Source organism: Schistocerca gregaria, chromosome 4 (genome assembly GCF_023897955.1).
Source record: "Schistocerca gregaria isolate iqSchGreg1 chromosome 4, iqSchGreg1.2, whole genome shotgun sequence".
NCBI lineage: Eukaryota > Metazoa > Arthropoda > Insecta > Orthoptera > Acrididae > Schistocerca > Schistocerca gregaria.
In genome coordinates, this window is record NC_064923.1 from 12268462 (window position 1) to 12412640 (window position 144179).

A 144179-nucleotide genomic window follows, 5' to 3' on the forward strand; every position below is an offset into this window, starting at 1 on the left:
AGCTATGTCACGTGCTGTGGTATGTGGAGACACTATAGGCACCATAGTAGAACTCAGAAGAAGCTTCTAAGTTGATGTATTAGCCAATAAGAGGCAGTTCAATTTAAGTTTTAGTTATCGATTATTAATTTTTAGCCAGCTTTGGTGAGTTGGATATTACCTAGGACCTTACGATTTTATATGAAGGTAGGTCTAGCACCCACGTTGCACGGGAGAGTATGAAAAGTGTTCATATGTAGTAAAAACCTGAGAAATCCGCAAGTTTTCGTCATTTGCTACGGAATCAACTTCATGCCAGATCGTCACATTTGCCGATCTTCTCTCTGAAACGATTATATTTATCGTGTGCAAAGCTATGTCGCGTGCTGTGGCATGCGAAGACACTATACGCACCATAGCAGATCACAGAAGAAGCTTCTAAGTTGATGTAATAGCCAGTAAGGGGCAGTACAAATCAAGTTTTAGTTATCGATTATTGACCTTTTAGCCGGCTTCGGTGCCTTGGACATTAGCTAGGACCTTACGATTTCGCATGAAGGGAGGTCTAGCACCCACGTTGCACGGGAGAATGTGAAAAGGGTTCATATGTAATAAAATCCTGAGAAATCGACACGTTTTCGTCATTTGCTATCGATACAACTCCATGCCAGATCGTCGCATTTGCCGTTCTTCTCTCTGAAACGAATAAATTTATCGTGTGCAAAGCTATGTCGCGTTCTGTAAAATGCGGAGACACTATACGCACCATAGTAGAAGAAGCTTCTAAGTTGATGTAATAGCCAATAAGATGCAGATCAATTCAAGTTTTGGATATCGATTATTGACTTTTTAGCCGGCTTTGGTGCCTTGTACATGCGCTAAGACCTTACGATTTTCCATGAATGGAGGTCTAGCACACACGTTGCACAGGAGAATGTGAAAAGTGTTCATATGTAGTAAAAACCTGAGAAATCCGCAAGATTTCGTCATTTGCTACGGAATCAACTTCATGCCGTATCGTCACATTTGCCGCTCTTCTCTCTGAAACGATTATATTTATCGTGTGCAAAGCTATGTCGCGTGCTGTGGTATGCGGAGACACTATACGCACCATAGTAGAACACAGAAGAAGCTTCTAAATTGATGTAACAGCCAATAAGAGGCAGTTCAATTCAAGTTTTAGTTATCGATTATTGACTTTTTAGCCGGCTTTGGTTCCTTGGACATGCTTTAGGACGTTACGATTTTGCATGAAGGGATGTCTAGCACCCACGTTGCACGGGAGAATGTGAAAAGTGTTCATATGTAGTAAAAACCTGAAAATCCGCAGGTTTTGGTCATTTGCTATCGAATCAACTTTAAAACAGATCGTCACGTCTGCCACTCATATGTCTGAAACGATTAAATTTATCGTGTGAAAAGCTATGTCACGTGCTGTGGTATGCGGAGACACTATACGCACCATAGCAGAACACAGAAGAAGCTTCTAAGTTGATGTAACACCCAATAAGAGGCAGTTCAATTCACGTTTTAGTTATCGATTATTGACATTTTGCCCTCTTTGGTTCCATGGATATGCTTTAGAACCTTATATTTTAGCAGGAAGGGAGGTCTAGCACCCACGTTGCACGGGGGAATGTGAAATGTGTTAAAATGTAGTAAAAACCTGGCAAATCCGAAGGTTTTGGTCCTTTGCTATCGAATCAACTTTAAAACAGATCTTCACATTTGCCACTCTTATCTCTGAAATGTTTAAATTTACTGTGTACAAAGCTATGTCGCGTGCTGTAGAATGCGGAGACACTATACGCACCATAGTAGACCACAGAAGAAGCTTCTAAGTTGATGTATTAGCCAATAAGAGGCAGTTCAATTTAAGTTTTAGTTATCGATTATTGATTTTTAGCCGGCTTTGGTGCCTTGCATATTACCTAGGACCTTACGATTTTGCATGAAGGTAGGTCTAGCACCCAGGTTGCACGGAAGAATGTGAAAAGTTTTCATATGTAGTAAAAACCTGAGAAATCCGCACCTTTTCGTCATTTTCTATCGAATCAACTTAATGCCAGATCGTCACATTAGCCGCTCTTCTCTCTGAAACGATTATATTTATCGTGTGCAAAGCTATGTCGCGATCTGTGGTATGCGGAGATACTATACGCACTATAGCAGAACACAGAAGAAGCTTGTAAGTTGATGTAATAGCCAATCAGAGGGAGTACAATTCAAGTTTTAGCTATCGATTATTTACTTTTTAGCCCTCTATGGTGCCTTGGACATGAGCTAGGCCCCTACTATTTCGCATGAAGGGAGGTCTAGCGCCCACGTTGCACGGCAGAATGTGAAAAGTGTTCATATGTAGTAAAAACCTGAGAAATCTGACAGGTTTTCGTCGTTTGCTATCGAAACAACTTCATGCCAGATCGTCACATTTGCCGCTCTTCTCCTGAAACGAATATATTTTTTGTGTGCAAAGCTATGTCGCGCGCTGTGGTATGCGGAGATACTACACGCACTATAGTAGAACTCAGAAGAAGCTTGTAAGTTGATGTAATAGCAAATCAGAGGCAATACAATTCAAGTTTTAGCTATCGATTATTTACTTTTTAGCTGGCTATGGTGCCTTGGACATGAGCTAGGCCCCTACTATTTCGCATGAAGGGAGGTCTAGCACCCACGTTGCACGAGAGAATGTGAAAAGTGTTCATATGTAGTAAAAACCTGAGAAATCGACAGGTTTTCGTCGTTTGCTATCGAAACAACTTCATGCCAGATCTTCACATTGGCCGCTCTTCTCTCTGAAACGAATAAAATTATCGTGTGCAAAGCTATGTCACGTTCTGTAGAATGCGGAGACACTATACGCACCATAGTAGAATACAGAAGAAGCTTCTAATTTGATGTAATAGCCAATAAGAGGCAGATCAATTCAAGTTTTGGATATCGCTTATTGACTTTTAGCCGGATTTGGTGCGTTGGACATGCGCTAGGACCTCACGACTTTGCATGAATGGAGGTCTAGCACTCTCGTTACACGGGAGAATGTGAAAAGTGTTCATATGTAGTAAAAACCTGACAAATCCGCAGGTTTTGGTCATTTGCTATCGAATCAACTTTAAATCAGATCGTCACATTACCCACTCTTATCTCTGAAATATTTAAATTTACTGTGTACAAAGCTATGTCGCGTGCTGTAGAATGCGGAGACACTATACGCACCATAGTAGACCACAGAAGAAGCTTCTAAGTTGATGTATTAGCCAATAAGAGGCAGTTCAATTTAAGTTTTAGTTATCGATTATTGATTTTTAGCCGGCTTTGGTGCCTTGCATATTACCTAGGACCTTACGATTTTGCATGAAGGTAGGTCTAGCACCCAGGTTGCACGGAAGAATGTGAAAAGTTTTCATATGTAGTAAAAACCTGAGAAATCCGCACCTTTTCGTCATTTTCTATCGAATCAACTTAATGCCAGATCGTCACATTAGCCGCTCTTCTCTCTGAAACGATTATATTTATCGTGTGCAAAGCTATGTCGCGATCTGTGGTATGCGGAGATACTATACGCACTATAGCAGAACACAGAAGAAGCTTGTAAGTTGATGTAATAGCCAATCAGAGGGAGTACAATTCAAGTTTTAGCTATCGATTATTTACTTTTTAGCCCTCTATGGTGCCTTGGACATGAGCTAGGCCCCTACTATTTCGCATGAAGGGAGGTCTAGCGCCCACGTTGCACGGCAGAATGTGAAAAGTGTTCATATGTAGTAAAAACCTGAGAAATCTGACAGGTTTTCGTCGTTTGCTATCGAAACAACTTCATGCCAGATCGTCACATTTGCCGCTCTTCTCCTGAAACGAATATATTTTTTGTGTGCAAAGCTATGTCGCGCGCTGTGGTATGCGGAGATACTACACGCACTATAGTAGAACTCAGAAGAAGCTTGTAAGTTGATGTAATAGCAAATCAGAGGCAATACAATTCAAGTTTTAGCTATCGATTATTTACTTTTTAGCTGGCTATGGTGCCTTGGACATGAGCTAGGCCCCTACTATTTCGCATGAAGGGAGGTCTAGCACCCACGTTGCACGAGAGAATGTGAAAAGTGTTCATATGTAGTAAAAACCTGAGAAATCGACAGGTTTTCGTCGTTTGCTATCGAAACAACTTCATGCCAGATCTTCACATTGGCCGCTCTTCTCTCTGAAACGAATAAAATTATCGTGTGCAAAGCTATGTCACGTTCTGTAGAATGCGGAGACACTATACGCACCATAGTAGAATACAGAAGAAGCTTCTAATTTGATGTAATAGCCAATAAGAGGCAGATCAATTCAAGTTTTGGATATCGCTTATTGACTTTTAGCCGGATTTGGTGCGTTGGACATGCGCTAGGACCTCACGACTTTGCATGAATGGAGGTCTAGCACTCTCGTTACACGGGAGAATGTGAAAAGTGTTCATATGTAGTAAAAACCTGACAAATCCGCAGGTTTTGGTCATTTGCTATCGAATCAACTTTAAATCAGATCGTCACATTACCCACTCTTATCTCTGAAATATTTAAATTTACTGTGTACAAAGCTATGTCGCGTGCTGTGGTATGCGGAGACACTATACGCACCATAGTAGAACACAGAAGAAGCTTCTATGTTGATGTATTAGAAAATAAGAGGCTGTTCAATTTAAGTTTTAGTTATCGAGTATTGACTTTTTAGCCGACTTTGGTGCCTTGGATATTAGGTAGGACCTTACGATTTTGCATGAAGTGAGGTCTAGCACCCACGTTGCACGGTAGAATGTGAAAAGTGTTCATATGTAGTAAAAACCTGAGAAATCCGCAGGTTTTGGTAATTTGCTATCGAATCAACTTCATGCCAGATCGTCACATTTGCCGCTCCTCTCTCTGAAATGATTATATTTATCGTGTGCAAAGCTATGTCGCGTGCTGTGGTATGCGGAGACACTATACGCACCATAGTGGAACACAGAAGAAGCTTCTAAGTCGATGTAACAGCCAATAAAAGGCAGTTCAATTCAAGTTTTAGTTATCGATTATTGAATTTTTAGCCGGCTTTGGTCCCTTGGACATGCTTTCGGACCTTACGATTTTGCATGAAGGAAGGTCTAGCACCCACGTTGCACGGGGGAATGTGAAATGTGTTCATATGTAGTAAAAACCTACAAATCCGCAGGTTTTGGTAATTTGCTATCAAATCAACTTTAAAACAGATCGTCACATTTGCCACTCTTATCTCTGAAACGATTAAATTTATCGTTTGCAAAGCTATGTCGCGTGCTGTGGTATGCGGAGACACTATACGCACCATAGTAGAACACAGAAGAAGCTTCTAAGTTCATGTAACAGCCAATAAGAGGCAGTTCAATTCAAGTTTTAGTTATCGATTATTGACTTTTTAGCCGGCTTTGGTTCCTTGGACACGCTTTAGGACGTTACGATTTTGCATGAAGGGATGTCTAGCACCCACGTTGCACGGGGTAATGTGAAAAGTGTTCATATGTAGTAAAAACCTGACAAATCAGCAGGTTTTGGTCATTTGCTATCGAATCAACTTTAAATCAGATCGTCACATTTGCCACTCTTATCTCTGAAACGATTAAATTTATCGTGTGAAAAGCTATGTCGCGTGCTGTGGTATGCGGAGATACTATACGCACCATAGTAGAACACAGAAGAAGCTTCTAGGTTGATGTATTAGCCAATAAGAGGCAGTTCAATTTAAGTTTTAGTTATCGATTATTGATTTTTAGCCGGCTTTGGTGCCTTGCATATTACCTAGGACCTTACGATTTTGCATGAAGGGAGGTCTAGCACCCACGTTGCACGGAAGAATGTGAAAAGTTTTCATATGTAGTAAAAACCTGAGAAATCCGCACCTTTTCGTCATTTTCTATCGAATCAACTTAATGCCAGATCGTCACATTAGCCGCTCTTCTCTCTGAAACGATTATATTTATCGTGTGCAAAGCTACGTCGCGTTGTGTGGTATGCGGAGATACTATACGCACTATAGCAGAACACAGAAGAAGCTTGTAAGTTGATGTAATAGCCAATCAGAGGGAGTACAATTCAAGTTTTAGCTATCGATTATTTACTTTTTAGCTGGCTATGGTGCCTTGGACATGAGCTAGGCCCCTACTATTTTGCATGAAGGGAGGTCTAGCACCCACGTTGCACGGGAGAATGTGAAAAGTGTTCATATGTAGTAAAAACCTGAGAAATCGATAGGTTTTCGTCGTTTGCTATCGAAACAACTTCATGCCAGATCTTCACATTGGCCGCTCTTCTCTCTGAAACGAATAAAATTATCGTGTGCAAAGCTATGTCACGTTCTGTAGAATGCGGAGACACTATACGCACCATAGTAGAACACAGAAGAAGCTTCTAAGTTGATGTAATAGCCAGTAAGGGGCAGTACAAATCAAGTTTTAGTTATCGATTATTGACCTTTTAGCCGGCTTCGGTGCCTTGTACATTTGCTAGGACCTTACGATTTCGCATGAAGGGAGGTCTAGCACCCACGTTGCACGGGGGAATGTGAAAAGTGTTCAAATGTAGAAAAACCTACCAAATCCGCAGGTTTTGGTCATTTGCTATCGAATCAACTTTAAAACAGATCGTCACATTTGCCACTCTCATCTCTGAAACGATTAAATTTATCGTGTGCAAAGCTCTGTCGCGTGCTGTGGTATGCGGAGACACTATACGCACCATAGTAGAACACAGAAGAAGCTTCTAATTTGATGCAATAGCCAATAAGAGGCAGATCAATTCAAGTTTTGGATATCGATTATTGACATTTTAGCCGGCTTTGGTGCCTTGGACATGCGCTAGGACCTTATGACTTTGCATGAATGGAGGTCTAGCACCCTCGTTGCACGGGAGAATATGAAAAGTGTTCATATGTAGTATAAACCTGAGAAATGCGCAAGTTTTAGTCATTTGCTATGGAATCAACTTCATGCCAGATCGTCACATTTGCCGCTCTTCTCTCTGAAACGATTATATTTATCGTGTGCAAAGCTATGTCGCGGGCTGTGGTATGCGGAGACACTATACGCACTATAGTAGAACACAGAAGAAGGTTCTAAGTTGATGTAATAACTAATAAGAGGCAGATCAATTCAAGTTCTGGATATCGATTATTGATTTTTAGCCCGTTTTGGTGCCTTGGACATGCACTAGGACCTTACGATTTTGCATGAATGGAGGTTTAGCACCCACGTTGCACGGGAATATGTGCAAAGTGTTCATATGTAGTAAAAACCTGAGAAATCCGCACCTTTTCGTCATTTGATATGGAATCAACTTCATGCCAGATCGTCACATTTGCCGCTCTTCTCTCTGAAACGATTATATTTATCGTGTGAGAAGCTATGTCGCTTGCTGTGGTACGCGGAGGTACTATACGCACCATAGTAGAACACAAGTTGATGTAACAGCCAATAACAAGCAGTTCAATTCAAATTTTAGTTATCGATTATTGACTTTTTAGCCGGCTTTGGTTCCATGGACATGAGCTAGGACCTTACGATTTCTCATGAAGGGAGGTCGATCATCCACGTTGCACGGGAGAATGTGAAAAGTGTTCATATGTAGTAAAAACCTGAGAAATTCGCAAATTTTCGTCATTTGCTATCGAATCAACTTCATGCCAGATCGTCACATTTGCCGCTCTTCTCTCTGAAACGATCATATTTATCATGTGCAAAGGTATGTCGCGTTCTGTGGTATGTGGAGACACTATACGTACTACAGTAGAACACAGAAGAAGCTTCTAAGTTGATGTAATAGCCAATAAGAGGCAGTACAATTCAAGTTTTAGCTATCGATTATTTACTTTTTAGCCTTCTTTGGTGCCTTGGACATGAGCTAGGCCCCTACTATTTCGCATGAAGGGAGGTCTAGCACTCACGTTGCACGGGAGAATGTGAAAAGTGTTCATATGTAGTAAAAACCTGAGAAATTGACAGGTTTTCGTCATTTGCTATCGAAACAACTTCATGCCAGATCGTCACATTTGCCGCTCTTCTCGCTGAAACGATTATATTTATCGTGTGCAAAGCTATGTCGCGTGCTATGGTATGCGGAGACACTATACGCACCATAGTAGAACACAGAAGAAGCTTCTAAGTTGATGTAACAGCCAATAAAAGGCAAATCAATTCAAGTGTTAGTTATCGATTATTGACTTTTTAGCCGGCTTTGGTCACTTGGACATGCTTTCGGACCTTACGATTTTGCATGAAGGAAGGTCTAGCACCCACGTTGCACGGGGGAATGTGAAATGTGTTCATATGTAGTAAAAACCTACAAATCCGCAGGTTTCTTTTAATTTGCTATCGAATCAACGTTAAAAAAAATCGTCACATTTGCCACTCTTATCTCTGAAACGATTAAATTTATCGTTTGCAAAGCTATGTCGCGTGCTGTGGTATGCGGAGACACTATACGCACCATAGTAGAACACAGAAGAAGCTTCTAAGTTGATGTAACAGCCAATAAAAGGCAGTTCAATTCAAGTTTTAGTTATCGATTATTGAATTTTTAGCCGTCTTTGGTTCCTTGGACATGCTTTCGGACCTTACGATTTTGCATGAAGGGAGGTCTAGCACCCACGTTGCATGGGGGAATGTGAAATGTGTTCATATGTAGTAAAAACCTGAGAAATCGACACGTTTTCGTCGTTTGCTATCGAAACAACTTCATGCCAGATCTTCACATTGGCCGCTCTTCTCTCTGAAACAAATAAAATTACCGTGTGCAAAGCTATGTCACGTTCTGTAGAATGCGGAGACACTATACGCACCATAGTAGAACACAGAAGAAGCTTCTAAGTTGATGTAATAGCCAGTAAGGGGCAGTACAAATCAAGTTTTAGTTATCGATTATTGACCTTTTAGCCGGCTTCGGTGCCTTGGACATTAGCTAGGACCTTACGATTTCGCATGAAGGTAGGTCTAGCACCCACGTTGCACGGGGGAATGTGAAAAGTGTTCAAATGTAGAAAAACCTGACAAATCCGCAGGATTTGGTCATTTGCTATCGAATCAACTTTAAAACAGATCGTCACATTTGCCACTCTCATCTCTGAAACGATTAAATTTATCGTGTGCAAAGCTCTGTCGCGTGCTGTGGTATGCGGAGACACTATACACACCATAGTAGAACACAGAAGAAGCTTCTAATTTGATGTAATAGCCAATAAGAGGCAGATCAATTCAAGTTTTGGATATCGATTATTGACTTTTTAGCCGTCTTTGGTGCCTTGGACATGCGCTAGGACCTTATGACTTTGCATGAATGGAGGTCTAGCACCCACGTTGCACGGGAATATGTGCAAAGTGTTCATATGTAGTAAAAACCTGAGTAATCCGCACCTTTTCGTCATTTGCTATGGAATCAACTTCATGCCAGATCGTCACATTTGCCGCTCTTCTCTCTGAAACGATTATATTTATCGTGTGAAAAGCTATGTCGCTTGCTGTGGTACGCGGAGGTACTATACGCACCATAGTAGAACACAAGTTGATGTAACAGCCAATAACAAGCAGTTCAATTCAAATTTTAGTTATCGATTATTGACTTTTTAGCCGGCTTTGGTTCCATGGACATGAGCTAGGACCTTACGATTTCTCATGAAGGGAGGTCTATCATCCACGTTGCACGGGAGAATGTGAAAAGTGTTCATATGTAGTAAAAACCTGAGAAATTCGCAAATTTTCGTCATTTGCTATCGAATCAACTTCATGCCAGATCGTCACATTTGCCGCTCTTCTCTCTGAAACGATCATATTTATCATGTGCAAAGGTATGTCGCGTTCTGTGGTATGTGGAGACACTATACGTACTACAGTAGAACACAGAAGAAGCTTCTAAGTTGATGTAATAGCCAATAAGAGGCAGTACAATTCAAGTTTTAGCTATCGATTAATTACTTTTTAGCCTTCTTTGGTGCCTTGGACATGAGCTAGGCCCCTACTATTTCGCATGAAGGGAGGTCTAGCACTCACGTTGCACGGGAGAATGTGAAAAGTGTTCATATGTAGTAAAAACCTGAGAAATTGACAGGTTTTCGTCATTTGCTATCGAAACAACTTCATGCCAGATCGTCACATTTGCCGCTCTTCTCGCTGAAACGAATATTTTTATCGTTTGCAAAGCTATGCCGCGTGCGGTGGTATGCGAAGACACTATACGCACCATAGCAGATCACAGAAGAAGCTTCTAAGGTGATGTAATAGCCAATAAGAAGCAGATCAATTCAAGTTTTGGATATCGATTATTGACTTTTTAGCCGGCTTTGGTGCCTTGGACATGAGCTAGGACCTTACGTTTTCTCATGAAGGGAGGTCTATCATCCACGTTGCACGGGAGAATCTGAAAAGTGTTCATATGTAGTAAAATCCTGAGAAATCGACACGTTTTCGTCATTTGCTATCGATACAACTTCATGCCAGATCGTCGCATTTGATGTTCTTGTCTCTGAAACGAATAAATTTATCGTGTGCAAAGCTATGTCGCATGCTGTGGTTTGTGGAGACACTATACGCACCATAGTAGAACACAGAAGAAGCTTCTAAGTTGATGTAATAGCCAATAAGATGCAGATCAATTCAAGTTTTGGATATCGATTATTGACTTTTTAGCCGGCTTTGGTGCCTTGGACATGCGCTAGGACCTCACGACTTTGCATGAATGGAGGTGTAGCACCCTCGTTGCACGGGAGAATGTGAAAAGTGTTCATATGTAGTAAAAACCTACAAGTCCGCAGGTTTTGGTAATTTGCTATCGAATCAACTTCATGCCAGATCGTCACATTTGCCGCTCTTCTCTTTGAAACGATTATATTTATCGTGTGCAAAGCTATGTCGCGTGCTATGGTATGCGGAGACACTATACGCACCATAGTAGAACACAGAAGAAGCTTCTAAGTTGATGTAACAGCCAATAAAAGGCAAATCAATTCAAGTGTTAGTTATCGATTATTGACTTTTTAGCCGGCTTTGGTCACTTGGACATGCTTTCGGACCTTCCGATTTTGCATGAAGGAAGGTCTAGCACCCACGTTGCACGGGGGAATGTGAAATGTGTTCATATGTAGTAAAAACCTACAAATCCGCAGGTTTCTTTTAATTTGCTATCGAATCAACGTTAAAGAAAATCGTCACATTTGCCACTCTTATCTCTGAAACGATTAAATTTATCGTGTGCAAAGCTATGTCGCGTGCTGTGGTATGCGGAGACACTATACGCAGCATAGTAGAACACAGAAGAAGCTTCTAAGTTGATGTAACAGCCAATAAAAGGCAGTTCAATTCAAGTTTTAGTTATCGATTATTGAATTTTTAGCCGTCTTTGGTTCCTTGGACATGCTTTCGGACCTTACGATTTTGCATGAAGGGAGGTCTAGCACCCACGTTGCATGGGGGAATGTGAAATGTGTTCATATGTAGTAAAAACCTGAGAAATCGACACGTTTTCGTCGTTTGCTATCGAAACAACTTCATGCCAGATCTTCACATTGGCCGCTCTTCTCTCTGAAACGAATAAAATTATCGTGTGCAAAGCTATGTCACGTTCTGTAGAATGCGGAGACACTATACGCACCATAGTAGAACACAGAAGAAGCTTCTAAGTTGATGTAATAGCCAGTAAGGGGCAGTACAAATCAAGTTTTAGTTATCGATTATTGACCTTTTAGCCGGCTTCGGTGCCTTGGACATTAGCTAGGACCTTACGATTTCGCATGAAGGGAGGTCTAGCACCCACGTTGCACGGGGGAATGTGAAAAGTGTTCAAATGTAGAAAAACCTGACAAATCCGCAGGATTTGGTCATTTGCTATCGAATCAACTTTAAAACAGATCGTCACATTTGCCACTCTCATCTCTGAAACGATTAAATTTATCGTGTGCAAAGCTCTGTCGCGTGCTGTGGTATGCGGAGACACTATACACACCATAGTAGAACACAGAAGAAGCTTCTAATTTGATGTAATAGCCAATAAGAGGCAGATCAATTCAAGTTTTGGATATCGATTATTGACTTTTTAGCCGGCTTTGGTGCCTTGGACATGCGCTAGGACCTTATGACTTTGCATGAATGGAGGTCTAGCACCCTCGTTGCACGGGAGAATTTGAAAAGTGTTCATATGTAGTATAAACCTGAGAAATGCGCAAGTTTTCGTCATTTGCTATGAAATCAACTTCATGCCAGATCGTCACATTTGCCGCTCTTCTCTCTGAAACGATTATATTTATCGTGTGCAAAGCTATGTCGCGGGCTGTGGTATGCGGAGACACTATACGCACTATAGTAGAACACAGAAGAAGGTTCTAAGTTGATGTAATATCTAATAAGAGGCAGATCAATTCAAGTTCTGGATATCGATTATTGATTTTTAGCCCGGTTTGGTGCCTTGGACATGCACTAGGACCTTACGATTTTGCATGAATGGAGGTCTAGCACCCACGTTGCACGGGAATATGTGCAAAGTGTTCATATGTAGTAAAAACCTGAGAAATCCGCAAGTTTTCGTCATTTGCTATGGAATCAACTTCATGCCAGATCGTCACATTTGCCGCTCTTCTCTCTGAAGCGATTATATTTATCGTGTGAAAAGCTATGTCGCGTGCTGTGGTATGCGGAGGTACTATACGCACCATAGTAGAACACAAGTTGATGTAACAGCCAATAACAGGCAGTTCAATTCAAGTTTTAGTTATCGATTATTGACTTTTTAGCCGGCTTCGGTTCCATGGACATGAGCTAGGACCTTACGATTTCTCATGAAGGGAGGTCTATCATCCACGTTGCACGGGAGAATGTGAAAAGTGTTCATATGTAGTAAAAACCTGAGAAATTCGCAACTTTTCGTCATTTGCTATCGAATCAACTTCATGCCAGATCTTCACATTTGCCGCTCTTCTCTCTGAAACGATCATATTTATCATGTGCAAAGCTATGTCGCGTGCTATGGTATGCGGAGACACTATACGCACCATAGTAGAACACAGAAGAAGCTTCTAAGTTGATGTAACAGCCAATAAAAGCCAAATCAATTCAAGTGTTAGTTATCGATTATTGACTTTTTAGCCGGCTTTGGTCACTTGGACATGCTTTCGGACCTTACGATTTTGCATGAAGGAAGGTCTAGCACCCACGTTGAACGGGGGAATGTGAAATGTGTTCATATGTAGTAAAAACCTACAAATCCGCAGGTTTTTTTTAATTTGCTATCGAATCAACGTTAAAACAAATCGTCACATTTGCCACTCTTATCTCTGAAGCGATTAAATTTATCGTTTGCAAAGCTATGTCGCGTGCTGTGGTATGCGGAGACACTATACGCACCATAGTAGAACACAGAAGAAGCTTCTAAATTGATTTAACAGCCAATAAGAAGCAGTTCAATTCAAGTTTTAGTTATCGATTATTGACTTTTTAGCCGGCTTTGGTTCCTTGGACATGCTTTAGGACGTTACGATTTTGCATGAAGGGATGTCTAGCTCCCACGTTTCACGGGGAATGTGAGAAGTGTTCATATGTAGTAAAAACCTGACAAATCCGCAGGTTTTGGTCATTTGCTATCGAATCAAATTTAAAACAGATCGTCACATTTGCCACTCTTATCTCTGAAACAATTACATTTATCGTTTGCAAAGCTATGTCGCGTGCTGTGGTATGCGGAGACACTATACGCACCATAGTAGAACACAGAAGAAGCTTCTAATTTGATGTAATAGCCAATAAGAGGCAGATCAATTCAAGTTTTGGATATCGATTATTGACTTTTTGCTGGCTTTGGTGCCTTGGACATGCGCTAGGACCTCACGACTTTGCATGAATGGAGGTCTAGCACCCTCGTTGCACGGGAGAATGTGAAAAGTTTTCAAATGTAGTAAAAACCTGAGAAATCCGCACCTTTTCGTCATTTTCTGTCGAATCAACTTCATGCCAGGTCGTCACATTTACCGCTCTTCTCTCTGAAACGATTATATTTATCGTGTGCGAAGATACGTCGCGGGCTGTGGTATGCGGAGACACTATACGCACTATAGTAGAACACAGAAGAAGCTTCTAAGTTGATGTAATAGCTAATAAGAGGCAGATCAATTCAAGTTCTGGATATCGATTATTGATTTTTAGCCCGCTTTGGTGCCTTGGACATGCACTAGGACCTTGCGATTTTGCATGAATTTAGGTCTAGCACCCACGTTGCATGGGAAAATGTGAAAAGTGTTCATATGTAGTAAAAACCTGAGAAATCCGCAAGATTTCGGCATTTGCTATGGAATCAACTTCATGCCAGATCGTCACATTTGCCGCTCTTCTCTCTGAAACGATTATATTTATCGTGTGCAAAGCTATGTCGCGTGCTGTGGTATGCGGAGACACTATACGCAGCATAGTAGAACACAGAAGAAGCTTCTAAGTTGATGTAACAGCCAATAAAAGGCAGTTCAATTCAAGTTTTAGTTATCGATTATTGAATTTTTAGCCGTCTTTGGTTCCTTGGACATGCTTTCGGACCTTACGATTTTGCATGAAGGGAGGTCTAGCACCCACGTTGCATGGGGGAATGTGAAATGTGTTCATATGTAGTATAAACCTACAAATCCGCAGGTTCTGGTAATTTGCTATCGAAACAACTTTAAAACAGATCGTCACATTTGCCACTTTTATCTCTGAAACGATTAAATTTATCGTTTGCAATGCTAAGTCGTGTGCTGTGGTATGCGGAGACACTATACACACCATAGTAGAACACAGAAGAAGCTTCTAAGTTGATGTATTAGCCAATTAGAGGCAGTTCAAATTAAGTTTTAGTAATCGATTATTGATTTTTAGCCGGCTTTGGTGCCTTGGATATTACCTAGGACCTTACGATTTTGCATGAAGGGAGGTCTAGCACCCTTGTAGCACGGAAGAATGTGAAAAGTGTTCATATGTAGTAAAAACCTGAGAAATCCGCACCTTTGCGTCATTTGCTATCGAATCAACTTCATGCCAGATCGTCACATTTGCCGTTCTTCTCTCTGAAACGAATAATTTTATCGTGTGCAATGCTATTTCGCGTTCTGTAGAATGCGGAGACACTATAGGCACCATAGTAGAACACAGAAGAAGCTTCTAAGTTGATGTAATAGCCAGTAAGAGGCAGTACAAATCACGTTTTAGTTATCGATTATTGCCTTTTTAGCCGGCTTTGGTGCCTTGTTCATGCGCTAGGACCCTAATATTTCACATGAATGGACGTCTAGCACACACGTTGCACGGGAGAATGTGAAAAGTGTTCATATGTAGTAAAAACCTGAGAAATCGACAGGTTTTCGTCGTTTGCTATCGTAACAACTTCATGCCAGATCGTCACATTTGCCGCTCTTCTCACTGAAACGAATATATTTATCGTGTGCAAATCTATTTCGCGTGCTGCGGTATGCGGAGACACTATACGCACTATAGTAGAACACAGAAGAAGCTTCTAAGTTGGTGTAATAGCCAATAAGAAACAGATCAATTCAAGTTTTGGATATCGATTATTGACTTTTTAGCCGGCTTTGGTGCTTGGACATGAGCTAGGACCTTACGATTTCTCATGAAGGGAGGTCTATCATCCACGTTGCACGGGAGAATGTGAAAAGTGTTCATATGTAGTAAAATCCTGAGAAATCGACACGTTTTCGTCATTTGCTATCGATACAACTTCATGCCAGATCGTCACATTTGCCGTTCTTCTCTCTGAAACGATTAAATTTGTCGTGTGCAAAGCTATGTTGCGTTCTGTAGAATGCGGAGACACTATACGCACCATAGTAGAACACAGAAGAAGCTTCTAAGTTGATGTAATAGCCAGTAAGAGGCAGTACAAATCAAGTTTTAGTTATCGATTATTGACCTTTTAGCCGGCTTCGGTGCCTTGGACATTAGCTAGGACCTTTCGATTTCGCATGAAGGGAGGTCTAGCACCCATATTGCACGGGGGAATGTGAAAAGTGTTCATATGTAGTAAAAACCTGACAAATCCGAAGGTTTTGGTCTTTTGCTATCGTATCAACTTTAAAACAGATCGTCACATTTGCCATTCTTATCTCTGAAACGTTTACTTTTATCGTGTGCAAAGCTATGTCGGATTGTGTAGAATGCGAAGACACTATACGCACCATAGTAGAACACAGAAGAAGCTTCTAAGTTGATGTAATAGCCAGTAAGAGGCAGTACAAATCAAGTTTTAGTTATCGATTATTGACTTTTATAGCCGGCTTTGGTGCCTTCTACATGCGCTAGGACCTTACGATTTTGCATGAATGGAGGTCTAGCACACACGTTGCACGGGAGAATGTGAAAAGTGTTCATATGTAGTAAAAACCTGAGAAATCCCCAAGTTTTCGTCATTTGCTATGGATACATCTTCATCCAAGATCGTCACATTTGCCGCTCTTCTCTCTGAAACGATTATATTTATCGTGTGCAGAGTTATGTCGCGTGCTGTGGTATGCGGAGACACTATACGCACCATAGTAGAACACAGAAGAAGCTTCTACGTTGATGTATTAGCCAATAAGAGGCAGTTCAATTTAATTTTTAGTTATCGATTATTGATTTTTAGCCGGCTTTGGTGCCTTGGACATTAGCTAGGACCTTGCGATTTCGCATGAAGGGAGGTCTAGCACCCATATTGCACGGGGGAATGTGAAAAGTTTTCAAATGTAGTAAAAACCTGCAAATCCGAAGGTTTTGTTCTTTTGCTATCGTATCAACTTTAAAACAGATCGTCACATTTGCCATTCTTATTTCTGAAACGCTTAAATTTATCGTGTGCAAAGCTATGTCGCGTGCTGTGGTTTGTGGAGATATTATACGCACCATAGTAGAACACAGAAGAAGCTTCTATGTTGATGTAATAGCCAATAAGATGCAGATCAATTCAAGTTTTGGATATCAATTATTGACTTTTAGCCGGCTTTGGTGCCTTCTACATGCGCTAGGACCTTACGATTTTGCATGAATGGAGGTCTAGCACACACGTTGCACGGGAGATTGTGAAAAGTGTTCATATGTAGTAAAAACCTGAGAAATCCCCAAGTTTTCGTCATTTGCTATGGATAAAACTTCATCCCAGATCGTCACATTTGCCGCTCTTCTCTCTGAAACGATTATATTTATCGTGTGCAGAGCTATGTCGCGTGCTGTGGTATGCGGAGACACTATACGCACCATAGTAGAACACAGAAGAAGCTTCTAAGTTGATGTAATAGCCAATAAGATGCAGATCAATTCAAGTTTTGGATATCGATTATTGACTTTTTAGCCGGCTTTGGTGCCTTTGACATGCGCTAGGACCTCACGACTTTGCATGAATGGAGGTCTACCACCCTCGTTGCACGGGAGAATGTGAAAAGTGTTCATATGTAGTAAAAACCTGAGAAATGCGCAAGTTTAGGTCATTTGCTATGGAATCAACTTCATGTCAGATCGTCACATTTGCCGATCTTCTCTCTGAAACGATTACATTTATCGTGTGCAAAGCTATGTCGCGTGCTGTGGTATGCGGAGGCACTATACGCACTATAGTAGAACACAGAAGAAGCTTCTAAGTTGATGTAATAGCCAATAAGAGGCAGATCAATTCAAGTTTTGGATATCGATTATTGACTTTTAGCGGGCTTTGGTGCCTTGTACATGCGCTAGGACCATTCGATTTTGCATGAACTGAGGTCTAGCACACACGTTGCACGGGAGAATGTGCAAAGTGTTCATATGTAGTAAAATCCTGAGAAATCAGCAAGTTTTCGTCATTTGCTATGGATACAACTTCATGCCAGATCGTTCATTTGCCGCTCTTCTCTCTGAAACGATTATATTTATCGTGTGCAAAGCTATGTCGAGTGCTGTGGTATGCGGAGACACTATACGCACCATAGTAGAACACAGAAGAAGCTTCTAAGTTGATGTAACATCCAATAAGAGGCAGTTCAATTCAAGTTTTAGTTATCGATTATTTACCTTTTAGCAGGCTTTGGTGCCTTGGACATTAGCTAGGACCATACTATTTCGCATGAACTGAGGTGTAGCACCCACGTTGCACGGGAGGATGTTAAATGTGTTCATATGTAGAAAAAACCTGGGAAATCGACACGTTTTCTTCATTTGCTATCGAATAAGCTTCATGCCAGTTCGTCACATTTGCCGCTCTTCTCTCTGAAACGATTATATTCATCGTGTGCAAAACTATGTCGCGTGCTGTGGTATGCGGAGAGACTAAACGTACTATAGTAGAACACAGAAGAAGTTTCTAAGTTAATATAATAGCCAATAAGAGGCAGTGCAATTAGAGTTTTAGTTACCGATTATTGACTTTTTAGACGGCTTTGGTATCGTTTACATTAGCTTGAATCTTACGATTTCGCATGAAGGGAGGTCTAGCACCCACGTTGCACGGGAGAATGTGAAAAGTGTTAATATGTAGTAAAAACCTGAGAAATCGACACGTTTTCGTCATTTGCTATCGATAGAACTTCATGACAGATCGTCACATTTGCCGCTCTTCTCTCTGAAACGAATATATTTATCGTGTGCAAAGCTATGTCGCGTACTGTAGAATGCGGAGACACTATACGCACCATAGTAGAACACAGAAGAAGCTTCTAAGTTGATGTAATAGCCAATAAGAGACTGTACAAGTCAAGTTTTACCTATCGATTATTTACTTTTTAGCCGGCTATGATGCCTTGGACATGAGCTAGGCCCCTACTATTTTGCATGAAGGGAGGTCTAGCACCCACGTTGCACAGGAGAGTGTGAAAAGTGTTCATATGTAGTAAAAACCTGAGAAATCGACAGGTTTTCGTCGTTTGCTATTGAAACTACTTCATGCCAGATCGTCACATTTGCCGCTCTTCTCACTGAAACGAATATATTTATCGTGTGCAAAGCTATGTCGCGTACTGTAGAATGCGGAGACACTATAAGCAACATAGTAGAACACAGAAGAAGCTTCTAAGTCGATGTAATATTCAGTAAGCTGCAGTAATATTCAAGTTTTAATTATCGATTATTGAATTTTTAGCGGGCTTTGGTGCCTTGGACATGAGCTAAGACCTTACTATTCTGCATGAAGGTAGGACTAGCAACCACGTTGCATGGGAGAATGTGAAAACTGTTCATATGTAGTGAAAACCTGAGAAAGCTGCACGTTTTCGTCATTTACTATCGAATCAACTTCATGCCAGATCGTCACATTTGCGGCTCTTCTCGTCGAAACGATTATATTTATCGTGTGCAAAGCTATGTAGCGTGTTGTGGTATGCGGAGACACTATACGCACCTTAGTAGAACACAGAAGAAGCTTCTAAGTTGATGTAATATTCAGTAAGCAGCAGTACAATTCAAGTTTTAGTTATCGATTATTCAATTTTTAACCCGACTTTCGTGCCTTGGACATGAGCTAAGACGTTACTATTGTGCATGAAGGGAGGTATTGCACCCATGTTGCACGGGAGAATGTGAAAAGTGTTCATATGTAGTAAAAACCTGAGAAACCGGCACGTTTTCGTCATTTGCTATCGAATCAACTTCATGCCAGGTCGTCACATTTGCCGCTCGTCTCTCACAAACGATTATATTTATCATGTGCAAAGCTTTTTCACGTGCTGTGGCATGCGGAGACACTATGCGCACCATAGTAGAACACAGATGAAGTTTCTAAGTTGATGTAATAGACTGTAAGAAGCAGTACAATTCAAGGTTAGGTTACGGATTGTTGACTTTTTGACGGCTTTGGTGCCTTGGACATGAGCAAGGACCTTACGATTTTGGAAGAAGTGAGGTGTAGCAACCACGTTGCACGGGAGAATGTGAAAAGTGTTCATATGAAGAAAAACCTGAGAAATCCGTACGTTTTCTTCATTTGCCGACGAATCAACATCATGGCTGATTGTCACATTTGCCGCTCTTCTCTCTGAAACGATTATATTTATCGTGTGCATAGCTTTGTCACGTGCTGTGGTATGCGGAGACACTATGCGCACCATAGTGGAACACAGAAGAATCTTTTATTTGATGTAACAGTCAGTAAGGAGCAATACAATTCAAGATTTAGTTATCAATTATTGACTTTTTAGACGGCTTTGGTGCCTTGGACATGAGTTAGGACCTTACGATTTTGCATGAAGGGAGGTCTGGCACCCACGTTGCACGGGAGAATGTGAAAAGTGTTCATATGAAGAACAACCGGAGCAATTCGCACGTTTTCTTCATTTGCTGTCGAATCTACTTCATGCCTGGTCGTCTTATTTGCCGCTCTTCTATCTGAAACGATTATATTTATCTTGGAAGCTTCTTCTGTGTTCTACAATAATGCGTATAGTGTCTCCACATACCACAGCACGCGACATAGCTTTGCACAGGATAAATATAATCGTTTCAGAGAGAAGAGCGGAAAATGTGACGATCTGGCATGAGGTTGAATCGATAGCAAATGGCGAAAATGTGTCGATTTCTCAGATTTTTACTACATATGAACACTTTTCACATTCTCCCGTGCAACGTGGGTGCTAGACCTCTCCTTCATGCAAAATCGTAAGGTCCTCGCGCATGTCCAACGCACCAAAGCCGGCTAAAAAGTCAATAATCGATACCTAAAACTTAAATCTAACCGCCGCTTATTGGCTATTACATCAACTTAGAAGCTGCTTCTGTGTTCTACTATGGTGCGTATAGTGTCTCCGCATACTACAGCACGCGACATAGCTTTGCACACGATAAATATATTCGTTTCAGAGAGAAGAGCGGCAAATGTGACGATATGGCATGAAGTAGATTCGATAGCAAATGACGAAAAGGTGTCGATTTCTCAGGTTTTTACTACATATGAACACTTTTCACATTCTCCCGTGCAACGTGGATGCTAGACCACCCTTCATGAGAAATCGTAAGGTCCTAGCTCATGTCCAAAGCACCAAAGCCGGCTAAAAAGTCAATAATCGATAACTAAAACTTGAATTGAACTGCCTCTTATTGGCCATTACATCAACTTAGAAGCTTCTTCTGTGTTCTACTATAGTGCGTATAATGTCTCCGCATACCACAGCACGCGACATAGCTTTGCACACGATAAATATAATCGTTTCAGAGAGAAGAGCGGCAAATGTGACGATCTGGCATGAAGTTGATTCGATAGCAATTGAAGAAAACGTGTCGATTTCTCAGGTTTGTACTACATATGAACACTTTTCACATTCTAACGTGCAGTGTGGGTGCTAGACCTCACTTCATGCAAAATCGTAATGTCATAGCTAATATCCAAGGCACCAAAGCCGGCTAAAAAGTCAATAATCGATAACTATATCTTAAATTGAACTGCCTCTTATTCTCTAATACATCAACTTAGAAGCTTCTTCTGTGTTCTACTATGGTGCGTATAGTGTCTCCGCATACCACAGCACGCGACATAGCTTCGCACACGATAAATTTAATCGTTGCAGAGATAATAGTGGCAAATGTGACGATCTGTTTTAAAGTTGATTCGATAGCAAATGACCAAAACATTCGGATTTGTCAGGTTTTTACTAGATATGAACACTTTTCACTTTCCCCCGTGCAACGTAGGTGCTAGACCTCCCTTGATGTAAAATCTTAAGATCTTAGCGCATGTCCAAGGCACCAAAGCCGTCTAAAAAGCCAATAATAGATAACTAAAACTTGAATTGAACTGCCTCTTATTGGCTATTACGTCAACTTAGAAGCTTCTTCTGTGTTCTACTATGGTGCGTATAGTGTCTCCGCATACAACAGCACGCGACATAATTTTGCACACGGTAAATATATTCGTTTCAGAGAGAAGAGCGGCAAACGTGACGACCTGTCATGAAGTTGATTCGATAGAAAATGGCAAAAACGTGCCGATTTCTCAGGTTTTTACTACATATGAACACTTTTCACATTCTCCCGTGCGACGTGGGTGCTAGACGTCACTTCATGCAAAACTGTAAGGTCCTAGGGCATGTCCAAGACACCAAAGCCTGCTAAAAAGTCAATAATCGATATCCAAAACTTGAATTGTACTGCCTGTTATTGGCTATTACATCAACTTAGAAACTTCTTCTGTGTTCTACTATGGTGCGTATAGTGTCTCCGCATACCACAGCACGCGACATAGCTTTGCACACGTAAATATATTCGTTTCAGAGAGAAAGGCGGCATATGTGACGGTCTGGCATGAAGTTATTTCGATAGCAAATGACGAAAACGTGTAAATTTTCATGGTTTTACTACATATGAACACTTTTCACATTCTCCCGTGCAACGTGGTTTCTAGACCTCCCTTCATGGAATATCGTAAGGTCCTAGCTCATGTCCAAGGCACCAAAGCCGGCTAAAAAGTCAGTAATCGATAACTAAAACTTGTGTTGAACTGCCTCTTATTGGCCATTACATCAACTTAGAAGCTTCTTCTGTGTTCTACTATAGTGCGTATAGTGTCTCCGCATACCACAGCACTTGACATATGCTTTGCACACGATCACTATAATCGTTTCAGAGAGAAGAGCGGCAAATGTGACGATCTGGCACGAAGTTCATTCCATAGCAAATGACGCAAACTTGCGGATTTCTCAGGTTTTTACATCATATGAGCACTTTTCACATTATCCCGTGCGACGTGGGTGCTAGACCTCCCTTCATGCGAAATCTTAAGGTCCTAGCTAATGTCCAAGGCACCAAAGCCGGCTAAAAAGTCAATAATCGATAACTAAAACTTGAATTGAACTGCATCTTATTGGCTATTACATCAACTTAGAAGCTTCTTCTGTGTTCTACTATAGTGCGTACAGTGTCTCCGCATACCACAGCACTTGACATAGCTTTGCACACGATCACTATAATCGTTTCAGAGACAAGAGCGGCAAATGTGACGATCTGGCAGGAAGTTCTATCGGTAGCAAATGAAGAAAACGTGTCGATTTCTCAGGTTTTTACTACATATGAAAATTTTTCGCATTCTCCCATGCAACGTGGGTGCTACACCTGCCCTCATGCAAAATCTTTAGGTCCTAGCTCATGTCCAAGGCACCAAAGCCGTCTAAAAAGTCAATAATTGATAACTATAACTTGAATTGTATTGCTGCTTACTGGCTATTACATCAACTTAGAAGCTTCCTCTGTGTTCTACTATGGTGCGTATAGTGTCTCCGCATACCACAGCACGCGACATAGCTTTGCACACTATAAATATAATCGTTTCAGATGGAAGAGCGGCAAATGTAACAATCTGGCATGAAGTTGATTCGATAGCAAATGACGAAAAAGTACGAATTTCGAAGGTTTGTATTACATATGAACACTTTTCATATTCTCCCGTGCAACATGGATGCTAGACCTCCCTTCATTCAAAATCGTAAGGTCCTAGCTCATGTCCAAGGCACCAAAGCCGGCTAAAAAGTTAATAAGCGATAGCTAAAACTTGAATTTTAGTGCCTCTTATTGGCTATTACATCAATTTAGAAGCTTCTTCTGTGTTCTACTATGGTGCGTATAGTGTCTCCGCATACCACAGCACGCGACATAGCTTTGCACACGAAAAATATAATCGTTTCAGAGAGAAGAGCGGCAAATGTGGCGATCTGGCAAGAAGTTGATTCGATAGCAAATGACGAAAAGGTGTCGATTTCTCAGGTTCTTAGAACATATCAACACTTTTCACATTCTCCCGTGCGACGTGGGTGCTAGACCTATCTTCATGCGAAATCGTAAGGTCCTGGCTAATGTCCAAGGCACCAAAGCCGGCTAAGAAGTCAATAATCAATAGCTAAAACTTGAATTGTACTGCATCTTATTGGCTATTACATCAACTTAGAAGCTTTTTCTGTGTTCTACTGTAGTGCGTATAGTGTCTCCGCATTCCACAGCACGCGATACTGCTTTGCGCAGGAAAAATATAATCGTTTCAGAGAGAAGAGCGGCAAATCTGACGATTTGGCATGCAGTTGATTCGATTGCAAATAACAAAAACGTGCGTATTTCTCAGGTTTTTACTACATATGAACACTTTTCACATTCGCCCGTGCAACGTGGGTCTGAGACCTCCCTTCATGCCATATCGTAAGGTCCTAGCGCATGTCCAAGGCACCAAAGGCGGCTAAAAAGTCTGTAATCGATAACTAAAACTTGATTTGTACTGCACTTATTGGCTATTACATCAACTTAGAAGCTTAATCTGTGTACTACTATGGTGCGTATAGTGTCTCCGCATACCACAGCACTCGACATAGCTTTGCAAAGGATAAATATAATTGTTTCAGACAGAAGAGCGGCAAATGTGACGATCTGGCATGAAGTTGATTCGATAGCAAATGACAAAAACGTGCGTATTTCTCAGGTTTTTACTACATATGAACACTTTTTACATTCTCCCGTGCTACGTGGGTGCTGGGCCTCCCTTCATGCAAAATCGTAGTGTCCTGGCTCTTGTCCAAGGCACCAAAGCCGGCTAAAAAGTCAATATTTGATAACTAAAACTTGAATTATACTGCCTGTTATTGGCTATTACATCAACTTAGAAGCTTCTTCTGTGTTCTACTATGGTGCGTGTAGTGTTTCCGCATACCACAGCACGCGACATAGCTCTGCACACGATAAATATAAACCTTTTAGACGAAGAGCCGCAACTGTGACGATCTGGCATGAACTTGATTCGATAGCAAATGACGAAAACGTGCGAATTTCTCAGGTTTTTACTACATATGAACACTTTTCAAATTCTCAGGTGCAACGTGGGTGCTACACCCCCTTCATGGAAAATCGTAGGGTCCTAGCTCAAGTCCAAGGCACCAAAGTCGGCTAAAAAATCAATAATCGATAACTAAAACTGGAATTTTACTGCCTGTTATTTTTCTATTACATCAACTTAAAAGCTTCTTCTGTGTTCGACTATGGTGCTTATAGTCTCTCCGCATACCACAGCACGCGACATAGCTTTGCACACGATAAATAAATACACTCCTGGAAATGGAAAAAAGAACACATTGACACCGGTGTTTCAGATCCACCATACTTGCTCTGGACATTGCGAGCTGTACAAGCAATGATCACACGCACGGCCAGCGGACACACCAGGAACGTAGTTGTTGGCCGTCGAATGGCGCTAGCTGCGAAGCATTTGTACACCGCCGCCGTCAGTGTCAGCCAGTCTGCCGTGGCACACGGAGCTCCATCGCAGTCTTTAACACTGGTAGCATGCCGCGACATCGTGGACGTGAACCGTATGTGCAGTTGACGGACTTTGAGCAAAGGCGTATAGTGGACATGCTGGAGGCCTGGTGGACGTACCGCCGAATTGCTCAACACGTGGGGCGTGAGGTCTCCACAGTACATCGACGTAGTCGCCAGTGGTGGGCGGAAGGTGCACGTGCCCGTCGACCTGGGACCGGAACGGAGCGACGCACAGATGCACGCCAAGACCGTAGGATCCTACGCAGTGCCGTAGGGGACCGCACCGCCACTTCCCAGCAAATTAGGGACACTGTTGCTCCTGGGGTATTGGCGAGGACCATTCGCAACCGTCTCCATGAAGCTGGGCTACGGTCCCGCACACCGTTAGGCCGTCTTCCGCTCACGCCCCAACATCGTGCAGCCCGCCTCCAGTAGTGTCGCGACAGGCGTGAATGGAGTGACGAATGGAGACGTGTCGTCTTTAGCGATGAGATTCGCTTCTGGCTTGGTGCCAATGATGGTCGTATGAGTGTTTGGCGCCGTGCAGGTGAGCGCCACAATCAGAACTGCATACGACCGAGGCACACAGGGCCAACACCCGGCATCATGGTGTGGGGAGAGATCTCCTACATTGGCCGTACACCTCTGGTGATCGTCGAGGGGACACTGAATAGTACACGGTACATCCAAACCGTCATCGAACCCATCGCTCTACCATTCCTAGACCGGCAAGGGAACTTGCTGTTCCAAAAGGACAATGCACGTCCGCATGTATCCTGTGCCTGACAACGTGCTCTCGAAGGTGTAAGTCAACTACCCTGGCCAGCAAGATCTCCGGATCTGTCCCCCACTGAACATGTTTGGGACTGGATGAAGCGTCGTCTCACGCGGTCTGCACGTCCATCACGAACGCTGGTCCAACCTGTGGCGCCAGGTGGAAATGGCATGGAAAGCTGTTCCACAGGACTACATCCAGCATCTCTACGATCGTCTCCATGGGAGATAAGCAGCCTGCATTGAAGCGAAAGGTGGATTTACACTGTACTAGTGCCGACATTGTGCATGCTCTTTTGCCTGTGTCTATGTGACTGTGGTTCTGTCAGTGTGATCATGTGATGTATCTGACCCCAGCAATGTGTCAATAAAGTTTCCCTTTCCTGGGACAATGAATTCACGGTGTTCTTATTTCAATATCCAGGAGTGTATAATCAATAACTAAACTTGAATTGTACTGCTTCTTACTGGCTCTTACATCAACTTGAAGCTTTTTCTGTGTTCTACTATAGTTCATATAGTGTCTCCACATACCACAGCACGCGACATAGATTTGCACAGGATAAATATAATCGTTTCAGAGAGAAGAGCGGCAAATGTGACGATCTGGCTTGAAGTTGATTCGATAGCAAATGACGAAAAGGTGTCGAATTCTCAGGTTCTTACAACATATGAACACTTTTTACATTCTCCCGTGCGACGTGGGTGCTAGACGTATCTTCATGCGAAATCGTAAGGTCCTGGCTAATGTCCAAGGCACCAAAGCCGGCTAAGAAGTCAATAATCGATAGCTAAAACTTGAATTGTACTGCACCTTATCGGCTATTACATCAACTTAGAAGCTTTTTCTGTGTTCTACTATAGTTCGTATAGTGTCTCCACATACCACAGCACGCGACACAGCTTTGCACACGATGAATATAATCGTTTCAGAGAGAAGAGCGGCAAATGTGGCGATCTGGCATGAAGTTGATTCGATAGCAAATGACGAAAAGGTGTCGATTTCTCAGGTTCTTAGAACATATGAACACTTTTCACATTCTCCCGTGCGACGTGGGTGCTAGACCTATCTTCATGCGAAATTGTAAGGTCCTGGCTAATGTCCAAGTCACCAAAGCCGGCGAAGAAGTCAATAATCGGAAGCTAAAACTTGAGTTGTACTGCATCTTATTGGCTATTACATCAACATAGAAGCTTTTTCTGTGTTCTACTGTAGTGCGTATAGTGTCTCCGCATACCACAGCACGCGACACAGCTTTGCGCAGGATAAATATAATCGTTTCAGAGAGAAGAGCGGCAAATTTGACGATTTGGCATGCAGTTGATTCGATAGCAAATGACAAAAACGTGCGAATTTCTCAGGTTTTTACTACATATGAACACTTTTCACATTTCACGTGCAACGTGGGTGCTGGGCCTCCCTTCATGCAAAATTGTAAGTTCCTAGCTCATGTCCAAGGCACCAAAGCTGGCTAAAAAGTCAATAACTAAAACTTGAATTCCACTGCATCTTATTGGCTATTACATCAACTTAGAAACTTCTTCTGTGTTCTACTATGGTGCGTATAGTGTCTTTTCATACCACAGCACGCGACATAGCTTTGCACACGATAAATATAATCGTTTCAAAGAGAAGAGCGGCAAATGTGACGATCTGGCATAAGGTTGAATCGATAGCAAATGACGAAAACGTGTCGATTTCTCAGGTTTTTACTATATATGAACATTTTTCACATTCTCCCGTGCAACATGGGTGCTAGACCAACCCTTCATGCAAAATCGTAAGGTCCTAGCGCATATCCAACGATATCAAATCCGGCTAAAAATTCAATAATCGATAACTAAAACTTAAATTGCACTGCCTCTTATTGTCTATTACATCAACTTAGAAGCTGCTTCTGTGTTCTACTATGGTGCGTATAGTGTCTCCGCATACCACAGCACGCGACATAGCTTTGCACACGATAAATATATTCGTTTCACAGAGAGGAGCGGCAAATGTGACGATCTGGCATGAAGTTGATTCGATAGCAAATGAGTAAAAGGTGTCGATTTCTCAGGTTTTTACTACATATGAACACATTTCACATTCTCCCGTGCGACGTGGGTGCTAGACCTCCACTTCATGCGATATCGTAAGGTCCTAGCTAATATCCAAGGCACCAAAGCCGGCTAAAAAGTCAATAATCGATAGCTAAAACTTGAATTGTACTGCATCTTATTGGCTATTACATCAACTTAGAAGCTTCTTCTGTGTTCTACTGTAGTGCGTATAGTGTCTCCACATACCATAGCACGCGACATAGCTTTGCACACGATGAATATAATCGTTTCAGAGAGAAGAGCGGCAAATGTGGCGATCTGGCATGAAGTTGATTCGATAGCAAATGACGAAAAGGTGTCGATTTCTCAGGTTCTTAGAACATATGAACACTTTTCACATTCTCCCGTGCGACGTGGGTGCTAGACCTATCTTCATGCGAAATCGGAAGGTCCTGGCTAATGTCAAAGGCACCCAAGCCGGCTAAGAAGTCACTAATCGATAGCTAAATCTTGAATTGTACTGCATCTTATTGGCTATTACATCAACATAGAAGCTTTTTCTGTGTTCTACTGTAGTGCGTATAGTGTCTCCGCATTCCACTTCACGCGACACAGCTTTGCGCAGGATAAATATAATCGTTTCAGAGAGAAGAGCGGCAAATCTGACGATTTGGCATGCAGGTGATTCGATAGCAAATGACAAAAACGTGCGTATTTCTCAGGTTTTTACTACATATGAGCACTTTTCACATTCGCCCGTGCAACGTGGGTCTGAGACCTCCCTTCATGCCATATCGTAAGGTCCTAGCGCATGTCCAAGGGACCAAGGGCGGCTAAAAAGTCAATAATCGATAACTAAAACTTGATTTGTACTGCACTTATTGGCTATTACATCAACTTAGAAGCTTAATTTGTGTTCTACTATGGTGCGTATAGTGTCTCCGCATACCACAGCACACGACATAGCTTTGCAAAGGATAAATATAATTGTTTCAGAGAGAAGAGGGGCAAATGTAACGATCTGTTATGAAGTTCTACCGATAGCAAATGACGAAAACGTGTCGATTTCTCAGGTTTTTTCTACATATGAGCACTTTTGACATTCTCCCGTGCAACGTGGGTGCTAGACCTCCCTTCATGCAAAAACGTAAGGTCCTAGCGCATGTCCAAGGCACCAAAGCTGGCTCAAAAGTCAATAATCGATAACTAAATCTTGAATTTAACTGCCTCTTATTGGCTACTACATCAACTTAAATCTTCTTCTGTGTTCTACTATGGTGCGTATAGTGTCTCCGCATTCTACAGCACGCGACATAGCTTTGCACACGATAAATATATTCTTTTCAGAGGGAAGTGCGGCAAATGTGACGATCTGGTATGAAGTTGATTCGATAGCAAATGACGATAACGTGTCGATTTCTCATGTTTTTACTACATATGAACACTCTTCACATTCTCCCATGCAACGTAAGTGCTAGACCTATCTCCATGCGAAATCGTAAGGCCCAAGCTGATGTCCAAGGCACCAAAGCCGGCTAAAAAGTCAATAATCGATAACTAAAACTTGATTTGTACTGCCTCTTACTGGCTATTACATCAACTTAGAAGCTTCTTCTGTGTTCTACTGTGGTGCGTATAGTGTCTCGGCATACCACAGCACGCGACATAGCTTTGCACACGATAAATATATTCGTTTCAGAAGGAAGAGTGGCAAATATATCGATCTGGCATGAAGTTGATTCGATAGCAAAGGACGAAATGTGCGGATTTATCAGGTTTTTACTACATATGAACACTTTTCACATTCTCCCGTGGAACGTGGGTGCTAGACCTCCCTTCATGCAATATCGTAAGGTCCTAGCGCAATTCCAAGGCACCTAAGCCGCCTAAAAAGTAAATAATCGATAACTAAAACCTGAGTTAAACTGCCTCTTATTGTCTATTACATCAACTTAGAAGCTTCTTCTGTGTTCTACTATGGTGCGTATAGTGTCTCCGCATTCTACAGCACGCGACATAGCTTTGCACACGATAAATATATTCTTTTCAGAGGGAAGTGCGGCAAATGTGACGATCTGGTATGAAGTTGATTCGATAGCAAATGACGAAAACTTGCGGATTTTTCAGGTTTTTACTACATATGAACACTTTTCACATTCTCCCGTGCAACGTGTCTGCTAGACCTCCATTCATGCAAAATCGTAAGTTCCTAGCGCATGTCCAAGGCACCAAAGCCGGCTAAAAAGTCAATAATCGATATCCAAAACTTGAATTGATTTGCCTCTTATTGGCTATTACATCAACTTAGAAGCTTATTCTGTGTACTACTATAGTGCGTATAGTGTCTCCACAAACCACAGCACGTGACATAGCTTTGCACACGATAAATTTATGGGTTTCAGAGATAAGAGTGGCAAATGTGACGATCTGTTTTAAAGTTGATACGATAGCAAAAGACCAAAACCTTCTGATTTGTCAGGTTTTTACTACATTTGAACACTTTTCACATTCCCCCGTGCAACGTGGGTGCTAGACCTCCCTTCATGCGAAATCGTATGGTCCTAGTTAATATCCAAGGCACCGAAGCCGGCTAAAAGGTCAATAATCGTTAACTAAAACTTGATTTGTACTGCCTCTTATTGGCTAATACATCAACTTAGAAGCTTCTTCTGTGTTCTACTACGGTGCGTATATTGTCTCAGGATACCACAGCACGCGACATAGCTTTGCACACGATAAATTTAATCGTTTCAGAGATAAGAGTGGCAAATGTGACGATCTGTTTTAAAGTTGATTCGATAGCAAATGACCAAAACCTGCGGATTTGTAGGTTTTTACTACATATGAACACATTTCACATTCCCCCGTGCAACGTGGGGTCTATACCTCCCTTCATGCAAAATCGTAAGGTCCTAAAGCATGTCCAAGGAACCAAAGCCGGTTAAAAATTCAATAATCGATAACTAAAACTTGAATTGAACTGCCTTTTATTGGCTGTTACATCAACTTAGAAGACTGTTCTGTGGTCTACTATGGTGCGTATAGTGTCTCCGCATACCACAGCACGCGACATAGCTTTGCACACGATAAATGTAATCGTCTCAGAGGGAAGAGTGGCAAATGTGACGATCTGTCATGAAGGTCTATCGATAGCAAATGACGAAAACGTATCGATTTCTCAGTTTTTAACTACATATGAACACTTTTCTCATTCTACCGTGCAACGTGGTTGCTAGACCTCACTTCATGCAAAATCGTAAGGTCCTAGCTAATATCCAAGGCACCAAAGCTGGCTAAAAAGTCAATAATCGATAACTAAAGTTAAATTGAACAGCCTATTATTTTCTAATACATCAACTTAGAAGCTTCTTCTGTGTTCTACTATGGTGCGTATAGTGTCTCCGCATACCACAGCACGCGACATAGCTTTGCACACGATAAATATAATCGTTTCTGAAAGAAGAGCGGCAAATGTGACGATCTGGCATGAAGTTGATTCCATAGCAAATGACGACATGTGCGTATTTCTCAGGTTTTTACTACATCTAAACACTTTTCACATTCTCCCGTGCAACGTGGGTGCTAAACCTCCATTCATGCAAAATCGTAATGTCCTAGCGCATGTCCAAGGCACCAAAGCAGGCTAAAAATCAATAATCTATATCCAAAACTTGAATTGATCTGCCTCTTATTGGCTATTACATCGACTTAGAAGCTTCTGCTGTGTTCTACTATGGTGCGTATAGTGTCTCCGCATACCACAGCACGCGACATAGCTTTGCACACGATAAATTTAATTGTTTCAGAGATAAGAGTGGCAAATGTGAAGATCTGTTTTAAAGTTGATTCGATAGCAAATGACCAAAACCTTCGGATTTGTCAGGTTTTTACTACATATGAAAACTTTTCACATTCTTGCGTGCAACGTGTGTGCTAGACCTCCCTTCATGCGAAATAGTAGGTGCCTAGCTCATGTCCGAGGCACCATAGCCGGTTAAAAAGTAAATAATCGATAGCTAAAACTTGAATTGTACTGCCTCTTATTGGCTATTACATCAACTTAGAAGCTTCTTCTGTGTTCTACTATAGTGCGTATAGTATCTCCGCATACCACAGCACGCGACATAGCTTTGCACACGATAAATACAATCGTTTCAGAGAGAAGAGCGGCAAATGTGACGATCTGGCATGAAGTTGATTCGATTGCAAATGACGAAAAGGTGTGGATTTCTCAGGTTTTTACTACATATGAAAACGTTTCACATTCTTGGGTGCAACGTGTGTGCTAGGCCTCCCTTCATCCAAAATCGTGAGGTCCTAGGTAATATCCAAGGCACCAAAGCCGGCTAAAAATCAATAATCGATAACTAAAACTTAAATTGAACTGCCTCTTATTGGCTAATACATCAACTTAGAAGCTTCTTCTGTGTTCTACTATTGTGCGTATAGTGTCTCCACATACGACAGCACGCGACATAGCTTTGCACACGATAAATATAATCGTTTCAGAGAGAAGAGCGGCAAATGTAACGATCTGTCATGAAGTTCTACTGATAGCAAATGACGAAAACGTGTCGATTTCTCAGGTTTTTTCTACATATGAGCACTTTTGACATACTCCCGTGCAACGTGGTTGCTAGACCTCCCTTCATGCAATAACCTAAGGTCCTAGCGCATGTCCAAGGCACCAAAGCTGGCCCAAAAGTCAATAATCGATAACTAAATCTTGAATTGAACTGCCTCTTATTGGCTATTATATCAACTTAAAAGCTTCTTCTGTGTTCTACTATGGTGCGTATAGTGTCTCCGCATTCTACAGTACGCGACATAGCTTTGCACACGATGAATATGTTCGTTTCAGAGAGAAGAGCGGCAAATGTGACGATCTGTCATGACGTTCTATCGATAGCAAATGACGAAAACGTGTCGATTTCTCAGGTTTTTACTACATATGAACACTTTTCGCATTCTCCCGTGCAACTTGGGTGCTAGACCTCACTTCATTCAAAATCGTAAGGTCCTAGCAAATATCCAAGGCACCAAAGCCGGCTAAAAGTCAATAATCGATAACTAAAACTTGATTTGTACTGCCTCTTACTGGCTATTACATCAACTTAGAAGCTTCTTCTGTGTTCTACTATGGTGTGTATAGTGTCTCGGCATACCACAGCACGCGACATAGCTTTCCACACGATAAATATATTCGTTTCAGAAGGAAGAGTGGCAAATGTGACGATCTGGCATGAAGTTGATTCGATAGCAAATGACGAAATGTGCGGATTTATCAGGTTTTTACTACATATGAACAATTTTCACATTCTCCCGTGCAACGTGGGTGCTAGACCTCCCTTCATGCAACATCGTAATGTCCTAGCGCAATTCCAAGGCACCAAAGCCGGCTAAGAAGTAAATAATCGATAACTAAAACCTGAATTAAGCTGCCTCTTATTGTCTATTACATCAACTTAGAAGCTTCTTCTGTGTTCTACTATGGTGCGTATAGTGTCTCCGCATTCTACAGCACGCGACATAGCTTTGCAAACGATAAATATATTCTTTTCAGAGGGAAGAGCGGCAAATGTGACGATCTGGTATGAAGTTGATTCGATAGCAAATGACGATAACGTGTCGATTTCTCATGTTTTTACTACATATGAACACTCTTCACATTCTTTCATGCAACGTGAGTGCTAGACCTATCTTCATGCGAAATCGTAAGGCCCTAGCTGATGTCCAAGGCACCAAAGCCGGCTAAAAAGTCAATAATCGATAACTAAAACTTGAATTTAACTGCTTCTTATTGGCTATTACATCAACTTAGAAGCTTTTTCTGTGTTCTACTATGATGCGTATAGTGTCTCCGCATACTACAGCACTCGACATAGCTTTGCACACGATGAATATAATCGTTTCAGAGAGAAGAGCGGCAAAAGTGGCGATCTGGCATGAAGCTTATTCGATAGCAAATGAAGAAAACGTGTCGATTTCTCAGGTTTTTACTACATATGAACACTTTTAACATCCTCCCGTGCAACGTGGGTGCTAGACCTCAGTTCATGCGAAATAGTATGGTCCCAGGTCATGTCCAAGGCACCAAAGCCGGCTAAAAAGTAAATAATCGATAACAAAAACTTGAATTGAACTGCCTCTTATTGGATGTTACATCAACTTAGAAGCTTCTTCTGTGTTCTACTATGGTGCGGATAGTGTCTCCGCATACCACAGCACGCGACACAGCTTTGCACACGATATATATAATCGTTTCAGAGAGAAGAGCGGCAAATGTGACGATCTGTCATGACGTACTACCGATAGCAAATGACGAAGACGTGTCGATTTCACAGGTTTTTACTACATATGAACACTTTTCACATTCTCCCGTGCAACGTGTGTGCTAGACCTCCCTTCAAGAGAAATCTTAAGGTCCTAGCTCATGTCCAAGGCAGCAACGCCGGCTAAAAAGTCAATAATAGATAACTAAAACTTGAATTGTACTGCCTCTTATTAGCTATTACATCTACTTACAAGCTTCTTCTGTGTTCTACTCTTGTCCGTATAGTGTTTCCGCATACAGCAGCACGCTACATAGCTTTGCACACGATAAATATAATCGTTTCACAGAGAAGAGCGGAAATGTGAGATCTTGGATGAAGTTGTATCCATAGCAAATGACGAAAACTTGCGGATTTTTCAGGTTTTTACTACATATGAACACTTTTCACATTCTCCAGTGCAACGTGTGTGCTAGACCTCCATTCATGCAAAATCGTAAGGCCCTAGCGCATGTCCAAGGCACCAAAGCCGGCTAAAAAGTCAATAATCGATATCCAAAACTTGAATTGATCTGCCTCTTATTGGCTATTACATAGACTTAGAAGCTTCTTCTGTGTACTACTATAGTGCGTATAGTGTCTCCACAAACCACAGCACGTGACATAGCTTTGCACACGATAAATTTAAGCGTTTCAGAGATAAGAGTAGCAAATGTGACGATCTGTTTTAAAGTTGATACGATAGCAAAAGACCAAAACCTTCCGATTTGTCAGGTTTTTACTACATTTGAACACTTTTCACATTCATCCGTGCAACGTGGGTGCTACACCTCCCTTCATGGAAATCGTAAGGTCCTAGCGCATGTCCAAGGCAGCAACGCCGGCTAAAAAGTCAATAATAGATAACTAAAACTTGAATTGTACTGCCTCTTATTAGCTATTACATCAACTTACAAGCTTCTTCTGTGTTCTACTCTTGTCCGTATAGTGTTTCCGCATACAGCAGCACGCTACATAGCTTTGCACACGATAAATATAATCGTTTCTGAAAGAAGAGTGGCAAATGTGACGATCTGGCATGAAGTTGATTCCATAGCAAATGACGAAATGTGCGGATTTCTCAGGTTTTTACTACATCTAAACACTTTTCACATTCTCCCGTGCAACGTGGGTGCTAGACCTCCATTCATGCAAAATCGTAATGTCCTAGCGCATGTCCAAGGCACGAAAGCAGGCTAAAAATTAATAATCGATATCCAAAACTTGAATTGATCTGCCTCTTATTGGCTATTACATCAACTTAGAAGCTTCTTCTGTGATCTACTATGGTGCGTATAGTGTCTCCGCATACCACAGCACGCGACATAGCTTTGCTCACGATAAATTTAATCGTTTCAGAGATAAGAGTGGCAAATGTGACGATCTGTTTTAAAGTTGATTCGATAGCAAACGACTAAAACCTGCGGATTTCTCAGGTTTTTACTACATATGAACACTTTTCATATTCTCCCGTGCAACGTGGGTGCTTGACCTACTTTCATGCAAAATCGTACGGTCCTAGCGCATGTACAAGGCACCAAAGCCGGAGAAAAAGTCAATAATCGATATCCAAAACTTGAATTCATCAGCCTATTATTGGCTATTACATCGACTTAGAAGCTTCTGCTGTGTTCTACTATAGTGCGTACAGTGTCTCCGCATACCACAGCACGCGACATAGCTTTGCACACGATAAATATAATCGTTTCTGAAAGAAGAGCGGCAAATGTGACGATCTGGCGTGAAGTTGATTCGATAGCAAATGACGAAAAGGTCCGGATTTCTCAGGTTTTTACTACATATGAAAACTTTTCACATTATTCCGCGCAAAGTGGGTGCTAGACCTCCCATCATGCAAAATCGTAAGGTAATAGGTAATATCCAAGGCACGAAAGCCGGCTAAAAATCAATAATCGATAACTAAAACTTGAATTGAACTGCCTCTTATTGGCTGATACATCATCTTAGAAGCTTCTTCTGTGTTCTACTATGGTACGTATAGTGTCTCCACATACCACAGCACGCGACATAGCTTTGCACGCGATAAATTTAATCGTTTCAGAGAGAAAGGCGGCAAATGTGACGATCTGGCATGAAGTTGATTCGATAGCAAATGACGAAAAGGTGCGGATTTCTCAGGTTTTTTCTACATATGAAAACTTTTCACATTCTGCCGTGCAACGTGGTTGCTAGACCTCACTTCATGCAAAATCGTAAGGTCCTAGCTAATATCCAAGGCACCAAAGCTGGCTAAAAAGTCAATAATCGATAACTAAAGTTAAATTGAACAGCCTGTTATTTTCTAATACATCAACTTAGAAGCTTCTTCTGTGTTCTACTATGGGGCGTATAGTGTCTCCGCATACCACAGCACGCGACATAGCTTTGCACACGATAAATTTAATCGTTTCAGAGATAAGAGTGGCAAATGTGACGATCTGTTTTAAAGTTCATTCGATAGAAAATGAACAAAACTTTCCGATTTGTCAGGTTTTTACTACATTTGAACACTTTTCACATTCCCCCGTGCCACGTGGGTACTAGACCTCCCTTCATGCAAAAACGTAAGGTCCTAGCGCATGTCCAAGGCACCAAAGCTGGCTCAAAAGTCAATAATCGATAACTAAATCTTGAATTGAACTGCCTCTTATTGGCAGTTACATCAACTTAGCAGCTTCATCTGTGTTCTACTATGGTGCGTATAGTGTCTCCGCATACCACAGCGCGCGACATAGCTTTGCACACGATAAATATTATCGTTTCAGAGAGAAGAGCGGCAAATGTGACGATCGGGCATGAAGTTGATTCCATAGCAAATGACGAAAACTTACGGATTTCTCAGGTTTTTACTACATACGAACAATTTTCACATTCTCCCGTGCAACGTGGGTGCTGGTCCTCCATTCATGCAAAGTCGTGAGGTCCTAGTGCATGTCCAAGGCACCAAAGTATGCTAAAAAGTCAATAATCGATATCCAAAACTTGAATTGATCTGCCTCTTATTGGCTATTACATCAACTTAGATGCTTCATCTGTGGTCTACTATGGTGCGTATAGTGTCTCGGCATACCATAGCACCCGACATAGCTTTGCACACAATAAATTTAATCGTTTCAGAGATAAGACTGGCAAATGTGACGATCCGTTTTAAAGTTGATTCGATAGCAAATGAAGAAAACTTGCGGATTTTTCAGGTTTTTACTACATATGAACACTTTTCACATTCCCCCGTGCAACGTGGGTGCTAGACCTACCTTCATGCAAAATCGTAACGTCCTAAAGCATGTCCAAGGAACCAATGCCGGCTAAAAAGTCAATAATCGATAACCAAAACTTGAATTGAACTGCCTCTTATTGGCTGTTACATCAACTTAGCAGCTTCATCTGTGTTCTACTATGGTGCGTATAGTGTCTCCGCATACCACAGCGCGCGACATAGCTTTGCACACGATAAATATTATCGTTTCAGAGAGAAGAGCGGCAAATGTGACGATCCGGCATGAAGTTGATTCCATAGCAAATGACGAAAACTTACGGATTTCTCAGGTTTTTACTACGTATGAACACTTTTCACATTCTCCCATGCAACGTGGGTGCTAGACCTCGATTCATGCAAAATCGTACGGTCCTAGCGTATGTCCAAGGCACCAAAGCCGGCTAAAAAGTCAATAATCGATATCCAAAACTTGAATTGATCTGCCTCTTATTGGCTATTACATCAACTTAGAAGCTTCTTATGTGTTCTACTATGGTGCGTATAGTGTCTCAGCATTCCACAGCACGCTATATAACTATGCAACCGATGAATATATTCGTTTCAGAGACAAGAGCGGCAAATGTGACGATCTGGCATGAAGTTAATTCCATAGCAAATGACGAAAACGTGTCAATTTCTCAGGTTTTTACTACATATGAACACTTTTCACATTCTTCCGTGCAACGTGGGTGCTAGACCTCCCTTCATGCGAAATCGTAAGGCCCTAGCTGATATCCAATGCACCAAAGCCGGCTAAGAAGTCATTAATCGATAACTAATACTTGAATTGATCTGTCTCTTATTGGCTATTACATCAAATTAGAAGCTTCTTCTGTGTTCTACTACAGTGCGAATAGTGTCTCCGCAAACCACAGCACGCGACATAGCTTTGTACACGATAAGTATAATCGTTTCAGAGAGAAGAGCGGCAAATGTGACGATCTGGCATGAAGTTGATTCGATAGCAAATGACGAAATGTGCGGATTTCTCAGGTTTTTACTACATATGAACACTTTTCACATTCTCCCGTGCAACGTGGGTGCTAGACCTCCCTTCATGCAATATCGTAAGGTCCTACGGCGTCACCAAGGCACCAAAGCCGGCTAAAAAGTAAATAATCGATAACTAAAACTTGAATTAAACTGCCACTTATTGGCTATTATATCAACTTAGAAGCTTCTTCTGTGTTCTACTATTGTGCGTATAGTTTCTCCGCATACCACAGCACGCGACATAGCTTTGCACAAGATAAATATAATCGGTTCAGAGGGAAGAGCGGCAAATGTGACGATCTTGCATGAATTTGATTCGATAGCAAATGACGAAAACGTGTCGATTTCTCATGTTTTTACTACATATGAACACTTTTCACATTCTCCCGTGCAACGTGTGTGCTAGACCTCCCTTCATGCGAAATCGTAAGGCCCTGAAGCATGTCCAAGGAACCAAAGCCGGCTAAAAAGTAAATAATCGATAACTACAACTTGAATTGATCTGTCTCTTATTGGCTGTTACATCAAATTAGAAGCTTCTTCTGTGTTCTACTATGGTGCGTATAGAGTCTCCGCATACCACAGCACGCGACATAGCTTTGCACACGATAAATATATTCGTTTCAGAGGGAAGAGTGGCAAATGTGACGATCTGGCACGAAGTAGTTTCGATAGCAAAAGACGAAAACGTGTCGATTTCTCCGGTTTTTGCTACATATGAACACTTTTCACATTCTCCCGTGCAACGTTTGTGCAGGAACTGCCTTCATGCGAAATTGTATGGTCCTAGCTTATGTACAAGGCACCAAAGCCTGCTATAAAGTAAATAATCCATAACTAAAAATTGAATTGTACTGCCTCTTATTGGCTATTACATCAACTTAGAAGCTTTTTCTGTGTTCTACTGTAGTGCGTATAGTGTCTCCGCATACCACAGCACGCGACATAGCTATGTACACGATAAATATAATCGTTTCAGAGAGAAGAGCGGCAAATTTGACGATCTGGCATGAAGTTGATTCGATAGCAAATGACGAAAACGTGTCGTTTTCTCATGTTTTTACTACATGTGAACACTTTTCACATCCTCCCGTGCAACGAGGGTGCTAGACCTCCCTTCATGCGAAATCATAAGGCCCTAGCTGATGTCCAAGGCTCCAAAGCCGGCTAAAAAGTCAATAATCGATAACTAAAACTTGAATTGCACTGCCTCTTATTGGCTATTACATCAACTTAGAAGATTCTTCTGTGTTCTACTATAGTACGTATAGTCTCTCCGCATACCACAGCACGCGCCATAGCTTTGCACACGATGAATATAATCGTTTCAGAGAGAAGAGCCGCAAATGTGGCGATCTGGCATGAAGTTGATTCGATTGCACATGAAGAAAACGTGTCGAATTCTCAGGTTTTTACTACATATGAACACTTTTCACATTCTTCCGTGCAACGTGGGTGCAAGACCTCCCTTCATGCGAAATAGTAGGGGCGTAGCTCATGTCCAAGGCACCAAAGAAGGCTAAGAAGTAAATAATCGATAGCTAAAACCTGAATTGTACTGCCTCTTATTGGCTATTACATTAACTTAGAAGCCTCTTCTGTGTTCTACTATTGTGCGTGTAGTGTCTCCGCATATCACAGCACGCGACATAGCTTTGCACACGATAAACATATTCTTTTCAGAGGGAAGAGCGGCATATGTGACGATCTGGCATGAAGTTGATTCGATAGCAAATGACGAAAACGTGTCGATTTCTCATGTTTTTACTACATATGAAAACTTTTCACATTCTCCCGTGCAACGTGGGTACTAGACCTCACTTCATGCAAAATCGTAAGGTCCTAGCAAATATCCAAGGCACCAAAGCCTTCTAAAAGTCGATAATCGATAACTAAAACTTAAATTGAACTGCATATTATTGGCTAATACATTAACTTAGAAGCTTCTTCTGTGTTCTACTATGGTGCGTATAGTGTCTCCGCAGACCACAGCACGCGACATAGCTTTGCACACTATAAATATAATCGTTTCAGAGAGAAGAGCGGCAAATGTGACGATCTGGCATGAGTTTGATCCGATAGCAAATGACGAAAATCGGCGGACTTCTTAGGTTTTTACTAAATGTGAACACTTTTCACATTCCCCTGTGCAACGTGGGTGCTAGACCTCCCTTCATGCAAAATCGTAAGGTCCTAGCGCATGTCCAAGGCACCACAGCCGGCTAAAAAGTCCATAATCGATAAGTAAAACGTGAATTGTATTGCCTCTTATTGGCTATTACATCAACTTCGAAACTTCTTCTGTGTTCTACTATGGTGCGTATAGTGTCTCCGCAGACCACAGCACTCGACATAGCTTTGCACACTATAAATATAATCGTTTCAGAGAGAAGGTCGGCAAATGTGACGATCTGGCATGAGTTTGATCCGATAGCAAACGACGAAAATCAGCGGATTTATTAGGTTTTTACTACATATGAACACTTTTCACATTCTCCTGTGCAGCGTGTGTGCTAGACCTCCCTTCATGCAATATCGTAAGGTCCAACCGCGTCTCCAAGGATCCAAAGGCGGCTAAAAAGTAAATAATCGATAACTAAATCTTGAATTAAACTGCCTCTTATTGGCTATTACATCAACTTAGAAGCTTCTTCTGTGTTCTACTATTGTGCGTATAGTGTCTCCGCATACCACAGCACGCGACATAGCTTTGCACACGATAAATATAATCGGTTCAGAGGGAAGAGCGGCAAATGTAACGGTCTGGCATGAAGTTGATTCGATAGCAAATGACGAAAACGTGTCGATTTCTCATGTTTTTACTACATATGAACACTTTTGACATTCTCCCGTGCAACGTGGGTGCTAGACCTCACTTCATTCAAAATCGTAAGGTCCTAGCAAATATCCAAGGCACCAAAGCCGGCTAAAAGTCAATAATCGATAACTAAAACTTAAATTGAACTGCATCTTATTGGCTAATACATCAACTTATAACCTTCTTCTGTGTTCTACTATAGTACGTATAGTCTCTCCGCATACCACTGCACGCGACATAGCTTTGCACACGATGAATATAATCGTTTCAGAGAGAAGAGCCGCTAATGTGGCGATCTGGCATGAAGTTGATTCGATAGCATATGAAGAAAACGTGTCGATTTCTCCGGTTTTTACTACATATGAACACTTTTCACATTCTCCCGTGCAACGTGGGTGCAAGACCTCCCTTCATGCGAAATAGTAGGGGCCTAGCTCATGTCCAAGGCACCAAAGAAGGCTAAAAAGTAAATAATCGATAGCTAAAACTTGAATTGTACTGCCTCTTATTGGCTATTACATCAACTTAGAAGCCTCTTCTGTGTTCTACTATTGTGCGTATAGTGTCTCCGCATACCACAGCACGCGACATAGCTTTGCACACGATAAATATATTCTTTTCAGTGGGAAGAGCGGCAAAGGTAACGATCTGGCATGAAGTTGATTCGATAGCAAATGACGAAAACGTGTCGATTTCTCATGTTTTTACTACATATAAACACTTTTCATATTCTCCCGTGCAACGTGGGTGCTAGACCTCAATTCATGCGAAATCGTAAGGCCCTAGCTGATGTCCAAGGCTGCAAAGCCGGCTAAAAAGTCAATAATCGATAACTAAAACTTGAATTGCACTGCCTCTTATTGGCTATTACATCAACTTAGAAGCTTCTTCTGTGTTCTACTATAGTACGTATAGTCTCTCCGCAGACCACAGAACGCGACATAGCTTTGCACACGATGAATATAATCGTTTCAGAGAGAAGAGAGGCAAATGTGACGATCTGGCATGAGTTTGATCCGATAGCAAACGACGAAAATCAGCGGATTTCTCAGGTTTTACTACATATGAACACTTTTCACATTCTCCCGTGCAACGTGGGTGCTAGACCTCCCTTCATGCGAAATTGCATGGTCCTAGCTCATGTCCAAGGCACCATAGCCGGCTATAAAGTAGATAATCCATAACTAAAACTTGAATTGTACTGCCTCTTATTGGCTATTACATCAACTTAGAAGCTTTTTCTGTCTTCTACTGTAGTGCGTATAGTGTCTCCGCATACCACAGCACACGTCATAGCTATGTACACGATAAATATAATCGTTTCAGAGAGAAGAGCGGCAAATGTGACGATCTGGCATGAAGTTGATTCGATAGCAAATGACGAAATGTGCGGATTTCTCAGGTTTTTACTACATATGAACACTTTTCACATTCTCCCGTGCAACGTGGGTGCTAGACATCCGTTCATGTAATATCGTAAGGTCTTACCGCATCTCCAAGGCACCAAAGTCGGCTAAAAAGTAAATAATCGATAACTACAACTTGAATTATGTGACGATCTGGAATAAAGTTGATTCGATAGCAAATGACGAAAACGTGTCGTTTTCTCATGTTTTTACTACATGTGAACACTTTTCACATTCTCCCGTGCAACGTGGGTGCTAGACCTCTCTTCATGCGAAATCGTAAGGCCCTAGCTGATGTCCAAGGCTCCAAAGCCGGCTAAAAAGTCAGTAATCGATAACTAAAACTTGAATTGCACTGCTTCTTATTGGCTATTACATCAACTTAGAAGCTTCTTCTGTGTTCTACTATGGTGCGTATAGTGTCTCCGCATACCACAGCACGCGACATAGCTTTGCACACGATGAATATAATCGTTTCAGAGAGATGAGCCGCAAATGTGACTAAAACTTGAATTGAACTGCCTCCTTTTGGCTATTACATCAACTTACAAGCCTCTTCTGTGTTCTACTATAGTCCGTATAGTGTCTCGGCATACAACAGAACGCGACATAGCCTTGCAAACGAAAAATATAATCGTTTCAGAGAGAAGAGCGGCAAATGTGATGATCTGGCATGAAGTTTATTCGATAGCACATGAAGAAAACGTGTCTATTTCTAAGGTTTTTACTACATATGAACACTTTTCACATTCTCCCGTGCAACGTGGGTGCAAGACCTCCCTTCATGCGAAATAGTAGGGGCCTAGCTCATGTCCAAGGCACCAAAGAAGGCTAAAAAGTAAATAATCGATAGCTAAAACTTGAATTGTACTGCCTCTTATTGGCTATTACATCAACTTAGAAGCTTCTACTGTGTTCTACTATGGTGCGGATAGTGTCTCCGAATACCACAGCAGGCGACATAGCTTTGCACACGATAAATTGAATCGTTTCAGAGATAAGACTGGCAAATGTGACGATCCGTTTTAAAGTTGATTCGATAGCAAATGACCAAAACCTGCGGAGTTGTCAGGTTTTAACTACATATGAACACGTTTCACATTCCCCCGTGCAACGTGGGTGCTAGACCTCCCTTCATGCAAAATCGTAAGGTCCTAGCGCATGTCCAAGGCACCAAAGCCGGCTAAAAAGTCAATAATCGATAACTAAAACTTGAATTTAACAGCTTCTTATTGGCTATTACGTCAACTTAGAAGCTTCTTCTGTGTTTTACTATAGTACGTATAGTCTCTCCGCGTACCACAGCACCAGACATAGCTATGCACACGATGAATATAATCGTTTCAGAGAGAAGAGCGGCAAATGTGACGATCTGGCATGAAGCTTATTCGATAGCATTAGAAGAAAACGTATCGATTTCTCAGGTTTTTACTACATATGAACACTTTTAACATCCTATCGTGCAACGTGGGTGCTAGACCTCAGTTCTTGCGAAATAGTATGGTATTAGCTCATGTCCAAGGCACCAAAGCCGGCTAAAAAGTAAATAATCGATAACTAATACTTGAATTGATCTGTCTCTTATTGGCTATTACATCAAATTAGAAGCTTCTTCTATGTTCTACTATGGTACGTATAGTGACTCTGCATACCACAGCACGCGACATAGCTATGAACACGATAAATATATTCGTTTCAGAGGGAAGAGTGGCAAAAGTGACGATCTGGCAAGAAGTTGTTTCGAAAGCAAATGACGAAAACGTGTCGATTTCTGAGGTTTTTACTACATATGAACACTTTTCACATTCTCCCGTGCAACGTGGGTGCTAGACCTCCCTTCAAGAGAAATCGTAAGGTCCTAGCTCATGTCCAACGCACCAGAGCCGGCTAAAAGTCAATAATCGATAACTAAAACTTAAATTGAACAGCCTCTTATTGGCTAATACATCATTTTAGAAGCTTCTTCTGTGTTCTACTATGGTGCGTATAGTGTCTCGGCATACCACAGCACGCGACATAGCTTTGCACACGATAAATTTAATCGTTTCAGAGATAAGACTGGCAAATGTGACGATCCGTTTTAAAGTTGATTCGATAGCAAATGACCAAAACCTGCGGAGTTGTCAGGTTTTTACTACATATGAACTCTTTTCACTTTCCCCCGTGCAATGTGGGTGTTAGACCTCCCTTCGTGCAAAATCGTAAGGTCCTAGCGCATGTCCAATGCACCAAAGCCGGCTAAAAAGTCAATAATCGATGATTAAAACTTGAATTTAACTGCTTCTTATTGGCTATAACATCAACTTAGAAGCTTCTTCTGAGTTCTACTATGGTGCGTATAGTGTCTCCGTATACTACAGCACGCGACATAGCTTTGCACACGATAAATATATTCGTTTCAGAGATGAGAGTGGCAAATTTGATGATCTGTTTTAAACTTGATTCGATAGCAAACGACCAAAACCTGCGGATTTGTCAGGATTTTACTACATATGAACACTTTTCACATTCCCCCGTGCAACGTGAGTGCTGGACCTCCCTTCGTGCAAAATCGTAAGGTCCTAGTGCATGTCCAATGCACCAAAGCCGGCTAAAAAGTCAATAATCGATACCTAAAACTTGAATTTAACTGCTTCTTATTGGCTATTACATCAACTTAGAAGCTCCTTCTGTGTTCTACAATAGTACGTATAGTCTCTCCGCATACCACAGCACGCGACATAGCTTTGCACACGATGTATATAATCGTTTCAGAGAGAAGAGCGGCAAATGTGGCGATCTGGCATGAAGTTGATCCGATAGCAAATGACGAAAAGTTGCGGATTTCTCAGGTTTTTACTGCATATGAACACTATTCACATTCTCCCGTGCAACGTGGGTGCTAGACCTCAGTTCATGCGAAATAGTATGGTCCTAGCTCATATTTAAGGCACCAAAGCCGGCTAAAAAGTAAATAATCGATAACTAAAACTTGAATTGCACTGCCACTTATTGGCTTTTACATCAACTTAGAAGCTTCTTCTGTGTTCTACTATGGTACTTGTAGTGTCTCGGCATTCCACAGCACGCGATATAGCTTTGCACACGATGTATATAATCGTTTTAGAGAGAAGATCGGCAAATGTGACGATCTGGCATGAAGTTGATTCGATAGCAAATGACGAAAAGTTGCGGGTTTCTCAGGTTTTTACTGCATATGAACACTTTTCACATTCTCCCGTGCAACGTGGGTGCTAGACCTCAGTTCATGCGAAATAGTATGGTCCTAGCTCATATTTAAGGCACCAAAGCCGGCTAAAAAGTAAATAATCGATAACTAAAACTTGAATTGCACTGCCACTTATTGGCTTTTACATCAACTTAGAAGCTTCTTCTGTGTTCTACTATGGTACGTGTAGTGTCTCGGCATTCCACAGCACGCGATATAGCTTTGCACACGATGAATATAATCGTTTCAGAGAGAAGAGCGGCAAATGTGACGATCTGGCATGAAGTTGATCCGATAGCAAATGACGATAAGTTGCGGATTTTCTTAGGTTTTTACCGCATATGAACACTTTTCACATTCTCCCGTGCAACGTGGGTGCTAGACCTCCCTTCATGCAAAATCGTAAAGTCCTAGGTCATGTCCAAGGCACCAAAGCTGGTTAAAAAGTCAACAATCGATAACTAAAACTTGAATTGTACTGCTTCTTATTGGATGTTACATCAACTTAGAAGCTTCTTCTGTGTTCTACAATGGTGCGTATAGTGTCTCCGCATACCACAGCACGCGACATAGCTTTGCACACGATGAATATAATCGTTTCAGAGAGAAGAGCGTCAAATGTGACGATCTGTCATGAAGTACTATCGATAGCAAATGACGAAAACGTGTCGATTTCTCAGGTTTTTACTACATATGAACACTTCTCACATTCTCCCGAGCAACGTGGGTGGTAGACCTCCCTTCAAGAGAAATCGTAAGGTCCTAGCTCATGTCCAATTCACCAACGCCGGCTAAAAAGTCAATAATCGATAACTAAAACTTGAATTGTACTGCCTCTTATCGGTTGTTACATCAACTTAGAATCTTCTTCTGTGTTCTACAATAGTACGTATAGTCTCTCCGCATACCACAGCACGCGACATAGCTTTGCACACGATGAATATAATCGTTTCAGAGAGAAGAGCGGCAAATGTGACGTTCTGTCATGAAGTACTATCGATAGCAAATGACGAAAACGTGTCGATTACTCATGTTTTTACTACATATGAACACTTTTCACATTCTCCCGTGCAACGTGGGTGGTAGACCTCCCTTCAAGAGAAATCGTAAGGTCCTAGCTCATGTCCAATTCACCAACGCCGGCTAAAAAGTCAATAAGAGATAACTAAAACTTGAATTGTACTGCCTCTTATTGGCTATTACATCAACTTACAATCTTCTTCTGTTTTCTACGATAGTCCGTATAGTGTCTCCGCACACAACAGCACGCGACATAGCTTTGCAAACGATAAATATAATCGTTACAGAGAGAAGAGCGGCAAATGTGACTACCTGGCATAAAGTTGATCCGATAGCAAATGACGAAAAGGTGCGGATTTCTAAGGTTTTTACCACATATGAAAACTTTTCACATTCTTCCGTGCAACGTTGGTGCTAGACCTCCAATCATGCAAAATCGTAAGGTCCTAGCGCATGTCCAAGGCACCAAAGCCGGCTAAGAAGTCAATAATCGGTAACTAAAACTTGAATTGATCTGTCTCTTATTGGCTATTACATCAAATTAGAAGCTTCTTCTGTGTTCTACTATGGTGCGTATGGTGTCTCTGCATACCACACTACGCGACATAGCTTTGTAAATGATAAATATAATCGTTTCAGAGAGAAGAGCGGCAAATGTGACGATCTGGCATGAAGTTGATTCTATAGCAAATGACGAAAACGTGTCGATTTCTCAGGTTTTTACTACATATGAACACTTTTCACATTCTCCCGTGCAACGTGTGTGCTAGACCTCCATCCATGGAAAATCATAGGGTCCTTGCTCATGTCCAAGTCACCAAAGCCGGCTAAAAAGTCAATAATCGACAACTAAAACTTGAATTGCACTGTCTCTTATTGGCTATTACATCAACTTAGAAGCTTCTTCTGTGTTCTACTATGATGCGTATAGTGTCTCTGCATACCACAGAACGCGAAATAGCTTTGCACACGATAAATATAATCGTTCCAGAGAGAAGAGCGGCTAATGTGACGATCTGGCATGAGTTTGATCCGATAGCAAATGACGGAAATCTGCGGATTTCTCAGGTTTTTTCTACATATGAACACTTTTCACATTCTCCCGTGCAACGTGGGAGCTAGGCCTCCCTTCATGCAAAATCGTAACGTCCTAGCTCATGTCCAAGGCACCAAAGCCGGCTAAAAAGACAATAATCGACAGTTAAAACTTTAATTGTACTGCCCCTAATTGGCTATTATATCAACTTAGAAGCTTCTTCTGCGTTCTACTATGATGCGTATAGTGTCTCTGCATACCACAGCACGCGAAATAGCTTTGCACACGATAAATATAATCGTTTCAGAGAGAAGAGCGGCAAATGTGACGATCTGTCATGAAGTTGATTCGATAGCAAATGACGAAAACGTGTCGATTTCTCAGGTTTTTACTACATATGAACACTTTTCACACTCTTCCGTGCAACGTGGATGCTAGGCCTCCCTTCATGCGAAACAGTATGGTCCTAGCTCATGTCCAAGGCACCAAAGCCGGCAAGAATGTCAATAATCGATAAGTAAAACGTGAATTGTACTGCCTCTTATTGGCTATTACATCAACTTAGAAGCTTCTTCTGCGTTCTACCTTGGTGCGTATAGTGTCTCCACATGCCACAGCACGCGACATAGCTTTGCACACGATAAACATAAACGTTTCAGAGAGAAGAGCGGCAAATGTGGCGATCTGGCATGAAGTTGATTCTATAGCAAATGACGAAAACGTGTCGATTTCTCAGGTTTTTACTACATATGAACACATTTCACATTCTCAGTGCAACGTGGGTGCTAGACCTCCCTTCATGGAAAATCGTAAGGTCCTAGCTCATGTCTAAGGTACCAAAGCCGGCAAGAATGTTAATAATCGATAACTAAAACTTGAATTGTACTGCCTCTTATTGGCTATTACATTAACTTAGAAGCTTCTTCTGTGTTCTACTATGGTGCGTAAAGTGTCTCGTGTCTTCGCAAACCACAGCACGCGACATAGCTTTGCACAGGATAAATATAATTGTTTCAGAGAGAAGAGCGGCAAATGTGACGATCTGGCATGATGTTGATTCGATAGCAAATGACGAAAACGTGCGTATTTCTCAGGTTTTACTACATATGAACACTTTTCATATTCTCAATGCAACGTGGGTGCTAGACCTCCCTTCATGCAAAATCGTAAGCTCCTAGCTCATGTCCAACGCACCAAAGCCGGCTAAAAAGTCAATAATCGACAATTAAAACTTTAATTGTACTGTCCCTTATTGGCTATTATATCAACTTAGAAGCTTTTTCTCCGTTCTACTACGGTGCGTATAGTGTCTCCGCATACCACAGCACGCGACATAGCTTTGCACACGATAAAGATAATCGTTTCAGAGAGAAGAGCGGCAAATTTGACGATCTGGCATGAAGTTGATTCGATAGCAAATGAGGGAAACGTGTCGATTTCTCAGGTTTTTACTACAGATGAACACTTTTCACATCCTCAGTGCAACGTGGGTGCTGGTCCTCCCTTCATGCAAAATCGTAAGGTCCTAGCGCATCTCCAAGGTACCAAAGCCGGCTAAAAAGTCAATAATCGATAACTAAAACGTGAATTGTACTGCCCCTTATTGGCCATTACATCAACTTAGAAGTTTCTACTGTGTTCTACTATGGTGCGTATAGTGTCTCCGCATGCCACAGCACGCGACATAACTTTGCACACGATAGATATAACCGTTTCAGAGAGAAGAGCGTCAAATGTCACAACCTGTCATGAAGTTGATTCGATAGCAAATGGCGAAAACGTGTCGATTTCTCATGTTTTTACTACATCTGAACACTTTTCACATTCTCCAGTGCAACGTGGGTGCTAGACCTCCCTTCATGGAAAATCGTAGGGTCCTTGCTCATGTTCAAGGCACCAAAGCAGGCTAAAAAGTCAATAATCGATAACTAAAACTTAAATTGTACTGTCTCTTATTGGCTATTACATCAACTTAAAAGCTTCTTCTGTGTTCTACTATGATGCGTATAGTGTCTCTGCATACCACAGCACGCGAAATAGGTTTGCACACGATAAATATAATCGTTTCAGAGAGAAGAGCGGCAAATGTGACGATCTGGCATGAATTTGATTCAATAGCAAATGACGAAAACTTGCGGATTTCTCAGGTTTCTACTACATATGAACACTTTTCACATTCTCCCGTGCAACTTGGGTGCTAGTTCTCATTTTATACAAAATCGTAAGGTCCTACCTTATGTCCAAGGCACCACAGCCGGCTAAAAAGTTAATAGTCGATAGCTAAAACTTGAATTGTACTGCCTCTTATTGACTATTACATCAACTTCGAATCTTCTTCTGTGTTCTACTATGGTGCGTATAGTCTCTCCGCATACTACAGCACGCGACATAGCTTTGCACACGATGAATATAATCGTTTCAGAGAGAAGAGCCGCTAATGTGGCGATCTGGCATGAAGTTGATTCGATAGCACATGAAGAAAACGTGTCGATTTCTCAGGTTTTTACTACATATGAACACTTTTCACATTCTCCCGTGCAACGTGGGTGCAAGACCTCCCTTCATGCGAAATAGTAGGGGCCTAGCTCATGTCCAAGGCACCAAAGAAGGCTAAAAAGTCAATAATCGATAACTAAAACGTGAATTGTACTGCCTCTTATTGGCTATTACATCAACTTAGAAGCTTCTTCTGCGTTCTACCATGGAGAGTATAGTGTCTCCACATGCCACAGCACGCGACATAGCTTTTCACACGATAAACATAATCGCTTAAGAGAGAAGAGCGGCAAATGTGACGATCTGGCATGAAGTTGATTCTATAGCAAATGACGAAAACGTGTCGATTTCTCAGGTTTTTACTACATATGAACGCATTTCACATTCTCAGTGCAACGTGGGTGCTAGACCTCCCTTCATGGAAAATCGTAGGGTCCTAGCTCATGTCCAAGGTACCAAAGCCGGCAAGAATGTCAATAATCGATAATTAAAACTTGAATTGTACTGCCTCTTATTGGCTATTACATCAACTTAGAAGCTTCTTCTGTGTTCTACTATGGTGCGTAAAGTGTCTCGTGTCTCCGCACACCACAGCACGCGACATAGCTTTGCACTGGATAATTATAATTGTTTCAGAGAGAAGAGCGGCAAATGTGACGATCTGGCATGATGTTGATTCGATAGCAAATGACGAAAACGTGAGTATTTCTCAGGTTTTTACTACATATGAGCACTTTTCACATTCTCCAGTGCAACGTGGGTGCTAGACCGCCCTTCATGGAAAATCGTAGGGTCCTAGCTCATGTCCAAGGCACCAAAGCCGGCTAAAAAGTCAATATTCGATAACTAAAACTTGAATTGTACTGTGTCTTATTGGCTATTACATCAACTTCGAAACTTCTTCTGTGTTCTACTATTGTGCGTATAGTGTCTCCGCAGACCACAGCACGCGACATAGCTTTGCACACTATAAATATAATCGTTTCAGAGCGAAGGTCGGCAAATGTGACGATCTGGCATGAGTTTGATCCGATAGCAAACGACGAAATTCAGCGGATTTCTCAGGTTTTTACTACATATGAACACTTTTCACATTCTCTCGTGCAACGTGGGTGCTTGGCCTCCCTTCATGCAAAATCGTAAGGTCCTAGCTCATGTCCAACGCACCAAAGCCGGCTAAAAAGTCAATAATCGACAATTAAAACTTTAATTGTACTGTCCCTTATTGGCTATTATATCAACTTAGAAGCTTCTTCTCCGATCTACTACGGTGCGTATAGTGTCTCCGCATACCACAGCACGCGACATACCTTTGCACACGATAAACATAATCGTTTCAGAGAGAAGAGCGGCAAATGTGACGATCTGGCATGAAGTTGATTCGATAGCAAATGAGGGAAACGTGTCGATTTCTCAGGTTTTTACTACAGATGAACACTTTTCACATCCTCAGGGCAACGTGGGTGCTAGTCCTCCCTTCATGCAAAATCGTAAGGTCCTAGCGCATCTCCAAGGTACCAAAGCTCGCTAAAAAGTCAATAATCGATAACTAAAACGTGAATTGTACTGCCTCTTATTGGCCATTACATCAACTTAGAAGTTTCTACTGTGTTCTACTATGGTGCGTATAGTGTCTCCGCATGCCACAGCACGCGACATAACTTTGCACACGATAGATATAACCGTTTCAGAGAGAAGAGCGGCAAATATCACGACCTGTCATGAAGTTGATTCGATAGCAAATGGCGAAAACGTGTCGATTTCTCAGGTTTTTACTACATCTGAACACTTTTCACATTCTCCAGTGCAACGTGGGTGCTAGACCTCCCTTCATGGAAAATCGTAGGGTCCTTGCTCATGTCCAAGGCACCAAAGCAGGCTAAAAAGTCAATAATCGATAACTAATACTTAAATTGTACTGTCTCTTATTGGCTATTACATCAACTTAGAAGCTTCTTCTGTGTTCTACTATGATGCGTATAGTGTCTCTGCATACCACAGCACGCGAAATAGCTTTGCACACGATAAACATAATCGTTTCAGAGAGAAGAGCGGCAAATGTGACGATCTGGAATGAAGTTGATTCGATAGCAAATGTCGAAAACTTGCGGATTTCTCAGGTTTCTACTACATATGAACACTTTTCACATTCTCCCGTGCAACGTGGGTGCTAGTTCTCATTTTATGCAAAATCGTAAGGTCCTACCTTATGTCCAAGGCACCACAGCCGGCTAAAAAGTTAATAGTCGATAGCTAAAACTTGAATTGTGCAGCCTCTTATTGGCTATTACATCAACTTCGAATCTTCTTCTGTGTTCCACTATGGTGCGTATAGTGTCTCCGCAGACCACACCACTCGACATAGCTTTGCACACGATAAATATAATCGTTTCAGAGAGAATCTCGGCAAATGTGACGATCTGTCATGAAGTTGATTCGATAGCAAATGACGAAAATGTGTCGATATCTCAGGTTTTTAATACATATGAACATTTTTCACATTCTCCCGTGCAACGTTGGTGCTAGTTCTCATTTTATGCTAAATCGTAAGGTCTTAGCTTATGTCCAACGCACAAAAGCCGGCTAAAAAGTCAATAATCGACATTTAAAACTTTAATTGTACTGCCCCTAATTGGCTATTATATCAACTTAGAAGCTTCTTCTGCATTCTACTATGGTGCGTATAGTGTCTCCGCATACCACAGCACGTGACATAGCTTTGCACACGATAAGTATAATTGTTTCAGAGAGAAGAGCGGCAAATGTGAAGATCTGTCATGAAGTTGATTCGATAGCAAATGAAGGAAACGTGTCGATTTCTCAGGCTATTACTACATATGAACACTTTTCACAAATTCAGTGCAACGTGGGTGCTAGACCTCCCTTCATGCAAAATCGTAAAGTCCTAGCGCATCTCCAAGGTACCAAAGCTGGCTAAAAAGTCAATAATCGAAAACTAAAACTTGAATTGAACTGCCTCTTATTGGCTATTACATCAACTTAGAAGCTTCTTCTGTGTTCTACCATGGTGCGTATAGTGTCTCCACATGCCACAGCACGCGACATAGCTTTGCACACGATAAACATAATCGTTTCAGAGAGAAGAGCGGCAAATGTGACGATCTGGCATAAAGTTGATTCTATAGCAAATGACGAAAACGTGTCGATATCTCAGGTTTTTACTACATATGAACACTTTTCACATTCTCAATTCAACGTGGGTGCTAGACGTCCCTTCATGGAAAATCGTAGGGTCCTAGCTCATGTCCAAGGTACCAAAGCCGGAAAGAATGTCAATAATCGACAACTAAAACGTGAATTGTACTGCCTCTTATTGGCTATTACATCATCTTAGAAGCTTCTTCTGTGTTCTACTATGGTGCGTATACTGTCTCCGCAGACCACAGCACGTGACGTAGCTTTGCACACGATAAGTATAATTGTTTCAGAGAGAAGAGCGGCAAATGTGACGATCTGGCATGAAGTTGATTCGATAGCAAATGAGGGAAACGTGTCGATTTCTCAGGTTTTTACTACAGATGAACACTTTTCACATCCTCAGTGCAACGTGGGTGCTAGTCCTCCCTTCATGCAAAATCGTAAGGTCCTAGCGCATCTCCAAGGTACCAAAGCTGGCTAAAAAGTCTATAATCGATAACTAAAACGTGAATTGTACTGCCTCTTATTGGCCATTACATCAACTTAGAAGTTTCTACTGTGTTCTACTATGGTGCGTATAGTGTCTCCGCATGCCACAGCACGCGACATAACTTTGCACACGATAGATATAACCGTTTCAGAGAGAAGAGCGGCAAATATCACGACCTGTCATGAAGTTGATTCGATAGCAAATGGCGAAAACGTGTCGATTTCTCAGGTTTTTACTACATCTGAACACTTTTCACATTCTCCAGTGCAACGTGGGTGCTAGACCTCCCTTCATGGAAAATCGTAGGGTCCTTGCTCATGTCCAAGGCACCAAAGCAGGCTAAGAAGTCAATAATCGATAACTAATACTTAAATTGTACTGTCTCTTATTGGCTATTACATCAACTTAGAAGCTTCTTGTGTGTTCTACTATGATGCGTATAGTGTCTCCGCAGACCACAGCACGCGACATAGCTTTGCACACGATAAATATAATCGTTTCAGAGAGAATCTCGGCAAATGTGACGATCTGTCATGAAGTTGATTCGATAGCAAATGACGAAAAGGTGTCGATATCTCAGGTTTTTAATACATATGAACATTTTTCACATTCTCCCGTGCAACGTGGGTGCTAGTTCTCATTTTATGCTAAATCGTAAGGTCTTAGCTTATGTCCAACGCACAAAAGCCGGCTAAAAAGTCAATAATCGACATTTAAAACTTTAATTGTACTGCCCCTAATTGGCTATTATATCAACTTAGAAGCTTCTTCTGCATTCTACTATGGTGCGTATAGTGTCTCCGCATACCACAGCACGTGACATAGCTTTGCACACGATAAGTATAATTGTTTCAGAGAGAAGAGCGGCAAATGTGAAGATCTGTCATGAAGTTGATTCGATAGCAAATGAAGGAAACGTGTCGATTTCTCAGGCTATTACTACATATGAACACTTTTCACAAATTCAGTGCAACGTGGGTGCTAGACCTCCCTTCATGCAAAATCGTAAAGTCCTAGCGCATCTCCAAGGTACCAAAGGTGGCTAAAAAGTCAATAATCGAAAACTAAACCATGAATTGAACTGCCTCTTATTGGCTATTACATCAACTTAGAAGCTTCTTCTGTGTTCTACCATGGTGCGTAAAGTGTCTCGTGTCTCCGCACACCACAGCACGCGACACAGCTTTGCACAGGATAAATATAATTGTTTCAGGAGAAGAGCGGCAAATGTGACGATCTGGCATGAAGTTGATTCGATAGCAAATGACGAAAACGTGCGTATTTCTCAGGTTTTTACTACATATGAACACTTTTCACATTCTCAATGCAACGTGGGTGCTAGACCTCACTTCATGCAAAATCGTAAGCTCCTAGCTCATGTCCAAGGCACCAAGGCCGGCTAAAAAGTCAATATTCGATAACTAAAACTTGAATTGTACTGTCTCTTATCGGCTATTACATCAACTTCGAAACTTCTTCTTTGTTCTACTATGGTGCGTATAGTGTCTCCGCAGACCATAGCACGCGACATAGCTTTGCACACTATAAATATAATCGTTTCAGAGGGAAGTTCGGCAAATGTGACGATCTGACATGAGGTTGATATGATAGCAAATGACGAAAACCTGTCGATTTCTCACGTTTTTACGACATATGAACACTTTTCACATTCTCCCGTGCAACGTGGGAGCTAGGCCTCCCTTCATGCAAAATCGTAAGGTCCTAGTTCATGTCCAAGGTACCAAAGCCGGCAAGAATGTCAATAATCGATAACTAAAACGTGAATTGTACTGCCTCTTATTGGCTATTACATCAACTTAAAAGCTTCTTCTGTGTTCTACTATGGTGCGTAAAGTGTCTCGTGTCTCCGCACACCACAGCACGCGACACAGCCTTGCACAGGATAAATATAATTGTTTCAGGAGAAGAGCGGCAAATGTGACGACCTGGCATGAAGTTGATTCGATAGCAAATGACGAAAACGTGCGTATTTCTCAGGTTTTTACTACATATGAACACTTTTCACATTCTCAATGCAACGTGGGTGCTAGACCTCACTTCATGCAAAATCGTAAGCTCCTAGCTCATGTCCAAGGCACCAAAGCCGGCTAAAAGGTCAATATTCAATAACTAAAACTTGAATTGTACTGTCTCTTATTGGGTATTACATCAACTTAGAAGCTTCTTCTGTGTTCTACTATGATGCGTATAGTGTCTCTGTATACCACAGCACGCGACATAGCTTTGTACACGATAAATATATTCGTTTCAGGGAGAAAAGCGGAAAATGTGACAATCTGGCATGAAGTTGTTTCGAGAGCAAATGACGAAAACGTGTCGATTTCTCAGGTTTTTACTACATATGAACACTTTTCACATTCTGCCGTGCAACGTGGGTGCTAGGCCTCCTTTCATGCGAAACAGTATGGTCCTAGCTCATGTCCAAGGCACCAAAGACGTCTAAAAAGTAAATAATCGATAACTAAAACATGAAATGTACTACCTCTTATTGGCTATTACATCAACTTAGAAGCTTCTTCTGTGTTCTACTATAGTGCGTATAGTGTCTCCGCATACCACAGCACGCGACATAGCTTTCCACACGATAAATATAATCGTTTCAGAGAGAAGAGCGGCAAATGTGACGATCTGGCATGAAGTTGATTCTATAGCAAATGAAGGAAACGTGTCGATTTCTCAGGTTTTTACTACATATGAACACTTTTCACATTCTCAGTGCAACGTGGGTGCTAGACCTCCCTTTATGCAAAATCGTAAGGTCCTAGCGCATCTCCAAGGTACCAAAGCTGGCTAAAAAGTCAAAAATCGATAACTAAAACTTTAATTGAACTGCCTCTTATTTGCTATGACATCAACTTAGAAGCTTCTTCTGTGTTCTATTATGGGGCGTATAGTGTCCCCACGTGCCATAGCACGCGACATAGCTTTGCACACGATAAACATAGTCGTTTCAGAGAGAAGAGCGGCAAATGTGACTATCTGTCAAGAAGTTGATTCGATAGCAAATGACGAAAAGGTGTCGATTTCTCAGGTTTTTTATACATATGCACATTTTTCACATTCTCCCGTGCAACGTGGGTGCTACACCTCCGTTCATGCAAAATCGTAAGGTCCTAGCTCAAGTCCAAGGCACCAAAGCCGGCTAAAAAGTCAATAATCAATGACTAAAACTCGAATTACTGCACCTTATTGGCTATTACATCAACTTAGAAGCTTTTTCTGTGTTCTACTATGGTGCGTAAAGTGTCTCGTGTCTCCGCATACCACAGCACGCGACATAGCTTTGCACAAGATAAATATAATTGTTTCAGACAGAAGAGCGACAAATGTGACGATCTGGCATGAAGTTGATTCGATAGCAAATGAAGGAAATGTGTCGATTTCTCAGGTTTTTACTACATATGAACACATTTCACATTCTCAGTGCAACGTGGGTGCTAGACCTCCCTTCATGCAAAATCGTAAGCTCCTAGCTCATGTCCAAGGCACCAAACCCGGCTAAAAAGTCAATATTCGATAACTAAAACTTGAATTGTACTGTCACTTATTGGCTATTACATCAAGATAGAAGCTTCTTCTGTGTTCTACTATGATGCGTATAGTGTCTCTGCATACCACAGCACGCGACATAGCTTAGCACACGATAAATATAATCGTTTCAGAGAGAAGAGCGGCAAATGTGACAATCTGTCATGAAATTGATTCGATAGCAAATGACGAAAAGGTGTCGATTTCTCAGGTTTTTAATACATATGAACATTTTTCACATTCTCCCGTGCAACGTGGGTGCTAGACCTCCCTTCGTGCAAAATCGTAATGTCCTAGTTTATGTCAAAGGCACCAAAGCCGGCTAAAAAGTCAATAATCAATGACTAAAACTTGAGTTGTACTGCACCTTATTGGCTATTACATCAACTTAGAAGCTTTTTCTGTGTTCTACTATGGTGCGTAAAGTGTCTCGTGTCTCCGCATACCACAGCACGCTACATAGCTTTGCACTGGATAAATATAATTGTTTCAGAGAGAAGAGCGGCAAATGTGCCGATCTGGCATGAAGTTGATTCGATAGCAAATGACGAAAACGTGCGTATTTCTCAGGTTTTTACTACATATGAATACTTTTCACATTCTCAGTGCAACGTGGATGCTAGAACTCCCTTCATGCAAAGTCGTAAGCTCCTAGCTCATGTCCAAGGCACCAAAGCCGGCTAAAAAGTCAATATTCAATAACTAAAACTTGAATTGTACTGTCTCTTATTGGCTATTACATAAACTTCAAAACTTCGTCTGTGTTTTAATATGGTGCGTATAGTGTCTCCGCAGACCACAGCACGCGACATAGCTTTGCACACTATAAATATAATCGTTTCAGAGAGAAGGTCGGCAAATGTGACGATCGGGCGTGAGTGTGATCCGATACGAAAAGACGAAAATCTGCTGACTTCTCAGGTTTTTACTACATATGAACACTTTTCACATTCTCCCGTGCAACGTGGGTACTAGGCCTCCCTTCATGCAAAATCGTAAGGTCCTAGCTCATGTCCAAGGCACCAAAGCCGTTTAAAAAGTCAATAATCGACAACTAAAACTTTAATTGTAGTGCCCCTTATTGGCTATTATATCAACTTAGAAGCTTATTCTGCGTTCTACTTTGGTGCGTATAGTGTCTCCGCATACCACAGCACGCGACATAGCTTTGCACACGATAAATATAATCGTTTCAGAGAGAAGAGCGGCAAATGTTACGATTTTGCATGAAGTTGATTCGATAGCAAATGAAGGACACGTGTCGATTGCTCAGGTTTTCACTACATATGAACACTTCTCACATTCTCAGTGCAACGTGGGTGTTAGACCTCCCATTAATGCAAAATCGTAAGGTCCTAGCGCATCTCCAAGGTACCAAAGCTGGCTAAAAAGTCAATAATCGATGACTATAAGTTGAATTAAACTGACTCTTATTGGCTATTACATCAACTTAGAAGCTTTTTCTGTGTTCTACTATGATGCGTATAGTGTCTCCACATGCCACAGCACGCGACATAGCTTTGCACACGATAAACATAATCCTTTCAGAGAGAAGAGCGGCAAATGTGACGATCTGGCATGAGTTGATTCTATAGCAAATGACGAGAACGTGTCGATTTCTCAGGTTTTTACTACATATGTACACTTTTCACATTCTCTCGTGCAACATGGGTGCTAGACCTCCCTTCATGGAAAATCGTAGGGTCCTAGCTCATGTCCAAGGCACAAAAGCCGGCAAGAATATCAATAATCGATAACTGAAACATGAATTGTACTGTCTCTTATTGGCTATTACATCAACTTAGAAGCTTCTTCTGTGTTCTACTATGATGCGTATAGTGTCTCTGTAAACCACAGCACGCGACATAGCTTTGTACACGATAAATATATTCGTTTCAGGGAGAAAAGCGGCAAATGTGACGATCTGGCATGAAGTTGTTTCGAGACCAAATGACGAAAACGTGTCGATTTCTCAGGTTTTTACTACATATGAACACATTTCACATTCTGCCGTGCAACGTGGGTGCTAGGCCTCCTTTCATGCGAAACAGTATGGTCCTAGCTCATGTCCAAGCCACCAAAGCCGTCTAAAAAGTAAATAATCGATAACTAAAACATGAAATGTACTGCCTCTTATTGGCTATTACATCAACTTAGAAGCTTCTTCTGTGTTCTACTATAGTGCGTATAGTGTATCCGCATACCACAGCACGCGACATAGCTTTGCACACGATAAACATAATCGTTTCAGAGAGAAGATCGGCAAATGTGAACATCTGGCATGAAGTTAATTCGATAGCAAATGACGAAAACGTGTCGATTTCTCAGGTTTTTACTACATATGAACACTTTTCACATTCTCCCTTGAAACGTGGGTGCTAGGCCTCCCTTCATGGAAAATCGTAGGGTCCTAGCTCATGTCCAAGGCACCAAAGCCGGAAAGAATGTCAATAATCGATAACTAAAACTTGAATTGTACTGTCACTTATTGACTATTAAATCAAGTTAGAAGCTTCTTCTGTGTTCTACTATGATGCGTATAGTGTCTCTGCATACCACAGCACGCGACATAGCTTTGTACACGATAAATATAATCGTTTCAGAGAGAAGAGCGGCAAATGTGACGATCTGTCATGAAGTTGATTCGATAGCAAATGACGAAAAGGTGTCGATTTCTCAGGTTTTTTATACATATGCACATTTTTCACATTCTCCCGTGCAACGTGGATGCTAGACCTCCGTTCATGCAAAATCGTAAGGTCCTAGCTCAAGTCCAAGGCACCAAAGCCGGCTAAAAAGTCAATAATCAATGACTAAAACTTGAATTACTGCACCTTATTGGCTATTACATCAACTTAGAAGCTTTTTCTGTGTTCTACTATGGTGCGTAAAGTGTCTCGTGTCTCCGCATACCACAGCACGCGACATAGCTTTGCACAAGATAAATATAATTGTTTCAGACAGAAGAGCGGCAAATGTGACGATTTGGCATGAAGTTGATTCGATAGCAAATGACGAAAAGGTGCGTATTTCTCAGTTTTTTACGACATATGAACACATTTCACATTCTCAATGCAACGTGGGTGCTAGACCTCCCTTCATGCAAAATCGTAAGCTCCTAGCTCATGTCCAAGACACCAAAGCCGGCTAAAAAGTCAATATTCGATAACTAAAACTTGAATTGTACTGTGTCTTATTGGCTATTACATCAACTTCGAAACTTCTTCTCCGATCTACTACGGTGCGTATAGTGTCTCCGCAGACCACAGCACGCGACATAGCTTTGCACACTATAAATACACTCCTGGAAATGGAAAAAAGAACACATTGACGCCGGTGTGTCAGACCCACCATACTTGCTCCGGACACTGCGAGAGGGCTGTACAAGCAATGATCACACGCACGGCACAGCGGACACACCAGGAACCGCGGTGTTGGCCGTCGAATGGCGCTAGCTGCGCAGCATTTGTGCAACGCCGCCGTCAGTGTCAGCCAGTTTGTCGTGGCATACGGAGCTCCATCGCAGTCTTTAACACTGGTAGCATGCCGCGACAGCGTGGACGTGAACCGTATGTGCAGTTGACGGACTTTGAGCGAGGGCGTATAGTGGGCATGCGGGAGGCCGGGTGGACGTACCGCCGAATTGCTCAACACGTGGGGCGTGAGGTCTCCACAGGACATCGATGTTGTCGCCAGTGGTCGGCGGAAGGTGCACGTGCCCGTCGACCTGGGACCGGACCGCAGCGACGCACGGATGCACGCCAAGACCGTAGCATCCTACGCAGTGCCATAGGGGACCGCACCGCCACTTCCCAGCAAATTAGGGACACTGTTGCTCCTGGGGTATCGGCGAGGACCATTCGCAACCGTCTCCATGAAGCTGGGCTACGGTCCCGCAGTCCGTTAGGCTGCCTTCCGCTCACGCCCCAACATCGTGCAGCCCGCCTCCAGTGGTGTCGCGACAGGCGTGAATGGAGGGACGAATGGAGACGTGTCGTCTTCAGCGATGAGAGTCGCTTCTGCCTTGGTGCCAATGATGGTCGTATGCGTGTTTGGCGCCATGAAGGTGAGCGCCACAATCAGGACTGCATACGACACGGGCACACAGGGCCAACTCCCGGCTTCATGGTATGGGGAGCGATCTCCTACACTGGCCGTACACCTCTGGTGATCGTCGAGCGGACACTGAATAGTGCACGGTACATCCAAATCGTCATCGAACCCATCGTTCTACCATTCCTAGACCGGCAAGGGAACTTACTGTTCCAACAGGACAATGCACGTCCGCATGTATCTCGTGCCACCCAACGTGCTCTAGAAGGTGTAAGTCAACTACCCTGGCCAGCAAGATCTCCGGATCTGTCCCCCATTGAACATGTTTGGGACTGGATAAAGCGTCGTCTCACGCGGTCTGCACGTCCAGCACCAACGCTGGTCCAACTGAGGCGCCAGGTGGAAATGGCATGGCAAGCCATTCCACAGGACTACATCCAGCATCTCTACGATCGTCTCCATGCGAGAATAGCAGCCTGCATTGCTGCGAAAGGTGGATATACACTGTACTTGTGCCGACATTGTGCATGCTCTGTTGCCGGTGTCTATGTGCCTGTGGTTCCGTCAGTGTGATCATGTGATGTATCTGACCCCAGGAATGTGTCAATAAAGTTTCCTCTTCCTGGGACAATGAATTCACGGTGTTCTTATTTCAATTTCCAGGAGTGTATAATCGTTTCAGAGAGAAGAGTGGCAAATGTGACGATCTGGCATGAGTTTGATCCGATAGCAAATGACGAAAATCGGCGGACTTCTTAGGTTTTTACTAAATGTGAACACTTTTCACATTCTGCCGTGCAACGTGGGTGCTAGGCCTCCCTTCATGCGAAACAGTATGGTCCTAGCTCATGTCCAAGGCACCAAAGCAGGCTAAAAAGTAATTAATCGATAACTAAATCATGAATTTTACTGCCTCTTATTGGCTACTACATCAACTTAGAAGCTTCTTCTGTGTTCTACTATAGTGCGTATAGTATCACCGCATTTCACAGCACACGAAATAGCTTTGCACACTAAAAAAATAATCGTTCCAGAGAGAAGAGCGGTAACTGTGACGATCTGGCATGAAGTTGATTCCATAGCAAATGACAAAAACTTGAGGATTTCTCAGGTTTTTACTACATATGAACACTTTTCACATTCTCCCTTGAAACGTGGGTGCTAGGCCTCCCTTCATGCAAAATCGTAAGCTCCTAGCGCATCTCCAAGGCACCAAAGCTGGCTAAAAAGTCAATAATCGATAGCTAAAACTTGAATTGAACAGCCTCTTATTGGCTATTACATCAACTTAGAAGCTTCTTCTGTGTTCTAATATGGTGCGTATAGTGTCTCCACATACCACAGCACGCGACATTACTTTGCACACGATAAATATATTCGTTTCAGAGAGAAGAGCGGCAAATGTGATGATCTGGCATGAAGTTATTTCGATAGCAAATGAAGAAAACGTGCGGATTTGTTAGGGTTTTACTACTTATGAACACTTTTCACATTCTCCCGTGCAATGTGGGTCCTAGACCTCCCTTCATGCAAAATCGTAATGACCTAGCAAATGTCCAAGGCACCAAAGCCGGCTAAAAAGTCAATATTCGATAACTAAAACTTGAATTGTACTGTCTCTTATTGGCTATTACATCAACTTCGATACTTCTTCTGTGTTCTACTATGGAGCGTATAGAGTCTCCGCAGAACACAGCACGCGACATTGCTTTGCACACTATAAATATAATCGTTTCAGAGAGAAGAGCGGCAAATGTGACGATCTGGCATGAAGTTGATTCGATAGCAAATGGCGAAAACGTGTCGATTTCTCAGGTTTTTACTAGAAATGAACACTTTTCACATTTTTCCGTGCAACGTGGGTGCTAGACCTCCCTTCATGCGAAATTGTATGGCCCTAGCTGATGTCCAAGGCTCGAAAGCCGGCTAAAAAGTCAATAATCGATAACTAAAATTTGAATTGCACTGCCTCTTATTGGCTATAACAGCAACTTAGAAGCTTCTTCTGTGTTCTACTATAGTACGTATAGTCTCTCCGCATACCACAGCACGCGACATAGCTTTGCACACGATGAATATAATCGTTTCAGAGAGAAGAGCGGCAAATGTGACGATCTGGCATGAAGTTGATTCTATAGCAAATGAAGGAAACATGTCGATTTCTCAGGTTTTTACTACATATGAACACTTTTCACATTCTCAGTGCAACGTGGGTGCTAGACCTCCCTTTATGCAAAATCGTAAGGTACTAGCGCATCTCCAAGGTACCAAAGCTGGCTAAAAAGTCAATAATCGATAACTAAAACTTTAATTGAACCGCCTCTTATTGGCTATGACATCAACTTAGAAGCTTCTTCTGTGTTCTACTATGGGGCGTATAGTGTCTCCACGTGCCATAGCACGCGGCATAGCTTTGCACACGATAAACATAATCGTTTCAGAGAGTAGAGCGGCAAATGTGACTATCTGTCATGAAGTTGATTCGATAGCAAATGACGAAAAGGTGTCGATTTCTCAGGTTTTTTATACATATGCACATTTTTCACATTCTCCCGTGCAACGTGGGTGCTAGACCTCCGTTCATGCAAAATCGTAAGGTCCTAGCTCAAGTCCAAGGCACCAAAGCCGGCTAAAAAGTCAATAATCAATGACTAAAACTTGAATTACTGCACCTTATTGGCTATTACATCAACTTAGAAGCTTTTTCTGTGTTCTACTATGGTGCGTAAAGTGTCTCGTGTCTCCGCATACCACAGCACGCGACATAGCTTTGCACAAGATTAATATAATTGTTTCAGACAGAAGAGCGGCAAATGTGACGATCTGGCATGAAGTTGATTCGATAGCAAATGACGAAAAGGTGCGTATTTCTCAGTTTTTTACGACATATGAACACATTTCACAATCTCAATGCAACGTGGGTGCTAGACCTCCCTTCATGCAAAATCGTAAGCTCCTAGCTCATGTCCAAGACACCAAAGCCGGCTAAAAAGTCAATATTCGATAACTAAAACTTGAATTGTACTGTCTCTTATTGGCTATTACATCAACTTCGATACTTCTTCTGTGTTCTACTATGGTGCGTATAGTGTCTCCGCAGACCACAGCACGCGACATAGCTTTGCACACTATAAATATAATCGTTTCAGAGAGAAGAGCGGCAAATGTGACGATCTGGCATGAGTTTGATCCGATAGCAAATGACGAAAATCGGCGGACTTCTTAGGTTTTTACTAAATGTGAACACTTTTCACATTCTGCCGTGCAACGTGGGTGCTAGGCCTCCCTTCATGCGAAACAGTATGGTCCTAGCTCATGTCCAAGGCACCAAAGCAGGCTAAAAAGTAATTAATCGATAACTAAATCATGAATTTTACTGCCTCTTATTGGCTATTACATCAACTTAGAAGCTTCTTCTGTGTTCTACTATAGTGCGTATAGTGTCACCGCATTCCACAGCACAAGAAATAGCTTTGCACACTAAAAAAATAATCGTTCCAGAGAGAAGAGCGGTAATTGTGACGATCTGGCATGAATTTGATTCCATAGCAAATGACAAAAACTTGAGGATTTCTCAGGTTTTTACTACATATGAACACTTTTCACATTCTCCCGTGCAACGTGGGTGCTAGACCTCCCTTCATGGAAAATCGTAGGGTCGTAGCTCATGTCCAAGGCACCAAAGCCGTCAACAATGTCAATAATCGATAACTAAAACTTGAATTGTACTGTCTCTTATTGGCTATTACATCGAGTTAGAAGCTTCTTCTGTGTTCTAATATGATGCGTACAGTGTGACTGCATACCACGGCACGCGACATAGCTTTGTACACGATAAACATAATCGTTTCAGTGAGAAGATAGGCAAATGTGACGATCTGGCATGAAGTTATTTCGATAGCAAATGACGAAAACGTGTCGACTTCTCAGGTTTTCACTACATATGAACACTTTTCACATTCTCCCTTGAAACGTGGGTGCTAGGCCTCCCTTCATGCAAAATCGTAAGCTCCTAGCGCATCTCCAAGGCACCAAAGCTGGCTAAAAAGTCAATAATCGATAGCTAAAACTTGAATTGAACTGCCTCTTATTGGCTATTACATCAACTTAGAAGCTTCTTCTGTGTTCTAATAAGGTGCGTATAGTGTCTCCACATACCACAGCACGCGACATTGCTTTGCACACGATAAATATATTCGTTTCAGAGAGAAGAGCGGCAAATGTGATGATCTGGCATGAAGTTATTTCGATAGCAAATGAAGAAAACGTGCGGATTTGTTAGGGTTTTACTACTTATGAACACATTTCACATTCTCCCGTGCAATGTGGGTCCTAGACCTCCCTTCATGCAAAATCGTAATGACCTAGCTCATGTCCATGGCATCAAAGCCGGCTAAAAAGTCAATATTCGATAACTAAAACTTGAATTGTACTGTCTCTTATTGGCTATTACATCAACTTCGATACTTCTTCTGTGTTCTACTATGGAGCGTATAGAGTCTCCGCAGACCACAGCACGCGACATAGCTTTGCACACTATAAATATAATCGTTTCAGAGAGAAGAGCGGCAAATGTGACGATCTGGCATGAAGTTGATTCGATACCAAATGGCGAAAACGTGTCGATTTCTCAGGTTTTTACTACAAATGAACACTTTTCACATTTTCCCGTGCAACGTGGGTGCTAGACCTCCAATCATGCGAAATTGTATGGCCCTAGCTGATGTCCAAGGCTCGAAAGCCGGCTAAAAAGTCAATAATCGATAACTAAAATTTGAATTGCACTGCCTCTTATTGGCTATAACAGCAACTTAGAAGCTTCATCTGTGTTCTACTATAGTACGTATAGTCTCTCCGCATACCACAGCACGCGACATAGCTTTGCACACGATGAATATAATCGTTTCAGAGAGAAGAGCGGCAAATGTGACGATCTGGCATGAAGTTGATTCTATGGCAAATGAAGGAAACATGTCGATTTCTCAGGTTTTTACTACATATGAACACTTTTCACATTCTCAGTGCAACGTGGGTGCTAGACCTCCCTTTATGCAAAATCGTAAGGTACTAGCGCATCTCCAAGGTACCAAAGCTGGACATGAGCTTGGAGCTTACGATTTTGCATGAAAGGAGGTCTAGCACCCACGTTGCATTGAGAATGTGAAATGTGTTCATATGTCGTAAAAAACTGAGAAATACGCACCTTTTCGTCATTTGCTATCGAATCAACTTCATGCCAGATCGTCACATTTGCCGCTCTTCTGTCTGAAACAATTATATTTATCTTGTGCAAAGCTATGTCGCGTGCTGTGGTATGCGGAGACACGAGACACTTTACGCACCATAGTAGAACACAGAAAAAGCTTCTAAGTTGATGTAATAGCCAATAAGGTGCAGTAATTCAAGTTTTAGTCATTGATTATTGACTTTTTAGCCGGCTTTGGTGCCTTGGACATGAGCTACGACCTTACGATTTTGCATGAAGGGAGGTCTAGCACCCACGTTGCACGGGAGAATGTGAAAAATTTTAATATGTATTAAAAACCTGAGAAATCGACACCATTTCGTCATTTGCTATCGAATAAATTTCATGACAGATCGTCACATTTGCCGGTCTTCTCTCTGAAACCATTATATTTATCGTGTACAAAGCTACGTCGAGTGCTGTGGTATGCAGAGACACTATACGCATCATGGTAGAACACAGAAGAAGCTTCTAAGTTGATGTCATAGCCAATAAGAGGCAGTTCAATTAAAGTTTTAGTTATCGATTATTGACTTTTTAGCCGGCTTTGGTGCCTTGGACATGAGTTGATTTAATAGCCAATACGGGGCAGTAATATTGACTTTTTAGCCGGCTTTGGTGCCTTGGACATGAGTTGATTTAATAGCCAATACGGGGCAGTACAATTCAAGTTTTAGTCATTGATTATTGACTTTTTAGCCTGCTTTGGTACCTTGGAGATGCGCTAGGACCTTACGATTTTGCATGAAGGGAGGCCTAGCACCCATGTTGCACGGGATAATGTGAAGAGTGTTCATATGTAGTAAAAACCTGAGAAATCCGCTGATTTTCGTCATTTGCTATCGGATCAAACTCATGCCAGATCGCCACATTTGCCGACCTTCTCTCTGAAACGATTATATTTATAGTGTGCAAAGCTATGTCGCGTGCTGTGGTCTGCGGAGACACTATACGCACCATAGTAGAACACAGAAGAAGTTTCTAAGTTGATATAATAGCCAATAAGTGGCAGTACAATTAAAGTTTTAGTTGTCGATTATTGACTTTTTAGCCGGCTTTGGTGCCTTGGACATGAGTTGATTTAATAGCCAATACGGGGCAGTACAATTCAAGTTTAGTTATCGAATATTGACTTTTTAGCCGGCTTTGGTGCCTTGGACAAGAGTTGATTTAATAGCCAATACGGGGCAGTACAATTCAAGTTTTAGTCATTGATTATTGACTTTTTAGCCTGCTTTGGTGCCTTGGACATGAGCTACGACCTTACGATTTTGCATGAAGGGAGGTCTAGCACCCACGTTGCACGGGAGAATGTGAAAAACTTTAATATATATTAAAAACCTGAGAAATCGACACCATTTCGTCATTTGCTATCGAATAAATTTCATGACAGATCGTCACATTTGCCGCTCTTCTCTCTGAAAAGATTATATTTATCGTTTGCAAAGCTATGTCGCGTGCTGTGGTATACGGAGACACTATACGCACCATAGAAGAACACAGAAGAAGCTTCTAAGTTGATTTAATAGCCAATAAGAGACAGTACAATTCACGTTTCAGTTATCGATTATTGACTTTTTAGGCGGCTTTGGTGCCTTGGACATGAGCTAGGACTTTACGATTTTGCATGAAGGGAGGCCTAGCTCCCACGTTTCACGGCAGAATGTGAAAAGTGTTCATATGTAGTAAAAACCTGAGAAATCGGCACGTTTTCGTCATTTGTTATCGAAACTACTTCATGCCAGATCGTCACATTTGCCGCTCTTCTCTCTGCAACAAATATATTTATCGTGTACAAAGCTATGTCGCGTGCTGTGGTATGCAGAGACACTATACGCATCATAGTAGAACACAGAAGAAGCTTCTAAGTTGATGTAATAGCCAATAAGAGACAGTGATATTCAACTTTTAGTTATCGAATATTGACATTCTTGCCGGGTTTGGTGCCTTGAGCTAGGACCCTACGATTTTCCATGAAGGGAGGTCTAGCACCCACGTTGCACGGGCGAATGTGAAAAGTGTTCATATGTAGTAAAAACATGAGAAATCGACAAGTTTTGGTCATTTGCTATAGAATGAACTTCATGCCAGATCGTCACATTTGCCGCTCTTCTCTCTGAAACGATAATGTTTATCGTGTGCAAAGCTATGTCGCGTGCTGTGGCATGTGGAGACACTATACGTACCATAGTAGAACACAGAAGAAGCTTCTAAGATGATGTAAAAGCCAATAAGAGGCAGTTCAATTCAAGTTTTAGTTATCGATTATTGACTTTTTAGCCAGCTTTGGTACCTTGGAGATGCGCTAGGACCTTACGGTTTGCATGAAGGGAGGTCTACCATTCACGTTGCACTGAGAATGTGAAAAGTGTTCATATGTAGTAAAAACCTGAGAAATCGACACGTTTCCTTCATTTGCTATCGAATCAACTTCATGCCAGATCGTCACATTTGCCGCTCTTCTCTCTGAAACGATTATATTTATCGTGTGCAAAGCTATGTCGCGTAGTGTGGTATGCAGAGACACTATACGCGTCATAGTAGAACACAGATGAAGCGTCTAAGTTGATGTAATAGCCAATAAGAGGCAGTTCAATTCAAGTTTTAGTTATCGAATATTGACTTTTTAGCCGGCTTTGGTGCATTGGACATGAGCTAGGACCCTACGATTTTCCATGAAGGGAGGTCTAGCACCCACGTTGCACGGGAGAATGTGAAAAGTGTTTATATGTAGTAAAAACCTGAGAAATCGACACCTTTTCGGCATTTGCTATCGAATCAACTTCATGCCAGATCGATACATTTGCCGCTCTTCTCTCTGAAACGATTATGTTTCTCGTGTGCAAAGCTATGTCGCCTGCTGTGGTATGTGGAGACACTATACGCACCATAGTAGAACACAGAAGACGCTTCTAAGTTGATGTAATAGCCAATAAGAGGCAGTTCAATTCAAGTTTTAGTTATCCATTATTGACTTTTTAGCCAACTTTGGTGCCTTGGAGATGCGCTAGGAACTTACGATTTTGCATGAAGGGAGCTCTAGCACCCACGTTGCACGGGAGAATGTGTAAAGTGTTCATATGTAGTAAATACCTGAGAAATCCGCAAGTTTTCGTCATTTGCTATCGAATCAACTTCATGACAGGTCGTCACATTTGCCGCTCTTCTCTCTGAAACGATTATATTTATCGTGTGCCAAGCCATTTCGCGTGCTGTGGTATGCGGAGACACTATACGCACCATAGTAGAACACAGTAGAAGCTTCTAAGTTGATGTAACAGCCAATAAGAGGCAGTACAATTCACGTTTTAGTTATCGATTATTGGGTTTTTAGCTGGCTTTGGTGCCTTGGACGTAAGCTAGGACATTACGATTTTGCACGAAGGGAGGTCTAGGACTCACGTTGCACGGGGCAATGTGAAAAGTGTTCATATGTAGTAAAAACCTGAGAAATCCGCACCTTTTCGTCATTTGCTATCGAATCAACTTCATGCCAGATCGTCACATTTTCCGCTATTCCCTCTGAAACGATTATGTTTAACGTGTGCAAAGCTATGTCGCGTGCTGTGGTATGTGGAGACACTATACGCACCATAATAGAACACAGAAGACGCTTCTAAGTTGATGTAATAGCCAATTAGAGGCAGTTCAATTCAAGTTTTAGTTATCGATTATTGACTTTTTAGCCAACTTTGGTGCCTTGGAGATGCGCTAGGAACTTACGATTTTGCATGAAGGGAGCTCTTGCACCCACGTTGCACGGGAGAATGTGTAAAGTGTTCATATGTAGTAAATACCTGAGAAATCCGCAAGTTTTCGTCATTTGCTATCGAATCAACTTCATGACAGGTCGTCACATTTGCCGCTCTTCTCTCTGAAACGATAATATTTATCGTGTGCAAAGCTATGTCGCGTGCTGTGGTATGCAGAGACACTATACGCACCATAGTAGAACACTGTAGAAGCTTCTAAGTTGATGTAACAGCCAATAAGAGGCAGTAAAATTCACGTTTTAGTTATCGATTATTGAGTTTTTAGCTGGCTTTGGTGCCCTGGACGTAAGCTAGGACATTACGATTTTGCACGAAGTGAGGTCTAGGACTCACGTTGCACGGGGCAATGTGAAAAGTGTTCATATGTAGTAAAAACCTGAGTAATCCGCACCTTTTCGTCATTTGCTATCGAATCAACTTCATGCCAGATCGTCACATTTTCCGCTATTCTCTCTGAAACGATAATATTTATCGTGTGCAAAGCTATGTCGCGTGCTGTGGTATGCGGAGACACTATACGCACCATAGTAGAAGACAGAAGCTGCTTCTAAATTAATGTAATAGCCAATAAGAGGCAGTTCAATTCAAGTTTTAGTTATCGATTGTTGACTTTTTAGCCGAGTTTGGTGCCTTGGACATGCGCTAGGAGCTTACGAATTTGCATGAAGGGAGGTCTAGCACCAACGTTTCAAGGGAGAATGTGAAAAGTGTTCATATGTAGTAAAAACCTAAGAAATCGACACGTTTTCGTCATTTGCTATCGAATCAACTTCATGCCAGATCGTCTCATTTGCCGCTCTTCTCTCTGAAACAATTATAATTATCCAGTGCAAAGCTATGTCGCGTGCTGTGGTGTGCGGAGACACGAGACACTTTACGCACCATAGTAGAACACAGAAGAAGCTTCTAAGTTGATGTAACATCTAATAAGAGGCAGTACAATTCAAGTTTTAGTTATCGATTATTTACATTTTAGCCGGCTTTGGTGCCTTTGACATGTGCTAGGACCATAGTATTTCGCATCAACTGAGGTCTAGCACCCACGTTACACGGGAGGATGTGAAAAGTGTTCATATGTAGTAAAAACTTGGAAATCCTCAAGTTTTTGTCATTTGCTATCGAATCAACCACATGCCAGATCGTCACATTTGCCACTCTTCTCACTGAAACGAATATATTTATCGTGTGCAAAGATATGTCGCGTGCTGTGGTATGCCGAGACACTATACGCACCATAGTAGAACACAGAAGAAGCTTCTAAGTTGATGTATTAGCCAATAAGATGCAGTTCAATTTAAGTTTTAGATATCGATTATTGACTTTTAGCCGGCTTTGGTGCCTTGGATATTTGCTAGGACCTTACGATTTTGCATGAAGTGAGGTCTAGCACCCACGTTGCACGGGAGGATGTGAAAAGTGTTCATATGTAGTAAAAACATGAGAAATCGACACGTTTTCGTCATTTGCTATCGAATCAACTTCATGCCAGATCGTCACATTTGCCGCTCTTACCTCTGAAAAGAATATATTTATCGTGTACTAAGCTATGTCGCGTGCTGTGGTATGCGAAGACACTATACGCACCATAGTAGAACACAGAAGAAGTTTCTAAGTTGATGTAACATCCAAAGGCAGTCAGTTCAATTCAAGTTTTAGTTATCGATTATTGACTTTTTAGCCGGCTTCGGTTCCTTGGACATGCTTTAGGACCTTACGAATTTGCATGAAGGGAGGTCTAGCACCCACATTGCACGGGGGAATGTGAAAAGTGTTCATATGTAGTAAAAACCTGACAAATCCACAGGTTTTGGTCATTTGCTATCGTATCAACTTTAAACAGATCGTCACATTTGACACTCTTATCTCTGAAACGATTAAATTTATCGTGGGCAAAGCTATGTCGCGCGCTGTGGTATGCGGAGACACTATACGCACCATAGTAGAACGCAGAAGAAGCTTTTAAGTTGATGTAAAAACCAATAAGAGTCAGTACAATTTAAGTTTTAGTTATCGATTATTGATTTTTAGCCGGCTTTGGTGCCTTGGACATGACCTAGGACCTTACGATTTTGCATGAAGAGAGGTCTAGCACCCACGTAGCACGGAAGAATGTGAAAAGTGTTCATATGTAGTAAAAACCTGAGAAATCGACATGTTTTCATCATTTGCTATCGATAGTACTTCATGACAGATCGTCACATTTACCGCTCGTCTCTCTGAAACGAATATATTTATCGTGTGCAAAGCTATGTCTCGTACTGTAGAATGCGGAGACACTATACGCACCATAGTAGAACACAGAAGAAGCTTCTAAGTTGATGTAATAGCCAATAAGAGGCAGTTCAATTCAAGATTTAGTTATCGATTATTGACTTTTGAGCCAGCTTTGGTGCCTTGGACACGCGCTAGGACGTTACGTTTTTGCATGAAGGGAGGTCTAGCACCCACGTTGCACGGGGGAATGTTAAAAGTGTTCAAATGTAGTAAAAACCTGACAACTCAGCAGGTTTTGGTCATTTGCTATCGAATCAACTTTAAAACAGATCGTCACATTTGCCGCTTTCTCTCTGAAACGATTATATTTATCGTGTGCAAAGCTATGTCGCGTGTTGTGGTATGGGGAGACACTATACGCACCATAGTAGAACACAGAAGAAGCTTCTAAGTTGATGTAACAGCCAATAAGAGGCAGTTCAATTCAAATTTTAGCTATCGATTATTGACTTTTTAGCCGGCTTTGGTTCCTTGGAGATGCTTTAGGACCTTATGATTTTGCATGAAGGGAGGTCTAGCATCCACGTTGCACAAGGGAATGTGAAAAGTGTTCATATGTAGTAAAAACCTGACAAATCCGCAGGTTTTGGTCATTTGCTATCGAATCAACTTTAAAACAGATCGTCACATTTGCCACTCTTATCTCTGAAACGATTAAATTTATCGTGTGCAAAGCTATGTCGCGTGCTGTAGAATGCGGAGACACTATACGCACCATAGTAGAACACAGAAGAAGCTTCTAAGTTGATGTAATAGCCAATAAGAGGCAGTACAATTCAAGTTTTAGTTATCGATTATTGACTTTTTAGCCGGCTTTGGTGCCTTGGACATGAGCTAGTACCATACAATTTCACATGAACTGAGGTCTAGCACCCACGTTGCACGGGCGAATGTGAAAAGAGTTCATATGTAGTAAAAACCGGAGAAATGGACACGTTTTCGTCATTTGCTATCGAAACAACTTCATGCCAGATCGTCACATTTGCCACTCTTCCCTCTGAAACGAATATATATTTATCGTGTGCAAAGCTATGTCGTACGTGCTGTGGTATGCGGAGACACTATACGCACCATAGTAGAACACAGAAGAAGCTTCTAATTTGATGTATTAGCCAACAAGGGACAGATCAGTTCAAGTTTTAGTTATCGATTATTGAATTCGTAGCCGGCTTTGGTGCTTTGGCCATGCACTAGGACCTTACGATTTTGCATGAAGGGAGGTCTAGCCCCCACGTTGCACGGGGGAATGTGAAAAGGGTTCATATGTAGTAAAAACCTGACAACTCCGCAGGTTTTGGTCATTTGCTATCGAATCAACTTTAAAACGGATCGTCACATTTGCCAGTCTTATCTCTGAAACGATTAAATTTATCGTGTGCAAAGCTATGTCGCGTGCTGTGGTATGCCGAGACACTATACGCACCATAGTAGAACACAGAAGAAGCTTCTAAGTTGATGTATTAGCCAATAAGATGCAATTCAATTTAAAATTTAGTTATCGATTATTGACTTTTGGCCGGCTTTGGTGCCTTGGATATTGGCTAGGACCTTAACACTTCGCATGAAGTGAGGACTAGCACCCACGTTGCACGGGAGAATGTGAAAAGTGTTCATATGTAGTAAAAACCTGAGAAATCGACACGTTTTCTTCATTTGCTATCGAATCAACTTCATGCCAGATCGTCACATTTGCGGCTCTTCTCTCTGAAACGATTATATTCATCGTGTGCAAAGTTATGTCGCGTGCTGTGGTATGCGGAGAGACTATGCGTACTATAGTAGAACACAGAAGAAGCTTCTAAGTTGATGTAATAGCCAATAACAGGCAGTGCAGTTCAAGTTTTAGTTATCGCTTAATGACTTTTTAGCCGGCTTTCGTGCCTTGGACATCAGATAGGGCCTTACGATTTCGCATGAAGGGAGGTCTAGCACCCACGTTGCACGGGAGAATGTGAAAAGTGTTCATATGTAGTAAAAACATGAGAAAGCGACACGTTTTCGTCATTTGCTATCGAATCAACTTCATGCCAGATCGTCACATTTGCCGCTCTTCCCTCTGAAAAGAATATATTTATCGTGTGCAAAGCTATTCGCGTGCTGTGGTATGCGGAGACACTGTACGCACAATAGTAGAACACAGAAGAGGCTTCTAAGTTGATGTAATAGCCAATAAGAGGCAGTTTAATTCAAGTTTTAGCTATCGATTATTTACTTTTTATCCGGCTTTGGTGCCTTGGAGACGCGGTAGGACCTTACGATTTTGCATGAAGGGAGGTCTAGCACCCACGTTGCACGGGAGAATGTGAAAAGTGTTCATATGTAGTAAAAACCTGAGAAATCCGCAGGTTTTGGTCATTTGCTATCGAATCAACTTTAAAACGGATCGTCACATTTGCCAGCCTTATCTCTGAAACGATAAAATTTATCTTGTGCAAAGCTATGTCGCAACGCCCACATAGTACTAGGAACAGAAAGTTGGCTGAAACCTGACGTAAACAGTAATGAAATCCTAAACTCTGATTGGAATGTATACCGCAGAGATGGGCTGGACAGTGAAGGGGGAGGCGTGTTTATAGCGATAAGAAGTGCAATAGTATCGAAGGAAATTGACGGAGATTCGAATTGTGAAATGATTTGGGTGAAGGTCACGGTTAAAGCAGGCTCAGACATGGTAATTGGATGTCTCTATAGGCCTCCGGGCTCAGCAGCTGTTGTGGCTCAGCACCTGAAGAATAATTTGGAAAATATTTCGAATAGATTTCCCCACCATGTTATAGTTCTGGGTGGAGATTTTAATTTGCCGGTTATAGACTGGGAGACTCAAACGTTCATAAGGGGTGGCAGGGACAAAGAATCCAGTGAAATATTTTTAAGTGCTTTATCTGAAAACTACCTTGAGCAGTTAAACAGAAAACCGACAAGTGGCGATAATAGATTAGACCTTCTGGTGACAAACAGACCCGAACTATTTGAATCAGTTAATGCAGAACAGGGAATCAGCGATCATGAAGCGGTTACTGCGTCGATGATTTCAGCCGTAAATAGAAATATTAAAGAAGGTAGGAAGATTTTTCTGTTTAGCAAAAGTGACAAAAAGCAGATTACAGAGTACCTGACGGCTCAACACAAAAGTTTTGTCTCAAGTGCAGATAGTGTTGAGGATCAGTGGACAAAGTTCAAAACCATGGTACAATATGCGTTAGATGAGTATGTGCCAAGCAAGATCGTAAGAGATGGAAAAGAGCCACCGTGGTACAATAACCGAGTTAGAAAACTGGTGCGGAAGCAAAGGGAACTTCACAGCAAACATAAACATAGCCAAAGCCTTGCAGACAAACAAAAATTACGCGAAGCGAAATGTAGTGTGATTAGGCTATGCGAGAGGCTTTCAATGAATTCGAAAGTAAAGTTCTATGTACTGACTTGGCAGAAAATCCTAAGAAATTTTGGTCCTATGTCAAAGCGGTAGGTGGATCAAAACAAAATGTCCAGACACTCTGTGACCAAAATGGTACTGAAACAGAGGATGACAGACTAAAGGCCGAATTACTAAATGTCTTCTTCCAAAGCTGTTTCACAGAGGAAGACTGCACTGTACTTCCTTCTCTAGATTGTCGCACAGTTGACAAAATGGTAGATATCGAAATAGACGACAGAGGGATAGAGAAACAATTAAAATCGCTCAAAAGAGGAAAGGCCGCTGGTCCTGATGGGATACCAGTTCGATTTTACACAGAGTACGCGAAGGAACTTGCCCCCCTTCTTGCAGCGGTGTACCGTAGGTCTCTAGAAGAGCGAAGCGTTCCAAAGGATTGGAAAAGGGCACAGGTCATCCCCGTTCTCAAGAAGGGACGTCGAACAGATGTTCGAGTATAATGTCTATTCTGGAGACTAGAAATCTACTCTGTAGGAATCAGCATGGGTTTCGAAAAAGACGATCGTGTGAAACCCAGCTCGCGCTATTCGTCCACAAGACGCAGAGGGCCTTAGACACGGGTTCACCGGTGGATGCCGTGTTTCTTGACTTCCGCAAGGCGTTTGACACAGTCCCCACAGTCGTTTAATGAACAAAGTAAGAGCATACGGACTATCAGATCAATTGTGTGATTGGATTGAGGAGTTCCTAGATAACAGAACGCAGCACGTCATTCTCAATGGAGAGAAGTCTTCCGAAGTAAGAGTGATTTCAGGTGTGCCGCAGGGGAGTGTCATAGGACAATTGCTGTTCACAATATACATAAATGACCTGGTGGATGACATCGGAAGTTCATTGAGGCTTTTTGCAGATGATGCTGTGGTGTATCGAGAGGTTGCAACAATGGAAAATTGTACTGAAATGCAGGAGGATCTGCAGCGAATTGACGCACGGTGCACGGAATGGCAATTGAATCTCAATGTAGCGAAGTGTAATGTGATGCGAATACATAGAAAGATAGGTCCCTTATCATTTAGCTACAAAATAGCAGGTCAGCAACTGGAAGCAGTTAATTCCATAAATTATCTGGGAGTACGCATTAGGAGTGATTTAAAATGGAATGATCATATAAAGTTGATCGTCGGTAAAGCAGATGCCAGACTGAGATTCATTGGAAGAATCCTAAGGAAATGCAATCCGACAACAAAGGAAGTAGGTTACAGTACACTTGTTCGCCCAATGCTTGAATACTGCTCAGCAGTGTGGGATCCGCACCAAGTAGGGTTGATAGAAGAGATAGAGAAGATCCAACGGAGAGCAGCGCGCTTCGTTACAGGATAATTTAGTAATTGCGAAAGCGTTACGGAAATGATAGATAAACTCCAGTGGAAGACTCTGCAGTAGAGACGCTCAGTAGCTCGGCACGGGCTTTTGTTAAAGTTACGAGAACATACCTTCACCGAAGAGTCAGGCAGTATATCGCTCCCTCCTACGTATATCTCGCGAAGAGACCATGAGGATAAAATCAGAGAGATTAGAGCCCACACAGAAGCATACCGACAATCCTTCTTTCCACGTACAATACGAGACTGGAATAGAAGGGAGAACCGATAGAGGTACTCAGGGGACCCTCCGCCACACACCGTCAGGTGGCTTGCGGAGTACGGATGTAGATGTAGATGTAGATAGTTCAATTCAAGTTTTAGTTATCGATTATTGACTTTTTAGCCGGCTTCGGTTCCTTGGACATGCTTTAGGACCTTACGATTTTGCATGAAGGGAGGTCTAGCACCCACGTTGCACGGAAGAATGTGAAAAGTTTTCATATGTAGTAAAAACCTGAGAAATCGACACGTTTTCGTCATTTGCTATCGATAGTACTTAATGACAGATCGTCACATTTGCCGCCCTTCTCTCTGAAACGAATATATTTATCGTGTGCAAAGCTATGTCTCGTACTGTAGAATGCGGAGACACTATACGCACCATAGTAGAACACAGAAGAAGCTTCTAAGTTGATGTAATAGCCAATAATAGGCAGTTCAATTCAAGATTTAGTTATCAATTATTGACTTTCGAGCCAGCTTTGGTGCCTTGGACACGCGCTAGGACCTTACGTTTCTGCATGAAGGGAGGTGATAAGTGTTCAAATGTAGTAAAAACCTGACAAATCCGAAGGTTTTGGTCATTTGCTATCGAATCAACTTTAAAACAGATCGTCACATTTGCCACTCTTATCTCTGAAACGATTAAATTTACCGTGTGCAAAGCTATGTTCCGTGCTGTGGTATGCGGAGACACTATACGCACCATAGTAGAACACAGAAGAAGCTTCTAAGTTGATGTAATAGAAAATAAGAGGCAGATCAATTCAAGTTTTCGATATCGATTATTGACTTTTTAGCCGGCTTTGGTGCCTTGGACATGCGCTAGGACCTTACGATTTTGCATGAAGGGAGGTCTAGCACCCACGTTGCACGGGGGAATGTGAAAAGTGTTCATATGTAGTAAAAACCTGACAACTCCGCTGGTCTTGTTCATTTGCTATCGAGTCAACTTTAAAACGGATCGTCAAATCTGCCAGTCTTATCTCTGAAACGATTAAAATTATCGTGTGCAAAGCCATGTCGCGTGCTGTGGTATGCCGAGACACTATACGCACCATAGTAGAACACAGAAGAAGCTTCTAAGTTGATGTATTAGCCAATAAGATGCAGTTCAATTTAAGTTTTAGATATCGATTAGTGACTTTTAGCCGGCTTTGGTGCCTTGGATATTTGCTAGGACCTTACGATTTTGCATGACGTGAGGTCTAGCACCCACGTTGCACGGGAGAATGTGAAATGTGTTCATATGTAGTAAAAACATGAGAAATCGACACGTTTTCGTCATTTGCTATCGAATCAACTTCATGCCAGATCGTCACATTTGCCGCTCTTCCCTCTGAAAAGAATATATTTAACGTGTGCAAAGCTATGTCGCGTGCTCTGGTATGCGGAGACACTATACGCACCATAGTAGAACACAGAAGAAGCTTCTATGTTGATGTAATAGCCAATAAGAGGCAGTTTAATTCAAGTTTTAGTTATCGATTATTTACTTTTTAGCCGTGTTTGGTGCCTTGGAGACGCGCTAGGACCTTACGATATTGCATGAAGGGAGGTCTAGCACCCACGTTGCACGGGAGAATGTGAAAAGTGTTCATATGTAGTAAAAACCTGAGAAATCCGCACATTTCGTCATTTGCTATCGAATCAACTTCATGCCAGATCGTAACATTTGCCGCTCTTCTCTCTGAAACGATTATATTTATCGTCTACAAAGCTATGTCCCGTGCTGTGGTATGCGGAGACACTATACGCACTACAGTAGAACACAGAAAAAGCTTCTAAGTTGATGTAATAGTCAATAAGAGGCAGTACAATTCAAATTTTAGTTATGGATTATTTACTTTATAGCCGTCTTTGGTGCCTTGGACATGAGCTAGGACCATACATATTCGCATGAACTGAGGTCTAGCACCCACGTTGCACGGGAGAATGTGAAAAGTGTTCATATGTAGTAAAAACCGTAGAAATCCACACGTTTTCGTCATTTGCTATCGAAACAACTTCATGCCAGATCGTCACATTTGCCACTCTTCCCTCTGAAACGAATGTATTTATGTTGTGCAAAGCTATGTCGCGTGCTGTGGTATGCGGAGACATTATACGCACCATAGTAGAACACAGAAGAAGCTTCTAAGTTGATGTAACATCCAAAGGGAGTCAGTTCAATTCAAGTTTTTGCTATCGATTATTGACTTTTTAGCCGGCTTCGGTTCCTTGGACATGCTTTAGGACCTTACGATTTTGCATGAAGGGAGGTTTAGCACCCACATTGCACGGGGGAATGTGAAAAGTGTACATATGTAGTAAAAACCTGACAAATCCACAGGTTTTCGTCATTTGCATTCGTATCAACTTTAAACCGATCGCCACATTTGCCACTCTTATCTCTGAAACGATTAAATTTATCTTGTGCTAAGCTATGTCGCGTGCTGTGGTATGCGGAGACACTTTACGCACCATAGTAGAACACAGAAGAAGCTTGTAAGTTGATGCAAAAACCAATAAGAGTCAGTACAATTTAAGTTTTAGTTATCGATTATTGATTTTTAGCCAGCTTTGTTGCCTTGGACATGACCTAGGACCTTACGATTTTGCATGAAGAGAGGTCTAGCACCCACGTAGCACGGAAGAATGTGAAAAGTATTCATATGTAGTAAAAACCTGAGAAATCGACAAGTTTTCGTCATTTGCTATCGATAGTACGGCATGACAGATCGTCACATTTACCGCTCTTCTCTCTGAAACGAATATATTTATCGTGTGCAAAGCTATGTCTCGTACTGTAGAATGCGGAGACACTATACTTTTTAGCCAGCTTTGGTGCCTTGGATATTAGCTAGGACCTTACGATTTCGCATGAAGTGAGGGCTAGCACCCATGTTGCACGGGAGAATGTGAAAATTGTTCATATGTAGTAAAAACCTGAGAAATCGACAGGTTTTCGTCGTTTGCTATCGAAACAACTTCATGCCAGATCGTCACATTTGCCGCTCTTCTCACTGAAACGAATATATTTATCGTGTGCAAAGATATGTCGCGTGCTGTGGTATGCGGTGACACTATACGCACCATAGTAGAACACAGAAGAAGCTTCTAAGTTGATGTATTAGAAAATAAGAGTCTGTTCAATTTATGTTTTAGTTATCGATTATTGGCATTTTAGCCAGCTTTGGTGCCTTGGATATTAGCTAGGACCTTACGATTTTGCATGAAGTGAGGGCTAGCACCCATGTTGCACGGGAGAATGTGAAAAGTGTTCATATGTAGTAAAAACCTGAGAAATCGACACGTTTTCGTCATTTGCTATCGGTAGAACTTCATGGCAGATCGACACATTTGCCGCTATTCTGTCTGAATCGATTATATTTATCATGTACAAAGCTATATCGCGTGATGTAGTATGTGGAGACACTATACGCACCATAGTAGAACACAGAAGATGCTTCTAAGTTGATGTATTAGCCAATAAGAGGCAGTTCAATTTAAGTTTACGTTATCGATTATTGATTTTTAGCCAGCTTTGGTGCCTTGGATATTAGCTAGGACCTTACGATTTTGCATGAAGTGAGGGCTAGCACCCATGTTGCACGGGAGAATGTGAAAATTGTTCAATAGTAGTAAAAACCTGAGAAATCGACAGGTTTTAGTCGTTTGCTATCGAATCAACTTCATGCCAGATCGTCACATTTGCCGCTCTTCTCTCTGAAACGATTATATTTATCGTTTGCAAAGCTATGTCGCGTGCTGTAGTATGCGGAGATACTATACGCACTATAGTAGAACACAGAAGAAGTTTCTAAGTTGATGCAATAGCCAATAAGAGTCTGTTCAATTTAAGTTTTAGTTATCGATTATTGACTTTTGAGCCAGCTTTGGTGCCTTGGATATTCGCTGGGACCTTACGATTTTGCATGAAGTGAGTGCTAGCACCCATGTTGCACGGGAGAATGTGAAAAGTGTTCATATGTTGTAAAAACCTGAGAAATCGACAGGTTTTCTTCGTTTGCTATCGAAACAACTTCATGCCAGATCGTCACTTTTGCCGCTGTCCTCACTGAAACGAATATATTTATCGTGTGTAAAGCTATGTTCCGTGATGTGGTATGCGGAGACACTATACGCACCATAGTAGAACACAGAAGAAGCTTCTAAGTTGATGTAATAGAAAATAAGAGGCAGATCAATTCAAGTTTTGGATATCGATTATTGACTTTTTAGCCGGCTTTGGTGCCTTGGACATGCGCTAGGACCTTACGATTTTGCATGAAGGGAGGTCTAGCACCCACGATGCACGGGGGAATGTGAAAAGTGTTTATATGTAGTAAAAACCTGACAACTCCGCAGGTTTTGGTCATTTGCTATCGAGTCAACTTTAAAACGGATCGCTACATCTGCCAGTCTTATCTCTGAAACGATTAAAATTATCGTGTACAAAGCTATGTCGCGTGCTGTAGTATGCCGTGACACTATACGCACCATAGTAGAACACAGAAGAAGCTTCTAAGTTGATGTATTAGCCAATAAGATGAGTTCAATTTAAGTTTTAGATATCGATTATTGACTTTTAGCCGGCTTTGGTGCCTTGGATATTTGCTAGGACCTTACGATTTTGCATGAAGTGAGGTCTAGCACCCACGTTGCACGGGAGGATGTGAAAAGTGTTCATATGTAGTAAAAACCTGAGAAATCGACAGGTTTTCGTCGTTTGCTATCGAAACAACTTCATGCCAGATCGTCACATTTGCCACTCTTCTCACTGAAACGAATATATTTATCGTGTGCAAAGATATGTCGCGTGCTGTGGTATGCCGAGACACTATACGCACCATAGTAGAACACAGAAGAAGCTTCTAAGTTGATGTATTAGCCAATAAGATGCAGTTCAATTTAAGTTTTAGATATCGATTATTGACTTTTAGCCGGCTTTGGTGCCTTGGATATTTGCTAGGACCTTACGATTTTGCATGAAGTGAGGTCTAGCACCCACGTTGCACGGGAGGATGTGAAAAGTGTTCATATGTAGTAAAAACATGAGAAATCGACACGTTTTCGTCATTTGCTATCGAATCAACTTCATGCCAGATCGTCACATTTGCCGCTCTTACCTCTGAAAAGAATATATTTATCGTGTACTAAGCTATGTCGCGTGCTGTGGTATGCGAAGACACTATACGCACCATAGTAGAACACAGAAGAAGTTTCTAAGTTGATGTAACATCCAAAGGCAGTCAGTTCAATTCAAGTTTTAGTTATCGATTATTGACTTTTTAGCCGGCTTCGGTTCCTTGGACATGCTTTAGGACCTTACGAATTTGCATGAAGGGAGGTCTAGCACCCACATTGCACGGGGGAATGTGAAAAGTGTTCATATGTAGTAAAAACCTGACAAATCCACAGGTTTTGGTCATTTGCTATCGTATCAACTTTAAACAGATCGTCACATTTGACACTCTTATCTCTGAAACGATTAAATTTATCGTGGGCAAAGCTATGTCGCGCGCTGTGGTATGCGGAGACACTATACGCACCATAGTAGAACGCAGAAGAAGCTTTTAAGTTGATGTAAAAACCAATAAGAGTCAGTACAATTTAAGTTTTAGTTATCGATTATTGATTTTTAGCCGGCTTTGGTGCCTTGGACATGACCTAGGACCTTACGATTTTGCATGAAGAGAGGTCTAGCACCCACGTAGCACGGAAGAATGTGAAAAGTGTTCATATGTAGTAAAAACCTGAGAAATCGACATGTTTTCATCATTTGCTATCGATAGTACTTCATGACAGATCGTCACATTTACCGCTCGTCTCTCTGAAACGAATATATTTATCGTGTGCAAAGCTATGTCTCGTACTGTAGAATGCGGAGACACTATACGCACCATAGTAGAACACAGAAGAAGCTTCTAAGTTGATGTAATAGCCAATAAGAGGCAGTTCAATTCAAGATTTAGTTATCGATTATTGACTTTTGAGCCAGCTTTGGTGCCTTGGACACGCGCTAGGACGTTACGTTTTTGCATGAAGGGAGGTCTAGCACCCACGTTGCACGGGGGAATGTTAAAAGTGTTCAAATGTAGTAAAAACCTGACAACTCAGCAGGTTTTGGTCATTTGCTATCGAATCAACTTTAAAACAGATCGTCACATTTGCCGCTTTCTCTCTGAAACGATTATATTTATCGTGTGCAAAGCTATGTCGCGTGTTGTGGTATGGGGAGACACTATACGCACCATAGTAGAACACAGAAGAAGCTTCTAAGTTGATGTAACAGCCAATAAGAGGCAGTTCAATTCAAATTTTAGCTATCGATTATTGACTTTTTAGCCGGCTTTGGTTCCTTGGAGATGCTTTAGGACCTTATGATTTTGCATGAAGGGAGGTCTAGCATCCACGTTGCACAAGGGAATGTGAAAAGTGTTCATATGTAGTAAAAACCTGACAAATCCGCAGGTTTTGGTCATTTGCTATCGAATCAACTTTAAAACAGATCGTCACATTTGCCACTCTTATCTCTGAAACGATTAAATTTATCGTGTGCAAAGCTATGTCGCGTGCTGTAGAATGCGGAGACACTATACGCACCATAGTAGAACACAGAAGAAGCTTCTAAGTTGATGTAATAGCCAATAAGAGGCAGTACAATTCAAGTTTTAGTTATCGATTATTGACTTTTTAGCCGGCTTTGGTGCCTTGGACATGAGCTAGTACCATACAATTTCACATGAACTGAGGTCTAGCACCCACGTTGCACGGGCGAATGTGAAAAGAGTTCATATGTAGTAAAAACCGGAGAAATGGACACGTTTTCGTCATTTGCTATCGAAACAACTTCATGCCAGATCGTCACATTTGCCACTCTTCCCTCTGAAACGAATATATATTTATCGTGTGCAAAGCTATGTCGTACGTGCTGTGGTATGCGGAGACACTATACGCACCATAGTAGAACACAGAAGAAGCTTCTAATTTGATGTATTAGCCAATAAGGGACAGATCAATTCAAGTTTTAGTTATCGATTATTGAATTCGTAGCCGGCTTTGGTGCTTTGGCCATGCACTAGGACCTTACGATTTTGCATGAAGGGAGGTCTAGCCCCCACGTTGCACGGGGGAATGTGAAAAGGGTTCATATGTAGTAAAAACCTGACAACTCCGCAGGTTTTGGTCATTTGCTATCGAATCAACTTTAAAACGGATCGTCACATTTGCCAGTCTTATCTCTGAAACGATTAAATTTATCGTGTGCAAAGCTATGTCGCGTGCTGTGGTATGCCGAGACACTATACGCACCATAGTAGAACACAGAAGAAGCTTCTAAGTTGATGTATTAGCCAATAAGATGCAATTCAATTTAAAATTTAGTTATCGATTATTGACTTTTGGCCGGCTTTGGTGCCTTGGATATTGGCTAGGACCTTAACACTTCGCATGAAGTGAGGACTAGCACCCACGTTGCACGGGAGAATGTGAAAAGTGTTCATATGTAGTAAAAACCTGAGAAATCGACACGTTTTCTTCATTTGCTATCGAATCAACTTCATGCCAGATCGTCACATTTGCGGCTCTTCTCTCTGAAACGATTATATTCATCGTGTGCAAAGTTATGTCGCGTGCTGTGGTATGCGGAGAGACTATGCGTACTATAGTAGAACACAGAAGAAGCTTCTAAGTTGATGTAATAGCCAATAACAGGCAGTGCAGTTCAAGTTTTAGTTATCGCTTAATGACTTTTTAGCCGGCTTTCGTGCCTTGGACATCAGATAGGGCCTTACGATTTCGCATGAAGGGAGGTCTAGCACCCACGTTGCACGGGAGAATGTGAAAAGTGTTCATATGTAGTAAAAACATGAGAAAGCGACACGTTTTCGTCATTTGCTATCGAATCAACTTCATGCCAGATCGTCACATTTGCCGCTCTTCCCTCTGAAAAGAATATATTTATCGTGTGCAAAGCTATTCGCGTGCTGTGGTATGCGGAGACACTGTACGCACAATAGTAGAACACAGAAGAGGCTTCTAAGTTGATGTAATAGCCAATAAGAGGCAGTTTAATTCAAGTTTTAGCTATCGATTATTTACTTTTTATCCGGCTTTGGTGCCTTGGAGACGCGGTAGGACCTTACGATTTTGCATGAAGGGAGGTCTAGCACCCACGTTGCACGGGAGAATGTGAAAAGTGTTCATATGTAGTAAAAACCTGAGAAATCCGCAGGTTTTGGTCATTTGCTATCGAATCAACTTTAAAACGGATCGTCACATTTGCCAGCCTTATCTCTGAAACGATAAAATTTATCTTGTGCAAAGCTATGTCGCAACGCCCACATAGTACTAGGAACAGAAAGTTGGCTGAAACCTGACGTAAACAGTAATGAAATCCTAAACTCTGATTGGAATGTATACCGCAGAGATGGGCTGGACAGTGAAGGGGGAGGCGTGTTTATAGCGATAAGAAGTGCAATAGTATCGAAGGAAATTGACGGAGATTCGAATTGTGAAATGATTTGGGTGAAGGTCACGGTTAAAGCAGGCTCAGACATGGTAATTGGATGTCTCTATAGGCCTCCGGGCTCAGCAGCTGTTGTGGCTCAGCACCTGAAGAATAATTTGGAAAATATTTCGAATAGATTTCCCCACCATGTTATAGTTCTGGGTGGAGATTTTAATTTGCCGGTTATAGACTGGGAGACTCAAACGTTCATAAGGGGTGGCAGGGACAAAGAATCCAGTGAAATATTTTTAAGTGCTTTATCTGAAAACTACCTTGAGCAGTTAAACAGAAAACCGACAAGTGGCGATAATAGATTAGACCTTCTGGTGACAAACAGACCCGAACTATTTGAATCAGTTAATGCAGAACAGGGAATCAGCGATCATGAAGCGGTTACTGCGTCGATGATTTCAGCCGTAAATAGAAATATTAAAGAAGGTAGGAAGATTTTTCTGTTTAGCAAAAGTGACAAAAAGCAGATTACAGAGTACCTGACGGCTCAACACAAAAGTTTTGTCTCAAGTGCAGATAGTGTTGAGGATCAGTGGACAAAGTTCAAAACCATGGTACAATATGCGTTAGATGAGTATGTGCCAAGCAAGATCGTAAGAGATGGAAAAGAGCCACCGTGGTACAATAACCGAGTTAGAAAACTGGTGCGGAAGCAAAGGGAACTTCACAGCAAACATAAACATAGCCAAAGCCTTGCAGACAAACAAAAATTACGCGAAGCGAAATGTAGTGTGATTAGGCTATGCGAGAGGCTTTCAATGAATTCGAAAGTAAAGTTCTATGTACTGACTTGGCAGAAAATCCTAAGAAATTTTGGTCCTATGTCAAAGCGGTAGGTGGATCAAAACAAAATGTCCAGACACTCTGTGACCAAAATGGTACTGAAACAGAGGATGACAGACTAAAGGCCGAATTACTAAATGTCTTCTTCCAAAGCTGTTTCACAGAGGAAGACTGCACTGTACTTCCTTCTCTAGATTGTCGCACAGTTGACAAAATGGTAGATATCGAAATAGACGACAGAGGGATAGAGAAACAATTAAAATCGCTCAAAAGAGGAAAGGCCGCTGGTCCTGATGGGATACCAGTTCGATTTTACACAGAGTACGCGAAGGAACTTGCCCCCCTTCTTGCAGCGGTGTACCGTAGGTCTCTAGAAGAGCGAAGCGTTCCAAAGGATTGGAAAAGGGCACAGGTCATCCCCGTTCTCAAGAAGGGACGTCGAACAGATGTGCAGAACTATAGACCTATATCTCTAACGTCGATCAGTTGTAGAATTTTGGAACACGTATTATGTTCGAGTATAATGTCTATTCTGGAGACTAGAAATCTACTCTGTAAGAATCAGCATGGGTTTCGAAAAAGACGATCGTGTGAAACCCAGCTCGCGCTATTCGTCCACGAGACGCAGAGGGCCTTAGACACGGGTTCACAGGTGGATGCCGTGTTTCTTGACTTCCGCAAGGCGTTTGACACAGTCCCCACAGTCGTTTAATGAACAAAGTAAGAGCATACGGACTATCAGATCAATTGTGTGATTGGATTGAGGAGTTCCTAGATAACAGAACGCAGCACGTCATTCTCAATGGAGAGAAGTCTTCCGAAGTAAGAGTGATTTCAGGTGTGCCGCAGGGGAGTGTCATAGGACCATAGCTGTTCACAATATACATAAATGACCTGGTGTATGTCATCGGAAGTTCATTGAGGCTTTTTGCAGATGATGCTGTGGTGTATCGAGAGGTTGCAACAATGGAAAATTGTACTGAAATGCAGGAGGATCTGCAGCGAATTGACGCATGGCGCACGGAATGGCAATTGAATCTCAATGTAGCGAAGTGTAATGTGATGCGAATACATAGAAAGATAGGTCCCTTATCATTTAGCTACAAAATACCAGGTCAGCAACTGGAAGCAGTTAATTCCATAAATTATCTGGGAGTAAGCATTAGGAGTGATTTAAAATGGAATGATCATATAAAGTTGATCGTCGGTAAAGCAGATGCCAGACTGAGATTCATTGGAAGAATCCTAAGGAAATGCAATCCGACAACAAAGGAAGTAGGTTACAGTACACTTGTTCGCCCAATGCTTGAATACTGCTCAGCAGTGTGGGATCCGCACCAGGTAGGGTTGATAGAAGAGATAGAGAAGATCCAACGGAGAGCAGCGCGCTTCGTTACAGGATCATTTAGTAATTGCGAAAGCGTTACGGAGATGATAGATAAACTCCAGTGGAAGACTCTGCAGGAGAGACGCTCAGTAGCTCGGTACGGGCTTTTGTTAAAGTTTCGAGAACATACCTTCACCAAAGAGTCAAGCAGTATATTGCTCCCTCCAACGTATATCTCGCGAAGAGACCATGAGGATAAAATCAGAGAGATTAGAGCCCACACAGAAGCATACCGACAATCCTTCTTTCCACGTACAATACGAGACTGGAATAGAAGGGAGAACCGATAGAGGTACTCAGGGGACCCTCCGCCACACACCGTCAGGTGGCTTGCGGAGTACGGATGTAGGTGTAGATGTAGATAGTTCAATTCAAGTTTTAGTTATCGATTATTGACTTTTTAGCCGGCTTCGGTTCCTTGGACATGCTTTAGGACCTTACGATTTTGCATGAAGGGAGGTCTAGCACCCACATTGCACGGGGGAATGTGAAAAGTGTTCATATGTAGTAAAAACCTGAGAAATCCGCACATTTCGTCATTTGCTATCGAATCAACTTCATGCCAGATCGTAACATTTGCCGCTCTTCTCACTGAAACGATTATATTTATCGTGTACAAAGCTATGTCGCGTGCTGTGGTATGCGGAGACACTATACGCACTACAGTAGAACACAGAAAAAGCTTCTAAGTTGATGTAATAGTCAATAAGAGGCAGTACAATTCAAATTTTAGTTATGGATTATTTACTTTATAGCCGTCTTTGGTGCCTTGGACATGAGCTAGGACCATACAATTTCGCATGAACTGAGGTCTAGCACCCACGTTGCACGGGAGAATGTGAAAAGTATTCATATGTAGTAAAAACCGTAGTAATCCACACGTTTTCGTCATTTGCTATCGATACAACTTCATGCCAGATCGTCACATTTGCCACTCTTCCCTCTGAAACGAATGTATTTATCGTGTGCAAAGCTATGTCGCGTGCTGTGGTATGCGGAGACACTATACGCACCATAGTAGAACACTGAAGAAGCTTCTAAGTTGATGTAGCATCCAAAGGGAGTCAGTTAAATTCAAGATTTAGTTATCGATTATTGACTTTTTAGCCGGCTTCAGTTCCTTGGACATGCTTTAGGAACCTTCGATTTTGCATGAAGGGAGGTCTAGCACCCACATTGCACGGGGGAATGTGAAAAGTGTTCATATGTAGTAAAAATCTGACAAATCCACAGGTTTTGGTCATTTGCTATCGTATCAACTTTAAACAGATCGTCACATTTGCCACTCTTATCTCTGAAACGATTAAATTTATCGTGTGCAAAGCTATGTCGCATGCTGTGGTATGCGGAAACACTATACGCACCATAGTAGAACACAGAAGAAGCTTCTAAGTTGATGTAAAAACCAATAAGAGTCAGTTCAATTTAAGTCTTAGTTATCGATTATTGATTTTTAGCCGGCTTTGGTGCCTTGGACATGACCTAGGACCTTACGTTTTTGAATGAATGGAGGTCTAGCACCCACGTAGCACGGAAGAATGTGAAAAGTGTTCATATGTTGTAAAAACATGAGAAATCGACACGTTTTCGTCATTTGCTATCGATAGTACTTCATGACAGATCGTCACATTTACCGCTCTTCTCTCTGAAACGAATATATTTATCGTGTGCAAAGCTATGTCTCGTACTGTAGAATGCGGAGACACTATACGCACCATAGTAGAACACAGAAGAAGCTTCTAAGTTGATGTAATAGCCAATAAGAGGCAGTTCAATTCAAGATTTAGTTATCGATTATTGACTTTTGAGCCAGCTTTGGTGATTTGGACACGCGTTAGGACCTTACGTTTTTGCATGAAGGGAGGTCTAGCACCCACGTTGCACGGGGGAATGTGAAAAGTGTTCAAATGTAGTAAAAACCTGACAAATCCGAAGGTTTTGGTCATTTGTTATCGAATCACTTTAAAACAGATCGTCACATTTGCCACTCTTATCTCTGAAACGATTAAATTTATCGTGTGCAAAGCTATGTCGCGTGCTGTGGTATGCGGAGACACGATACGCACCATAGTAGAACACAGAAGAAGCGTCTAAGTTGATGTATTAGAAAACAAGAGTCTGTTCAATTTATGTTTTAGTTGTCGATTATTGACATTTTAGCCAGCTTTGGTGCCTTGGATATTAGCTAGGACCTTACGTTTTTGCATGAAGTGAGGGCTAGCACCCATGTTGCACGGGAGAATGTGAAAAGTGTTCATATGTAGTAAAAACCTGAGAAATCGACACGTGTTCGTCATTTGCTATCGGTCGAACTTCATGACAGATCGTCACATTTGCCGCTTTCTCTCTGAAACGATTATATTTATCGTGTGCAAAACTATGTCGCGTGCTGTGGTATGCGGAGACACTATACGCACCATAGTAGAACACAGAAGAAGATTCTAAGTTGATGTAACAGCCAATAAGAGGCAGTTCAATTCAAGTTTTAGTTATCGATTATTGATTTTTTAGCCGGCTTTGGTTCCTTGGAGATGCTTTAGGACCTTATGATTTTGCATGAAGGAAGGTCTAGCACCCACGTTGCACGGGGGAATGTGAAAAGTGTTCTAATGTAGTAAAAACCTGACAAATCCGAAGGATTTGGTCATATGCTATCGAATCAACTTTAAAACAGATCGTCACATTTGCCACTCTTATCTCTGAAACAATTAAATTTATCGTATGCAAGCTATTTCGCCTGCTGTGGTATGCGGAGACACTATACGCACCATAGTAGAACACAGAAGAAGTTTCTAAGTTGATGTATTAGCCAATAAGAGGCAGTTCAATTTATGTTTTAGTTTTCGATTATTGATTTTTAGCCGGCTTTGGTGCCTTGGATGTTACCTAGGACCTAACGATTTTGCATGAAGGGAGGCCTAGCACCCACGTTGCACGGAATAATGTGAAAAGTTTTCATACGTAGTAAAAACCTGAGAAATCCGCACCTTTTCGTCATTTGCTATCGAATCAACTTCACGCCAGATCGTCACATTTGCCTCTCTTCTTACTGAAACGAATATATTTATCGTGTGCAAGCTATGTCGCCTGCTGTGGTATGCGGAGACACTATACGCACTATAGTAGAACACAGAAGAAGTTTCTAAGTTGATGTAATAGCCAATAAGAGTCTGTTCAATTTAAGTTTTAGTTATCGATTATTGACTGTTTAGCGAGCTTTGGTGCCTTGGATATTAGCTAGGACCTTACGATTTTGCATGAAGTGAGGGCTAGCACCCATGTTGCACGGAAGAATATGAAAAGTGTTCATATGTAGTAAAAACCTGAGAAATCGACATGTTTTCGTCGTTTGCTATCGAAACAACTACATGCCAGATCGTCAAATTTGCCACTCTTCTCACTGAAACGAATATATTTAACGTGTGCAAAGCTATGTCGCGTGCTGTGATGTGCGGAGACACTATGCGCACTATAGTAGAACACAGAAGAAGCTTCTAAGTTGATGTAATAGCCAATAAGAGGCAGTTCAATTCAAGATTTAGTTAACGATTATTGACATTTGAGCCAGCTTTGGTGCCTTGGACATGCGCTAGTACCTTACGTTTTTGCATGAAGGGAGGTCTAGCACCCACATTGCACGGGGGAATGTGAAAAGTATTCTAATGTAGTTCAATTAAATTTATGGTGTGCAAGCTATGTCGCCTGCTCTGGTATGTGGAGACACTATACGCACCATAGTAGGACACAGAAGAAGCTTCTAAGTTGATGTATTAGAAAATAAGAGGCTGTTCAATTTAAGTTTTCGTTATCGATTATTGACTTTTAGCCAGCTTTGGTGCCTTGGATGTTAGCTAGGACCTTACGATTTTGCATGAAGTGAGGTCTAGCACCCACGTTGCACGGGGGAATGTGAAATGTGTTCATATGTAGTAAAAACCTGAGAAATCCTCAAGTTCTCATCATTTGCTATCGAAAAAACTTCATGCCAGATCGTCACATTTGCCGCTCTTCTCGCTGAAACGAATATATTTATCGTGTGCAAAGCTATGTCGCGTGCTGTGGTATGCGAAGACACAATACGCACCATAGCAGATCACAGAAGAAGCTTCTAAGTTGATGTAACAGCCAATAAGAGGCAGTTCAATTCAAGTTTTAGTTATCGATTATTGACATTTTAGCCGGCTTTGGTTCCTTGGACATGCTTTAGGACGTTACGATTTTGCATGACTCGAGTTCTAGCACCCACGTTGCACGGGGGAATGTGAAAAGTGTTCATATGTATTAAAAACCTGAGAAATGCGCAAGTTTTCGTCATTTGCTATGGCATCAACTTCATGCCGGATCGTCACATTTGCCGCTCTTCTCTCTGAAACGATTATATTTATTGTGTGCAAAGCTATGTCGCGTGCTGTGGTATGCGGAGACACTATACGCACTATAGTAGAACACAGAAGAAGTTTCTAAGTTGATGTAATAGCCAATAAGAGGCAGATCAATTCAAGTTTTGGATATCGATTATTGATTTTTAGCGTGCTTTGGTGCCTTGGACATGCACTAGGACCTTACGATTTTGCATGAAGGGAGGTCTAGCACCCACGTTGCACGGGGGAATGTGAAATGTGTTCATATGTAGTAAAAACCTGAGAAATCCTCAAGTTCTCATCATTTGCTATCGAAACAACTTCATGCCAGATCGTCACATTTGCCGCTCTTCTCGCTGAAACGAAAAAGCTATGTCGCGTGCTGTGGTATGCGAAGACACAATACGCACCATAGCAGATCACAGAAGAAGCTTCTAAGTTGATGTAATAGCCAATAAGAAGCAGATCAATTCAAGTTTTGGATATCGATTATTGACTTTTTTGCCGGCTTTGGTGCCTTGCACATGCGCTAGGACCTTAGGATTTTGCATGAACGGAGGTCTAGCACACACGTTGCACGGGAGAATGTGAAACGTGTTCATATGTAGTAAAAACCTGAGAAATCCTCAAGTTCTCATCATTTGCTATGGATACAACTTCATCCAAGATCGTCACATTTGCCGCTCTTCTCTCTGAAACGATTATATTTATCGTGTGCAAAGCTATGTCGCATGCTGTGCTATGCGGAGACACTATACGCACCATAGTAGAACACAGAAGAAGCTTCTAAGTTGATGTAACAGCCAATAAAAGGCAGTTCAATTCAAGTTTTAGTTATCGATTATTGAATTTTTAGCCGGCTTTGGTTCCTCGGACATGCTTTAGGACCTTACGATTTTGCATGAAGTGAGGTCTAGCACCCACGTAGCACGGGGGAATGTGAAATGTGTTCATATGTAGTAAAAACCTACACATCCGCAGGTTTTGGTCATTTGCTATCGAATCAACTTTAAAACAGATCGTCATATTTGCCACTCTTATCTCTGAAACGTTTAACTTTATCGTGTGCAAAGCTATGTCGCGTGCTGTGGTATGCGGAGATACTATACGCACCATAGTAGAACACAGAAGAAGCTTCTAAGTTGATGTATTAGCCAATAAGCTGCAGTTCAACTTAAGTTTTAGTTATCGATTATTGATTTTTAGCCGGCTTTGGTGCCTTGGATATTAGCTAGGACCATACGATTTTGCATGAACTGAGGTCTAGCACCCATGTTGCACGGGAGAATGTGAAAAGTGTTCATATGTAGTAAAAACCTGAGAAATCGACACGTTTTCGTAATTTGCTATCGGTAGAACTTCATGACAGATCGTCACATTTGCCGCTCTTCTCTCTGAAACGATTATATTGATCGTGTGCAAAGCTATGTAGCGTGCTGTGGAATGCGGAGACACTATACGCACTATAGTAGAACACAGAAGAAGCTTCTAAGTTGATGTAATAGCCAATGAGAGGCAGTACAATTCAAGTTTTAGCTATCGATTATTTACTTCTTAGCCTTCTTTGGTGCCTTGGACATGTGCTAGGCCCCTACTATTTCGCATTAAGGGAGGTCTAGCACTCACGTTGGACGGGGGAATGTGAAAAGTGTTCAAATGTAGTAAAAAACTGACAAATCCGAAGGTTTTGGTCATTTGCTATCGTATCAACTTTAAAACAGATCGTTACATTTGCCACTCTTATCTCTGAAACGATTAAATTTATCGTGTGCAAAGCTATGTCGCGTGCTGTGGTTTGTGGAGACACTATACGCACTATAGTAGAACACAGAAGAAGCTTCTAAGTTTATGTAATAGCCAATAAGAGGCAGTTCAATTCAAGTTTTAGTTATCGATTATTTACTTTTTAGCCGGCTTTGGTGCCTTGGACATAAACTAGGACCTTACGAGTTCTCATGAAGGGAGGTCTATCATCCACGTTGCACGGGAGAATGTGAAAAGTGTTCATATGTAGTAAAAACCAGAGAAATCGACACGTTTTCGTCATTTGCTATCGAAACAACTTCATGCCAGATCGTCACATTTGCCGCTCTTCTCTCTGAAACGAATATATTTATCGTGTGCAAAGCTATGACGCGTGCTGTAGAATGCGGAGACACTATACGCACCATAGTAGAACACAGAAGAAGCTTCTAAGTTGATGTAATAGCCAATAAGATGCAGTACAATTCAAGTTTTGTTTATTGCCTTTTTAGCCAGCTTTGGTGGCTTGGACATGAGCTAGGACCTTACTATTTTGCATGAAGGGAGGTCTAGCACCCACGTTGCACGGGAGAATGTGAAAAGTGTTCATATGTAGTAAAAACCTGAGAAATACACACGTTTCTGTCATTTGCTATCGAATCAACTTCATGCCAGATCGTCACATTTGCCGCTCTTCTCTCTGAAACGATTATACACTCCTGGAAATTGAAGTAAGAACACCGTGAATTCATTGTCCCAGGAAGGGGGAACTTTATTGACACATTCGTGGGGTCATATACATCACATGATCACACGGACAGAACCACAGGCACATAGACACAATCAACAGAGCATGCACAATGTCCTCACTAGTACAGTGTATATCCACCTTTCGCAGCAATGCAGGCTGCTATTCTCCCATGGAGACGATCCTAGAGATGCTGGATGTAGTCCTGTGGAACGGCTTGCCATGCCATTTCCACCTGGCGCCTCAGTTGGACCAGCGTTCGTGCTGGACGTGCAGACCGCGTGAGACGACGCTTCATCCAGTCCTAAACATGCTCAATGGGGGACAGATCCGGAGATCTTGCTGGCCAGGGTAGTTGACTTACACCTTCGAGAGCACGTTTGGTGGCACGGGATACATGCGGACGTGCATTATCCTGTTGGAACAGCAAGTTCCTTGCCGGTCTAGGAATGGTAGAACGATGGGTTCGATGACGGTTTGGATGTACCGTGCACTATTCAGTGTCCCCTCGACGATCACCAGAGGTGTACGGCTAGTGTAGGAGATCGCTCCCCACACCATGATGCCGGGTATTGGCTCTGTGTGCCTCGTTCATATGCATTCCTGATTGTGGCGTTCACCTGCACGGCGCCAAACACGCATACGACCATCATTGGCACAAAGGCAGAAGCGACTCTCATCGCTGAAGACGAAACGTCTCCATTCGTCCCTCCATTCACGCCTGTCGCCACACCACTGGAGGTGGGCTTCACGATGTTGGGGCGTGAGCGGAAGACGGCCTAACGGTGTGCGGGACCGTAGCCCAGCTTCATGGAGACGGTTGCGAATGGTCCTCGCCGATACCCCAGGAGCAACAGTGTCCCTAATTTGCTGGGAAGTGGCGGTGCGGTCCCCTACGGCACTGCGTAGGATCCTACGGTCTTGGCGTGCATCCGTGAGTCGCTACGGTCCAGTCCCAGGTCGACGGGCACGTGCACCTTCCGCCGACCACTGGCGACAACATCGATGTACTGTGGAGACATCACGCAACACGTGTTGATCAATTCGGCGGTACGTCCACCCGGCCTCCCGCATGCCCACTATATGCCCTCGCTCAAAGTCCGTCAACTGCACATACGGTTCACGTCCACGCTGTCGCGGCATGCTACCAGTGTTAAAGACTGCGATGGAGCTCCGTATGCCACGGCAGACTGGCTGACACTGACGGCGGCGGTGCACAAATGCTGCGCAGCTAGCGCCATTCGACGGCCAACAACTCGGTTCCTGGTGTGTCCGCTGGCCGTGCGTGTGATCATTGCTTGTACAGCCCTCTCGCAATGTCCGGAGCAAGAATGGTGGATCTGAAACACCGGTGTCAAAGTGTTCTTTTTTCCATTTCCAGGAGTGTATTTATTTATCCTGCGCAAAGCTATGTCGCGTGCTGTGGTATGCGGAGACACTATACGCACTATTGTAGAACACAGAAGAAGCTTCCAAGTTGAAGTAATAGCTAACAAGAGGCAGTACAATTCAAGTTTTAGTTATCGATTATTGACTTTTAGCCGGCTTTGGTGCCTTGGACATGAGCTAGGACCTTACGATTTTGCATGAAGGGAGGTCTAGCACACACGTTGCATGGGAGAATGTGAAAAGTGTTCATATGTAGTAAAAACCTGAGAAATCGACACGTTTTCTTCATTTGCTATCGAATCAACTTCATGCCAGATCGCCACATTTGCCGCTCTTCTCTCTGAAACGATTATATTCATCGTGTGCAAAGCTATGTCGCGTGCTGTGGTATGTGGAGACACTATACGAACTATAGTAGAACACAGAAAAAGCTTCTAAGTTGATGTAATAGACAATAAGATGCAGTACAATTCAAGTTTTAGCTATCGATTATTGACTTCTTAGCTGGCTTTGGTGCCTTGGACATGAGCCAGGACCTTACGATTTCGCATGAAGATAGGTCTAGCACCCACATCGCACGGGAGAATGTGAAAAGTGTTCATATGTTGTAAAAACCTGAGAAATCGACACCTTTTCGTCATTTGCTATCGAATCAACTTCATGCCAGATCGTCAAATTTGCCGCTCCTCTCTCTGAAACGATTATATTTATCGCGTGCAAAGCTATGTCGCGTGCCGTGGTATGGGGAGACACTATACGCACCATAGTAGAACACAGAAGAAGCTTCTAAATTGATGTAATAGCCAATAAGAGGTTGTACAATTCCAGTTTTAGTTATCGACTATTGACTTTTTAGCCGGCTTTGGTGTCTTGGACATGAGCTAGGAACTTACGATTTAGCATGAAGGGAGGTGTAGCACCCACATTGCACGGGAGAATCTGAAAAGTGTTCATATGTAGTAAAAACCTGAGAAATCCGCTCGTTTTCGTCATTTGCTATCGAATCAACTTCATGCCAGATCATCAAATTTGCCGCTCTTCTCTCTGAAACGATTATATTTATCGTGTGCAAAGCTGCTTAACGTGCTTTGGTATGCGGAGACACTACACGCACCATAGTAGTACACAGAAGAAGCTTCTACGATGATGTAGTAGCCAATAAGATGCAGTACAATTCAAGTTTTAGTTATTGATTATACACTCCTGGATACTGAAATAAGAACACCGTGAATTTATTGTCCCAGGAAGGGGAAACTTTATTGACACATTCCTGGGGTCAGGTATATCACATGATCACACTGACAGAACCACAGGCACATAGACTCAGGCAACAGATCATGCTCAATGTCGGCACTAGTACAGTGTAAATCCACCTTTCGCAGCAATGCAGGCTGCTTATCTCCCATGGAGACGATCGTAGAGATGCTGGATGTAGTCCTGTGGAACAGCTTTCCATGCCATTTCCACTTTGCGCCACAGGTTGGACCAGCGTTCGTGATGGACGTGCAGACCGCGTGAGACGATGCGAATGTGAAAAGTGTTCATATGTAGTAAAAACTTGAGAAATCCGCAAGTTTTCGTCATTTGCTATCGAAACAACTTCATGCCAGATAGTCACATATGCCGCTCTTCTCTCTGAAATGATTATATTTATCGTGTGCAAAGCTATGTCGCGTGCTGTGGTATGCGGAGACACTATACGCACCATAGTAGAACACAGAAGAAGCTTATTTTAGTTATCGATTATTCACTTTTAGCCGGCTTTGTTGCCTTGGACAGGAGATAGGACCTTACGATTTTGCATGACGGGAGGTCTAGCACCCACGTTGCACGAGCGAATGTGAAAATTGTTCATATGTAGTAAAACCCTGAGAAATCCGCACGTTTTCGTCATTTGCTATCGAATCAACTTCATGCCAGATCGTCACATATGCCGCTCTTCTCTCTGAAACGATTATATTTCTCGTGTGCAAAGCTATGTCGCGTGCTGTGGTATGCGGAGACACTATACGCACCATAGTAGAACTCAGAAGGAGCTACTAAGTTGATGTAACAGCCAATAAGAGGCACTAAAATTTATTAACTTTTTAGTTGGCTTTGGTGCCTTGGACATGAGCTAGGACCTTACGATTTTGCATGAAGGGAGGTATAGCACCCATGTTGCACGGGAGAATGTGAAAAGTGTTCATATGTATTACAAACCTGATAAATCCGCACTTTTTCGTCATTTGCTATCGAATCAACTTCATGCCAGATCGTCAAATTTGCCGCTCTTCTCTCTAAAACGATTATATTTATCGTGTGCAAAGCTATGTCGCGTGCTGTGGTATGGGGAGACACTATACGCACCATAGTAGAACACAGAAGAAGCTTCTAAGTTGATGTATTAGAGAATAAGAGGCAGTACAATTCAAGTTTATTTATCGATTATTGACTTTTTAGCCGGCTTTGGTGTCTTGCACATGAGCTAGGACCTTACGATTTTGCATGAAGGGAGGTCTAGCACCCACAATGCACGGGAGAATCTGAAAATGGTTCATATGTAGTAAAAACCTGAGAAATCCGCTCCCTTTCGTCATTTGCTATAGAATCAGATTCATGCCAGATCAGGCAGTTCAATTCAAGTTTTAGCTATCGATTATTGACTTTTTAGCCGACTCTGGTGCATTGGACATGAGCTAGGACCTTACAATTTTGCATGAAGTGAGGTCTAGCACCCACGTCGCACGGGAGAATGTGCAATGTGTTCATATGTAGTAAAAACCTGAGAAATCCGCAAGTTTTCGTCATTTGCTATGGAATCAACGTCATCCCAGATCGTCACATTTGCGGCTCTTCTCTCTGAAACGATTATATTTATCGTGTGCAAAGCTATGTCGTGTGCTGTGGTATGCGGAGACACTATACACACCATAGTAGAACACAGAAGAAGCTTCTAAGTTGATGTATTAGAGAATAAGAGGCAGTTCAATTTAAGTTATAGTTATCGATTAATGACTTTTTAGCCGGCTTTGGTGCCTTGGATATTAGCTATGACCTTACGATTTTGCATGAAGTGAGGTCTAGCACCCACACTGCACGGTAGAATGTGAAAAGTGTTCATATGTAGTACAAACCTGAGAAATCGACACGTTTTCTTCATTTGCTATCGAATCAACTTCATGCCAGATCGTCGCATTTGCCGCTCTTCTCTCTGAAACCATTATATTTATCGTGTGCAAAGTTATGTCGCGTGCTGCGGTATGCGGAGACACTATACGCACTATAGTAGAACACAGAAGAAGCTTCTAAGTTGATGTAATAGCCAATAAGAGGCAGTAAAATTCAAGTTTTAATTATCGTTTATTAACTTTTTAGCCGGCTTTGGTTCCTTGGACAAGCTTTAGGACGTTACGATTTCTCATGAAGTGAGGTCTAGCACCCACACTGCACGGTAGAATGTGAAAAGTGTTCAAATGTAGTACAAACCTGAGAAATCGACACGTTTTCTTCATTTGCTATCGAATCAACTTCATGCCAGATCGTCACATTTGCCGCTCTTCTCTCTGAAACCATTATATTTATCGTGTGCAAAGCTATGTCCCGTGCTGCGGTATGCGGATACACTATACGCACTATATTAGAACACAGAAGAAGCTTCTAAGTTGATGTAATAGCCAATAAGAGGCAGTACAATTCAAGTTTTAGTTATCGATTGTTAAATTTTTAGCCGGCTTTGGTTCCTTGGACATGCTTTAGGACGTTACGATTTTGCATGAAGTGGAGGTCTAGCACCCACGTTGGTCGGGAGAATGTGAAAAGTGTTCATATGTAGTACAAACCTGAGAAATCGACACGTTTTCTTCATTTGCTATCGAATCAACTTCATGCCAGATCGTCACAGTTGCCGCTCTTCTCTCTGAAACCATAATATTTATCGTGTGCAAAGCTATGTCCCGTGCTGCGGTATGCGGATACACTACACGCACCATAGTAGAACACAGAAGCAGCTTCTAAGTTGATGTAATAGCCAATAAGGGGCAGTTCAATTCAAGTTTTAGTTATCGATTATTGACTTTTTAGCCGGCTTTGATGCGTTGGACATGCGCTAGGACCTTACGATTTTGCATGAAGTGGAGGTCTAGCTCCCACGTTCCACGGGAGAATGTGAAAATTGTTCATATGTAGTAAAAACCTGAAAAATCGACACGTTTGCGACATTTGCTATCGAATCAACCTCATGCCAGATCGTCATATTTGCCGCTCTTCTCTCTGAAACGATTAAATTTATCGTGTGCAATGCTATGTCGCGTGCTGTGGTATGCGGAGGCACCGTAAGCACTATAGTAGAACACAGAAGAAGCTTCTAAGTTGATGTAATAGCCAATAAGATGCAGTTCAATTCAAGTTTTAGTTATCGATTATTGACTTATGATGAATATGAAAAGTGTACATATGTAGTAAAATCCTGAGAAATACGCACGTTTTGGTCATTTGCTATCGACTCAACTTCATGCCAGATCGTCACTTTTGCCGCTCTTCTCTCTGAAACGATTATATTTATCGTGTGCAAAGCTATGTCGCGTGCTTTGGTATGCGGAGACACTATACGCACCATAGTAGAACGCAGAAGAAGCTTCTAATTTGATATAATAGCCAATAAGGGGCAGTACAATTAAAGTTTAAGTTATCGATTATTGACTTTTTAGCCGGCTTTGGTGCCTTCGACATGAGCTAGGACCTTACGATTTTGCATGAAGGGATGTCTAGCACCCACGTTGCACGGGAGATTGTAAAAAGGGTTCATTTCTAGTAAAAACCAGAGAAATCCTCACGTTTTCGTCATTTTTTGTCGAATAAACTTTGGTGCCTTGGACATGAGCTAGGCCCTTTCGATTCTGCATGAAGGGTGGTCTTCCTCCCATGTTGCATGGGAGAATGTCAGAAGTGTTCAAATCTATTAAAAACCTGAGAAATCCGCACGTTTTTTTCATTTGCTATCGAATCCACTTCATGCCAGGTCGTCACATTTGCCGCTCTTCTCACTGAAGCGATAATATTTATCGTGTGCAAAGCTAAGTCGAGTGCTGTGGAATGCGGAGACACTATACGTACCATAGTAGAACACAGAACAAGCTTCTAATTTGATGTAATAGAAAGTAAGCAGCAGTACAATTCAAGTTTTAGTTATCAATTATTGACCTTGTAGACGGCTTTGGTGCTTTGGAGAAGAGCTAGGAGCTTAAGATTTTGCATGAGGGAGGTCTAGCACCCACGTTGCATGGGAGAATGTGAAAAGTATTCATATGTAGTAAAAACCTGAGAAATCGGCACGTTTTCGTCATTTGCCATCGAATCATCTCATAAAAGATCATCACATTTGCCGCTCTTGTCTCAGAAACGAGTGTATTTATTGTGTGCAAAGCTATGTAGCGTGTTGTGGTATGCGGAGACACTATACGCACCTTAGTAGAACACAGAAGAAGCTTCTAAGTTGATGTATAATTCAGTAAGCAGCAGTACAATTCAAGTTTTAGTTATCGATTATTGACTTTTTAGAAGTTTTTGGTGCCTTGGACATGAGCTAGGACCTTACGATTTTGCATGAAATTAGGTCTAGCATAAACGTTGCATGGGTGAATGTGAAAAGTGTATATATGAAGAAAAACGTGAGTAATCCGTACGTTTTCGTCATTTGCTATCGAGTCAACTTTATGCCAGGTCGTCACATTTGCCGCTCTTCTCTGTGAAGCCATTACAATTATCGTGTGCAAATCTATGTCGCGTGCTGTGGTATGCGGAGACACTATACGCATCATAGTAGAACACAGAAGAAGCTTCTAAGTTGATGTAATAGCCAGTAAGCAACATTACAATTTAAGTTCTAGTTATCGGTCATTGACTTTTTAGACGGCTTAGGTGCTTTGGACATGAGCTAGGACCTTAAGATTCTGCATGAAGGGATGTCTTGCATCCACGTTGCATGGGAGAATGTGAGAAGTGTTCATATATATTAAAAACCTGAGAAATCCCCCGGTTTTGTCATTTGCTATCGAATCAACTTCATGCCATGTCGTCACATTTGCTGCTCTTCTCTCTGAAACATTTATATATATCGTGTGTAAAGCTATTTCGCGTGCTATGGTATGCGCAGACAGTATACGCACCTAAGAAGGACATACAAGAAGCTTCTAAGTTGATGTAATAGCCAGTAGGCAGCAGTACAATTTAAGTTTTAGATATCGATTATTGAATGTTTACATGGCTTTGGTGCCTTGGACATTAGGTAGGACCTTAAGATTTTGCATGAAGGGAGGTCTAGCGCCCACGTTGCATGAGAGAATGTGAAAAGTGTTCATATGTAGTAAAAACCTGAGAAATCCGCACGTTTTCGTCATTTGCTATCGAATCAACTTCATGCCAGGTCGTCACATTTGACGCACTTCTCTCTGAAAAGATTATATTTAATGTGTGCCAACCTATGTCGCGTGCTGTGGTATGCTGAGAGACTATACGCACCATAGTAGAACACAGAAGAAGCTTCTAAGTTGATGTAATAGCGACCAAGAGGCAGTACAATTCAAGTCTTATTTATCGATTATTGACTCTTTAGACGACATTGGTGCCTTACACACGAGCTAAGACCTTAAGATTTTGCATGAAGGGAGGTCTAGCGCCCACGTTGCATGGGAGAATGTGAAAAGTGTTCATATGTAGTAAAAACCTGAGAAATCCGCACGTTTTCGTCATTTGATATCGAATCAACTTCAAGCCAGGTCGTCACATTTGACGCTCTTCTCTCTGAAAAGATTATATTTAATGTGTGCCAGCCTATGTCGCGTGCTGTGGTATGCGGAGACACTATACGCATCATAGTAGAACACAGAAGAAGCTTCTAAGTTGATGTAATAGCCAGTAAGCAACATTACAATTTAAGTTCTAGTTATCGGTCATTGACTTTTTAGACGGCTTAGGTGCTTTGGACATGAGCTAGGACCTTAAGATTCTGCATGAAGGGATGTCTTGTATCCACGTTGCATGGGAGAATGTGAGAAGTGTTCATATATATTAAAAACCTGAGAAATCCCCCGGTTTTGTCATTTGCTATCGAATCAACTTCATGCCATGTCGTCACATTTGCTGCTCTTCTCTCTGAAACATTTATATATATCGTGTGTAAAGCTATTTCGCGTGCTATGGTATGCGCAGACAGTATACGCACCTAAGAAGGACATACAAGAAGCTTCTAAGTTGATGTAATAGCCAGTAGGCAGCAGTACAATTTAAGTTTTAGATATCGATTATTGAATTTTTACATGGCTTTGGTGCCTTGGACATTAGGTAGGACCTTAAGATTTTGCATGAAGGGAGGTCTAGCGCCCACGTTGCATGGGAGAATGTGAAAAGTGTTCATATGTAGTAAAAACCTGAGAAATCCGCTCGTTTTCGTCATTTGGTATCGAATCAATTTCATGCCAGGTCGTCATATTTGCCGCTCTTCTCTCTGAAAAGATTATATTTATGGTGTGCAAAGCTATATCTCGTGCTGTGGTATGCGGACACACTATACGCACCATAGTAGGACACAGAAGAAGCTTCTATGTTGATGTAATAGCGACTAAGAGGCAGTACAATTCAAGTCTAAGTTATCGATTATTGACTTTTTAGACGGCTTTGGTGCCTTGGACATGAGCTAGGCCCTTTCGATTCTGCATGAAGGGTGGTCTTCCTCCCATGTTGCATGGGAGAATGTGAGAAGTGTTCAAATCTATTAAAAACCTGAGAAATCCGCACGTTTTTTTCATTTGCTATCGAATCAACTTCATGCCAGGTCGTCACATTTGCCGCTCTTCTCACTGAACCGATAATATTTATCGTGTGCAAAGCTAAGTCGAATGTTGTGGAATGCGGAGACACTATACGTACCATAGTAGAACACAGAACAAGCTTCTAATTTGATGTAATAGAAAGTAAGGAGCAGTACAATTCAAGTTTTAGTTATCAATTATTGACCTTGTAGACGGCTTTGGTGCTTTGGACAAGAGCTAGGAGCTTAAGATTTTGCATGAGGGAGGTCTAGCACCCACGTTGCATGGGAGAATGTCAAAAGTGTTCATACGTAGTAAAAACTAGAAAAATGTGCACGTTTTCGTCACTTGGTATCGAATCAACGTTACGCCAGGTCGTCACATTTGCCGCTCTTCTCTGAGAAACGATTATATTTATCGTGTGCGCGGCTATGTCGCGTGCTGCGGTATGTGGAGACACTAAACGCACCATAGTAGAACACAGAAGAAGCATCTAAGTTGATGTAATAGCCATTAAGAGGCAGTACAATTCAAGTCTTAGTTATCGATTATTGACTTTTTAGACGGCTTTGGTGCCTTGGACATGAGCTAGGACCATACGATTTTGCATGAAGGGAGGTCTAGCACCCGTGTTACACTGGAGAATGTGAAAAGTGGTCATATGTAGTAAAAACGTGAGAAATCCGCAAGGTTTCGTCATTTACTATCGAATCAACTTCATGCCAGGTCGTCACATTTGACGCTCTTCTCTCTGAAAAGATTATATTTAATGTGTGCCAACCTATGACGCGTGCTGTGGTATGCGGAGAGACTATACGCACCATAGTAGAACACAGAAGAAGCTTCTAAGTTGATGTAATAGCGACCAAGAGGCAGTACAATTCAAGTCTTAGTTATCGATTATTGACTCTTTAGACGACATTGGTGCCTTACACACGAGCTAAGACCTTAAGATTTTGCATGAAGGGAGGTCTAGCACCCACGTTGCATGGGAGAATGTGAAAAGTGTTCATATGTAGTAAAAACCTGAGAAATCCGCACGTTTTCGTCATTTGATATCGAATCAACTTCAAGCCAGGTCGTCACATTTGGCGCTCTTCTCATTGAAACGATTATATTTATCGTGTGCAAAGCTATGTCGCGTGCTGTGGTATGCGGAGAGACTATACGCACCATAGTAGAACACAGAACAAGCTTCTAATTTGATGTAATAGAAAGTAAGCAGCAGTACAATTAAGGATTTAGTTATAAATTATTGACTTTTTAGGTGGCTTTGGTGCTTTGAACAAGAGCTAGGAGCTTAAGATTTTGCATGAAGTTAGGTCTAGCACCCACGTTGCATGGGAGAATGTCAAAAGTGTTCATACGTAGTAAAAACCAGAAAATTTTCACTTTTACGTCATTTGGTATCAAATCAACGTTATGCCAGGTCGTCTCATTTGCCCCTCTTCTCTGAGAAACGATTATATTTATCGTGTGCGAAGCTATGCCGCGTGCTGCCGTACGCGGAGACACTATACGAACCATAGTAGAGGAAGCCTATAAGTTGATGTAATAGCCAGTATGCAGCAGTACAATTAAAGTTTTAATTATCGAATATTGACTTTTTAGACGGCTTTGGTGCCTTACACACGAGCAAAGACCTTAAGATTTTGCATGAAGGGAGGTCTAGCGCCCACGTAGCATGGGAGAATGTGAAAAGTGTTCATATGTAGTAAAAACCTGAGAAATGCGCACGTTTTCGTCATTTGCTATCGAATCAACTTTATGCCAGGTCGTCACATTTGACGCTCTTCTCTCTGAAAAGATTATATTTAATGTGTGCCAACCTATGTCGCGTGCTGTGGTATGCGGAGAGACTATACGCACCATAGTAGAACACAGAAGAAGCTTCTAAGTTGATGTAATAGCGACCAAGAGGCAGTACAATTCAAGTCTTAGTTATAGATTATTGACTCTTTAGACGACTTTGGTACCTTACACACGAGCTAAGACCTTAAGATTGTGCATGAAGGGAGGTCTCGCACCCACGTTGCATGGGAGAATGTGAAACGTGTTCAGACGTAGTAAAAACCTGAGAAATCCGCTCGTTTTCGTCATTTGGTATCGAATCAATTTCATGCCAGGTCGTCATATTTGCCGCTCTTCTCTCTGAAAAGATTATATTTATGGTGTGCAAAGCTATATCTCGTGCTGTGGTATGCGGAGACACTATACGCACCATAGTAGGACACAGAAGAAGCTTGTATGTTGATGTAATAGCGACTAAGAGGCAGTACAATTCAAGTCTTAGTTATCGATTATTGACTTTTTAGACGGCTTTGGTGCCTTGGACATGAGCTAGGCCCTTTCGATTCTGCATGAAGGGTGGTCTTCCTCCCATGTTGCATGGGAGAATGTGAGAAGTGTTCAAATCTATTAAAAACCTGAGAAATCCGCACGTTTTTTTCATTTGCTATCGAATCAACTTCATGCCAGGTCGTCACATTTGCCGCTCTTCTCACTGAACCGATAATATTTATCGTGTGCAAAGCTAAGTCGAGTGCTGTGGAATGCGGAGACACTATACGTACCATAGTAGAACACAGAACAAGCTTCTAATTTGATGTAATAGAAAGTAAGCAGCAGTACAATTCAAGTTTTAGTTATCAATTATTGACCTTGTAGACGGCTTTGGTGCTTTGGACAAGAGCTAGGAGCTTAAGATTTTGCATGAGGGAGGTCTAGCACCCACGTTGCATGGGAGAATGTGAAAAGTATTCATATGTAGTAAAAACCTGAGAAATCGGTACGTTTTCGTCATTTGCCATCGAATCATCTCATAAAAGATCATCACATTTGCCGTCTTGTCTCAGAAACGATTGTATTTATCGTGTGCAAAGCTATGTAGCGTGTTGTGGTATGCGGAGACACTATACGCACCTTAGTAGAACACAGAAGAAGCTTCTAAGTTGATGTATAATTCAGTAGGCAGCAGTACAATTCAAGTTTTAGTTATCGATTATTGACTTTTTAGAAGTTTTTGGTGCCTTGGACATGAGCTAGGACCTTACGATTTTGCATGAAGTTAGGTCTAGCATAAACGTTGCATGGGTGAATGTGAAAAGTGTATATATGTAGAAAAACGTGAGTAATCCGTACGTTTTCGTCATTTGCTATCGAGTCAACCTTATGCCAGGTCGTCACATTTGCCGCTCTTCTCACTGAAACGATTATATTTATCGTGTGCAAAGCTATGTCGCGTGCTGTGGTATGCGGAGACACTATACGCACCATAGTGGAACGCAGAAGAACCTTCTAAGTAGATGTAAAAGCCAGTAAGCAGCACAACAATTTAAGTTTTAGATATCGACTATTGACTTTTTAGATAGCTTTGGTGCCTCCGACATGAGCTAGGAACTCAAGATTCAGAATGAAGGGAGGTCTAACATCCACGTTGCATGGGAGAATGTGAAAAATGTTCATACGTGGTAAAAACCTGAGAAATCCGCACGTTTTCGTCACTTGGTATCGAATCAACTTCATGCCAGGTCGTAATATTTGCCGCTCTTCTCTCAGAAACGATTATATTTATTCTTTTGCAAAGCTATGTTGCGGGCTGTGGTCTGCGGTGACACTATATACACCATAGTAGAACACAGAAGAAGCTTCTAAGTTGATGTAATAGCCAGTAAGCAACATTACAATTTAAGTTCTAGTTATCGGTCATTTACTTTTTAGACGGCTTAGGTGCTTTGGACATGAGCTAGGACCTTAAGATTCTGCATGAAGGGATGTCTTGCATCCTCGTTGCATGGGAGAATGTGAGAAGTGTTCATATATATTAAAAACCTGAGAAATCCCCCTGTTTTGTCATTTGCTATCGAATCAACTTCATGCCATGTCGTCACATTTGCTGCTCTTCTCTTTGAAACATTTATATATATCGTGTGTAAAGCTATTTGGCGTGCTATGGTATGCGGAGACAGTATACGCACCTAAGAAGGACATACAAGAAGCTTCTAAGTTGATGTAATAGCCAGTAGGCAGCAGTACAATTTAAGTTTTAGATATCGATTATTGAATTTTTACATGGCTTTGGTGCCTTGGACATTAGGTAGGACCTTAAGATTTTGCATGAAGGGAGGTCTAGCGCCCACGTTGCATGAGAGAATGTGAAAAGTGTTCATATGTAGTAAAAACCTGAGAAATCCGCACGTTTTCGTCATTTGCTATCGAATCAACTTCATGCCAGGTCGTCACATTTGATGCTCTTCTCTCTGAAAAGATTATATTTAATGTGTGCCAACCTATGTCGCGTGCTGTGGTATGCGGAGAGACTATACGCACCACAGTAGAACACAGAAGAAGCTTCTAAGTTGATGTAATAGCGACCAAGAGGCAGTACAATTCAAGTCTTAGTTATCGATTATTGACTCTTTAGACGACATTGGTGCCTTACACACGAGCTAAGACCTTAAGATTTTGCATGAAGGGAGGTCTAGCACCCACGTTGCATGGGAGAATGTGAAAAGTGTTCATATGTAGTAAAAACCTGAGAAATCCGCACGTTTTCGTCATTTGATATCGAATCAACTTCAAGCCAGGTCGTCACATTTGGCGCTCTTCTCATTGAAACGATTATATTTATCGTGTGCAAAGCTATGTCGCGTGCTGTGGTATGCGGAGAGACTATACGCACCATAGTAGAGCAACACAGAACAAGCTTCTAATTTGATGTAATAGAAAGTAGGCAGCAGTACAATTAAGGTTTTAGTTATAAATTATTGACTTTTTAGGCGGCTTTGGTGCTTTGGACAAGAGCTAAGAGCTTAAGATTTTGCATGAAGTTAGGTCTAGCACCCACGTTGCATGGGAGAATGTCAAAAGTGTTCATACGTAGTAAAAACCAGAAAAATTTTCACTTTTACGTCATTTGGTATCAAATCAACGTTATGCCAGGTCGTCTCATTTGCCCCTCTTCTCTGAGAAACGATTATATTTATCGTGTGCGAAGCTATGCCGCGTGCTGCCGTACGCGGAGACACTATACGAACCATAGTAGAGGAAGCCTATAAGTTGATGTAATAGCCAGTATGCAGCAGTACAATTAAAGTTTTAATTATCGAATATTGACTTTTTAGACGGCTTTGGTGCCTTACACACGAGCAAAGACCTTAAGATTTTGCATGAAGGGAGGTCTAGCGCCCACGTTGCATGGGAGAATGTGAAAAGTGTTCAAATGTAGTAAAAACCTGAGAAATGCGCACGTTTTCGTCATTTGCTATCGAATCAACTTCATGCCAGGTCGTCACATTTGACGCTCTTCTCTCTGAAAAGATTATATTTAATGTGTGCCAACCTATGTCGCGTGCTGTGGTATGCGGAGAGACTATACGCACCATAGTAGAACACAGAAGAAGCTTCTAAGTTGATGTAATAGCGACCAAGAGGCAGTACAATTCAAGTCTTAGTTATAGATTATTGACTCTTTAGACGACTTTGGTACCTTACACACGAGCTAAGACCTTAAGATTTTGTATGAAGGGAGGTCTAGCACCCACGTTGCATGGGAGAATGTGAAACGTGTTCAGACGTAGTAAAAACCTGAGAAATCCGCTCGTTTTCGTCATTTGGTATCGAATCAATTTCATGCCAGGTCGTCATATTTGCCGCTCTTCTCTCTGAAAAGATTATATTTATGGTGTGCAAAGCTATATCTCGTGCTGTGGTATGCGGAGACACTATACGCACTATAGTAGGACACAGAAGAAGCTTCTATGTTGATGTAATAGCGACTAAGAGGCAGTACAATTCAAGTCTTAGTTATCGATTATTGACTTTTTAGACGGCTTTGGTGCCTTGGACATGAGCTAGGCCCTTTCGATTCTGCATGAAGGGTGGTCATCCTCCCATGTTGCATGGGAGAATGTGAGAAGTGTTCAAATCTATTAAAAACCTGAGAAATCCGCACGTTTTTTTCATTTGCTATCGAATCAACTTCATGCCAGGTCGTCACATTTGCCGCTCTTCTCACTGAACCGATAATATTTATCGTGTGCAAAGTTAAGTCGAGTGCTGTGGAATGCGGAGACACTATACGTACCATAGTAGAACACAGGACAAGCTTCTAATTTGATGTAATAGAAGGTAAGCAGCAGTACAATTCAAGTTTTATTTATCAATTATTGACCTTGTAGACGGCTTTGGTGCTTTGGACAAGAGCTAGGAGCTTAAGATTTTGCATGAGGGAGGTCTAGCACCCACGTTGCATGGGAGAATGTCAAAAGTGTTCATACGTAGTAAAAACTAGAAAAATTTGCACGTTTTCGTCACTTGGTATCGAATCAACGTTACGCCAGGTCGTCACATTTGCCGCTCTTCTCTGAGAAACGATTATATTTATCGTGTGCGCGGCTATGTAGCGTGCTGTGGTATGTGGAGACACTATACGCACCATAGTAGAACATAGCAGAAGCTTATAAGTTGTTGTAATTGCGAGTAAGGACCAGTACAATTCAAGTTTTAGTTATCGATTACTGACTATTTAGACGGCTTTGGTGCCTTGGACACGATCTAGGACCTTACGACTTTGCATGAAGGGACGATTAGCACCCACGTTTAACGGGAGAATGTGATAAGTGTTCATATATAGTAAAAACGTTAGAAATCCGCACGTCTTCGTCATTTGCTATCGAATCAACTTCATGCCAGGTCGTCACATTTGGCGCTCTTCTCAATGAAACGATTATATTTATAGTGTGCAAAGCTATGTCGCGTTCTGTGGTATGCGGAGCCACTATACGCACCATAGCAGAACAGAGAAGAAGCTTCTAAGCTGATGTAATAGCCAGTAACCAGCAGTACAATTTAAGTTTTAGATATCGATTATTGACTTTTTAGATGGCTTTGGTGCCTTGGACATGAGCTACACCTTACGATTTTGCATGAAGTCAGCTCTAGTACACACGTTGCACGGGAGAATGTAAAAAGTGTTCATATGTATTAAAAACGTGGGATATCCGCACGTTTTCGTCATTTGCTATCGAGTCAACTTCATGCCAGGTCGTCATCTTCGCCGCTCTTCTCACTGAAACGATTATATTTATCGTGTGCAAAGCAAAGTGTCGTGCTGTGGTATAAGGAGCCACTACACGCACCATAGTAGAACACAGAAGAAGCTACTATGTTGATGTAATAGCCAGTAAGAAGCAGTAAAATTCAAGTTTTAGTTATCGATTATTGACTTCTTAAACCGCTTTGGTGCCTTGGCATGAGCTGGGACCACACGATTCTGCACGAAGGGAGGTCATGCATCCACGTTTCATAAGAGAATGTGAGAAGTGTTCACATCTATTAAAAACCTAAGAAATCCGAACGTTTTTGTCATTTGCTTTCGAATCAACTTCATGCCAGGTCGACACATTTGACGTTCTTCTCAATGAAACGATTCTATTTATCGTGTGTACAGCTATGTCGCATGCTGTGGTATGTGGAGTCACTATGCGCATCATAGGAGAACACAGAAGAAGCTTCTAATTTGATGTAACAGAAAGTAAGCAGCAGTACAATTCAAGATTTAGTTATCAATTATTGACTTTTTAGACGGCTGTGCTGCCTTGGACATCAGGTAGGACCTTAAGATTTTGCATGAAGGGAGGTCTAGCGCCCACGTTGCATGGGAGAATGTGAAAAGTGTTCATATGTAGTAAAAACCTGAGAAATCCGCACGTTTTCGTCATTTGCTATCGAATCAACTTCATGCCAGGTCGTCACATTTGACGCTCTTCTCTCTGAAAAGATTATATTTAACATGTGCCAACCTATATCGCTTGCTGTGGTATGCGGAAGGACTATACGCACCATAGTAGCACACAGAAGAAGCTTCTAAGTTGATGTAATAGTCAGTAAGCAACATTACAATTTAAGTTTTAGTTATCGATCATTGACTTTTTAGACGGCTTTGGTGCCTTGGACATGAGCTAGGACCGTTAGATTTTGCATGAAGTGATGTATAGCACCATCGTTGCATGGCCGAATGTGAAAAGTGTTCATATGTAGTAAAAACCTGAGAAATCCGCACGTTTTCGTCATTTGCTATCGAATCAACTTCATGCCAGGTCGTCACATTTGACGCTCTTCTCTCTGAAACGATTATATTTAATGAGTGCCAACCTATGTCGCGTGCATTGGTATGCGGAGACACTAAACGCACCATAGTAGAACACAGAAGAAACTTCTATGTTGATGTAATAGCTAGTAAGCAGCAGTAAAATTCAAGTTTTAGTTATCGATTATTGACTTCTTAAAGCGCTTTGGTGCCTTGGACATGAGCTAGGACCTTAAGATTCTGCATGAAGGGAGGTCTAGCACCCAAGTTGCAAGGGAGAATGTGAAAAGTGTTCAGACGTAGTAAAAACCTGAGAAATCCATTCATTTTTGTCATTCGGTATCGAATCAATTTCATGCCAGGTCGTCATATTTGCCGATCTTCTCTCTGAAGAGTTTATATTTATCGTGTGCAAAGCTATGTCTCGTTCTGTGGTATGCGGAGACACTATACGCACCATAGTAGAACACAGAAGAAGCTTCTAAGTTGATGTAATAGCGACTAAGAGGCAGTACAATTCAAGTCTTAGTTATCGATTATTGACTTTTTACACGGCTTTGGTGCTTTGGACATGAGCTAGGACCTTTCGATTCTGCATGAAGGGACGTCTTGCACCCACGTTGCATTGGAGAATGTGAGAAGTGTTCATATCTATTAAAAACCTGAGAAATCCGAAAGTTTGTGTCATTTGCTATCGAATTAACTTCATGCTAGGTTTTCACATTTGCTGCTCTTCTCTCTGAAACATTTATATATATATCGTGTGGAAAGCTTTTTCGCGTGGTGTGGTATGCGGAGACACTATACGCACCATAGTAGAACACAGAAGAAGCTTCTAAGTTCATGTAATAGACAGTAAGCAACAGTACAATTCAAGTTTTAGTTATCGATTATTGAATTTTTACATGGCTTTGGTGCCTTGGACATGAGCTAGGACCTTAAGATTTTGCATGAAGGGAGGTCTAGCACCCACGTTGCATGTTAGAATGTGAAAAGTGTTCAAATGTAGTAAAAACCTGAGAAATCGGCATGTTTTTTTTATTTGCTATCGAATCAACTTCATGCCAGATCGTCACATTTGCCGCTCTTCTCACTGAAACGGTAATAATTATCGTGTGCAAAGCTATGTCGCGTGCTGTGGAATGCGAAGACACTATATGCACCATAGTAGAACACAGAAGGAGCTTCTAATTTGATGTAATATAGTGTAAGCAGCAGTACAATTCAAGTTTTAATTATCGATTATTGTCTTTTTAGACGGCTTTGCTGCCTTGGACATGAGGTAGGACCTTAAGATTTTGCATGAAGGGAGGTCTAGCGCCCACGTTGCATGGGAGAATGTGAAAAGTGTTCATATGTAGTAAAAACCTGAGAAATCCGCACGTTTTCGTCATTTGCTATCGAATCAACTTCATGCCAGGTCGTCACATTTGACGCTCTTCTCTCTGAAAAGATTATATTTAATGTGTGCCAACCTATTTCGCGTGCTGTGGTATGCGGAGAGACTATACGCACCATAGTAGAACACAGAAGAAGCTTCCAAGTTGATGTAATAGCGACCAAGAGGCAGTACAATTCAAGTCTTAGTTATCGATTATTGACTTTTTAGACGACTTTGGTGCTTTGGACATGAGCTAAGACCTTAAGATTTTCCATGAAGGGAGGTCTAGCACCCACGTTGCATGGGAGAATGTGAAAAGTGTTCATATGTAGTAAAACCTGAGAAATCCGCACGTTTTCGTCATTTGATATCGAATCAACTTCATGCCAGGTCGTCACATTTGGCGCTCTTCTCAATGAAACGATTATATTTATCGTGTGCAAAGCTATGTCGCGTGCTGTGGTATGCGGAGAGACTATACGCACCATAGTAGAACACAGTAGAAGCCTCTATGTTGATGTAATAGCCAGTAAGCAGTAGTAAAATTCAAGTTTTAGTTCTCGATTATTGACTTCTTAAACCGCTTTGGTGACTTCGACGTGAGCTAGGACCTTTCGATTCTACATGAAGAGAGGTCTTGCACCCATGTTGCATGGGAGAATGTGAGAAGTGTTCATATCTATTAAAAACCTCAGAAATCCGCACGTTTTTTTCATTTGCTATCGAATCAACTTCACGCCAGGTCGTCACATTTGCCGCTCTTCTCACTGAAACGATAATATTTATCGTGTGCAAACCTATGTCGCGTGCTGTGGAATGCGGAGTCACTATACGCACCATAGTAGAACACAGAAGAACCCTCTAATTTGATGTAGTAGAAAGAAAGCAGCAGTACAATTCAGGTTTTAGTTATCAATTATTGACTTTTTATACGGCTTTGGTGCTTTGGACAAGAGCTAGTAGCTTACGATTTTGCATGAAGGGAGGTCTAGCACCCACGTTGCATGGGAGAATGTCACAAGTGTACATACGTAGTAAAAACTAGAAAAATTTTCATTTTTTCCTCATTTGGTATAGAATCAACGTTATGCCAGGTCGTCTCATTTGCCCCTCTTCTCTGAGAAACGATTATATTTATCGTGTGCGAAGCTATGTCTCGTGCTGCGGTACGCGGAGACACTATACGAACCATAGTAGAGGAAACCTATAAGTTGATGTAATAGCCAGTATGCAGCAGTAGAATTAAAGTTTTAATTATCGATTATTGACTTTTTAGACGGCTTTGCTGCCTTGGACATGAGGTAGGACTTAAGATTTTGCATCAAGGGAGGTCTTGCACCCACGTTGCATGGGAGAATGTGAAAAGTGTTCATACGTAGTAAAAACCTGAGAAATCCGCACGTTTTCTTCACTTGCTGTCGAATCAACTTCATGCCTGATTGTCACATTTGCCGCTCTTGTCTCTGAAACGATTATATTTATCTTGTGCAAAGCTATGTCGCGTGCTGTGGTATGTGGAGACACTATACGCACCATAGTAGAAAACAGAAGAAGCTTCTAAGTTGATGTAATAGCCACTAAGAGGCAGTACAATTCAAGTCTTAGTTATCGATTATTAACTTTTTAGACGGCTTTGCTGCCTTGGACATGAGCTAGGACCTTACGATTTTGAAAGAAGGGAGGTCTAGCACACACGTTGCACGGGAGAATGTGATAAGTGTTGATATGTAGTAAAATCGTTAGAAATCCGTACGTTTTCGTCATTTGCTATGGAATCAACTTCAGGCCAGGTCGTCACATTTGGCGCTCCTCTCAATGAAACGATTATATTTATCGTGTGGAAAGCTATGTCGCGTGCTGTGGAATGCGGAGACACTATACGCACCCTAGTAGGACACAGAAGAAGCTTCTATGTTGATGTAATAGCTAGTAAGCAGCTGTAAAATTCAAGTTTTAGTTATCGATTATTGTCTTCTTAAACCGCTTTGGTGCCCTGGACATGAGCTAGGACCTTACGATTATTCATGAAGGGAGGTCTTGCAATCAGGTTTCATGGGAGAATGTGAGAAGTGTTGATATCTATCAAAAACCTGAGAAATCCGCCCGTTTTTGTCTTTTGCTATCGAATCAACTTTATGCCAGGTCGTCACATTTGCCGCTCTTCTCTCTCAAACATTTATATATATCGTGTGTAAAGCTATTTCTCGTGCTGCGGTATGCGGAGACACTATACGCACCATAGAAGAACATAGAAGAAGCTTCTAAGTTGATGTAATAGCCATAAAGCAGCAGTACAATTTAAGTTTTGTTATCGATCAATGACTTTTTAGACGGCTTTGGTGCCTTCGAAATGAGCTAGGACCTTAAGATTTTGCATGAAGGGAGGCCTAGAACCCACGTTGCATGGGAGAATGTGAAAAGTGTTCAGACGAATAAAAAACCTGAGAAATCCGCTCGTTTTCGTTATTTGGTATCGAATAAATTTCATGTAAGGTCGTCATTTTTGCCGCTCTTCTCTCTGAAAAGATTATATTTATCGTGTGCAAAGCTATGTCTCGTTCTGTGGTATGCGGAGACACTTTACGCACCATAGTAGAACACAGAAGAAGCCTCTATGTTATGCCAGGTCGTCACATATGCCGCTCTTCTCTCTGAAACATTTATATATATATCGTGTGTAAAGCTATTTCGCGTGCTGTGGTATGCGGAGACACTAGACGCACCATAGACGAACATAGAAGAAGCTTCTAAGTTGATGTAATAGCCATTAAGCAGCAGTTCAATTTAAGTTTTAGTTATCGATCATTGACTTTTTAGACGGCTTTGGTGCCTTCGACATGAGCTAGGACCTTAAGATTTTGCATGAAGGAAGGCCTAGCACCCACGTTGCATGGGAGAATGTGACAAGTGTTCAGACGTAGTAAAAACCTGAGAAATCCGCTCGTTTTCGTTATTTGGTATCGAATAAATTTCATGCCAGGTCGTTATTTTTGCCGCTCTTCTCTCTGAAAAGATTATATTTATCGTGTGCAAAGCTATGTCTCATGCTGTGGTATGCAGAGACACTATACGCACCATAGTAGAACACAGAAGAAGCCTCTATGTTGATGTAATAGCCAGTAAGCAGTAGTAAAATTCAAGTTTAAGTTGTAGACTATTGACTTCTTAAACCGCTTTGGTGACTTGGACATGAGCTAGGACCATTCGATTCTGCATGAAGAGAGGTCTTGCACCCACGTTGCATGGGGGAATGTGAGAAGTGTTCATATCTATTAAAACCTGAGAAATCCGCACTTTTTTTTCATTTGCTATCGAATCAACTTCATGCCAGGTCGTCACATATGCAGCTCTTCTCTATGAAACGATTATATTTATCGTGTGCAAAGCTATGTCGCGTGCTGTGGTATGCGGAGACACTATACGCACCATAGTAGAACACAGAAGAAGCCTCTATGTTGATGTAATAGCCAGTAAGCAGTAGTAAAATTCAAGTTTTAGTTGTCGACTATTGACTTCTTAAACCGCTTTCGTGACTTTTACATGAGCTAGGACCATTCGATTCTGCATGAAGAGAGGTCTTGCACCCACGTTGCATGGGGGAACGTGAGAAGTGTTCATATCTATTAAAAACCTGAGAAATCCGCTCGTTTTTTTCATTTGCTATCGAATCAACTTCTTGCCAGGTCGTCCCATATGCCACTCTTCTCACTGAAACGATAATATTTATCGTGTGCTAACCTATGTCGCGTGCTGTGGAATGCGGAGACCCTATACGCACCATAGTAGAACACAGAACAAGCCTCTATGTTGATGTAATAGCCAGTAAGCAGTAATAAAATTCAAGTTTTAGTTGTCGATTATTGACTTCTTAAACCGCTTTGGTGACTTGGACATGAGGTAGGACCTTTCGATTCTGCATGAAGAGATGTCTTGCACCCACGTTGCTTGGGAGAATGTGAGAAGTGTTCATATCTATTAAAAACCTGAGAAATCCGCCCGTTTTTGTCCTTTGCTATCGAATCAACTTTATGCCAGGACGTCACATTTGCCGCCTTTCTCTCTGAAACATTTATATATATCGTGTGTAAAGCTATTTCGCGTGCTGTGGAATGCGGAGACACTATACGCACCATAGTAGAACACAGAACAAGCTTCTAATTTGATGTAATAGAAAGTAAGCAGCAGTAAAATTCAAGTTTTAGTTATCAATTATTGACTTTTTAGACGGCTTTGGTGCTTTGGACAAGAGCTTGGAGCTTAAGATTTTGCATGAAGGGAGGTCTAGCACCCACGTTGCATTTGAGAATGTCAAAAGTGTTCATACGTAGTAAAAACCAGAAAAATTTGCACGTTTTCGTCATTTGGTATCGAATCAACGTTATGCCAGGTCGTCACATTTGCCGCTCTTCTCTCTGAAAAGATTATATTTATCGTGTGCAAAGCTATGTCTCGTGCTGTGGTATGCGGAGACACTATACGCACCATAGTAGAACACAGAAGAAGCTTCTATGTTGATGTAATAGTTAGTAAGCAGCAGTAAAATTCAAGTTTTAGATATCGATTATTGACTTCTTAAACCGCTTTGGCGCCTTGGACATGAGCTAGGACCATACGATTCTGCATGAATGGAGGTCTAGCACCCACGTTGCTCGGGAGAATGTGATAAGTGTTCATATATAGTAAAAACGTTAGAAATCGGCACGTTTTCGTCATTTGCTATGGAATCAACTTCGTGCCAGGTCGTCACATTTGCCGGTCTTCTCAATGAAACGATTATATTTATCGTGTGCAATTCTATGTCGCGTGCTATGGTATGCGGAGACACTATACGCACCATAGTAGAACCCAGAAGAAGCTTCTATGTTGATGTAATAGTTAGTAAGCAGCAGTAAAATTCAAGTTTTAGATATCGATTATTGGCTTCTTAAACCGCTTTGGTGCCTTGGACATGAGCTAGGACCTTACGATTCTTCATGAAGGGAGGTCTTGCATCCACGTTGCATGGGAGAATGTGAGAAGTGTTCATATGTATTAAAGACCTGAGAAATCCGCCCGTTTTTGTCATTTGCTATCGAATCAACTTCATGTCATTTCGTCACATTTGCCGCTCCTCTCTCTGAAACATTTATATATATCGTCTGGAAATCTATTTCGCGTGTTGTGGTATGCGGAGACACTATACGCATCATAGTAGAACACAGAAGAAGCTTCTAAGTTGATGTAATAGCCAGTAAGCAGCAGTAAAATTCAAGTTTTAGTTATCGATTATTGACTTTTTAGACGGCTTTGGTGCCTTGGACATGAGCTAGGACCTAAAGATTTTGCATGAAGGCAGGTCTAGCACCCACACAGCACGGGAGAATGTGATAAGTATCCATATGTAGTAAAAACCTTAGAAGTCCGCACTTTTTCGTCATTTGCTCTCGAATCAAAGTCATGCCACATGGCCACATTTGCCGCTCTTCTCTCTGAAACGATTATATTTATCGTGTGCAAAGCTATTTCGCGTGCTGTGGTATACGGAGACACTATGCGCACCATATTAGAACACAAAAGAAGCTTCTATGTTGCTGTAATAGCCAGTAAGCAGCAGTAAAATTCAAGATTTAGTTATCGATTATTGACTTCGTAACCGCTTTGGTGCCTTGGACATGAGATAGGACCTTAAGATTCTGCATGAAGGGAGGTCTTGCGTTCACGTTGCATGGGAGAATGTGAGAAGTGTTCATATCTATTAAAAACGTGAGAAATCCGAACTTTTTTGTCATTTGCAATCGAATCAACTTCATGCCAGGTCATCCATTTGCCACACTTCTCTCTGAAACATTTATATATATCGTGTGGAAAGCTATTTCGCGTGCTGTGGTATGCGGAGACACTATACGCACCATAGTAGAATACATAAGAAGCTTCTAAGTTGAAGTAATAGCCAGTAAGCAAAAGTACAATTTAAGTTTTAGTTATCGATTATTGACTTTTAGACGGCTTTGGTGCCTTGGACATGAGCTAGGACCTAAAGATTTTGCATGAAGGGAGTTCTTGCTCCCACGTTGCATGGGAGAATGTGAGAAGTGTTCATATCTATTAAAAACCTGAGAAATCCGTACGTTTTCGTCATTTGCTATCGAATCAACTTCATGCCAGGTCGTCACATTTGCCGCTCTTCTCTCTGAAACATTTATTTATATCGTGTGGAAAGCTATTTCGCTTGCTGTGGTATGCGCACACACTATAAGCACCATAGTAGATCACAGAAGAAGCTTCTAAGTTGATGTAATAGGCACTAAGAGGCAGTATAATTCAAATCTTAGTTATCGATTATTGACGTTTTAGACGGCTTTGGTGCCTTGGACATGAGCTAGGACCTTACGATTTCGCATGAAGGGGGGTCTAGAACACACGTTGCATTGGGAAATGTGAAAAGTGTTCATATGTAGTAAAAACCTGAATAATCCGCACGTTTTCCTCAGTTGCAATCGAATCATCTTCATGCCAGGTCATCACATTTGCCGCTCTTCTCTCCGAAAAGATTATATTTTTCGTGTGCAATGCTATGTCGCGTGCTGTGGTATGCGGAGACACTATACTCACCATAGTAGAACACAAAGAAGCTTTTAAGTTGATGTAATAGGCACTAAGAGGCAGTATAATTCAAATCTTAGTTATCGATTATTGACGTTTTAGACGGCTTTGGTGCCTTGGACATGAGCTAGGACCTTACGATTTCGCATGAAGGGGGGTCTAGAACCCACGTTGCATGGGAGAAATTGAAAAGTGTTCATATGTAGTAAAAACCAGATAAATCCGCACGTTTTCGTCATTTGCTGTCGAATAAAAGTCATGCCACATGGTCACATTTGCCGCTCTTCTCACTGAAACGATTATATTTATCGTGTGCAAAGCTATTTCGCGTGCTGTGATATACGGAGACACTATGCGCACCATATTAGAACACAGAAGAAGCTTCTAAATTGATGTAATAGCCACTAAGAGGCAGTACAATTCAAGTGTTAGTTATCGATTATTGACTTTTTAGACGGCTTTGGTGCCTTGGATATGAGCTAGGACCTTTTGATTCAGCATGAAGGGAGGTCTTGCACCCACGTTGCAAGGAAGAATGTGAGAAGTGTTCATATCTATTAAGAACCTGATAAATCCGCACGTTTTAGTCATTTGCTATCGAATAAACTTCATGCCAGGTCGTCTCATTTGCCGCTCTTCTCATTGAATCAATTATATTTATCGTGTGTAAATCTATGTCGCGTGCTGTGGTATGTGGAGACACTATACGCACCATAGTGGAACACAGAAGAAGCTTCTAAGTTGATGTAATAGCCAGTAAGCAGCAGTACAATTCAAGTTTTAGTTATCGATTACTGAATATTTAGACGGCTATGGTGAATTGGACATGAGCTAGGACCTAAAGATTTTGCATGAAGGGAGTTCTGGCACCCACGTTGCATGGGAGAATGTGAGAAGTGTTCATATCTATTAAAAACCTGAGAAATCCGCAGGTTTTCGTCATTTGCTATCGAATCAACTTCATGCCAGGTCGTCACATTTGCCGCTCTTCTCTCTGAAACATTTATTTATATCGTGTGGAAAGCTATTTCGCTTGCTGTGGTATGGGGAGACACTATACGCACCATAGTAGAACACAGAGGAAGCTTCTAAGTTGATGTAATAGCCAGTAAGCAGCAGTAAAATTCAAGTTTTAGTTATCGATTATTGAATTTTTAGATCGCTTTGGTAACTTGGGCATGGGCTAGGACCTTAAGATTCTGCATGAAGGGAGGTGTAACACCCACGTTGCATGGGAGAATGTGAAAAGTGTTCATATGTAGTAAAAACCTTAGAAATCCGCACGTTTTCATCATTTGCTATCGAATCAACTTCATATCAGGTCGTCACATTTGCCGCTCTTCTCACTCAAACGAAAATATTTGCCGTGTGCAAAGCTACGTCGCGTGCTGTGGAATGCGGAAACACTATACGCTTCATAGTAGAACACAGAAGAAGCTTCTAATTGGATGTAATAGCCAGTAATCAGCAGTAATATTCAAGTTTTAGTTATCAATTATTGACTTGTTAGACTGCTATGGTGCCTTGGACATGAGCTAGGACCTTACGATTTTGCATGAAGGCTGGTCTAGCACCCACACAGCACGGGACCTTAAGATTTTGCATGAAGGGAGGTCTAGCACCAACGTTGCATGGGGAAATGTGAAAAGTGTTCATATGTAGTAAAAACCTGAGAAATCGACACGTTTTTGTCATTTGCAATCGAATCATCTTCATGCCAGGTCATCACATTTGCCGCTCTTCTCTCCGAAAAGATTATAGTTTTCGTGTGCTATGCTATGTCGCGTGCAGTGGTATGCGGAGACACTATACTCACCATAGTAGAACATAGAAGAAGCTTCTAAGTTGATGTAATAGCCACTAAGAGGCAGTACAATTCAAGTCTTAGTTATCGATTATTGACGTTTTAGACGGCTTTGGTGCCTTGGACATGAGCTAGGAGCTTACGATTTTGCATGAAGGGAGGTCTAGCACCCACGTTGCATGGGAGAATTTGAAAAGTGTTCATATGTAGTAAAAACCTGATAAATCCGCCCGTTTTCGTCATTGGCTGTCGAATAAAAGTCTTGCCACATGGTCACATTTGCCGCTCTTCTCACTGAAACGATTATACACTCCTGGAAATTGAAATAAGAACACCGTGAATTAATTGTCCCAGGAAGGGGAAACTTTATTGACACATTCCTGGGGTCAGATACATCACATGATCACACTGACAGAACCACAGGCACATAGACACAGGCAACAGAGCATGCACAATGTCCTCACTAGTACAGTGTATATCCACCTTTCGCAGCAATGCAGGCTGCTATTCTCCCATGGAGACGATCGTAGAGATGCTGGATGGAGTCCTGTGGAACGGCTTGCCATGCCATTTCCACCTGGCGCCTCAGTTGGACCAGCGTTCGTGCTGGACGTGCAGACCGCGTGAGACGACGCTTCATCCAGTCCCAAACATGCTCAATGGGGGATAGATCCGGAGATCTTGCTGGCCAGGGTAGTTGACTTACACCTTCTAGAGCACGTTGGGTGGCACGGGATACATGCGGACGTGCATTGTCCTGTTGGAACAGCAAGTTCCCTTGCCGGTCTTGGAATGGTAGAACGATGGGTTCGATGACGGTTTGGATGTACCGTGCACTATTCAGTGTCCCCTCGACGATCACCAGAGGTGTACGGCCAGTGTAGGAGATCGCTCCCCACACCATGATGCCGGGTGTTGGCCCTGTGTGCCTCGGTCATATGCAGTCCTGATTGTGGCGCTCACCTGCACGGCGCCAAACACGCATACGACCATCATTGGCACCAAGGCAGAAGCGACTCTCATCGCTGAAGACGACACGTCTCCATTCGTCCCTCCATTCACGCCTGTCGCGACATCACTGGAGGCGGGCTGCACGATGTTGGGGCGTGAGCGGAAGACGGCCTAACGGTGTGCGGGACCGTAGCCCAGCTTCATGGAGACGGTTGCGAACGGTCCTCGCCGATACCCCAGAGCAACAGTGTCCCTAATTTGCTGGGAAATGGCGGTGCGGTCCCCTACGGCACTGCGTAGGATCCTACGGTCTTGGCGTGCATCCGTGCGTCGCTGCGGTCCGGTACCTGGTCGACGGGCACGTGCACCTTCCGCCTACCACTGGCGACAACGTCGATGTACTGTGGAGACCTCACGCCCCACGTGTTGAGCAATTCGGCGGTACGTCCACCCGGCCTCCCGCATGCCCACTATACGCCCTCGCTCAAAGTCCGTCAACTGCACATACGGTTCACGTCCACGCTGTCGCGGCATGCTACCAGTGTTAAAGACTGCGATGGAGCTCCGTATGCCACGGCAAACTGGCTGACACTGACGGCGGCGGTGCACAAATGCTGCGCAGCTAGCGCCATTCGGCGGCCAACACCGCGGTTCCTGGTGTGTCCGCTGTGCCGTGCGTGTGATCATTGCTTGTACAGCCCTCTCGCAGTGTCCGGAGCAAGTATGGTTGGTCTGACACACCGGTGTCAATGTGTTCTGTTTTCCATTTCCAGGAGTGTATTTATCGTGAGCAAAGCTATTTCGCGTGCTGTGATATACGGAGACACTAAGCGCACCGTATTAGAACACAGAAGAAGCTTCTAAGTTGATGTAATAGCCACTAAGAGGCAGTACAATTCAAGTTTCAGTTATCGATTATTGACTTTTAGACGGATTTGGTGCCTTCGACATGAGCTAGGACATTTTATTCTGCCTGAAGGGAGGTCTTGCACCCACGTTGCATGGGTGAATGTGAGAAGTGTTCATATCTATTAAAAACCTGATAAATCCGCACGTTTTAGTCATTTGCTATCGAATAAACTTCATGCCAGGTCGTCACATTTGCCGCTCTTCTCAATGAAACGATTATATTTATCGTCTGTAAAGCTATGTCGCGTGCTGTGGTATGCGGATACACTATACGCACCATAGTAGAACACAGAAGAAGCTTCTAAGTTGATGTAATAGCCAGTAAGCCGCAGTACAATTCAAGTTTTAGCTACCGATTATTGACTTTGTAGACGGCTTTGGCGCCTTGGACATGAGGTAGGACCTTACGATTTTGCATGAAGTGAGGTCTAGCCCCCAGGTTGCATGGGAGAAAGTAAAAAGTGTTCATATGTAGTAAAAACCTGAGAAATCCGCACGTTTCCGTCATTTGCTATGGAATCAACTTCGTGCCAGATCGTCACAAAGCCGCTCTTCTCTGTGAAAGGATGATATTTATCGTCTGTAAAGCTATGTCGCTTGCTGTGGTATGTGGAGACACCATACGCACCATAGTAAAACACAGAAGAAGCTACTAAGTTGATGTGATAGCCAGTAAGCAGCAGTAAAATTTAAGTTTTAGTTATCGGTTATTGAATTTTTAGACGTCTTTGGTACCTTGGACATGAGCTAGGACCTTTTGATTCAGCATGAAGGGAGGTCTTGCATCCACGTTGCATGGGAGAATGTGAGAAGTCTTCACATCTATTAAAAACCTGAGAAATCCGCACGTTTTAGTCATTTGCTATCGAATCAAAGTCATGCCACATCTTCACATTTGCCGCTCTTCTCTCTGAAACGATTATATTTATCGTGTGCGAAGCTAGGTCTCGTGCTGCGGTATGCGGAGACACTATACGCACCATAGTGGAGGGAGCTTATAAGTTGATGTAATGGCCAGTAAGCAGCAGTAAAATTCAAGTTTTAATAATCGATTATTGACTTTTTAGACGGCTTTGGTGCCCTGGCCATGAGCTAGGACCTTGCGATTCTGCATGAACGGAGGCCTAGCACCCACGTTGTATGGGAGAATGTGAGAAGTGTTCACACGTATGAAAAACCAGAGAAATAAACACGTTTTTGTCATTTGCTATCGAATCAACTTGTTGCCAGGTCGTCACATTTGCCGCTCTTCTCTCTGAACATTTATATATAACGGTTGGAAAACCATGTCGCGTGCTGTGGTATGCGGAGACACTATACGCACCATAGTATAACACAGAAGATGCTTCTAAGTTGATGTAATAGCCAGTAAGCTGCAGTCTGTTCAAGTCTTAGTTATCGATTACTGACTTTTTGGACGGCTTTGGTGCCTTGGACATGAGCTAGGAGCTTACGATTTTGCATGAAGGGAGGTCTAGCACCCACCTTGCATGGGAGGATGTCAAAAGTGTTCATACGTAGTAAAAACGTGAGAAATCCGGACGTATTCGTTATTTGGTATCGAGTCAACATCGTGCCAGGTCGTCTTATTTGCGCTCTGCTCTCAGAAACGATTATATTTATCGTGTGCAAAGCTATGTCGCGTGCTGTTGTATGCGGAAACGCTATCCGCACCATAGTAGAACACAGAAGAAGCTTCTAAGTTGATGGAATAGCCAGTAAGCAGCAGTACAGTTCATGTTTCAGTTATCGATTATTGACTTCTTGGACGGCTTTGGTGTCTTGGACATGAGCTAGGACCTTAAGATTTTGCATGAAGAGTGGTCTAGCACCCACGTTGCATGGGAGAATGTGAAAAATGTTCATACGTAGTAAAAACCTGAGAAATCCGCACGTTTTCGTCATTTGGTATCCAATCAACTTCATGAGAGGTCGTCATATTTGCCAGTCTTTTCTCTGAAACGATTATATTTATCGTGGGCAAAGCTATGTCGCGTGCTGTGGTATGCGGAGACACTATACGCACCATAGTTGAATACAGAAGAAGATTCTAAGTTGATGTAATAGCAACTAAGATGCAGTACAATTCCATTCTTAGTTATCGATAATTGACTTTTTAGACGGCTTTGGTGCTTGGATATGAGCTATGACCTTACGAATTTGCATGAAGGGAGGTCTAGCACCCGCGTTACACGGGAGAATGTGATAAGTGTTCATATGTAGTAAAAACCATAGAAATCCGCACGTTTTCCTCATTTGCTATGGAATCAACTTCATACCAGGTAGCCGCATTTGCCGCTCTTCGCAATGAAACGATTATATTCATCGTGTGCAAAGCTATGTCGCGTTCTGTGGTATGCGGAGACACTATACGCACCATAGTAGAACACAGAACAAGCTTCTATGTTGATGTAATAACCAGTAGGCAGCAGTAAAATTCTAGTTTTAGTTATCGATTATTGACGTTTTAAACCGCTTTGGTGCCTTGGACATGAGCTATGACCTTAAGATTATGCATGAAGGGAGGTCTAGCACCCACGTTGCATGGGAGAATTTGAAAAGTGTTCATATGTAGTAAAAACCTGAGAAGTCCGCACGTTTTCGTCATTTGCTTTAGAATCAACTTCATGCCAGATCGTCACATTTGCCGCTCTTCTCTCTGAAAGGATTATATTTATCGTGTGTAAAGCTATGTCGCGTGCTGTGATCTGCGGAGACACCATACCCACCATAGTAGAACACAGAAGAAGCTTCTAAGTTGATGTAATAGCCAGTAAGCTGCAGTACAATTCAAGTTTTAGTATTCAATTATTGACTTTTTAGACGGCTTTTTTGTGTTGGTGATGAGCTAGGACCTTACGATTATGCATGAAGTGAGGCCTAGTTCCCACGTTCCTTGGGAGAATGTGAAAAATGTTCATATGTAGTAAAAACCTGAGAAATCCGCAAGTTTTCGTCAATTCCTATCGAATCAATTTCATGCCAGGTCGTCACATTTGCCGCTCTTCTGTCTGAAACATTTATATATATCGTGTGGAAAGCTATGTCGCGTACTGCTGTATGCGGAGTCACTATACGCACTATAGTAGAACACAAAAGAAGCTTCTAAGTTGCTGTAATAGCCATTAAGCAGCAGTACAATTCAAGTTTTAGTTATCGATTATTGATTTTTAGACGACTTTGGTGCCTTGGACATGAGCTAGGACCTTAAGATTCTGCATGAATGGAGGTCTAGCACCCACGTTGCATAGAAGAATGTGAAAAGTGTTCATATGTAGTGAAAACCTGAGAAATCCACACGATTTAGTCAGTTCCTTTTGAATCAGTTTCATGCCAGGTCGTCTCATTTGCCGCTCTTCTCTGTGAAACATTTATATATATTGTGTGCAAAGCTATTTCGCGTGCTGTGGTATGCGGAGACACTATACGCACCATAGTAGAACACAGAAGAAGCTTCTAAGTTGATGTAATAGCCAGTAAGCAGCAGTACAATTCAAGTTTTAGTTCACAATTATTGACTTTTTAGCCGACTTTGGTGCCTTGGACATGAGCTAGGACCTTACGATTTTACATAAAGGGAGGTCTAGCACCCACGTTGCACGGGAAAATGTGATAAGAGTTCATGTGTAGTAATTACTTTAGAAATTTGCACGTTTTCGTCATTTGCTATGGAATCAGCTTCATGCCAGGTCGTCACATTTGCCGCTCTTCTCAATGAAACGATTATATTTATCGTGTGCAAAGCTATGTCGCGTGCTGTGGTATGCGGAGACACTATACGCACAATAGGATAACACAGAAGAAGCACCTAAGTTGATGTAATAGCCAGTAAGCCGCAGTACAATTCAAGTTTTAGCTACCGATTATTGACTTTGTAGACGGCTTTGGCGCCTTGGACATGAGGTAGGACCTTACGATTTTGCATGAAGTGAGGTCTAGCCCCCAGGTTGCATGGGAGAAAGTAAAAAGTGTTCATATGTAGTAAAAACCTGAGAAATCCGCACGTTTCCGTCATTTGCTATGGAATCAACTTCGTGCCAGATCGTCACAAAGCCGCTCTTCTCTGTGAAAGTATGATATTTATCGTCTGTAAAGCTATGTCGCTTGCTGTGGTATGTGGAGACACCATACGCACCATAGTAGAACACAGAAGAAGCTTCTAAGTTGATGTGATAGCCAGTAAGCAGCAGTAAAATTTAAGTTTTAGTTATCAGTTATTGAATTTTTAGACGTCTTTGGTACCTTGGACATGAGCTAGGACCTTTTGATTCAGCATGAAGGGAGGTCTTGCATCCACGTTGCATGGGAGAATGTGAGAAGTCTTCATATCTATTAAAAACCTGAGAAATCCGCACGTTTTAGTCATTTGCTATCGAATCAAAGTCATGCCACATGGTCACATTTGCCGCTCTTCTCTCTGAAACGATTATATTTATCGTGTGCGAAGCTAGGTCTCGTGCTGCGGTATGCGGAGACACTATACGCACCATAGTGGAGGGAGCTTATAAGTTGATGTAATAGCCAGTAAGCAGCAGTAAAATTCAAGTTTTAATAATCGACTATTGACTTTTTAGACGGCTTTGGTGCATTGGACATGAGGTAGGACCTTAAGATTTGTATGAAGGGAAGTCTAGAACCCACGTTGCATGGGAGAAAGTGCAAATTGGTCATATGTAGTAAAAACCTCTGAAATCCGAACGTTTTTGTCATTTGCTGTCGTTTCCAATTCATGCCTGATCGCCGCATTTGCCGCTCTTCTCTCTGAAACAGTTATATTTATCTTATGCAAAGCTATGACGCGTGCTGTGGTATGCGGAGACACTATACGCTCCATGGTAGAACACAGAAGAAGCTTCTAAGTTGATGTAATAGCCAGTTAGCAGCAGTACAATGCAAGTTTTAGACATCGATTGTTGACTTTTTAGACGGCTTTGGTACCTTGGACATGAGCTAGGACCTTACGATTTTGCATGAAGGGAGATGCAGCACCCACGTTGCATTGGAGAATGTGAAAAGTGTTCTTATGTAGTGAAAACCTGAGATATCCGCACGTTTTCGTCATTTGCTATCGAATCAACTTGATGCCAGGTCGTCACATTTGCCGCTCCTCTCTCTGAACATTTATATATAACGGTTGGAAAACCATGTCGCGTGCTGTGGTATGCGGAGACACTATACGCACCATAGTATAACAGAGAAGATGCTTCTAAGTTGATGTAATAGCCAGTAAGCTGCAGTCAATTCAAGTCTTAGTTATCGATTACTGACTTTTTGGACGGCTTTGGTGCCTTGGACATGAGCTAGGAGCTTACGATTTTGCATGAAGGGAGGTCTAGCACCCACCATGCATGGGAGGATGTCAAAGGTGTTCATACGTAGTAAAAACGTGAGAAATCCGGACGTATTCGTTATTTGGTATCGAGTCAACATCGTGCCAGGTCGTCATATTTGCGCTCTGCTCTCAGAAACGATTATATTTATCGTGTGCAAAGCTATGTCGCGTCCTGTTGTATGCGGAAACGCTATCCGCACCATAGTAGAACACAGAAGAAGCTTCTAAGTTGATGGAATAGCCAGTAAGCAGCAGTACAGTTCATGTTTCAGTTATCGATTATTGACTTCTTGGACGGCTTTGGTGTCTTGGACATGAGCTAGGACTTTAAGATTTTGCATGAAGAGTGGTCTAGCACCCACGTTGCATGGGAGAATGTGAAAAGCGTTCATATGTAGTAAAAACCCGAGAAATCGGCTCGTTTTTGGAAATTGCTGTCGAATCAACTTCATGCCTGATGGCAACATTTGCCGCTCTTCTCACAGAAACGATTATATTTATGGTGTGCAAAGCTATGTCGCGTGCTGTGGTATGCGGAGACACTATACGCACCATAGTAGAACACAGAAGAACCTTCTAAGTTGATGTAATAGCCAGTAAGTAGCAATACAATTCAAGTTTTAGCTATCGGAATTTTTAGACGGCCTTGTTGTCTTGGACAAGAGCTAGTACCTTACGATTCTGCATGAAGGGAGGTGTAGCACCCACGTTGCATTGGAAAATGTGAAAAGTGTTCATATGTAGTAAAAACCTGAAAATCCGCTCGTTTTCGCCATTTGAAATAGAATCAACTTTATGCCAGGTCGTCACATAACCCCTCTTCTCAATGAAACGATTATATTTATCGTGTGGAAAGCTATGTCGCGAGCTGTAGTATGCGGAGACACTATACACGCTATAGTAGAACACAGAAGAAGCTTCTAAGTTGGTGTAATAGTTAGTAAGCAGCAGTTGATTTCAAGTATTAGCTATCGATTATTGACTTTTTAGAAGGCTTTGGTGCCTTGGACATGAGCTAGGACCTTACGATTCTGAATAAAGGCAGGTCTAGCACCCACGTTGCATTGGAGAATGTGAAAAGTGTTCATACGTAGTGAAAGCCTGAGAAATCCGCACGTTTCCGTCATTTGCTATGGAATCAACTTCGTGCCAGATCGTCACAAAGCCGCTCTTCTCTGTGAAAGGATGATATTTATCGTCTGTAAAGCTATGTCGCTTGCTGTGGTATGTGGAGACACCATACGCACCATAGTAAAACACAGAAGAAGCTACTAAGTTGATGTGATAGCCAGTAAGCAGCAGTAAAATTTAAGTTTTAGTTATCGGTTATTGAATTTTTAGACGTCTTTGGTACCTTGGACATGAGCTAGGACCTTTTGATTCAGCATGAAGGGAGGTCTTGCATCCACGTTGCATGGGAGAATGTGAGAAGTCTTCACATCTATTAAAAACCTGAGAAATCCGCACGTTTTAGTCATTTGCTATCGAATCAAACTCATGCCACATCTTCACATTTGCCGCTCTTCTCTCTGAAACGATTATATTTATCGTGTGCGAAGCTAGGTCTCGTGCTGCGGTATGCGGAGACACTATACGCACCATAGTGGAGGGAGCTTATAAGTTGATGTAATAGCCAGTAAGCAGCAGTAAAATTCAAGTTTTAATAATCGATTATTGACTTTTTAGACGGCTTTGGTGCATTGGACATGAGGTAGGACCTTAAGATTTGTATGAAGGGAAGTCTAGAACCCACGTTGCATGGGAGAAAGTGCAAAGTGGTCATATGTAGTAAAAACCTCAGAAATCCGAACGTTTTTGTCATTTGCTGTCGATTCCAATTCATGCCTGATCGCCGCATTTGCCGCTCTTCTCTCTGAAACGGTTATATTTATATTATGCAAAGCTATGACACGTGCTGTGGTATGCGGAGACACTATACGCACCATAGTTGAACACGGAAGAAGCTTCTAAGTTGATGTAATAGCCATTAAGCAGCAGTTTAATTCAAATTTTAGTTGTCGATTATTTACATTTTAGACGGCTTTGGTGCCCTGGCCATGAGCTAGGACCTTGCGATTCTGCATGAACGGAGGCCTAGCACCCACGTTGTATGGGAGAATGTGAGAAGTGTTCACACGTATGAAAAACCAGAGAAATAAACACGTTTTTGTCATTTGCTATCGAATCAACTTGTTGCCAGGTCGTCACATTTGCCGCTCTTCTCTCTGAACATTTATATATAACGGTTGGAAAACCATGTCGCGTGCTGTGGTATGCGGAGACACTATACGCACCATAGTATAACAGAGAAGATGCTTCTAAGTTGATGTAATAGCCAGTAAGCTGCAGTCAATTCAAGTCTTAGTTATCGATTACTGACTTTTTGGACGGCTTTGGTGCCTTGGACATGAGCTAGGAGCTTACGATTTTGCATGAAGGGAGGTCTAGCACCCACCTTGCATGGGAGGATGTCAAAAGTGTTCATACGTAGTAAAAACGTGAGAAATCCGGACGTATTCGTTATTTGGTATCGAGTCAACATCGTGCCAGGTCGTCTTATTTGCGCTCTGCTCTCAGAAACGATTATATTTATCGTGTGCAAAGCTATGTCGCGTGCTGTTGTATGCGGAAACGCTATCCGCACCATAGTAGAACACAGAAGAAGCTTCTAAATTGATGGAATAGCCAGTAAGCAGCAGTACAGTTCATGTTTCAGTTATCGATTATTGACTTCTTGGACGGCTTTGGTGTCTTGGACATGAGCTAGGACCTTAAGATTTTGCATGAAGAGTGGTCTAGCACCCACGTTGCATGGGAGAATGTGAAAAGCGTTCATATGTAGTAAAAACCCGAGAAATCGGCTCGTTTTAGGAAATTGCTGTCGAATCAACTTCATGCCTGATGGCAACATTTGCCGCTCTTCTCACAGAAACGATTATATTTATGGTGTGCAAAGCTATGTCGCGTGCTGTGGTATGCGGAGACACTATACGCACCATAGTAGAACACAGAAGAAGCTTCTAATTTGATGTAATAGCCAGTAAGCAGCAGTACAATTCAAGTTTTAGTTGTCGATTATTGACTTTTTAGACGGCTCTGGTGCCTTGGACATGAGCTAGGAGCTTAAAATTTTGCATGAAGGGAGGTCTTGCACCCACGTTGCATGGGAGAATATGAAAAGTGTTCATTTGTTGTAAAAACCTTAGAAATCCGCACGTTTTCGTCGTTTGCTATCGAATCAACTTCATGCCAGGTCGTCACATTTTCCGCTCTCCTCAATGAAACGATTATATATTATCGTGCGGAAAGCTATGTCCCGTGCTGTGGTATGCGGAGACACTATACGCACCATAGTAGAACATACAAGAACCTTCTAAGTTGATGTAATAGCCAGTAAGTAGCAATACAATTCAAGTTTTAGCTATCGGAATTTTTAGACGGCCTTGTTGTCTTGGACATGAGCTAGTACCTTACGATTTTGCATGAAGGGAGGTGTAGCACCCACGTTGCATTGGAAAATGTGAAATGTGTTCATACGTAGTAAAAACCTGAGGAATCCGCACGTTTTTTTCATTTGGTATTGAATCAACTTCATGCCAGGTCGTCATATTTGTGCTCTTCTCTTAGAAACGATTATATTTATCGTGTACATAGCTATGTCACGTGCTGTGGTATGCGGAGACACTATACGCACCATTGTATAACACAGAAGAAGCATCTAAGTTGATGTAATAGCCAGTAAGCCGCAGTACAATTCAAGTTTTAGTTATCCATTATTGACTTTTTAGACGTCTTTGGTGCCTTGGACATGAGCTACGACCTTAAGATTTTACATGAAGGGAGGTCTTGCACATACGTTGCATGGGAGAATGTGAAAAGTGTTCATACATAGTAAAAACCTGAGAAATCCGCACGTTTTCGTAATTTGGTATCGAATCAACTTCATGCCAGGTCGTCACATTTCCCGCTCTTGTCACTGAAAAGATTATTTTTATCGTGTGCAAAGCTATGTCGCGTGCTGTGGTATTCGGAGGCACAATAGGCACCATAGTAGAACACAGAAGAAGCTTCAAAGTTGATGTAGTAGCCAGTAAGCAGCAGTACAATTCAAGTTTTAGCTGTCGATTATTGACTCTTCAGACTGCTCTGGTACCTTGGACATGAGCTAGGAGCTTAAGATTTTGCATGAAGGGAGGTCTAGCACTCAAGTTGCACGAGAGAATGTGAAAAGTGTTCATACGTAGTAAAAACTTGAGAAATCCGGACGTTTTCGTCATTTGCTATCGAATCAACTTCATGCCAGAGAGTCACATTTGCTGCTCTTCTCTCTGAAACGATTATATTTGTCGTGTGTAAAGATATGTCACGTGCTGTGCTATGCAGAGACACTATACGCTCCATAGTAGAACACAGAAGAAGCTTCTAGGTTGTTGTAATAGCCAGAAAGCAGCAGTACAATTCAAGTTTTAGCTATCGATTATTGACTTTTAAGACGGCTTTGGTGCCTTGGACATGAGCTAGGAGCTTAAGAGTTTGCATGAAGGGAGGTCTAGCACCCACGTTGCATGGAAGAATGTGAAAAGTGATCATGCGTAGTAAAAACCTGAGATATCCGCACGTTTTCTTCATTTGGTATAGTATCAACGTCATGCCAGGTCGTCACATTTGCCGCTCTTGTCTCTGAAACGATTATGTTTATCGTTTGTAAAGCTATGTCGCGTGCTGTGGTATGCGGACACACTATACGCACCATAGTAGAACACAGAAGAAGCTTCTAACTTAATGCAATAGCCAGTAAACAGCAGTACAATTCAAGTTTTTGTTATCAATTATTGACTTTTTAGACGGCTTTGGTGCCTTGGACATGAGCTAGGACGTTACGACTTTGCATGAAGTGAGGTCTAGTACCCATGTAGCATGGGAGAATGTGAAAAAAGTTCATATGTAGTAAAAACCATAGAAATCCGCACATTTTGCCATTTGCTATCGAATCAACTTCTGGCTAGATCGTAACATTTCCCGCTCTACTCTCTGAAACGATTATATTTATCGTGTGCAAAGCTATGTCGCGTGCTGTGGTTTGGGAAGACACTATATGCTCCATGGTAAAACATAGAAGAATCTTCTAAGTTGATGTAATAGCCAGTAAGCAGCAATACAATTCAAGTTTTACTTATCGATTATTGACTTTTTTGACGGCATTGGTGCCTTGGACACGAGCTAGGACCTTAAGTTTTGCATGAAGGGAGGTCCAGCACCCACGTTGCATGGGAGAATGTGAAAAGTGTTCATATGTAGTAAAAACTTTAGAAATCCGCACGTGTTGGTCATTTGCTATTGAGTCAACTTGATGCCAGATCGTCACATTTGCTGCTCTTCTCTCTGAAACGATTATATTTATCGCGTGTAAAGCCATGTCGCATGCTGTCGTACAAGGAGACGCTATACGCACCATAGTGGAACACAGAAGAAGCTACTAAGTTGATGTAACAGCCAATAAGAGGCACTAAAATTTATTAACTTTTTAGTTGGCTTTGGTGCCTTGGACATGAGCTAGGACCTTACGATTTTGCATGAAGGGAGGTATAGCACCCATGTTGCACGGGAGAATGTGAAAAGTGTTCATATGTATTACAAACCTGATAAATCCGCACTTTTTCGTCATTTGCTATCGAATCAACTTCATGCCAGATCGTCAAATTTGCCGCTCTTCTCTCTAAAACGATTATATTTATCGTGTGCAAAGCTATGTCGCGTGCTGTGGTATGGGGAGACACTATACGCACCATAGTAGAACACAGAAGAAGCTTCTAAGTTGATGTATTAGAGAATAAGAGGCAGTACAATTCAAGTTTATTTATCGATTATTGACTTTTTAGCCGGCTTTGGTGTCTTGCACATGAGCTAGGACCTTACGATTTTGCATGAAGGGAGGTCTAGCACCCACAATGCACGGGAGAATCTGAAAATGGTTCATATGTAGTAAAAACCTGAGAAATCCGCTCCCTTTCGTCATTTGCTATAGAATCAGATTCATGCCAGATCAGGCAGTTCAATTCAAGTTTTAGCTATCGATTATTGACTTTTTAGCCGACTCTGGTGCATTGGACATGAGCTAGGACCTTACAATTTTGCATGAAGTGAGGTCTAACACCCACGTCGCACGGGAGAATGTGCAATGTGTTCATATGTAGTAAAAACCTGAGAAATCCGCAAGTTTTCGTCATTTGCTATGGAATCAACGTCATCCCAGATCGTCACATTTGCGGCTCTTCTCTCTGAAACGATTATATTTATCGTGTGCAAAGCTATGTCGTGTGCTGTGGTATGCGGAGACACTATACACACCATAGTAGAACACAGAAGAAGCTTCTAAGTTGATGTATTAGAGAATAAGAGGCAGTTCAATTTAAGTTATAGTTATCGATTAATGACTTTTTAGCCGGCTTTGGTGCCTTGGATATTAGCTATGACCTTACGATTTTGCATGAAGTGAGGTCTAGCACCCACACTGCACGGTAGAATGTGAAAAGTGTTCATATGTAGTACAAACCTGAGAAATCGACACGTTTTCTTCATTTGCTATCGAATCAACTTCATGCCAGATCGTCGCATTTGCCGCTCTTCTCTCTGAAACCATTATATTTATCGTGTGCAAAGTTATGTCGCGTGCTGCGGTATGCGGAGACACTATACGCACTATAGTAGAACACAGAAGAAGCTTCTAAGTTGATGTAATAGCCAATAAGAGGCAGTAAAATTCAAGTTTTAATTATCGATTATTAACTTTTTAGCCGGCTTTGGTTCCTTGGACAAGCTTTAGGACGTTACGATTTCTCATGAAGTGAGGTCTAGCACCCACACTGCACGGTAGAATGTGAAAAGTGTTCAAATGTAGTACAAACCTGAGAAATCGACACGTTTTCTTCATTTGCTATCGAATCAACTTCATGCCAGATCGTCACATTTGCCGCTCTTCTCTCTGAAACCATTATATTTATCGTGTGCAAAGCTATGTCCCGTGCTGCGGTATGCGGATACACTATACGCACTATATTAGAACACAGAAGAAGCTTCTAAGTTGATGTAATAGCCAATAAGAGGCAGTACAATTCAAGTTTTAGTTATCGATTGTTAAATTTTTAGCCGGCTTTGGTTCCTTGGACATGCTTTAGGACGTTACGATTTTGCATGAAGTGGAGGTCTAGCACCCACGTTGGTCGGGAGAATGTGAAAAGTGTTCATATGTAGTACAAACCTGAGAAATCGACACGTTTTCTTCATTTGCTATCGAATCAACTTCATGCCAGATCGTCACAGTTGCCGCTCTTCTCTCTGAAACCATAATATTTATCGTGTGCAAAGCTATGTCCCGTGCTGCGGTATGCGGATACACTACACGCACCATAGTAGAACACAGAAGCAGCTTCTAAGTTGATGTAATAGCCAATAAGGGGCAGTTCAATTCAAGTTTTAGTTATCGATTATTGACTTTTTAGCCGGCTTTGATGCGTTGGACATGCGCTAGGACCTTACGATTTTGCATGAAGTGGAGGTCCAGCTCCCACGTTCCACGGGAGAATGTGAAAATTGTTCATATGTAGTAAAAACCTGAAAAATCGACACGTTTGCGACATTTGCTATCGAATCAACCTCATGCCAGATCGTCATATTTGCCGCTCTTCTCTCTGAAACGATTAAATTTATCGTGTGCAATGCTATGTCGCGTGCTGTGGTATGCGGAGGCACCGTAAGCACTATAGTAGAACACAGAAGAAGCTTCTAAGTTGATGTAATAGCCAATAAGATGCAGTTCAATTCAAGTTTTAGTTATCGATTATTGACTTATGATGAATATGAAAAGTGTACATATGTAGTAAAATCCTGAGAAATACGCACGTTTTGGTCATTTGCTATCGACTCAACTTCATGCCAGATCGTCACTTTTGCCGCTCTTCTCTCTGAAACGATTATATTTATCGTGTGCAAAGCTATGTCGCGTGCTTTGGTATGCGGAGACACTATACGCACCATAGTAGAACGCAGAAGAAGCTTCTAATTTGATATAATAGCCAATAAGGGGCAGTACAATTAAAGTTTAAGTTATCGATTATTGACTTTTTAGCCGGCTTTGGTGCCTTCGACATGAGCTAGGACCTTACGATTTTGCATGAAGGGATGTCTAGCACCCACGTTGCATGGGAGATTGTAAAAAGGGTTCATTTCTAGTAAAAACCAGAGAAATCCTCACGTTTTCGTCATTTTTTGTCGAATAAACTTTGGTACCTTGGACATGAGCTAGGCCCTTTCGATTCTGCATGAAGGGTGGTCTTCCTCCCATGTTGCATGGGAGAATGTCAGAAGTGTTCAAATCTATTAAAAACCTGAGAAATCCGCACGTTTTTTTCATTTGCTATCGAATCCACTTCATGCCAGGTCGTCACATTTGCCGCTCTTCTCACTGAAGCGATAATATTTATCGTGTGCAAAGCTAAGTCGAGTGCTGTGGAATGCGGAGACACTATACGTACCATAGTAGAACACAGAACAAGCTTCTAATTTGATGTAATAGAAAGTAAGCAGCAGTACAATTCAAGTTTTAGTTATCAATTATTGACCTTGTAGACGGCTTTGGTGCTTTGGAGAAGAGCTAGGAGCTTAAGATTTTGCATGAGGGAGGTCTAGCACCCACGTTGCATGGGAGAATGTGAAAAGTATTCATATGTAGTAAAAACCTGAGAAATCGGCACGTTTTCGTCATTTGCCATCGAATCATCTCATAAAAGATCATCACATTTGCCGCTCTTGTCTCAGAAACGAGTGTATTTATTGTGTGCAAAGCTATGTAGCGTGTTGTGGTATGCGGAGACACTATACGCACCTTAGTAGAACACAGAAGAAGCTTCTAAGTTGATGTATAATTCAGTAAGCAGCAGTACAATTCAAGTTTTAGTTATCGATTATTGACTTTTTAGAAGTTTTTGGTGCCTTGGACATGAGCTAGGACCTTACGATTTTGCATGAAATTAGGTCTAGCATAAACGTTGCATGGGTGAATGTGAAAAGTGTATATATGAAGAAAAACGTGAGTAATCCGTACGTTTTCGTCATTTGCTATCGAGTCAACTTTATGCCAGGTCGTCACATTTGCCGCTCTTCTCTGTGAAGCCATTACAATTATCGTGTGCAAATCTATGTCGCGTGCTGTGGTATGCGGAGACACTATACGCATCATAGTAGAACACAGAAGAAGCTTCTAAGTTGATGTAATAGCCAGTAAGCAACATTACAATTTAAGTTCTAGTTATCGGTCATTGACTTTTTAGACGGCTTAGGTGCTTTGGACATGAGCTAGGACCTTAAGATTCTGCATGAAGGGATGTCTTGCATCCACGTTGCATGGGAGAATGTGAGAAGTGTTCATATATATTAAAAACCTGAGAAATCCCCCGGTTTTGTCATTTGCTATCGAATCAACTTCATGCCATGTCGTCACATTTGCTGCTCTTCTCTCTGAAACATTTATATATATCGTGTGTAAAGCTATTTCGCGTGCTATGGTATGCGCAGACAGTATACGCACCTAAGAAGGACATACAAGAAGCTTCTAAGTTGATGTAATAGCCAGTAGGCAGCAGTACAATTTAAGTTTTAGATATCGATTATTGAATGTTTACATGGCTTTGGTGCCTTGGACATTAGGTAGGACCTTAAGATTTTGCATGAAGGGAGGTCTAGCGCCCACGTTGCATGAGAGAATGTGAAAAGTGTTCATATGTAGTAAAAACCTGAGAAATCCGCACGTTTTCGTCATTTGCTATCGAATCAACTTCATGCCAGGTCGTCACATTTGACGCTCTTCTCTCTGAAAAGATTATATTTAATGTGTGCCAACCTATGTCGCGTGCTGTGGTATGCTGAGAGACTATACGCACCATAGTAGAACACAGAAGAAGCTTCTAAGTTGATGTAATAGCGACCAAGAGGCAGTACAATTCAAGTCTTATTTATCGATTATTGACTCTTTAGACGACATTGGTGCCTTACACACGAGCTAAGACCTTAAGATTTTGCATGAAGGGAGGTCTAGCGCCCACGTTGCATGGGAGAATGTGAAAAGTGTTCATATGTAGTAAAAACCTGAGAAATCCGCACGTTTTCGTCATTTGATATCGAATCAACTTCAAGCCAGGTCGTCACATTTGACGCTCTTCTCTCTGAAAAGATTATATTTAATGTGTGCCAGCCTATGTCGCGTGCTGTGGTATGCGGAGACACTATACGCATCATAGTAGAACACAGAAGAAGCTTCTAAGTTGATGTAATAGCCAGTAAGCAACATTACAATTTAAGTTCTAGTTATCGGTCATTGACTTTTTAGACGGCTTAGGTGCTTTGGACATGTGCTAGGACCTTAAGATTCTGCATGAAGGGATGTCTTGTATCCACGTTGCATGGGAGAATGTGAGAAGTGTTCATATATATTAAAAACCTGAGAAATCCCCCGGTTTTGTCATTTGCTATCGAATCAACTTCATGCCATGTCGTCACATTTGCTGCTCTTCTCTCTGAAACATTTATATATATCGTGTGTAAAGCTATTTCGCGTGCTATGGTATGCGCAGACAGTATACGCACCTAAGAAGGACATACAAGAAGCTTCTAAGTTGATGTAATAGCCAGTAGGCAGCAGTACAATTTAAGTTTTAGATATCGATTATTGAATTTTTACATGGCTTTGGTGCCTTGGACATTAGGTAGGACCTTAAGATTTTGCATGAAGGGAGGTCTAGCGCCCACGTTGCATGGGAGAATGTGAAAAGTGTTCATATGTAGTAAAAACCTGAGAAATCCGCTCGTTTTCGTCATTTGGTATCGAATCAATTTCATGCCAGGTCGTCATATTTGCCGCTCTTCTCTCTGAAAAGATTATATTTATGGTGTGCAAAGCTATATCTCGTGCTGTGGTATGCGGACACACTATACGCACCATAGTAGGACACAGAAGAAGCTTCTATGTTGATGTAATAGCGACTAAGAGGCAGTACAATTCAAGTCTAAGTTATCGATTATTGACTTTTTAGACGGCTTTGGTGCCTTGGACATGAGCTAGGCCCTTTCGATTCTGCATGAAGGGTGGTCTTCCTCCCATGTTGCATGGGAGAATGTGAGAAGTGTTCAAATCTATTAAAAACCTGAGAAATCCGCACGTTTTTTTCATTTGCTATCGAATCAACTTCATGCCAGGTCGTCACATTTGCCGCTCTTCTCACTGAACCGATAATATTTATCGTGTGCAAAGCTAAGTCGAATGTTGTGGAATGCGGAGACACTATACGTACCATAGTAGAACACAGAACAAGCTTCTAATTTGATGTAATAGAAAGTAAGGAGCAGTACAATTTAAGTTTTAGTTATCAATTATTGACCTTGTAGACGGCTTTGGTGCTTTGGACAAGAGCTAGGAGCTTAAGATTTTGCATGAGGGAGGTCTAGCACCCACGTTGCATGGGAGAATGTCAAAAGTGTTCATACGTAGTAAAAACTAGAAAAATGTGCACGTTTTCGTCACTTGGTATCGAATCAACGTTACGCCAGGTCGTCACATTTGCCGCTCTTCTCTGAGAAACGATTATATTTATCGTGTGCGCGGCTATGTCGCGTGCTGCGGTATGTGGAGACACTAAACGCACCATAGTAGAACACAGAAGAAGCATCTAAGTTGATGTAATAGCCATTAAGAGGCAGTACAATTCAAGTCTTAGTTATCGATTATTGACTTTTTAGACGGCTTTGGTGCCTTGGACATGAGCTAGGACCATACGATTTTGCATGAAGGGAGGTCTAGCACCCGTGTTACACTGGAGAATGTGAAAAGTGGTCATATGTAGTAAAAACGTGAGAAATCCGCAAGGTTTCGTCATTTACTATCGAATCAACTTCATGCCAGGTCGTCACATTTGACGCTCTTCTCTCTGAAAAGATTATATTTAATGTGTGCCAACCTATGACGCGTGCTGTGGTATGCGGAGAGACTATACGCACCATAGTAGAACACAGAAGAAGCTTCTAAGTTGATGTAATAGCGACCAAGAGGCAGTACAATTCAAGTCTTAGTTATCGATTATTGACTCTTTAGACGACATTGGTGCCTTACACACGAGCTAAGACCTTAAGATTTTGCATGAAGGGAGGTCTAGCACCCACGTTGCATGGGAGAATGTGAAAAGTGTTCATATGTAGTAAAAACCTGAGAAATCCGCACGTTTTCGTCATTTGATATCGAATCAACTTCAAGCCAGGTCGTCACATTTGGCGCTCTTCTCATTGAAACGATTATATTTATCGTGTGCAAAGCTATGTCGCGTGCTGTGGTATGCGGAGAGACTATACGCACCATAGTAGAACACAGAACAAGCTTCTAATTTGATGTAATAGAAAGTAAGCAGCAGTACAATTAAGGATTTAGTTATAAATTATTGACTTTTTAGGTGGCTTTGGTGCTTTGAACAAGAGCTAGGAGCTTAAGATTTTGCATGAAGTTAGGTCTAGCACCCACGTTGCATGGGAGAATGTCAAAAGTGTTCATACGTAGTAAAAACCAGAAAATTTTCACTTTTACGTCATTTGGTATCAAATCAACGTTATGCCAGGTCGTCTCATTTGCCCCTCTTCTCTGAGAAACGATTATATTTATCGTGTGCGAAGCTATGCCGCGTGCTGCCGTACGCGGAGACACTATACGAACCATAGTAGAGGAAGCCTATAAGTTGATGTAATAGCCAGTATGCAGCAGTACAATTAAAGTTTTAATTATCGAATATTGACTTTTTAGACGGCTTTGGTGCCTTACACACGAGCAAAGACCTTAAGATTTTGCATGAAGGGAGGTCTAGCGCCCACGTAGCATGGGAGAATGTGAAAAGTGTTCATATGTAGTAAAAACCTGAGAAATGCGCACGTTTTCGTCATTTGCTATCGAATCAACTTTATGCCAGGTCGTCACATTTGACGCTCTTCTCTCTGAAAAGATTATATTTAATGTGTGCCAACCTATGTCGCGTGCTGTGGTATGCGGAGAGACTATACGCACCATAGTAGAACACAGAAGAAGCTTCTAAGTTGATGTAATAGCGACCAAGAGGCAGTACAATTCAAGTCTTAGTTATAGATTATTGACTCTTTAGACGACTTTGGTACCTTACACACGAGCTAAGACCTTAAGATTGTGCATGAAGGGAGGTCTCGCACCCACGTTGCATGGGAGAATGTGAAACGTGTTCAGACGTAGTAAAAACCTGAGAAATCCGCTCGTTTTCGTCATTTGGTATCGAATCAATTTCATGCCAGGTCGTCATATTTGCCGCTCTTCTCTCTGAAAAGATTATATTTATGGTGTGCAAAGCTATATCTCGTGCTGTGGTATGCGGAGACACTATACGCACCATAGTAGGACACAGAAGAAGCTTGTATGTTGATGTAATAGCGACTAAGAGGCAGTACAATTCAAGTCTTAGTTATCGATTATTGACTTTTTAGACGGCTTTGGTGCCTTGGACATGAGCTAGGCCCTTTCGATTCTGCATGAAGGGTGGTCTTCCTCCCATGTTGCATGGGAGAATGTGAGAAGTGTTCAAATCTATTAAAAACCTGAGAAATCCGCACGTTTTTTTCATTTGCTATCGAATCAACTTCATGCCAGGTCGTCACATTTGCCGCTCTTCTCACTGAACCGATAATATTTATCGTGTGCAAAGCTAAGTCGAGTGCTGTGGAATGCGGAGACACTATACGTACCATAGTAGAACACAGAACAAGCTTCTAATTTGATGTAATAGAAAGTAAGCAGCAGTACAATTCAAGTTTTAGTTATCAATTATTGACCTTGTAGACGGCTTTGGTGCTTTGGACAAGAGCTAGGAGCTTAAGATTTTGCATGAGGGAGGTCTAGCACCCACGTTGCATGGGAGAATGTGAAAAGTATTCATATGTAGTAAAAACCTGAGAAATCGGTACGTTTTCGTCATTTGCCATCGAATCATCTCATAAAAGATCATCACATTTGCCGTCTTGTCTCAGAAACGATTGTATTTATCGTGTGCAAAGCTATGTGGCGTGTTGTGGTATGCGGAGACACTATACGCACCTTAGTAGAACACAGAAGAAGCTTCTAAGTTGATGTATAATTCAGTAGGCAGCAGTACAATTCAAGTTTTAGTTATCGATTATTGACTTTTTAGAAGTTTTTGGTGCCTTGGACATGAGCTAGGACCTTACGATTTTGCATGAAG